Source organism: Sparus aurata, chromosome 8, assembly GCF_900880675.1.
Source record: "Sparus aurata chromosome 8, fSpaAur1.1, whole genome shotgun sequence".
NCBI classification, from domain to species: domain Eukaryota; kingdom Metazoa; phylum Chordata; class Actinopteri; order Spariformes; family Sparidae; genus Sparus; species Sparus aurata.
In genome coordinates this window covers 23570498-23709197 of record NC_044194.1, presented here as the reverse complement: position 1 = coordinate 23709197, position 138700 = coordinate 23570498, and the positions used below count along the sequence as shown (strand labels likewise).

At 41.1% G+C, this 138700-nt stretch overlaps 2 protein-coding genes across 2 annotated transcripts; both read right to left on the bottom strand.

Moving 5' to 3' along the window:
* Positions 1-61125: 61125 nt before the first annotated feature.
* LOC115586112 (chemokine-like protein TAFA-5) lies at positions 61126-110744 on the bottom strand. Its single transcript, XM_030424893.1, has 4 exons — positions 109847-110744; positions 94269-94418; positions 72060-72187; positions 61126-63422 (listed from the first exon to the last, which is right to left on the bottom strand). The coding sequence occupies exons 1-4, from the start codon at positions 109935-109937 to the stop codon at positions 63414-63416; spliced, it is 378 nt and encodes a 125-aa protein (XP_030280753.1). The 5' UTR covers positions 109938-110744; the 3' UTR covers positions 61126-63413.
* On the bottom strand, positions 76110-77620 carry LOC115586109 (uncharacterized). The gene is made up of 2 exons (XM_030424888.1): positions 76504-77620; positions 76110-76239 (listed from the first exon to the last, which is right to left on the bottom strand). The coding sequence occupies exon 1, from the start codon at positions 77568-77570 to the stop codon at positions 76794-76796; it is 777 nt and encodes a 258-aa protein (XP_030280748.1). The 5' UTR covers positions 77571-77620; the 3' UTR covers positions 76110-76239; positions 76504-76793.
* Positions 110745-138700: the final 27956 nt, after the last annotated feature.

The following is a 138700-nucleotide window of genomic DNA, read 5'->3' as shown; positions in this document are numbered from 1 at the left end:
AGTTTATTAGCTGTAGATGGAAATAAGTCCTCTGTCTACATAAATGGAAAGCTAACATCGCTCTTCCTGGTTTATACAAAGATAGGGGGAGCTGTTATGAAATCAAAACTATAAAATGTCCCCCTAAGGTGTTCAGATCCTTTAGGCAGAACATTATTTACAGCGCAGCAACACAATGAAGAAGCTCATCGCTCAATTTTCTCCAGTTTTTCCGTCTTTCTGGTTGACTGTACCTTTAACAGAGGGATGGGTAGGAGGGGGGCCAGTTCGTCTCCAATCTCCACCGGCTCTATTAGAGAGCTGACAGGGCTGTGAATGGGCTGGAGGCCCTGTGGCCTCGGAGCAATCACCACGGCCATTTCACACCCTGCTGATCCCCTCATCTGCTGCAGAGACGAGAAAGAGGCACCAGGGCCCCTGAGGCCCCTGATGAAGTCCTGACCTCACTCTCCAGAACCCACGGGATTAAAAAAATACTCCTCCTGCTCAAAGTGAAGACGGCTGCTCAAGTTAGTCGACAGACAAATTGGAAAGTTTTATTGCAAGATGAGAAATGTGACTTAATAAAAAAGTGACTCTGAAGTCAGTGGAGTAGAGGAGTAGAAAGTTACAGTGAAAACACATTGAAGAAGTCGAACATGTTTCATGTCTTAGAAACAGCAACAACAGAAAATAAAAAGCACTCATGCAACATTTTCTGCCCAATTTTTCTGTCAAGTGTCATACTTTGTCAGCTTGTTTGCCATTTAAAGGTGTGATTTGTGATAAATGAACAAAATGTTTTTGGATCTCTCTCAGTAAATGGAGGATTTATGTCGACCAAACCAGAGGTGAGTCTAGAAGGAAAGTACACCATGTCCATCTGAACTGTAGTGGAGTACAACGATAAAGTTGTAGAAAATGTAAGTACTCAAGAAATTTACAAATACCTCAAAATCCTACTAATACTCACAACCACTAGCTGTTACCAACCACTTACTTATTTTTACTCCATGCGTTACTGCTTGTTGTTATTTTTTTGTCCGACACAGGAAAAAACATTGTAAAACAAACCAGTATAAGTTTCAGTATAAAGGCCAAGTTTTGATGTCTCAGTGGCACTAATACAACTCCCCAAATTCTTTCAAAGTACATTAGTTTGTTCTTTTCGATAGCGCTTGTTTTCCATACTAAAATAATAACATGTCTTCTTTCATGTGTAGAACTGAAGGAGAATATGCAGATTTCCAGTATTTAAGTGTCAGTTTCTTTAAACAGACTAGCGCAGTGCCCGTAGGAAATATGTGTTCCTATAGAAAAGTGGGAGGTTAAGAAGCTTTTTCATGGATGGCCAAATGAGGCTGTGTTTGAAGGTGGGGCGTCAGGGATATTTAGGTTTGTTGTGAAATCCGATATTCAAGGGTATAATTGGCCGTTTTTGACTATTTTTGATTTTGCCATTATATTTCACCCTAAAAACTATTTACTTGGTGTCATTATTTTCAGCACAACCTCACATGTGTGACTGTACAGTTATTTTTTCATTTTGACATACTGTATTAACACAGTGGACCTAAAATCACAAAAAAAACATAAAATCCGAGTAGAAAAAGTTAGACTGTTGTTTGCTAAATATGTGCATACATTTTTAAAATTTACGAAGTTATATGTAACTATTTACATTTAAATGCAGGCAATGCTCAGGTCTGCCTGAGCTCCTTCCAGCTGAATGAAGAGCTGCACTGCCTGCTCCACATTCATCTCTCATTGTTTTGACTCATTAAACAAAAAACCGACTCCACTACACACTAAACACACTACACCAAACACTACATAACACACTAACTATACACTCCTAACACGCTAAATGTCACAAATCTCTCAACTCTCAATATCGCTGTCTATACACCGACCGTCGTTGCCTGTCAATCATCTGCCTAGGTCCCTCCCACAACTTCCTGTTCCTCAACAACCAAACTTGCTGCTTGGACACTTTCGTGACAAAAGCCCGTTTTAACCGTTTCTTCCTGCACCAGACACAAAGCAAACATGAAGGCAATGTTCGCCAAAAAGCGTGGTGGACATTATTTACCCTAAGTCCGGTTTTGGACGTGCCGGTGGGTCTGGTCCGTCGACTTGGAAGGTGGGCGGTGTAGGTTGGCTAGCGGCTAGCAGCTAGCTACACACGAACATCCACAGATTCCGATTCCACTTTGTTGTCCGCCCGTCTCAGGATCTCCTCAGACCCCAACAGACTCGGTCCGGAATCGTTTAGTCTCATTAATCCACAACAGTCAGTTTAGATGCACAGAACAGAACGGGACCGAACCGCCGGCAAAATCCCAGTCCAACTCGCGCCGCTGCAAGAATAAATCTGCTTGTTTCTTAAGGTGGGGGGTCGCGTTGGGCTCTGCAGTGATTGGCTCTGGTGATCACGTGACTGTGGTGTCTCCGGTGGACAATGCTCGCGAATTTGTAAAGCATTTATGAAATAATTTATTAACAGTATCATTGCAGTCCAAACAAATGCGAAGTCGCACACCATTGAACCACGCAGCAGCCATGTTGTAAGTCTCAGGTTAGTCTAATCCTGATCCGGAGAGATATTTGAGGAACACACACACACACACACATACATTTAATGTATTCCCACATTTGAGACAGTTCCCTGATATACTCTGATCATATTTACTAACTCTGTCTCTTAAACCACAAGTCCTACACATTATTTTTATATCGAATTAAACGCAAGCTGACTGCAGCCTTCCTTTCCTGTGCCGATGTGATACAAACATAACATTCTTTGCAGCCCGCTGTATCCCAAAATTTGTTGCGAGTCAGTGATGGTCCGAATTGTTTTTCCAAAAGAAAACTATGCTGGACACACGGAGTGAAACGGTAGAATACACTTTTAAATGTAAGTATGGGGTCTCAAGCCACTCAAATGGCTAATGATGCAATTATTTAAAAAAACAAAGGACCCCCTTACTGTCAAGGTTGCTAGGTGACAGGAGTGGCATTTCGCTGGTGAAATGAATGAATTCCCAGTGCACCAGACTGTCTCATTTAAGAGCGCTCAGCTCGGGCTTCGCAGGATGCAACCCCTTGAAATGAGACACTGTTGTAGATTCTCATGGATCGCAGTATCTCTCGTTAAATCCCAAATTCCGTATGCTGATACGGCCACTTGTTGATATGCATCTCTGTCTTGTGCCATCGGATTTGATGTCTCTTCACCTAGTATGATTATGATGCTAACAACGTTTATTTTAAAAAGCTCCCCAAAGTTCAGCGTGACAGATTTGGTGTATTTGGAAACGTTTCAAGAATTTAGGTTCAGGGTGCTTTGATTAAAATACCTTGTTGTGTAAAGAAGTAGAGTCGAGGTTTCTCCATGTTCTGCAGGTTCAGTATGTTGGTTACATCAGTGTTAACAGCAGCCTGTATATGGGGATGCAGACTTGAATGCTCGCTGTGTGCAGAAGCAGAGAAACAGCGAAGAAGGAGAACACATAATTAGAGCTTTAAATGACAATCTGCCGCCCCACCAAACCTGAAATGAGCTGACAGAAGAAATGCCACATTCAGGGGCCGACGCAGTCCCACTCATGTAATGATCTTGAATCAGAGGCCACTAAAAGGACAATTTTGCTCCCCAGGCTTTAATGTGTGATACTCATCAGCCTCTCTGCCTCAAATAGAAACTGATGTGCCGGGTCCCTGCCCGTTTCTGGGGAATGTGAGAATTTCAATTACCTCGCCTCAGCAGTGGCCAATCTTAATAACTTCTTTCTTAATTCGTGTTCACGTCGGCGTCGAGGCGTTGCATCCAGGCGTTTCCCTTCACAACGGGCCGGTGAATACAAGACTGGCACCACTTAGCTCCATCAGGACCCCCCGCCCCTCTCCGCTAACCGCCCAGCTCCTGTGGAATAAAGGTCAAGTAATCAGGCATCTGGAAGGACAGCTCATTTGTCATCCCTTGATAAATGCGTCAGCGGCTAATCTGCGGAGCAGGACCCCGCCGCGCCGCCCCGAACAGAAAGGTTAACCGATTCAAAACAGGAAGGGGTGGAGGAAGATGGCGGAGAGAGCAGCAGCTGTAGGGGGAAAAAAGAATGAAACTTCATTCTGATTCAATTGTTTGGTGGCTATTTCTGGACCAGTGGATTGTCGGAAGGCTGCGACAATAACCTCCACCCCGCCGCTAAATGACAGCAGACTGCAGCGAACATTAACTGTGACAAGACATTACCAGCGATGAGGCGATACGTTTCACTGCGGGGGAGAGAAGCTGCTCCCTCCATCCTCCATCCTCCACCCTCGCTCTCACGTTCATGTCCTCTCTGCCTCCCAACAGGTTCTCCTCTCATCTGCTCAAAGTCAACTTGACAACACTGAAAGAAAGTAGTTTAGCTGTCTTTACTGAAAATTAAGCAGTGGTTTGATTTATAAACAGTGTTGGGCAAGTTACTTTGAAAAAGTAATTAGTTATAGTTACTAGTTACTTCTTTCAAAAAGTAACTGAATTAGTAACGGAATTACTCCACTATAAATGTAACTTGTTACCGGGAAAAGTCAATATTGCGCTGCATTATTCCCCCTTCTGAGCTCGGCATTCATTTTAGCATACTCAGCATCCATGTATTTAGAAAATGTCTTCCTGCATGGCGGAAATTAAGTGGTTATTAACTTAATTTGTGAAGTCCGGTTCTCTGCTTTGTGCTCTGCGCGTGTTCACATAAAAGGGGGCGTTTGACGTCATATTATTCTACTTCCGTGCGAAAATGGATCGATCCCGGGCCACATATTTTACTCAAGATGAGCAGATTCTTATTATGCAAGGCTATGAAGAATTCAAAGAAACCATCACGGCAAAAAGTAACACTGTCGCCGCCAACAGAGTGAGGGAGGGCTGCTGGCAGAAAAGTGCTGACCGTGTAAATGCGTAAGTTAACAATGATTAATATTATGATCAGTATTATATTAAGCCCTTAGTGTTTTAATTTCTGAAAGCTCAACATTGTGCAACTTTTACATATTAACCCTCATCCATTTAAAAAATAAATAAACTGAAGCAACAACTATCTTTTTTCATTTTTGAATGATGTCTATATTGTTTTCAAATTTTACTTATGTCAGTTATAGAATGCGTGTGTGTTTTATTGTGTGCGTAGGCTATAAATGTTCTGTGTTTTACTGTATCACTGTGTCGGGATGAACAAGCAAATGTAGCTTCTGTCCCTGTACAATGACAATAAAGACCTTTTTGACAGTGAAAATAGCTCAAGCCTGTAAGATTTGTGTTTGGGCGTACACTGCCCTACAACGGGTGAAACATTGATCAGTTCATCAGTTTATTCATGGCCACATCAAAGAAATAATTAACTTTACTCATTATCTGTGACAAATAAATATTAGGTTGGCCTAATTAATATTTCATATTGCATTTTATTAAGATGTGGAAGCAGCAGTCGGACATGGCAGCAAGTCAGAGCCAAATACAAAAACATCATTCAAAGTGGTACGTAGCCAAGCTGCCCCATCATTTTGTCAGTGTGTGTTCTTGCTCAGATTTTCTGCATCACCAACTGAATGTAAGGAGGTTCCCGTGGCAAAAAAACTAAGGGCTACACAAACAGTTGAGTGCACAGCTTCTTCGAGGGGCATTCCTGACACTCGGCTCAATAGGTGAGCAAATGTACCGTATTCCCTCAGCTGAAAATCTATATCGCTCATAGAGAATTTCATCAGGAAATGCCAGCGAATCAGCGCGATGTCGAAGAAGCCTCTCACGTCGTAGTGCTGCCGGAATTATTCTTGCTCCCAGGTCCGTCGGGTTCTCAATGAATGGTGACGCCATCTCCGAATGAGTTACACAGTGAAACAGCGGCGCTTTTATAGCCGATTTTAAGCTGAAACTCTGAACATAACCCGGTCGGGACCAGGTTATGAGCTAAGCATAAGTTACCATGGTGATCTAGCCGGGTTAAAAGAGAGCCACCTTTGTAGTACAGGGAAGCCTGGCTTTAGACTCAACATACCTCGCTAACACACTAAACTAGCTTCGCAGTACACCCCTCTGGCCTGCTGTCATCATCAACAGTGTCAACAACGGTGTTTTTGGCAACTAGTTTTGTAGAAGCGTGTGCCGTTGAGTGATGCTTCATTAGATCAGAGTTGCTTACAACGGACGTGGACAAAAGAGATTAAAGTAGTGTCTGTACTTCCACTTTGAAAACGTTAACTTTCCCTCAAGTTTGTCAAGTTTCCCTGATTCGCCAGTTAGTTATGCCGTTTATTGTAACGCCGTTATTCCCAACACTGTTTATAAAAGATACAAATGCAGCAAAAACACAAAAACAACCTTGTACCAAAGACTTAAGGTTTTTGAAATTATCTTGGCAGCACCTGACTCCACCCAACTCCACCCACTAATCAAAAATATGAAAAGAGGCGGAGTGTGGGAGGAGCTGAATGAAGCCTGATTGTTGAAACACACCTGCCAGCTCCAAGGTAACGAGCTAGCTAGGGCTAACAAACTAGCCCTTTTCACGCAGAAAGAAAAGTGACCTCGAGTTACGAATCTATGACTATGAAGCTTTGAGCTGAAGGAAGATATTTCAATCAGCGTTTACGTCTCTACTTTTGAGACAAAAATCGTGACCGTCCATGATGTCATCCTCCCTGAGCTGCTGGTTGTTTGTCTCCCAAACTTTTCTGATGGGTTTCCAGAGGAGCTAAGAGTCAGCGAGGGTGCTTTTATCTCTAAACTGAATTACCCTGAAGCCCCTTACATTGATGATTTATGAGACGAGATTTGCATCATCAGTAGGCGTGCAGGGACCTATTTCCTGGAGAAACACCAGCCGTAGTATCCCCATAACAATAATCTCTCGGCTCATTTATGATGAAAAAATACGGTGGCATAATTGAATTAGTCTTTTATTAAATTTTGATTGGATGGAATTATTTTCTCCCGTCAGTGAGGCTCTGAACCACACGGAAAGTTTTTCTTACATGTTCTCGGAAGAAGAACCGACTTCAGGCTTTAGACAGTGGATGGAGTCGCTCAATGCTGATAATACCGCTTCACAGGATGATAAGACGGCAGGGAGTGAGAGCTGGAAGGTTACAGGCTGGAGAGATTTATGGAAATAATACAAAACAATTGTAATGTGTGAAGATAATGAATCCTTGAGCTTTGAATGTGTCAGGCCGCTTGTCAGAGTATTATTAATACTATAGTTGTGCTTCTTTTTTGCTGCATGCAAATAATTAATGCAACTGAAGTAGTTAATTCAAGAGCACATGTCAAGTCACAGATTTAAAACACAAATTAAGTTATATGAGATGACAGATCATGCAGAATTATAAAATTATAATATATAATAGAAAATATAACACATTACAGAGCACCATTGCCCAAATTTAAGAGCAAAAATGACTAATTTCACAAAACAATTCAAGAGCATTTGTTTTCTCAGACATATTCTGATGAAAATTTCAAGCAATTTATTTATTTGATAGTCAGCTGCCTCAACAATCTATTATCGGTTTATCACAGATAATATATGAAACATGGAAAAAGACATGACAAGAGGTCGCTCTATTTAACATGATGCAGGCGAAACGGGAAAATGGGACAAAAGAGTGATTCCGTATGCAATGTAGGCACCCCTAAAATGGAAGGAAATGTTAAAAAGCCTTTATTGTGGAGGCTAAATCATTAAAAGGGGCAGTCATTAAAAAAGCTAACATGTTTCGACTAACAGGGCAAGACCTGATGGCATTTAGTCGAGAAGCGAGCTGTTTAATTTCTCTAAAGGTTGAGGGAAAGTGCTTCAGCGCTTCCTTTTGTATCCCCTTAAGCATGTAGATGCTGTGCATGAAGATAAGAATATCCCACAATTCCTTGCAGCACTCATGTAAGTGCAGTCTGATTCTCTTAGCATCACTGTTGTTTTTCTTTAGTCCTAAGTTCATGACTTTTCCATCTAGGTCAAAGAAGTTCATTTTGGACTCATTTTGTTACAAAACCGCAGAAGAAGACAGCTTGGATGTGCCAAACTATGGAAAGCGTTGTCCCCCATTACAAGTTGTTGGATGGGTTTAAAGATCTGTCAGTCAATCTGTCAAGACAACAGGATTCAATCAGAACGCAATCCTTGAATGGTGGGTGGGGCTAGCCTCTCTTCCTGAACTGCAGGTACGTTGAGGTGAGTTTGGGATAAAGACAGAGTCACCTTTTAACAGAGCTGTCAGTCACACACATGCACACGCAGCATCAAGTCAAATGACTTATTGATCAGCTGATTCATAAACACAGCAGGAAAATATGCAGCCGGCCACATTTGCATGATGGAATGACCATCGAGTATCTGTCAGCCTCCACACAGGCTCATTAGCATATTTCACACCTTCAATTAGCTCTGACACAATTGGCCACTGAGCTTGCAAAAAATAAATCTTTGTACAAGGTTACTGGCTCTGTGTGTGTGTGTACAAACTGCAGTCTAAGCAGGTAACATGTAAAGCAGCTGATTTATGGAGAAAATTACAAACTGAATGCAGAGTTTGACGGCAAAATGAGGGCCCTTTAACTGTGTTTCTACGTCGCTCTGTGTTTGTACAGTATGGGAGTCGACCCGAAGTCTGCACATTCAAATGCCAACCTCTGTGAACGCAGATTAGTTTGTGAAACAACTCCTACTGTTTTCTCTTTTTTTTTTGCGTCAGTCTCGGACGGATCATACACACTGTGTGCCACAGAAAGTTACTGATTGATGAATTGAGACGGTCCCCTGGCTTATTCTTTTGTTCCTATGACGCTGTAGGTACCTGGAGTGCAGAGTGCAAGCTGATCATATAGTTGGAAGTACCTGGGCCAGTTCTCCCTCACTACAAAACCTGCCTTCCTCTCCGAGAGGCTCTCTTTTCTCCCTGCTCATGGTTGTCTTGTTTTCAGCCATCCAGTACCACTTCCTGGTATTCAGGAAACCAGTAGGCTGAATGATGAGATGTTACCCAGTGATTGTTATTGATAAAGGTTTTACAAAAAGAGGACATATCTCTTTGCACATAAATAAATAAATGATAAAAAATATAAATATTATTTTGTTTTTTAAACATTCAGTCATCTGATCCTTTTGTCATCTTGATCATTTTGTATCATAAGAAGATCTTGTTGAAATGAAAAGGTTTTCTTCTCCTCCAGATGCCAATATTTCAGGGATTATATCCAAAACATGTTGCGTTACTCACAAACAAGAGTTTACCACCGTGTCAACCAACAACACCCGGTAGCATCCATCCATTCCCTGCGTGACGGACGGCTGAGTTGTGATTTAAGAACTGGAGCACAGAAATCCATCTCAGCAGCCACAAATATAGCTGTCGACAGGGCTTAGACAGCCCGATACCCCGTCCACCCCCTTCCCCACCGTCCGATTATATAACTTGACACCCATGGGTGACATATGATCGTGAGGCAGACCGCTGAGAGCGTGATAGCATCTCCACCGCTGCCATCGAGCTCTGAGGTGAGGGAGGAAGGTGTCATAGCAGGGAGGCTGATGGTGAGGCTGTTTATTGGTGGCAGATGACATAATTAGGGTGAGAAGGTGGAGGGAGGGAGAGGTGTGATAGTGAAACCACAAGTAGGTAAGATTTAGATTTAAAAAGGTCAGTTCTGCTTTGCACATGTGGCGTTCCCTAAATCACATTAGACTCCAAAGAAGTAATACAACTGCCCGTGGTTTGCACGCAGATGCTTACACCACTTACACCAATTTTAGATTTGAGGTCAGAAATGCCTCTGTAGCAACCCAGAGGAAACGGAAGCTGGCGAAGAGATCTCAGTAGTGTCTCATTCATTTCACAACTACAAGATCTATGTGAGACCAAAGTGAGGATGTGGCTCCTTTCTCCTGTTTCTCAATTGTTTCTCCTGAGAAACAGGTGCACAAAATCTCAACTTGGGCTCCCTGTAAGTTTCAAAGGAGATCTCATCAAGCTCTCAATGAAGTCTCATATTGTCTCAACTCTTGTGTCTCTGTTCGATCTCAGGCAGAGACATCACAGAGCTCTCTTTATGAAATCGATCTACTCTCATCCCAGTCTCCAATTAATGCATCTCAGGTTGACCTAAGAGCAAATAAAGAGCTCTCTGCAAGTGCTCACTGAAGCCTCATCCAGACTTAAAATGTTAGCCATTTTCCTAACATGCATACCAGTGGATCCCCACTCTATGGGTGCATTATTCAGGTCTACAGTTCTCCTGCATGTGTAGCCTATTTTATATCATTGCAACTCTGTTTCCTAGACCACAAAACAAACATGTATTAGGTCTATTTTATACCGTCAAATCAAACTATTGGTGGCTGGAGCACAATAAAGATACTGTCTCAACGCAGTTAATATCAAAATAAAACCCTTGTATATTTTCATCTCCTGATGACTTTTACTTTTGTTTCTGACACTCATCACCATAGACATACATACATCGACACCTCATTGAGCGCATTGGCTGGCTGCTGCGATACGTTGACATCGCCGCCATATTGGCAGCAGCTCAGCCCCTTGAACTAATACAAGTCAATGGAGTGGACTTTATAAGCGACTTTCTACAAAGTGCCATAAGTTAATGTCTCTCATTTACATATTCACACACATCAATATATATACATATTTACATATACATATATACACATATATATGCATACATATATACATACATATATACATATATACATATATATATATATAATATAATATATTTTGACTATCACTCTGTCACCGTTTTATTGTTTATGATTTCTGTCTTTTCTTTTTTTGAGTGAAACTGTGCTAACATGCTGAGTAGATGGGGTAACACAGTACAATCGTTCTTTTCACCATTCCTTAAATGAGGCATTTGATTATCTTTGCATACGGTGTGCCTTAAACAGTTTGTGCTTTGCAAAAAATAGAAAGCTGTGACTACTGTGGATCCAAAGTACATCATATTATTGATCTATGGTGATCTTAGCTCTCAGTAGTAGTCATTTATAGTAAGACAGAATTTCAGTAAGCCCATTAACAACCCTGAAATAAAGTCCTGTAGGGCATTTAGAGAGTATATGTGTTTCTTTGTGAAGTGACTGCAGTCTCAGTAGTAAGGTTTCTGTGCACCACATGATATTAATATAGGATTTGCTGCAAGAACTTAAGTAAGAAATATAATGTAAAGTTGAAGTTTATTAAGAGCCACATTTTAAAAAAAAGCAAATGTTTTTGTACTTGAATGTATTTCACAGAAAGAAATGTTCAGCAGGAACATTTAAAAAAGAGATGGCCAAATGACTGCGCTACCCACTGAAGGCCCCCCCAAGGATTACCAAAATGGTAACGCGCAGTTTTTAATTTTTAAAACCAGTGTTTCCCCTTGTTTGACTGTTTTGGGGTGGTGGTGGGTGGGTAGTGCTTTCAGCGTCAACTTCTCTTTTCGCTGTGTTTCATTTTGTGGATTAGAAAATTACTTCTCCTCTACCTTTTGAATGATAATTCCCGTCTAGCAACAGGGTTGCAGTCATTTGACCAATCTTGGCTGCCAGTGCTCTGACTTAGAGCCATGAGCAGCTAGCTTTCTAGCTTGCCACTGTGGAGAGATTCAGGTTGGGTGGGTTTAAAAACAGATATTTAGGCCCAAGTTTCATGGATTCCATCATCCCTTCACCACATACTACTTTCCTCATATAATTCACCTGAGCAACATATACCTCTACTCAATCCAAACACAAATGCAACTAATGTGGACGGCAACCAAGCTATTTTAATTGTGGTACATTAAACAGAAATTATAAATGATATGATTAATCTTCTGTGTTACAGGGGGTGAACAACTTGGCTGGTGTTACAGGTACAACGGACATATCTGGGTCTATTCTGGATCTAAGTAAGTACATTGCTTATTTTGTTGTGTGTTTATTTTTCACGTGTGTGTTCACCCCACAAGACTTTATCATGTTTTGTTTTAAAATGTTATATCATTAATTATTCCCCCATACACACAAATATTCAGATGTGGGTCAGCAGGTGGCAGATCCGCCATGCTCCTATCAATTTGTGTTTCATTCATTTTTTTCATATTCAATAGTGAGTCCAAAATTTGAAAAATACAAAAAAAATGTTTATTCGTTATTCATTTCTGAATCCAACACACTTACATGAAAAGACTTAGCTGACTGACTAAGTTGTACCTTAAAAAAACGTATGAATATAAAACTTATAAAATACCACATGAAGGTTAAATAAGTGAAAATGGACTGTCCTCCCCATGATAATTCAGTAATTAGTTTATATTTGATAGTTTGCTATTATGGTATGTTAAGGGAATTTATTTGTAATCCGGGCTTTCTGTCATTCTTGGTACATGATGCACTATGGCACACGGGATTGATGGACATCGGTTGAGAAGGCATTTGTTGAGGTGACCATGGTCAAATAAGTCCTCATACACAAATACTGCTTAAAGACTAAAGTAATGAAATGCTCTGCATTATTGTGCAGCTGTGTGGAACACTGTTAGACACTTCTTTAAGAAGTTTCACTGAGAAGAGACACATTAATAAACTGTCTTTACACTACTAGCTGAAATAGTCAGTTGTTACAGGTTGGTTAAGGCAATCTGCATTTTTTTCTGAAGAGATCACTATTGTCAGAAATGTTAAATCATGATTTAACGAGTTATCATGATTCTGTTCAAACTGTGCTTTATAAATTGCTGCTGTGCTGTATACTAAACATGGTCATTTTAATAAAGATCATTTTTTCAACATTGCACACAAGTGTCGATATATATGCTCCATAGCTAATAGCTCCAGTATGGCTCATTTTGTGAAAGGAGGTCTCAAATAAAGCTCCGTCATGTCTCAAGTAAGGTTCCTGTTGCTAGTTGTCACGTCTCACCTATTGGACCTACTGAATTTTAGGAGAAATAAACGAGAAATCTCAGTTTTGTCTCCTCCAGGCTGGAAAGAAGCAAGCTTTGAGCAGTAAACTATTCCTCGGGGTGGGTTTGTTACTGTTGTTTAAATATCTCCAATATTGCTAATTTTTGTCTCCAAAGGGGGTCTCAAATAAAGCTCCGTCATGTGTAAGGTAAGGCTCCTGTTGCTAGCTGTCAAGTCTCACCTATTGCTGCTAAGGAATTTAGGAGAAATAAATGAGAAATGTTTGAGAACAAAAACGGACTTCAACAAGACTGAAATGAGAACTCTCATTGAGCTCGAGCAAGCTTTGAGCAGTAAAATTTTCCTCTGGGAAGCTGGTTAGTACAGCCACGCAAACATCACTGGCAGCCACATCATCCATCCATCATCCTGCCATTTCTCTGTGAGGTGGTAAGATGTGCAGTTGTTTTGAGAAAAAGTTAGTGAGATAAACATGGCCCTTGCACGATGAAAGTTTTAACGTGTGGGTACGGGAGTTAAACGTGCCTACTTTTCAGCTACCATTTTGCAGAGTCCTGGAGCAACTGTCTAAGTTTTAAGGCTAAAACAAAGTCCTTTTCAGTGAAATTTTTATTCTCTGCATGCAAAACTTACAATAAAGTCAAGGAGAGAGGGAAAAATGGTTTTGAATTTGTTCAATCAGACTGTCACTCCTTCATATTTTCATAAATGGTTTGTCCCATTGATCGTTCCTCAATAAAAATATCCCATCTGACTTCACTTTTCATTCCCCCTCCGAAGAATTTGGATGAAAAACAAAAAAACAACCTCAGCTCGACCTTGAGGTCAAACCGCAATCTTCCAGAAAGGACGCCGCCCGTCGATGAGTCAAGCAGCAGCTGCTGTCATCTTTTCGATATTCAATCGGTGACCTGCTCACTTTATCTGCTTTCATTTTTTTCCCCCTCTGTAATGAAATGAAGCGCAAACCGGCCGGCAGTCCTCCATGCATCACTGAGGCCGCTGACGAGAGGATAATCAAATTGCTCATTTTCAATTTTTCATTTCTTTCATTATTTAAAAAGGCGCTGTCAGCGGCTCGGCCTCAGACTGACCTTCACTGATTATTATTTGTGCAACACTTTCTCTGTCAATTCTCCGTCGCTCACCTCATCCCTCCTCCTCCTCCAAGCCTCTGTTCATCATCTCCTTTCAGCCGCCTGTCAAACCTTCATCTGGCCTCTTTAAACTGAAGAGTAAATAACCAGCGCCCCATAAAACTGCTCATTACTTTAGATATCTTATTGTAATATAAGTTGACGTTCTCAGGTCTCAGTCAGTCATCGCAGCTGCAGCGGCTTAAATCAGCTACTCATAAACTGTGATTAAAAGTCGGAGCAGCCAAACGCGACTTTGTTTACCGACCAGAAGTTTTTGTCTAAGTTTAATGAAACGGAGAAAAGTCAAGACAATTTATTTATTCACAGAGCACGTTCAAAAACAACAAATGCTGCTGAATGAAGAAGGACGGGGCGATGAATTTAATTAATCAGATTCATTTGGGTTTTTATATTTGCATGAAGTGCATGTCTGCATCGTTAAAAGTTTTATTACGACGAGCACATGAAGTTTATTTTCAGTCGCAAAAGTTACAGATGATGGTGATCCCATAAACCGTGATGTGAACTGCTAAACTATATTTGCAACTGCTACAATTTAGACGACTGTAGGTGTTGGGTCAAATATAATAAAAATCTTGCTGAAGACTGTTCAGACAGGCGAGCATCTGTAAAAAGCAAAGCGCAGCAGTCAGACGAGGTTGTACTTCTGACGTTGGTCCACTCATTTCTCTGCTGCCTCACTTGGCTGGCGAGAAAACTGCTCATTGATCAGATTTGTTGTCCTGTAGAGTTCACATTGCTTCTAACATGCTTCCTTGTCATGACACTGAACTGTCAACAGGGCTGCAATACACAATATTCACACTGTGACCATTTTCCTCTGACATTGTGCTTAGGGGGAGAACCTCAATGGATTTGAAGTTGTTTCAATTTCAACGCTTACTGATTGATCAGCACATACGGGGAAAGGTCAGAGGGACATCGGGGCATATGTCAAGGTGACATCATATTTGATGACCCTTGTGCTAACACTAGACAGCAACTACTGTTAGCATTCAAACACTTCTTCTGCTAACTTTCAGATATAAAAAGATGTAAATTAATTATAAAAAATATAAACACACATCTTGGACACATTTATTTAAGCGTGGAAGTGAAACAAACCGGATGATATCCAAGAGGAAGTGGTTGAATGCTAAAAGTTGGCTCACGGACTATCAACCATGCTGGAGGACGGAGTTAGGCGCTCCTCAGCTGCTTCACATTGAGCTGGCAGTCTGTCCGGTGCTTTTATGATGGGGAAAAACAGCCTTGATGTCGCTGTAGAGGTTCATCTAGTACCTGTCTACACTGTGCACATGCTTCACTGCCTGTGCTGCATGCAAAGATGTAAATGTAGGTGCACCTGTGTGACATGAGCCTCAACCCCCTTAATATTTGATTTTCAAAGATCGCCAGTATTCTGGTACAATGGTATATATATATATATATATATATATATATATATACATAACTGATATAAAAATTCAATTGTATAATGTGAGTGTGAGCAATCAAAGTGACTTCTAAGCTATTGAGTGGTTTTAAAGATCAATCAATCAATCAATCAATCAACTTTATTTATAAAGCACTTTTCATACATGAGTATGTAGCACAAAGTGCTTTACACAGGAAACATAAAACAATAATAAAGAAAGCCCCTCCCTCCCACCCTCCGTACTATATACATGCACACATACGTACACACACACACACACACACACACACACACACACACACACACACACTCTTACTACAGGAAATGGCTGGGCCAAAGGGACCCAAGGACAGCACCCCCAGCAGCATCCCAGACACAGCTCCCAGTGTAGAGGACCCCCCTGAGGAAACTCTGGAGTTAACCCTTAAAAACTAAAAACACAAGATAGGATAAAAACCCTGACAAAAGATAATTAAATGAAGTGAACAGTTAAAAGGATAAAATGCATAAGATAATAATAAATAAAATAAAATAGTATCGATGATAAATAAAAATAAAAAAAAATATTTAAGATGAAAATAGTTTAAAAAAAGTCAGCACTCGTGCGGCTGAGTTTTGTAATAATTGGAGATTTAGAGTACTCTTTTTGGGAAGACCAGAGAGCAGGGCATTACAATAATCTAAGCGACAGGAAATAAAAGCATGCATTAGCACCTCCGTATTGGCCTGGGAGATAAACGGGCGGACTCTGGCTATGTTCTTAAGATGATAAAAACCTATTTTTGTCATATTTCTCATATGTGGAATAAAATTCAGATCAGAATCAAAAATCACGCCCAGATTTTTTACTGATTGTGTTGGTTTAAGATGTTGTAGTTTTGGAAAAAGTTTCTCTCTCTGGCCTTCAGGACCTATTACTAAAACCTCAGTTTTGTCCTGGTTGAGCTGTAGGAAATTCACTGCCATCCATGACTTGATGTCTACAATGCAGTTAAGAAGGGCATCAATTTGATCTGTTTCATCAGGAGACACGGCAATGTACAGTTGTGTATCATCAGCGTAACTATGGAAGCTGATGCCGTGTCTCCTGATGACATCCCCAAGAGGAAGCATGTAAAGATTAAAAAGAAGTGGACCTAAAATTGACCCTTGGGGAACCCCACATCCAATTTCATGGGTTCCTGAGGAGCATGTATCCATACTTACATAAAAGCATCGATCTGTGAGATAGGAACAAAACCAGTTGAGGACAGTACCAGAGAGGCCGACCAGATGGCTGAGTCTGTTTAATAAAATGTGATGGTCTACTGTATCAAAAGCAGCGCTTAGATCCAGTAGAACCAACACTGTGAGCTTTTTGTTATCTAAATTCCATCTGATGTCATTTAAAATCTTTAAAAGTGCTGTCTCGGTACTGTGGTTTCTCCTAAAACCAGACTGATGTTTCTCTAAGATGTTATTTCTGTTTAAAAAGTCATTAACTTGATTAAAAACCAGTTTTTCGAAAATTTTACTTAAAAACGGTAAGTTGGATACAGGTCGGTAGTTGTCAAAAACGTTGGGGTCTAAGTTGCTCTTCTTAAGAAGGGGCTTCACCACTGCCATTTTGAAGGCGGTGGGAAAGACACCCGTCTGAAGAGAGCAGTTCATGATGTTTAAAAACTGTTCCTCAAAGAATCCATAAAATGATTTTAAGAGTGATTTGGGAATTGGTTCTAAAGGGCAAGTTGTTGGGTTTACTTGGGAGAATACTCGACCAAGTGTCCTTGCATCAACCAGGGAGAAAACTCTCCAGTGTTTCCTCAGGCAAGGACAACAGTTCAGATGCATTAACATATAAAACTTGATGGGATAAGAGGCAGGATCTGATGTCCTTGATTTTGGTTCTGAAGTGGTCTGCAAAGTTCTCGCAAAGATCGTCTGTGGGTGTCTTAAAAACTTTATTAGAGTTAGAACCCGTTGAAATATTAAAAGTGGAGAAGAGGAGTCGGGGGTTATTTTTATGGTTGGTGATGAGTTGTGAGAAATGGGAAATTCGTGCCTTTCTGACTGCATTATTGTAGCTTTTGAGTTGTTGACGTAAAATCTCGTAATGAACTGTCAGTTTATTTTTCCTCCATCTTCTCTCTGCACTCCTGCATTTTCTTTTCAGTTCATTGATTTCATTGTTTTTTCTCCACGGGGGTGGAGGTTTTCTTTTTATTGTTTTTGTTAAAAGTGGAGCTACTGAGTCAAGAGTTGACTTCAGTCTACTGTTAAAATTATCAACGATAAAATTACAAGGTGCAGGTAAAATTTCAGCAGGAGTGCTCTGTAAAATCCCCATGAAATTTGCAGCCACTTCAGAAGTTGTATAGCGCCTCTTCACTGTTCTCACCGGGGCCTCCCCTTGGTTAAAACTGGTGATGTTAAAAAATACACAGTAGTGGTCAGACACAGCCAGGTCGGCAACAGAGGACACACCGATGGACAGGCCATGGGTTATGACGAGGTCCAGGGTGTGTCCTCTGTTGTGAGTCGGCTGCATGACGTGCTGCTTAAAATCAAGACAATTCAAAAGATTTAAAAACTCTCTGGATATCGGGTCCGAGGTAACATCAATGTGTAGATTAAAATCACCAGTTATTAAAATCCTGCTATAAGAGGTGTGGATAATTGATAACAGGTCAGAAAATTCACTGATAAAAGAAGTAGAGTGATGGGGTGGTCTATATACATTGATGCAGAGAATCGGAGGGCTGCTAAAAGTAAAAGCATGGTGCTCAAATGACATGTAACTGTTAAAAAACACTCCATTTGAGGTATATGTGGAGGGAGAAGATCTAATAGTGTTCCACAGTCAGAGGGAAAGGAAAGCTTGATAACTAATTTTATCCTAATGTGTTATTTCAAGACAGAAATCAAGCCTTGGTTTGTGCTAGTGATCTGTTCCAGTGATAGAGTGGGCGTCGCTCCCCTCTAATATACACTCATGCTGTCTGAAGGCTGGTGTCAGTGATGATTTCTTTCTGATTTGATCTCAGATGTTAAAGCAGCAGGACAGGCGGTTTATTAAAGCCCCGAACACTGACTGACAGATAAATGCTTTTATAACCTCCACCTCCTCCTCCCCCCCCACACACACCTCTGTCCAGGGCTGGTGGTGATTGAGCGAGGTGTCTGCAGAGGTCAGGGGTCAGGTTACGGAGGGATACAGTCCATCAGCTCCAACAGTCTGAGCAGAGAGGATGAAGCTGGACTTCAGAGTCCCAACGGAGACAAATCTATTAGAGGGAGAGATGGAGAGAGGAGGAGGTAATACATCTGTCCTCCATCACTGAACTCTGATGGTTTGTTCTAACTGAGTGAAAAAGGAGTTTTATTGAATACAAAGAATCAGAATCAGAATCGCTTTTTAGTACATTTACACATAGGAGGAATATGCTGTGGTCTGTAGGTGCAAAACAACAAACAGCACTAAAAATACTTAGAAGACATAACAAATGCAGCAGTGGGGGTCACTGGCCTTGTTAATGAGGCTAGACAATAGATGCAAACTATGAAAGCAAATACGGGTTGTTAGTGAGCTTATAAGAAACAAAAAATACATTATTTTACTTGCATCTGTCTGAACTTATACATTTTAATTTCAATTTGAAATCTCCGATGGTGAGAAGAATTGTATCGCTTATTTTCCATCAGCATTAGCAACATGCTAATAACTTCCAGCTCAATTAATGGTGACTCATTGCTAACATCATGATTACAGCTATTGTGTTGCTCACTATTCTCTCATTAACTCGCCACTGGGAGTCGCTAGCACTAGCACCAGCGCTAACTCCAGGTTGAAAACGCCAGTCGAAGCTTGTTGAAATGTTTCCTAACAAAAGTAACTGTTAGTTTGAAGGGCATTTTGTGAAAGCATTTAAGGAGGGTGCTTTGTACACCTGTGGTGGCTTGTCTGCTCCCATGTACTACACAGATTTTTAATATAGCATCTTTTCTTGTTGATCAGTTAGCACCACACCATTCTCACAGCAGACATTTTCACTTGTCTAAGCAGGAAAAGCACCGGTGTGACCAATAATGTTAATGATAGCTGTATTCTATCTAAGTGACCCAGTATAAGCCATGTCAGTGAGTAAGCATGCACAAAACCAGAGCCCTGGAACGGGCTCACCTGAATGGAATGCAGCCGCCATTGATGTTAGAAATTCCACCTGTGCTTTTCCTGCTTTGTGAAGTAAAAATGTTTGCCTTGAAAAGAGTCTATAGAGGTAAATAGATGCCATAGGAAGTCAGTGTTTTGGGTTTTTCAGTTAAATGCCTGAAGTAGGTCTGTGGTTCACAAAAGGCACTTTCAGGTTTTGTTCTGCGACATCAAATACACCACTTACCAATTACTCCACGTTTGGATTAAAAAATGTTTACATGTCTCAAAGGGCTGCTAACTTCTGGGTCAGGCTGCAAAAAGAAGTCACCCCTGCATCATTCTATTTAAACAGCTTTTTCTTCGCCTCAGCCTCCAAGATCACAGTATTGCTTTATTCCTTTATTTCAAATAAATTAGTTACATTGTGTTCATATCCGGGCCTGTTACCTCAGTGAGTTTGTGTTGGTGTCACTTCCAGCTGAGTGATGACATCACCTTCACAGGAGCCAGCTGTCCGTCATCCTGGTTGTAGATGTTGAAGACACCTCACATCACCTTCACAATCTGTCGGTGCTCACTGGAGAGTCTGACACTCGTCCTGTCCTGCAGCGAACTAAACTTTTAACGGGCCAATATCACACTCCATTAACTCCCCTCCACACAAACTGAAGCCTTCATTACACTCTGCTGTTTGATGGTGGATCTTCACTGCGGGTCGTGCTGTTCTCCTCACACCGAGAAAAAAAAAAAAAAAAAAAGGGTCTTCATTTGTTTCAGCCACTCAGTTCTGCTGTTGACACCCTAACAACCAAAGTGAAGTGAAGCAGTAGGAAAAGTTTGGGGAGCATCGTAGTAACTTAATACAGAGGGTGATATCAATCAATGGTGTTAGTTATCAGGAACGCTGATGTTCGGCTCAGTGAAGCCAGGCGACCGAAAGAGAAGCAGACTAAGTTTGTGACACGGGTCTCTGCTCTCCTCACTGCTCTAGTTTGAAATTCTCCTCCATGTTTCCTCCTCTTGTTCTCCTCCACTGCCTTATAACTCACTGCAGTTATAAATATATGAATCTTATAAATGAATATCCAGCAGGCATGTCTGAAACAGTTTGTGGAGTAATTCATCTTCTGAGCTCATGATCGGGTTATGTAAGTAAATATGAGAACGATCCATGGCCGGCGACCTTGTGCATTGCCCCCGAGGTCGCTGCTAATTGGTGGGAACGAGCGAGTAAGCGAGCGGCGTCCGACTGCAGCCGTCGATAAAATGATTTCCTGCTACCACGCAGCGTGGTGTGTACTGAACACGGACGACCGACCAAAGGAAACCAATCACAGAGGTCAGAGGTCAAAGGTTAGGGAAAGCTGAATAGATTATGGACTCACAATAAAAAAAAAAACAGGTGCTGTGATGCTGATTTATTTTACAGGTTTCTTTTCTTCTTTTGCAGTTTTTAGTTGTACTTTTTGTCATTATTTTCACGAGTGTAAACAATAAATGAATGAAATGTGACTGAATGAATATCTATATATTTGTCGTAGCAAGAGGACTGGCAGTAAGAGGAACGGTGGAAGTTGTAAAGAGTGCCACTTGGAGAAGATTTTGGCTCGATAAAGTCCATAAATAACATGTTTTCAAATCAAGTTATAAGAGAGAAAAAAAGTATCCAGCTACTCAAGCTACTTTTACTGTGAAGCCTCAGAAATAGTTTTGTGGACCGTGAAACTTCATCTGACTTTCTCTTCAGCAGCAGATAACGGCAGGTCTTTGGTTTTGGGAGAAACTTATTCTGCAAATTGCAACAAAGTGAATGCAGCTAGTCTCACTCGCTCCTATGGTGGCCACTAAAACTGCGAAAATAAAAAAAAAGGTCCTCTCTCAAGTCAGTGCTTGGTTTTTCCCATCAAGGCTGCTGTAGAAACAAGGCTGTCTCATTCTACGGTAACAAAAACACAACAATTCTTAGATTCAGGTGATTCTACACTAATGAAAAAATAAAAATACAATTAAACTCTACACGAAAACAGCTCACTGAAAAGCAGAATTGGTTTCAGTTTGACAAACAGCATCATCATCATTGTGCTCAGCTCACACAGTCATTGCTTGCAGTTTACACTGAAAGAAGATTAAACTTTCAGCTGCATCAGAAAAGTCGAATAACCTAAACTGAGTTATTACTGAACACGACTCCCTGCATGAATACCAGCCAATCAGTTTGTGAACAGGTTCAGTGTAATCAGTTTGTATATTGATAGTTTATGTTTACGTGAGTCTGATCATGCTAGCTTTACGTTACAACAGACTGGACCTGCACTAGCTGGAAATTAATTCCCTTAAACTCTACAGTTAAAAGTTGACTCCTTCACTGTCAGTTTAAATGGCTGATGAACACATTGTGAAACTCACTTTGAAACTGTATTGTTAAACAGTGATGTGAAGGCTTACGTAGACTTTGAAAAAAAGAAATGTTAAACATTTCTTTTTTTAATGTTAAACTGTCCTATAATGATATTTTTAGTGATTGTGAACGTAGGAAGTCTGCAAAAGTACAGAAGAACAAAACTGACCTGTGGAGTGCTTATGTTGCTTCTAATAAGAGAGTAACAGACTCTTAAAATAACTAACAGTTAAAGGCAGTCTGCCATGTGTGTCTGGCAGAATCTTTTATGACAAATGAAGTTTGACTGACTGAAGGACTGAGCTGAATTTAAATGGACGGTATATTTTAATTTGAAATGCTGTGAAACAGAAATTAAGTTTAATGCATTCAGACTGGTGACAGTTGATTTTCCTGCAGGTGCGACACGTTGCTCTTATATTCAAAGACACACTTAGCATTCATGAGCCCGTCGCGGTACAGGAGACCCCCCCCCCTAACACACACACACACACACACACACGCACACACACTGCAGGAGGGGAGGTAATGGTTTATTCAATCACTCTCGCAGACCGTCTGCCGTGTTATGACAACCTATTAAACACTAAATTAAATGCGCTGTTTGCCCCCGAGGATGGCGGACATTTTGCCGAATGCTCGCCGTTTCCATTCTAAAAGCTGTTTGTTCACCATCTCTTCCTGCTGTCAGGCGCCGAAGGGCCGACGGCATTTCAAACGGAGATAAATGGGCCGTCAGCACGGATGTAGACAATGTGACTTGGACAACCAGGAACACCGCAGTGTCGGCATGTAAACAGCCGGCTGATTGGCTGTGAAAAATGAAAGTTCACTTGACTGTAACTGAACGTTCGCTGGTGATGACATCGCGCTCCAGCTGTCAACGCCAGTCGTTTTTTTGTGCCACCACATGACTGACAGCTGGGTGAATCACTGCTCTGAAAATTAATATTTATGAACACTTTTATTATGATTAAAGCAACAGAAACAACGCTCTGTTCAGAGTCACTGCTGCAAACAGTCGGCTGTCCAACTCACCAACATCAACCTTTAAACTAACTTCAACTTCATGAGACCAAACTGGACAAAAGGACTCACAACAGCGACCTGAATGAACCCTAGATTCATCTTCCATTCACATTCCTGATGGAGAGGAAGTCTCTTCCCTTCCAGTGGACAACCAGTGGACCCTGTTTCAGAAAATGTAATGTAGTTAATAGCAAGTGTCAAATGTGAAGAAAACACAATGCAATCATTTGCAAACCTGAACTGTTTTACAAAGTGCTCCTGAGCCCAGAATGTCCTTTATACATTGTGTGTTTAATCACAAGGATATTTTTGGAGATTGACGTCGTCTTTAGAAAGCGAGGACATTTTTCAGAATCTGGGAACATTTTTGAATAATTAGGACACTTTTATAGAGTGTATGTTTTATAGACGTATTTCAAATGTGAGGACGTCTTTGGAAAGTGTAGACATATTTTAAAAAGTTGGACATTTTTAAGAAGAGACATTTTGGGAAAAAAATTAATTATTTACAAAAATTTGGGAACATTTTTGGAACATGAGAATATTTTTGTGGGGACATCTTTAATAATTAGAACAATTTTAGGACATTTGGACAGTGAGGACATTTTGAAAAAGTGGCATTTTTTAGGAAGTGCGGCCATTTTTGAGGACTGACGACATTTGCTGTAATTAAAGAGATTTTTGAGACACTTTGGGACAATTTGGAACATGTCGATTAATAAGGGCATTTTGGCAGAGTGAAGGTTATCAGCTGAAAGAATGCAGAATGTGAACGACAACATGTCCAATGTTCAGTTGTGTGTGTGTCAGATTAGTTTCCGTCCTCGCCCCCTTTGCTCGCTCTTATTAATCACGGATTACTGACCTTTCACTCCGGCTGGGGACATTGTCTCTGGACTGCTCTGGGGGGAGGGAGGAGCAGGTTTTTTGTCAGCGCACCTGAACAGAGTACCAACCAATGTCCACCATGACCCCGTCCCCCTCTACACTCGGTGCGCCGCCTGCTGTGACACCAACATCCATCACCTCTGGATGCAGGTCGACATCCATCAGCTGAGGAGCTTTTGCGCCGTGGTGACAGGCCGGTCCCGCCTCCCTGGGTGATAGGAGGTGTGTTTGTGTGTGTGTGTGTGTGTGTGTGTGTGTGTGTGTGTCTGACATATTGACCTGTCATCTGAATATCTAATGAGGACCTTGAGGGCATGTTTCCATTACTGATTCAGTTGCACTTTGACATTTAAACTGGACACAAAATGTCATGAAAGTTTGAGAAAGAATAGACAATTTTTTTTTAACTTTTAGCAACATTAGGAAAGCATATTATTTATTTATAAGGGGTTAAGATGAGCAAAAGAGGAGAAATCCTTCTTCAAGGTTCAAGGGACATTTTGGAGTATTGTAAACAATAAGGCACAAATATAAAGCAGGTCATCACATACAAACAGCACAAGTCACAGACAACTCTTATAGTCAGTCCTATGTTTCAATGCAGAACAACAGTTTTGGTTGTGATTAGTTTGGGATACACTTGACTCGACACTTCTTGAAACACCTGAGACTCCCGTGAGTAACAGAGCACAGACTGAAAAGCATAACTTCTACCTTTTTAGGTGCAAACATGTATTTTTGTGTTTCCCCTGACAAAGTTCCTTTGCTGAACTGCAGAACACATGTTAATATAAATATAAAAGTGTTTGTAAATTGTGTATTAAATGTAATGTTTTAGGACTTTGGGGCTCCGTGCCTTACTGCTGCCGCCTCTTTTGACTGGGATTCTGCCTCTCAGCTGCCCTACATTTTGGTGGTGGTTGTTTGGAGCCGTATCCTGAAATGAATACCTGCAGACTCTGCTCAGAGCAAAAGAAGGTACTCGCAAACACCTTCTTCATTAAACAAAAAAAAGTGTCTTTATATGTGTATATCTTAATTAGGGCTGAAAAGGTTATCATGTTCATCTTGTCATGGTGCAGATGTGTAAGAGTGTAACCGCTCTAATCTCCCCTCTAAATAAAGCGGCGCTAACAGCTGTAGTCAGAAGAAGAAGACACAAAAGAAAAACAAGAAGAAGGCGACACCAAAGACCCACTCGCTTCTTTCAATGAGCAGTGTGAAAAAGATGAGGATGCTGTGTCAGCGTTGTTTGACAGATCTATCAATGGAAACATGTTAACATACCAACATATCTAAGGAGGGAGCTTTGTGGAAGAAACAGTACCTTATAAATAAATGAAAAGAAGCCTGTCCTTTTGCTTTTGTATTTGTATTTTTTTTTCACACATTTTTTTTGTTATACAGAACTTGTATGGAACCTTAATCCCAAAACTGAGGTACGAACCGTGACTTCTGACTACTTACACCTCCAATCTTGAAAGTGCACAGAAAAAAAATACTATACAAAAAGTATATATATTTATAATTTTGTATTTTTGTATATTTATATATATACTTTTTGTAAAACCAAACTATGTCTGTTGGCAAACTGCAAAATGATTCAATAAATAGTTCAAGCACAGAAACAGAGCTTGTGCAGGAAAAGCAGCTGCCTGTTAAAGTGCTAAAAGTGTGAAGGACGAGTCTGATTAAATTAAAGATCCACTATTAACAGAGAGCGCCTTCTCGTCATAATTCAGAAGTTTAAGATTAAAACAAATCATGGTACTTTTATTTTAAAGGCACTAACAGGAGTCCTTGGCTGACATTGTTACACCGGACCTCCATATTTTAGAAACCGCAGACAGCCTCCCTCCCTCTGCTCCAGAACAAGTTTCCAGTGTTAAATCAAAGTGGAAAATTAATGACAGTGAACAGCGTACCTGAGCTCCCCGTCCGCTACCTGCTGGATGTTAAAAGAAAAAAAAAAAAAAAAACTTTATTTAGGTCAGAGCGTCCCCTCTGGTAACAGAGGATCTTCTGGCTGCTGTTTCTGTAACAGATTGTGTGGGGATTTCAACGGGATGCCTCCATGGCAATAGAGATTAGGCAATTAACCCCGATGTCACTGTAATTATTAAGACACTTTAGCAAAAAATGAATTAATTTCCCAAAAGATGCCAGAAGAAAAGGATGTGCTGTTGCTTGGCCACAAAGAAACAGAGAGCAATACTGTGCTGACGGCTAATTAGACAGAATAAAGAGGGAGAGATAAAGCAGAGGATTCATCTTTTCAACATGGAGAGCTGTTATGAAGTCAGATGAAGCTGTTACTATTTTCCCTCTGAGGCCGAACCGAGCTGGGCTGCATTCACAAGCCATCAAAATATCACTTTCATGGCGCCGAAGGTCGTCCTGGTGATGATCTAAAGGTGAGGCGGCTCTGTACACACTGTAAACTGAAGAAAAAAGTCTGGATGAACCTCAGTGTTTCTCCTCAGTAGGTGTTTCTAAAGCGCACAAATCCTCTTTATCTGCACATGCTGATTCAGGTGACATAAATTGTCCTGTGTTGTCCTTTGATGTAAAAAAAATTTAAAGCAAAAAGGAGGAAATTTATATTCAAGGATCAGGATTTAAGGACTGCTTCTCAAGCCATCAAAACTTAATTGCTTCTGTCTTTTGGTCTATGGAGGACATAAAATAAATCATCAATAATAAATGTCCTCCATCTTTGAGAACCTGGCTGTGATGCTGCCGAGGGTGGTGTCTACCCGTGGAAGAAATAACTCCTGATTTAATACTTCATCAGGTGTAGACAATGTTTTGTCTCTGCTCTCAGATAGAACTGACGTCTGGTGTAGCGACACAGCTGTCGTTCCTGTCCAGAAAAATCTAAAAAGTGTGTCGCTCATGGTTTGCTAACTTTGGAAGTTACTTTTACAAGGTAGTAGCTGGACGTGCGTGTTGTGGTACCTGGCAACCCAACCCAGAGGTTTACGTTAACATGTGCTATCGATGCTGCCTGACGTGCATCCCATATTGTGACTTTTGATCACTTTTTTGTATATTTTTTTTATATTGTACATTTGTTTTATTCATTTTTCTTTGTATTTACTCTCTTTGTCTGTGATGTAGGGATATATGGGGAAGGGGAGTGTGTCCAGAAAATCTCCTTCTTCTTCACAGCCTAATGTTGGCAGGTGGACATCATAGAAATCCCTAAACTGACAGACCTGCTGTGCCATAGTTGCTAAGGAATACAGCTAGCACTCAATTGAAAACACATTCAACTTCTTATGTACATGTTTTAATCTTAAATATAATCACAGATTGATGTCTCCTCTTCTTTTCCCCTGCTGTTTCATTTCAGTTCAGTTAAAAAAAAAAAAATCCTAGATATGAAAACAGCCAGAATAAAATCATTTTCACCTCTTCTGTCGACATAAGTGGAACAGAGTTGACTCTCTGTTGAAATGGCTCATGAATAATTAAAGTTCACATCATGAAATAAGCTCAGATCCTGTTGACAGTTCATCAGAGATTCTGCGGTGGTGCTAATATTAACATCCTGTGTGTCCATGCTGCTGCTCTCCGCTTGATGGACGCGTCTGAACATGTGGGAGGACGGAGGAGCCGCCGCCCACATCATCACCACTTCAGCGGATTGATATTCACCTCCAGCCTCTCCTCTGGCTTGTTAATTACATCTGAGTGCACGAAGGATTAATGAAATCAGTGTCATCATCGCAGCGCAGAGGGGTCAGAGGTCAAAGAAAGACCAGAGGGAGCTGTGTTAGTGAGTGGGAGGAGATCTGTATGCCGGGAGATATGACGGTATTTTAATTGGTATGCTAATGTGTCAGAGTGTGAATGCTTTCGGCTCATGGTGTTTCCTTTAATTCTGATATGTTATTTACGGAGACAATGGGCAAGATGAAAAAGCGTGAGGTGGATGTTGACATGAACTGCTAAATCTGTTTTACTGCACTTAAATCGAAAGAGAGCAAGTTTGCGTTTGAGCCCAGGCGTTGTGAAATTCAAATGTTGTTTTTAAATGTAAAGAAAGAGCCCCCATGTAAAGTTGTGTTGAGTTCGTTTGTTCGCTCAGATAAAACTGCACGTTAAAAGTGAGGCAACGCAGCACAATGAATATGGACAGGAGACAAATAATGCGAACAGGCTGGACACACTGGATGCCCGTGTGCTGCGGCGTGGCTGCGTCGCTTGAACATGTGACAAAGCCAATTGCGAGCCCAGAACTTGAAGGCCTACACACAAAACTGACAACAAAACAGATGCAACAAAGGCTGGCGGACTGTCAAGAGCCCCCGACACTCGCTGACTGTCCTGACAGTGCGCAGTCAGCTTGGTGTGTAGGAGCCTTAAGCCCACTCAGTCCTGTCAGACCTGCCCAGGATGAACCTGCCTCCCACTGCGACTCAAAACAGCAGTCCCAACAATCATAACTCAAGACAGAACTCTGCGCAGACGAGTCTGATCTCACAGCAAGTTATAAATGCTACATTTCTTTAAAAGCTTCAGACTTGTCATCACTTGCCAGATGCAGCGGTGAGAGGGAGTGTGAACAGAAGCTGCTGGGCAACACACACAGAGTCCCGGACAGATCTAGAAGTTCCTTCTTGGACTGTGTGTGTAGTTCAGCGTCTCTCGGGGAGACACACTTCATCAGGGGATGTGTGGATAGCTGTCCTGACCACCATCACCATCCTCCATTGATGTCGTTCATCACTCACTGATATCCTTCATCTTTCAGAAACTGGTTTCGATGCTGCCGTGCATCGGTGGAAGTAAAACCGTCAGAACGAAGAGGTCAGCCGGTGTAGACGAAGTTTCATTACTGCTCTCGTATAGAAACTGCCTCCTTTTTCTTGTTGTCTTTTTGGGAAGCCTCATGTTTTTATAGACTTTCTGCAATTTCTCTTTCTTCTCTCCGGGGACTAGATCCACTGTCTCTGAAGCCCGAGCAGCAGTTATTGACTCCTGCAAATTTCATTTTTAGAGTTCAGAGATGAAACAGTGGGGCTTTGTAATATTTTGCTCGCACAGATGATCTGGTGTAAGAAATTGTACCAGAAACAGTAAGTTATGTTTAAAAATCCAACTTGAGCCAAAAGCTTTATGCAACAAAATGACTTAAACCTGACACACAACTATGAAGTCGGGTCTAGTTGCTAAACTCTAAAGGGAGAACTCTTTCTTTCGTGATAATGAGAAAAATGACATTAAGTTTAGTTTTTTGTGATTGTATATGAGTCAAACCTTCGTGTAAAAGCATAATTAAGATGAAAGAGGCACTTTTAAGATTTACCGTATTTTCGTTTTCGGGCACGCTAATTTTCAATGGAGTGCTGGGGCACTCGCTGGCATCAAAATCGCTATTTTTAAAACAGTAAGAAGGCTCGACACAACATGAAAATTTGCTCGTAGTGTCACCAGGGTCTCTACACATGAACTCGAGCATTGAGAACATTGTTTGTGTACACAGAGTTTACTAAAAAGAGAGTTTTTGGACAACTCATGGTAGCAGATGTTTCCTCTGCTTACCGTCGTCCTGCCAGTGAGAAGTGTTGATTTCCGAATGCGACGTAACATGGACGAGAGTTAAGGTGGAACACTCTTAAAGCTTAGTTCCATATAGGATAATTCATTGTTTTGTCGTTAGCGAAAAACAATATTGACCTTGAAGTTGAAAAAGGAGCCTCATATAAGAAACCATACTAAAATAAAAAGCTGGAAAATCACGTTAGATATTGTGTGGATAGTTGTTGCCAGAAGACAGTAGTGTTCCACCTTAACTCTCCTCAAAGTTACGTTGCATTCCGAGATCGATACTTCTCGGCTGCCATGACGACTGGGAGCGGATAATCTACTGCTAATGTGAGTTGTTCAACAACCTTCTTTTTAGTAAACTCTGCGTACACAAACAATGTTCTCAATGCTCGTGTTCACGTGTAGAGACCCTGGTGATACTACGAGCAAAGTTTCATGTTGTGTCGAGCCTTCTTAGTGTTTTAAAAATAGCGATTTTGATGCTAGTGTAAAAAAGTGCCCCAGCACTCCATTGAAAATGAGCTTGCTCGTAATCATGCTTCTACACGAAGGTTTGACTCATATACAATCACAAATAAAGCCTAGGTTGCATTTTGGCAAGAGTTTTGCTTTAAGTTGCTTGAAGACGAAGCAGGACGCGAACAAAGGCCTGAGAAAAAGTTTTGAAAACGCCAACAAATACTTACATTTCCAGAAGATGGCTCTTTCTTTATGAATTGGTAACCAGACTAAATTTGACTGATTTAAAGTGAAACTTAAAGCTGCTGTAAGTATCGTGATCATTTCAGCTAACTTCGGAAGACATATCAGCGAACAGGGGAACCGCCTCTTTAAGGAGTTCTCTGTCCCGATTGGATGAAGTGGGCAGGGATACCAGAACGTTTCTGTTCTCTTTTACTGCATGAGCAGGAGGAGGAGAGACACACGTTATTATAACAGTGATTACTGCTGGAATACACTGCTATTTAATTCTTAATATAATAAATTAAAAAAGAAAATCATTTTTGCCTGGGAAAGAGAAGAAGAGTTTAATGTCAAAATATCACTATTTTAGATATTCTCCTCAAAAGAAAAAAGAAAAAGCAAAAGGAGTTCAGAAAAGAGAAAAGAGAAAAGAATAGCGGACATGTTTATGGTATTAAGTCAGTGGTTTTTGTTTGGGTTTATGTCCCGAGATTGTTTTTCTTCTCATGTATCTGTCGGGCTGTAAACCATCACAGTCAGCACAGATGAGACGGATGAGTGTTTTTATTCAGCAGGTAATGATTTTTCCCCCTCTCATTTGTTTATCCTGGTGATTAGAGTTGTGTGATGGTGCTTGCTCATTAAATGCTGCTATGCTAATGAGGACGTGCCTGCATTCGTCTTAACAAACACTCATTACAGCTACTCGTTAAGCCAGGCTCTCTGTGACATTAGAATTCATAAAGACCCTTTTGAAGCTCGGAGCCTGGAAGAGAGGAGGAGCCGAGCGCTGTCGTCTTCATTCAGAGATGGTTGGCGGGATGTTTGATGAACAAGAAAGGATTTTAATACTGGATCATGGTAAGAGCGCTGAACATCAATGAGGCAATGTTACAGCTTTTACTAGAACTTGTGGTGCTTTGTTTGGATGTAAAAACAGCACTTGACCCAACATGTGATCTGACCAACATATCTCAACTAATATATGTTAACAAGGCAAAGAAAGACATTTTTAAACCAGGGCCGGAACTTATCTCGATTTATCAATTAATGCTTTGGTCTATAAAATGTCAGCAATTCATAAAATGTTAATCAATGTTTCCCGAAGCTCAAGATGACATTCTCAAATATCTTGTTTTGTCCACTACACACTCAGTTCACTTTCATAGAGGAGGAAAGAAAGAACATATTCACAATTAAAGCGAAACTCTCTGCAAAAAGCAACCAAGGGCTTTATTTGGGATTGAATATGAGTCAAACTTTCGCGTGAAAGCATAATTACGACGAAAGAGGCACTTTTAAGATTTACCGTAGTTTCGGTTTTGGGCACATTAATTTTGAACGGGAGCGCATGGGGCAAGACATGCTAGCATCAAAATCGCTATTTTTAGAACACTAAGAAGGCTCGACACAACATGCAGGGTTCGTACGAGTGCTTGAAATCCGTGAAAGTGCTTGAATTTCAATGTTGTGTTTTCAAGGTCTGAAAAGTGCTTGGATTTTAGTTTAAGTGCTTGAAAGGGCTTGACATTATGTCTATGCTACTGTCATATACTCTGTCTTTCACAAAATTGGGATCAGACTGGATAGTTTGCTTATAACAAGGAGAAATAAAATCAGTAAGAGAACCGTATGTAGAGATGTTTCCTCCTGGGCTCCGCTGAGCCTCTCTGCTCCTCTCCGCGACCTGCCGGTCTGTGTGTGACCCCGCCCCTTTCGGAGAGAGACAGCAGGAGATGACAAAATGCCGGGAGGCTGTCGTTTTAACAAGCGTTGGCTTGAAAATGATAACTACAAACTATGGTTAAGATAAGGACCGAATCAAAGAGTGGCGTCATGCAAGGTCTGCAAAAAAGACTGGCAGATTTGTGCAATGGGAGAGCCTGCGCTCTCCAGTCACAAGAAATGTAAGTTAAGACTTTTTGAGTAACTTAGGCCAACACTGCACGTTAACACTTTATGTTAACCGCTAACGTTAGCTAAACCATAACACGCTAAATAATAATTAACACACCATTAATCACGTTAAGTGACCTCGTTAAGTTAGCGCCTGATTGTCCGTGTGTCGTTACACATGCAGACTGGTAGCAATAGAGAAGGATGGCTGAAGAGAAGGTCGAATTTGATGCACCAGAGCTGAAAGTGCCAGAGTCAGAAACTGACTGTTCAGTTTGTCTCTGTAACGTCACACCAGGCACTAACATACGTAAGAGCTTTAAGTGTGAAAAGGAAATGTTCACTTTTCTCCCATTTTCATGACTTACTTCTAATAAAGTAAGATTAGCCTACATTGTAAGGCCCTTTAGCTAATGTTTATGAAGTTTTTGTATGTTTTATCTGAATACAGACTGATGTGAAACAGATTGACGTTATGTCGCTGTTCTATTGGCTGATATATTATAGTCAGTAGCCCAGCAGCACTAACCTGTTGAGGCAATGATAGCTTACCTTGTTATTGCTAGCCTGGACGGGGATCTTGCTCACAATTTTTCTAAAAGACGGAGAATCCACTGTTGAAAGTGGCAGCATATCTTCGACAACATACTCTGCCACAGTCTCCTCACTTCTTGAGGTTCAAGCATCGCAGAACGGGAGAATGTTTTTGCTGCTTGGTTTTTTCTCCGCTCTCATCATCAGTTTGCTTTCTTTTGGTTACTAGCTTAATGTTAGTGTGGCACCGCTCTAGATGTTTCGTTAAATTACTTGTGTTGTTTCGCGAGGTAGAGAGATCTTCTGGTTTTGCACACAAAGTGCACGTAGCTATAATGTTCTTCACATCCTTGTCTCTGAGGAACTGAAAATAATGAGCGTATGTCCATCTTGCGAGTGTAGAATCCAACTTGTCTGCTGCTGCAGTCGTCTTCTCCTCAATCAATAGTTCTCCAGCACTAACAGGAAGCTGTTGGCGAATTTGTATAAAAACAACACACCACTTAATTTCGGGTTTAAAATGCATTGTAACATGCGTTACTGGGATTTGTACCAAGTAAAATAGTTTTTTTTGTAATGCCTTACATTACTGCGTTACAGCAAAAAGTAATGCATTACAGTAATTGCATTACTTTTGTAATGCGTTACTCCCAACACTGCATTTTGAAACATACAAATTTATGTCAAAAAAGAAAATTACAGGGTGCTCTCAGGTCTCTCTGTCTCGGTGCGAGTGTGTCTGAAGAACGCCAAGCGGCTTCCATTTTTTTGGATAAAACTTTGTGTTCTCCTTTAATTTCTAAACTTTTGCTATTATGAAACATAATTTTAGAAGTTTACAGCATAACACAGTGTACCTAATTGTGATAAAAAGTGAAAAAAAAAATAAAATTAGTGTATTATAATTCCTGTAGATCATGTATTTTACCCCAGCGATATGGTGCTGGAAAAATTTGAAAATGACCCTTAAAAGTGCTTGAAAAGTGCTTGAATTTGACCTTGAAAAATGTGTACGAACCCTGAACATGAAACTTTGCTTGTAGCATCACCAGGGTCTCTACTCATGAACAAGAGCATTGAGAACATTGTTTGGCCATGACCTATACCTGACGTCACCTGCCCAGAACACAGTTGCTTGATGGTCATTTCCCCGGCTAGACAGTAGCTCTCAGCTTTGCAAATTTAAAATTAGCTAACATAATGTAGAATCACTTAACGGTACAGGAAAGGAGCCTGATGCGAATGAAACACCTGGTATGTGAAAGTCACATACAAGTTAGCAGATATTATTGTAACAGCAGGGGATTGTTGGTGTGCGTATTGAATTGTATTTACTGCTGTGCCGTGTCTAGTGTAACTGAAGTTAGCTAGCTGCAAGTGATGTTCTCAACGTCGGTCAGTGTTTAATAGTTTTACCGTGAAATCTAGCTGACTCACTAGCTAACCTTACTGGCTAGCGAACTAGCTAAGCTAGCAAGGTAACATTGTAGCTAGATTAAACGCTCATTGTGTGTCTTTGTTCGTGGTGCATTTCCCTAACTAAGTGCATTACGTTAGTTTGCTAGCAGCTTTCTTTATTGAGCAACCAAAGCACAGCAGCAGTATCAATCAGCAGAGACAGCGGAGCGTGTGTGTGTGTGGGTCCAGTAGTCAACAGCATGCAATGCTTTTATCCCTCTGTATATCTCCTTGTTTCTTTTAGATGACAACTGGCCAGCTTTGTGGACTGAGAGTCAGGGAATTTAAAAACAGGCATTCTTGGTTCGAGTGGAGGGACAGAAAGCTAGATCAATATCAACCAACATGCAAAGCAGTGATATAAACAATTGAAATTCATAAAGCCAATTACTATATGCAAATGACAGTATAGTATAGTTATGGTCATCTTAAAGGGTAGTGGTCGACCGACAGGGGTTTTTCAATGGCCGATGTCGATTGCCGATATCGTCTAATTATTTTTTTGTTGTTGTTTTTTTTTGCATCTGATAACAACAAGACACAAAATTGCTAAACTTAAATGAACATTTATTTTATTTAACACTAATGTTATTGTCTGCATTGTCTCTGTTGGCTTAGATGTTTGCTTAGATTTGCACTCTGTCTGCAGTGCACTTATTTTAACTGGAGAAAATGTAACAATTAAATAAATGTCCACAGGTAATCAAAAAAATAAACTTTGTAAGAAAGCATATGAATAAAAAATAAGTAAAGTTTTAGCAAGCTTAACATCAGCATTTATCGGCAGATAGCAGCATCTCCTTGTTTATGAGAGAGGACCTGTTACCTTACATAAATAAATAAAAACATAAAAAAACAATGTTGGCGCATGCAGTAGCACCCACAAACAGGCTAGAAGCATTTATTATTTACATATGTCCAGGGTAAGTCCTTTGGCACCCAGCAGCATCTCTTTGTTATACATTATTACGTATTGTGTGTATGTGTTACTGAGTGTGGTGGTGTTCATGGGGTGTCGGTCCGGGACGGGTGTGTATGAGGCTGGGAGGGAATCATCACAGTATACCCACTACAATAAACTAGACTACACCACTGCTCACCATGGATTTATAATATGGTCTTATATAATAAAATTCATGATACAGCGATGGAGGAATGACTGGGGCTCCAGATTTTAACGAAACGTCCTTGGTCACCATAACTAACACGTCCTCACAACCAAACTCTCTTGCAAATGAAAACCCTTCAAACGCACACAACAGATGATCACAACAGTCCTCACCCTTGGGATGAGCGTCCATCAGGATCTGCTTCTGTATGACACCTGTAGCAGGACCATTATGTGGAGACTGGCTCCTAAATAATGAGTGAGAGCAGCTCAGGGCATTCCCCTCCTAGTCAATCAGAGTGAGACAACCCCTTTTTGCGAAGGCTTAAGAGACCTGAGGAAAGGCACCCAGGTAAGTCTGATTCTCAGTCTGATTCTGTCCTTGACTCACTGTAGACCTCATCCGAAAAGATTGTCAGCCATAGTGTTTATATTGTGAGGCATTTTCCTGCCAGTGCCACCACAGATTCACTCAGATGTGGGTTGGACTGAATGGAAGTTGTTATTCAAAGGAACAGTTCACCCAAAAATGAATCCTGTTTTTTTTTACGGAGTTTCACAGTAAAACAGCATTGCAGCATTCTAAACAACTGAAAGAACATTCAAAGTAAAATATAAAATGTCTCCATACAGTTGAACCGGTATAATCAAGATTGAATATAGGTTATTTAGCTGCTTTTAAATCTGTACTGTAGCCACAAAGCTAAAAGTGTAAGCGTGCGCCCTTTCTGATCAGAGAACTATTTACAGAGCCAGGTTTTTGTAATTGAATGAATAAACTTCAGTCAGCTACCCAATGAGGATTTTTTCCTTTATTAGTATGGAGTATGGATAATGACAAATTCACCTGTAAAAGCGATTCCTGCCTGCGTAGTGCATAGGTCCTCATCCTATAAAATGTTCCTCTTTTGCTTCCATTCTCATCTGGATGATCGTCTGAGGAATACCGCCTCATTCGCACTTTCTGTTCTCTCTCTCGGAACACACACACACACACACACACACACACACACACACACACACACACACCTTTTTTACTGAATATACTTGAGATCTTTTAACACCCTTTGTGCCTGATCATGGTCTTAGCCTCTGTAAGCGATCTGGATTCTGGCAGCCGTGAGGAGAAAACCCCTGACGGAGTGAAAACAGCCTCCATTAGTCTTATGATTAGCTCTTAAGTAACACTGAGAATCCATTTAATCTGCCTCATAACTGACGGAGCAGCACAGCAGGGTGTGTGTGTGAGTGTGTGTGTGTCAGTGGTGGAGGATGCATTCAGATCTTTCTCTCAAGTAAATGTAGAAGGACAACTTTATAAACTTAATTTTGCTTTAACTTCTCATTCTAAAGTAAATACTCATCTCACAGTGTAATTACTTACTAAAAAATGACATCAGCAGCGTATAGATTTGGCCTGGCTACATTTTCCCCTGAGAAACCCATTTCCCACCTGCAATTGTGCAACCATAACAGGAAGAGGCATTGTTTTCCCCGGCTACTATCCCCTGGTAACAATCGAACAACTCAAATAACTGTAAACTCTACACTGCAAAGGAGAAAGTACCCCTCTGATGGAGGAGGCAGAGATGGTGAAGAGGGTGAGGGATAGAAGCTGCGGTAAAACAAAAGTACATGGCCGGGGATTCATTTGATGGAGAGCGCTCTGGTGTTTTCCAATTTTCTTTCATTTTCAAGTAACAAAACCTGTCTACTTATCAACACAACTGAGTGTTGAATCTGCCTTCATAGCAGTGAGGTCAGGGCTTGTAGATTGTAAATTGGAATTCTTACTTTTAAATGAAAAATTGAAATATTTCTCAATGGTTTCCAGGTCTTCCTGTACTGGTTGAATGATGCACACCTCCTTTATGTTGCATTTTAGTGTTTTCATTTTTACATTTAACATTTTTTACTCAGTAGAGCAAATACAACTGCTTTTAATCCCTGAAAAATTAACTGAAATATTGAAAAATGCCCTCAAATCTCTCAAAGTTAACAGTTATCTGGATCCTCGCCAAAAGTGGGGTCTCTTCTAGGCCGACACCCATCCTCCATCCAAGTTTCATGGAAATCCGTTCAGTAGTTTTTCTGTAATCATGTGCATGTATCACATTTATGTTTGATGAACCAAGAATCTAAATTCTAAGTGCTGCATCGTAAACAAAATTATTTATATGAAGTTGTCAGCTTGCTCACCTGGAGTCCTCTCCCTCCATCACCTGATGTGATGTCAGCACAGAGCTGCTGTAATATCACTAAAGACTTTCTTAAAGAGTGGAGCGGTGGCAGTGCGCTGGTTAATATTCCCGCAGGGACGTCCTTTAAAGATGTGATAAATGATAGAGAACACAGCGTCTGACACCTGCGATTAGCCAACATTCATCAACAGGAACTAACCACTCCCCTAGAAATGGCTTTCAGGAAACATAACCCCTCGTTATAATAAATGTACCCATCTCTGATAATAATTCACAGAAAAAAATGAGAAAAATGAGCTTGCAAATGAGTGGCTGGGAGCAGAGCTGTGAGTCTGCTAACAGGATTTCTTAATGATGAAGTAAAGATTTGCCCTGATGGGGAAATATTAATCTGTTCACAGTCAGATGGCGTGCAATAAGAACAGAAAATAAAAACAACTTTATAAATAAGAAGGTCAAGTGTTTCTGCAGGAAGTTGGCTGGCAGCCATTTTCGGGTGCAGTCACAGACGTTGAGTCTATTTCTTTCAGTGCAGCACTACAGTGCAGATGTGATACTTTTTAGGATGCATAAAATATGAAGGGCTCTGTTTCCCTGACAGGGAACATTTTTTCCATTTCCCCTGCACAAAAACCTGTCGTCACAGAGATCTGATGAATCGAAGGAAAGGAGCAAACGATCAAAGTTGTTTTGTGTTGAAAGAAATACAGAGAAGGCGAGGTACAAATTCTGTCTGCCTTCACACCTCCAGTCACCTGGCCAATCACCTAGTGAAGTGGCCGCTGTTGTTTGATTGTGGGCTTTAAAAAGTCACAAAAATTATGGGATGCAGCTTTCCAGTTCTGTCACCTGAAAAGTAGTTTGCGACGGTCATTGAAGAGCAAAGATTATTATTATTATACTGACAAGAATTTGGGTGATTTCTAAAGCAGAATTTATACTCAAGAAAGGAAAATAGAAAATATAAAGAAATTAAGTAGTTATATTTCAAATAAATCAAAGTGGCTGATCATGGTTAGAAGCAGGAAGAGTGAATACAAGTCCTACTTTTCTGGTAATTGTACAACTTTTTTACCCTCATACTCCGCTGTGAAAATAGAGGTAATTAGAAGAGAAGTCATTGAATGAAGAGAAGTGAAACAGACTTACTGAACTCTGCTTGTCCTGCAGCAGCACCTTCATCAATCTCTGATCTCTGAGGAGAAACTGTTCAGTTTTTGGCTCATGTTCAGGATCTCTCTGTTCTCCGGCTGTCCTGGCGACTCACCATCCCCTGGAAATTTCCAACCTGGTTTCATCACAACTGCCGCCACGTCTTCTGCTGCTACCCCAACATCAAACTCACGCTGAGTTTGAAACTCTTGCTGTCAAGTTTTTATTGTCTTTTCGTTTCAGTTTGAAGGTAAGAGCTGCACTGTGATGACATAAGCAACTGTTTAATTTTCCAATTTGCTTGTCAGAAATGGACTTTTTTCCATCACTACAGCTGCAAACTACCAGAGAGGTAAAAAGACTTGGTTAATGAAGTAAAACTTCCTAATTAAACCAACCGCTATTAGCAAGCTGCTGAGGTCGTTTAAACAGCAGATTCCTGAACTAACTTCCTGTTTCAGATCGGAGGAACCTCTTCTTCTCCTCCTGTGAGCTCCTTGTCCCGTCCTGGCCCAGCCCAGCTAGGCACAGCTCGGCTCTCCTTGTCAGCTCATGATTTGTGGGTCTCACAGGAGAAGAACAGGAGGAACTCCTCTAGGTTAAAATCTGCAAACAATGAGTCTTCTGTGGGCGTGATGGATGGTGCACATCCCGGCCCATTTGTCTGTGCTTTACGCTCGCCGGTATCAATTGTTAAAGAAACTTTGCTTAACATGCAGTCCTGAATGTTGGCTGGTCACAGCAGAGCGGCAAAGAAGAGGAGACAAAGAACGAGGTGAGATAAGATGGATGTTCCCTCAGGCCGAGATGAAATTAAATCAACTGGGTCTGGAATTTTTTAATTCAAAGTCTCTTGTGAAAACGTGTTATTTTACAGATCATGGTAACTCATCAACATGTCACTATCAAAGTCAACGACAAAGACTTCCACAGTGTGAGGTAAAATGTGATTTTACTCAACATCACAGCTGGAATTTGTCCTGATTAAAAGAAAATCAGGTGAGTTTTAGTTAGCTGAAAGGCTTCATTTGTCAAAGTTACTATCAACGTGCATTTGTAAAGGTTTTGATTTTGTCAGTGTGACCGTTTGAAAGGTGTTGCTCTTAAAGATCACCTTGCAAGGCAGATGGATTTGCGAGCTGTACATCTGAGGCCGAAACCACAGTGAACCAATCAGCATCCTTTGAGGTATGACGACCAGCGAGAGCAGCGACTGTTGATTTGACAACAACAATGGCGTATGGAGTTTCAGCTCATTCTTTATCAGTCCGGCCATATCTTTACTGTTAGGAAAACTGTTATTCCAAGAAGAAGCTGTGCAGACTCTCCGTACACATCTCGTCAGCTGCAAAGACACCGTTAGTGACCAGCTGGTGAACATAGTGCGGCATTTAGCAGCTAAAGAGCCAGGTATTTCCCTCAGGACTTGGTGGAGACCAAAAACGGAGCAAGAAGAGAGAGAATATCGGAGTTGATCAGGTGAACCAAAAACGGCTCTAAATGAACAATAATGTTGCTCGGTTACTGCTTGATTAGAATAGGAAAGAAGAAACTGAATAGATAAACTGATAAAGGTAAAAAAGGGACCGTTTTTTGCTGCTTGGGTCAGAATATCAAAGGCCCCACCTTCTCCTGCCGTCTGATTGGTCCTGCTGCTTTGGTCCCGTGTCAGTCTTCCACACTGACATCATCAGTGAGTTTAGGGAGTTGGGACCAGTTTCCTTAATCTGAGCTGAGAGGTCGCTTGTTTCTGGAGGTCTTCACTTGCTTTTGGTCTTAGACTGCTTTGCAACAGTGACCCTGTTGGGACCTGTTGTCCCTGACAACAAACCTTCTCCACCACATTAAAGGGTAACTCCACCAATTATCAACATTTTGTGTGTTTGTAGATCTTGAGGAGAACTGCTTAGGGTTGGGCGATTATGCTAAAAATAATAATCACGATTATTTTGATTGATATTGAAATAACGATTAATAAACACGATTATTCACTGATTTAAAAAAAAGTATTTATTGAGCCACCAAAACTCAACTTTAAATATAACTTTTAGAAAAACAACCAGATAGATTAGTAACAAGTAAAAACGTAAATGATAATAATATTTGTATGTTTGCGTGATGGCAACACGTACCGCTTGTCCAAATTGTTGACCAGTGTCTTGAAGCCTGGGTTTCTAACTGTACTGATAGGGCACATGTCCTTAGCTAGCATGAATTTCACAGCCTCCGTTATCTCTCGCTGTCGCCGGGAGCCGGTGGGATATGGAGCGGCATTGTAAAGAGTGTCCTCAATGGAGGACTGTGTTGCGGTGGTGGTGGCTGAAGTTGGCACTCTTGCACTTTTTTGGGTCTTTTGCTCCTTCAATACTTTGTCATAGACCACTTTATGGTTAAATAAATTTGTCGTGTTGCCCTGGGGTGCAGACACGACGGTGTGACAGACTTTGCAAACAATCTCCTTCTGCTCCACGTCCGACGATTTGAAGCCAAAATGTCTCCAAATGACCGAAGTTGTCCTACCTTTCTTTTCAACTAAAGGCTCAGGCTGCTTTTCTGCCATGTCGTCAATCGCTCGTTCCGCAATAGATCCAAACACTCACTGCTGCGGCTGCAGGCGACACAGGTGCGTTCACTGTGCATTTACAGCGCAGTAATTTGCATAAACGACTTGGTTAATCGTTCTTCTTCGATTACAGTGTTTTCATGATCGTGAGAAGCCAAAATCGAAATCGCGATCAAAATTTGATTAATCGCCCAGCCCTAGAACTGCTGCATATGTGAACAAAAACAGTATAAAGTCTTTTGTCGCTCCAGAGGCATCTGCATGTAATCTGATAAAAGTGCCTCCAGTGATGTCACTCAGTCGCTGAGTGACATTGTGGGTAATGTTGTCACCAGGTTTTAAACAGGAATAGATTTTGATACATTTTTTTCAAGCTGCCCGTAATGAGTCTAACAGTGTTAAAGGAGTGCGATGCTAAACCTTGCGAAGATTTGGTTGTGTTAAGCTAGTAGCGGCTAATGTAGCCTCGTGTTGCTAGCTTCGTCTGAATCGAGCTGCAGAGGTCTGGTTAACTTATTTTAACTTAACGCTACATCTCCAGATTTGTTTCATTTTTCAGGCTTGTCATCAGCCCCAAGACTATGAGTACTTCTCAAGGCCAGTGCACTTTGACTTTGAAGCGTAAATTGAATGAATTCTTCTTCTTGAGCCTATATTAGGAAAATCTGACTGAGAGTAAGATACCAAGGTCCCTATCTTATCTCAGTTTATTACTTTTGCTACTTGATACCTTCATACTTTGTTTGCTTCACTTGTTTTATTTAGTATGAAACTTTGTTAGCTAACATGCACGGTAGGAGGTTTGACTCTTGTATTACATAACCATATTAAACCATATTGGAAAGGTTCTGGCATATGTTCTTTTGTTCAGCCGTCTGTGTGAAACAACAGAAGTGCATTCAGTCATTTTGCTAAAATAAGAGGCGCTGTGTTGTCTTTAGCATGTTGTTCCAGGTTTCTGTCCCTTAAAAGAATCGTCACATCCGTGTGCCACCGTCACGGCAATTAAAAGTTTATTGAGCGAAAAGAAAAACTTTTTCTCTTGATCCGAACATACAATTAGCTCTGAATTTGCATGACGAATCCAAAGCAGTGTATTTTTAGCATCTTTTGTGCCCAGTGTGTAGTCAGCCAATCCATTGGCTCCTTGCTAGTCCAGCGATTTGCTTCATGTCCAGCCACCGTCAGGCTAATTGGACCTCTAGAGGAATAATTAGGTGACTCGATGAAAGCGACAGGGCTTTTTGGCTTCACCAACACACGTCATTTTCCTCCCTTTTGTACTGCAGATCATGGCGCTTTCCCGTCGCCGCAGGGCGCACCGTCTGCATAAGGGAAGTCTGACGAAACTTTACCTACTCTTTGGTGACACCAAAACGCTGAAATCTGCCATTGTGTTTTAACTTTTTTCTAAGTCAAGGCTGAATGCGAGTTGTGCTATTGCATCCACCACAAAATCAAATGGAGGACAGTTTCAGGAAAACGTCTCTAATCTCAACAATCAGCCTTAAAAAACGAGACTATCCTTTGGATCATAACACAAAAGTTAGTTCACGCTAATTCTTAATTATGTTTTTATGCGCAAGTTACAGTGATTTCTCTGACTGTTCTGACACCATGAGCTTCATACTTTCCACTCACCAAACTACCACCACCCTTCTCAAAACATCGAAAAAAGAATTGGGAAAAATATGGATATCAGTGTTATCTCCATCATCCGGCAAGAGATGGGTCCTAGTTTAGCACAACCACTGGACACAATAAAAAGCAAAACAAAAAGCAGTAAAACGTAACTATTAAAATTTCAAAACAATCCATTTGGCAGCATTAATCTCCTATTTAGACCTGGATATCGCGGAAGCACTCAGCCTTGCTTCTAATCCTGCCCAGTGGCCACATTAAGTATTGCGAGTAAAAATTCCCCTACGGCCAAAATAGCATTTACCCCAAAGAGCACTATCATATGAGGGATACATGTAAAGTTAGTGACAAGAGAACTCGATCTTCAGATAACTCTATCTGTTAACTGTTACGTCATTACAATGTAAAGTCTATGGGAAGAGCGAGTGGGCGGGGCCAGCATGAGAAACTCCACTGTGAGCATGAATTTGAAGGTTATTCATTCTTTCTTTTGTCCGTGTATTCATGTCAGGTAGGATCAGCTAGTGTTGTGCTGTTTCCACTCTACAGGATTGGCAAATTGTATAAAGGTAATAAAGTAATAAAGGGTTTTTCATGCTGCCATGTGACAACATCGCTGACTACTGCATACCTGCCTAAAGGATTCTCCCGGAAAGCAAAGTTTTTTAAATAGCAGCCGAGGCTGCGATGACAGGCAGATGCTTTGGTGAGCGTCATAGCATTGGTACAACCTACCCAAAAGTCCACAACACATGCTAACTTGCAAATCTCTGTATATGAACATGTATATGTACAATAAAGGTCAGGGGGAAAAACATACATCTCCATAACTTGGTGGAAACATTATCCCTACCGAGGTCTTCTTCTGGTTATCCTTATACAAGGCTAGTGCTGAGTTGTGCAGCTCTGGGAACTCAGACACCAACATTATCAGCTCCTCCATGTTTAAGAAGCTGTAATGACCCTCAATGCAGCCTATTTCTCTTTGATTAGCCAACAGCAGGCGGTGCCAGAGGAATATTTGTGTGCGTTCATGTGGCCAGTAACCTCTTCTAACTCCCACTGCTGCTGTTGAATCTGTTCGCCCTCTGCCGCTCTTCACTCGTAATGAGAAATTACTTGATGTGTCCTTTAGTCAAAAGCTAAATTAAAGAAGTTTATCTGTTGAGTTTATGGATCTAGCTGGCTGCCTTCACCTGTAAACATCCAAGCTCTGGAGATAAATGGGGAACTGCTCTCTCTGCCGGTCCATCAATCACTCAAACACTCCTCCATGATCTTGAGGACAACTTGTGAAGCCTGCGTACTTGTTAACGCAACCAAGGGTCTTACTCTGACTTTTTCATAGCACTGAGATTGGGGTTTCTGGGTCAAAATGGGATTTTTGCGGTTGTTATTGTATGGGGGGGAGGCATTGAACAGCCCAGATGCTGGTGGCTTAGAACAATTTCAGGGTCAAGTGAAGTTTGAGGGACCAACATGTACTCAAGGCCACTATAAGCAGTAAGCTATGTAGCCAGGAATGTGAACATTAGAGCACACATTGCTTAAACCACTTTTGAAGGGTGACTTAGCAAATCCACCACCCTCTGACTCTTTAGACGCGAGAAGTTGCTGCTCTCATTCATTTGAAACATCTTGAATATTTAAATGTGTTTCAGCAGTTTGATGATATGTTTGCAGCCTTGCATGTCTATGAATCAACCTTAAATATTGCTGTAGAGACAACTGCCTGTGGTTTTAAAACAATACATCTGTGTGTGTGTGTGTGTGTGTGTGTGTGTGTGTGTGTGTGTGTGTGGACCCCCGCTGATGATCTACTAATGACAAATGGATGGAACGAGCTGGAGGAGCCCTCGATGGTGAGCCAGCCGTGTGAAGTCAAGTGCAAAATTGATATTTGAGGACAGCTGATGCATTGTGGGAGCCAGGTCTGCTCTGTGTCATTGGCTCAGTGTCACCGCGATGCTACACTGACTTTGCTTCTATCACAGCTTCATCCAGAGAGGTTTCTCTACCCTCCTAACCGTGTGAGGAAAGTCTCATTAGAAAGCACACTCGCAGCCGCAGGGAGGATGTTCTCGGCACGGCCGAGAGTTTAAATTGCTGTTAAATTACTCTGAATTAGCGAAGCAACTCAAATTAATGTTGGCATATAGATGATCTGGAAAATACCAGTGTTACAGAAGCTTCAGCTTCTTCTTCACCTGGAAGATTATGTTTGTAGCGAAGTATAAAATGGAGGAAATATCAGCAGGTTTTCTGCCCTAGATAAAGAATAAAGGCAGATTTTCAATTTTTTTTTGTTCTTATCATCAAAAAGTCATTTTTTCAGGATAATTAGATTATTCTTTTAGATTTTTGAAGCTGCTCCTTTTCATCAAATGGAAATATTCTTCATGTCTGCTGCATACGTTCTCCCAAATTCAACTTGACAGATGAAGAATATGTCACAATGTTGACTTAATTCAATTCAAATCAATTGTGTTGTCATTCCACTTGTGTGCTACTAACAGAACCCTTTTGTTTTTAAATGCAGGGCAACCTGCTCAAGTTGTAAATAATATAAGTGTACGTGCCAAGTTAATTCAAGCTGTTTCATACACAATACAGTGACCTACTGTATCATCTGATAATTTTGACCTAGTACATCGCTGAGGTTGAGACAGTTACTCTAGTTACTGTCTCGACAGTTACTTTAACTTCTGCGTCATGACGTAACAACCAAAACCTAGACAACAACGAGGATATTTGACAGAAAATATGTTGTACTCCTTGAATATTTGAATATTATGGATTTTTCTCTGAATGGCAGCCACTGTGCCCACAAGTGAGGATGATGGCAAAAAATGTAGTACAACAACAAAAGCACAAGTAGAGCAAGAGTCATAAAATCAGCAAATTTGACAGATACACGGCAGTATCTGTCATATCAGGGTCAAGTGAAGCCACACAAATCCCTGAAGGAAACTCCTTTCATACCCAATCATGATTCTTTCACCTGTTGCCAATGAACCTGTTTACCAGAGGAATGTTCACATGATTTTTAAATACTCCGGTCAGATTTACAAAAAAAGCTTTTGTTATTTTTATTTGCTAGTTTTGAGTTAATAAGACGTGTGTTTGACTCATGGTAGATAGATAGATAGATAGAATTACTTTAATGATCCCAGACTGGGAAATTATTTTGTTACAGCAGCAGTGGGTCCGCAAATAAAACACTTCGTACATAACATAAATAGAATCCAATATATACATAGTGTATATATACAGTGCACAGTGTGCTATAAACAATAAACAGTAATAATATATACAACAAAACAAAATATGCAAAATATACTATAACAATAATAATATATACAACAGAACAGTAGAGAGACCAGAGTTCTCTGTCAGGCAAAGGTGAGAGAGTTATTGTATAAAGTGATGGATTGTGGCAGGAAAGATTTCCTGTATCTGTTGCTTCGACAGCGAAGCTGAAGCAGCCTTCCGGAGAAGGTGCTCCGCTGTCTGACCAGTGTGAGTTGGAGAGGGTGGAGAGGATTATCCATGATGGATAACAGTTTTTTCAGTGGGAATGGTGTACACGAATATACATATTTACAATATTTATGTTTCTTTCATTGATTTATGTCCCTGATGTGCTTCCGTAGGTGAATACATCTTTGCATGTATGAATAACAATAAACATGAACTCAGTAGAAGAGGCCTGCTCCTTCCTCAGAAATGACTGATGAGCCTAAATTAAACCCGTTTTTTTGGTGTTTTTCTAGCTGATAGAATAAGAACGTTCGTCGTCTGGATCGGTTGTGTTCCTGCCACACTGAACGATGAAACTCTTCGCTGATTTATTTCACACTAAACGTTTATTTATCGCGTCCTTCTGCTCTTGTGTGGATTTAAAACAGAAACCTGCAGCGCTGGAAGCTTTTCCTCTCGGGACCAAACCGTCCGCTGCCTCCCCTGGCGGTGTTGATGGATGGTGTAGGGGAGGAACGGGACACGTTTCCCAGGAGGCCGAGCGTCTCACTGCAGGTTAAACAGCGCTCAATTTCTGAGCTGCTTCCGACATTTTCTGACGGATAAGAGCAAAGTCCGACCCAGGAACAGTTTGTACAATACAGCGGCAAATGAGACAGTAATGTGATATTAATATAACAAGATATCTGTGTGCGTCCCACCATGAAATATTCATCTGATGATGTAAAAATCTGGGACAACAAAACATCCTGCATCAGGTCAGAGGGAGGACGAAGTAACAATCCTTCGTGATTAAAAAAAAGCTCTTATTAAACCCTATAAAGTTACAGATCAGCCACAGTAATAAAACCACCCACTAATATTGTACAGGTTCCCCTCGTGCAGACAAAACAACTCTGACCTGTCAGGGCATGGTCACAAGACCTCTGGGGGTGTCTTCTTGTGCCTGGCACCGGCGCGTTTGTAGTGGATCCTTTGGGTTCTGTATGTAAGTCCTTCATGGATTGGACTTGTCAGTGCTTTAAGCTCTTAAAACACAGCTGATGCGGTTGCAGCTGGTAGGCTCAACATATCAACGTACAAGTTGATGTTATTTCAAGGTTGTGTCACAAGCCTGACTCTGTGAGCTAGAAAAAGAGGAGGCCCACAAAAGATTTAAAGTATTTTAAACAACTTTTTATTTGAAACTAAGACAAAGGCATCATAATAAATGCTAATACTAATAATATATTTAATGTATAAGTCAGTAGTGGATGCAATGATGAATGTATGTGGTGGTGTTATACCAGACTGAAAGGAAGAGAGAGCCTGCCTGTAACCTTGACCCAGCCTGCCCAGATAAAGATATCAGGTCAGGTGGTTCCACTCATCTTTACCTGCAGAAAACCTGCAACTGAAAACACAAAACCCAGCAGGAGCAGTTTCAGTGAGAGTCACAACTTGTTTCCACTGCCTGAAGGTGGTCTGTAATCTTATTACAATTGCAGCATTGTCAGTGTGAGCATGTATACATACAGCCTCACAGAACCGCAAAGTCTGAATCTTTTTTATTTGTATGTATCCATTATGTGTCCCTGTAAATAATTTGAATAAAACAAACAGCTAACACTTTGCCTCACATGATATCAAGAGCAGAAATTAACGTAGACTAGCTGAAACTAACAAACACATCATAGAGCAGAAGTCCGAGCGGTTGAGAAAGAAACAAAAGGTAAAATAAAATTGAATCCACCTCGCTGCAGTTCGGTTTGAATGCATTATTTCTTGATTTCGATTAAACGACCAGCAGCTCCTCGACCCTCATCTGCACTTTATTTATTGATGTGGATTATCTCCATATGTGATGTGACACGGTGTGACATCACTTCACATTAGCACACGGTCCAGTGACAGAAACACACTTTCCCTTTTAGAGCCGGCCGCTCGCTGCTCCTGGATGGCAGCGAAACAAATGGTGCTGAGCTCGGCTCCTCGCTGACCTCCGTCTGTGAAGACGAGGAGTGAATCATTTATGTTTATTTCAGGCTCATCTGCATGTTTTCATCACGATGCTGCTCAGAGAGAGGGATGAACATGGAGAGAGGGAGGAAGAAAACATCTGTTAGACAATGGAAACATTACAGATCTAAATGTCTTCTAGTTGATTTTGTGTTTTACAGGAACTGTGCATGTTGCATTTCTTCCAGTGCTTCCTTCCTTTTCCCTAAATTCCTTTGTCTTCTTTTTTTACTTAATTCCTTCCCTTTTTCCATTTACTTCCTCTCCCCTTTCCTTACAATTCCTCCTTTTCATCCATTTTTAGATCCATTCTCTCCCTTTATTTTTTGGCACTTCTTTCTTATTTACTTCCTTGCTCTCTTCTCTCCCTTCCATTTCTCCTTCCTTAAATCTCTTTTCTTCCTTTGTATATTACCTTATTTCATTTAGAATTTCATTCTCTACTGTGTTTTATCCTTCCCTTCATTTCTTCCTTCCATCATCCCTTTAATTTCCTTTTTCCTTCTTTCCATTTCCTCCTTCTTGCCTCTCTTCCCTTCCTTTTTTAAACCCTGTTTTATTAATTTCTTCTTCCTGTCATGCAGTCCTTTCTTTCCTTCCTATTGCCCTTCCTTTTTAATTTCTTCTTTCCATTCTTGCATTTATTCTTAGTTTTTCCTCCTTTTCTGGCATTTTTCAAACATTCTTTAATTTTCTGCTCTCCTGTCCCTTGGTCTTCTCTTCCATACTTACCCTCCATACTTTATTTTTTTACTTTAAAAATAATCATTAATGCGTGTCTGCATTACACTTGAGTTAAGGAATTCTAAAGGAAAAGGGAAAGAAAGAAAGACAGAAAGAAGGAAAGAAAGAAAGAAAGAAAGAAAGAAAGAAAGAAAGGAAAAGGCCATCTTGGTGCTGTAGTTCACTTCAACATGTGTTTTCCCCTGTGTAATGAGCCATTTTCTGACATAAAAATAAAAAATGCATCCATTCATCATATATTTATAGCATTTAGAGGGAATACATGTTTCATGGAAAAAGAGGAAATACAACTGCATCAATTCGCAAATGTCTTGTTCTGAGATTTCCCTTCCTTCTGATGTTTCTATAATATTTACTAACAATCTTTGAATTTGCTGTTAAGGGTTCAAGACGTTCTAGTGGTCGGAGCAAAGAGCTGCACAGCCAGAAATTACATTTTAACCAACAAAAAAAACATCATCCGCCTGTCCTGCCCTGCTGAAAAAAACCGCATAGACCAGCACAAAACGCAACATACGCTGTGTCATATGTCTTGCTAGGGACCAGTCTATGTTGTCTTTTGGTGCTGGTCTATGCTGTTTTTTTCAGCAGGGTGGCACTAATGGTAAATCACAAAGAACAACATGGATCAATACATTCAAATGGATTTACACACACATATTTAATGATCCCATTGACATCTTTAAAGCAGAAGTTAGACATTGTGCTTTGTTTTGGGTTTCGTCATGTCTGCTTTCAATCGTTTTAGACACTTTCCCAGAAATTCAACATGGCAGATTTCTTATCGTTCCAAACTTTGAGGCTAGAATTTTAAATAAAGTCGTGAGAGTTTGAATGAGTTTGTGAAGGAGATAACAGAGTCTGTTTCGTCTTCGTCCTCTTTGACTTTGTCACTGGTTTTAGAACAAAGTCAGTCAGTTCTGTTGTCGCAGCAGCTCAACGTTAGCCTAATTTTCCTAATTTGTGATTTTACTGAGCTTCTGGATGTCACAGTCCTTCAGGGGAAAAAAAATGTAAATGAAACCTGCAGCAGCAGTGAAATTAATCACAGCCTGTTCATCTTCACAGTTACATCTGAGAGGAGGAAATCACTGCAGCTGTTAAATGCCATCGTTTGGTATTACATTTATTTATTCCAGTTGAATTTATCCCCACATGCCCCCACACTCGTCTTCACACTGACCACAGAAAAAAATAACTTTTAAAGTTATTTAACTGTGATTTTAAAGAGCTTTTAATTAAGAAAATGCGACATTTTAAATTTCAAAGCTGAATTCGGCAGATGATAAATGTCTCTGGGATGTAATTCGGCTTGTGGAGGAAAAACTAAGCCAGGAGAAGCTCTGGGGAGACGAGTGAAGCTTCATCTGCGGCCTGCTGGGAGTCCTTCAAAGGAATCGCCACTCTGTACCTGTCCACAGGTGTCATGGCGGCGTGCTGGGACCGCCGCCTCAGTCCTCACCTGCCTCGGTCCTCATCTAACCTTCAACAAACCGCTCTGACCCCGACATTAATCATCTGCAGGCAGCATCGTCTCTCTATTCCCCCGATGTGTCTCGGAGGGACCGACCTGTCGTACCTGTCTTACCTCTCGTACCTGTCGTACCTCCCCTCCTCCTCCTGGGACATCGCCTCTTTTACCCGCTAACGTCGACCCCTTCCTCGTCCTTCAGGACTCCTTGATGTGTCTCTGTCCTCTTGACCTGTCCTGTCGCTTTAAGGTCGACACGTGACCAGTTTGCAGCGACCTCACGCATATTTAGGTTTTCTGATGATGTCACAGAGACACTTCTGTTGTGTTTTTGTTTTCTTTTCATCAGAGACTCTTCAGTTTGAGGTTTCATGTCATAAAAGTCAGCAGCTGTGACACATTCAAAGTTAAATAAATAATTAACATTTGTTTTCTCTTGTCCAGCTCTGCTTCTCTGATCACTGTTACTCACTTCACCTGTCAGTAATCTGATCGCATTTTGTGTATCACATATTCATAATAATTTGTACATCTTTAGACAAAAACAAAGAAGACCCATAATAACAGACTCTCGAACCACCTGATTCCACTGCGCCTGTCTCGGCCACGTCATTGGAGCAGATCCTGACTGCTCTAGATAATGCTCATGTTTCTCCGGCTGCTCCACGGCACGTTTCGGTGGCGTCCGAGAAGCAGCTCTCCGCTCTTTTCAGAGCCAAGTCTATTTTTGACAGAAGCAGACCACAGCTGTGTCAGTCTGCTCAAAGCAGATCGACAGGAAGTCAGGCAGCGTAATGTAAAGTGCACCCGGTCAGTTTTCAAAACAGAACACACTGTGCTGACCTGGGCTCTACAGCACAGCAAAGTCAGAATTATTTCAATAAAGACACTCGAGGCCACACTTAGCATTTGTTCTGAGCGCCAGTAGCTTCTTTCACGTGTTCCTAATGAGGAGCAAGTGCCTGCAGCAGCAGGCTGCCGCCCAGAGAAGAGGCGCAGCGCCCAGCATCTTGGTTCAGAGTACTCCACCTTTTTTGTGCAGCGACTCCAATCGCTTCCAATTGAAATTCCCTCAACCTTTTAGGAAGCTCTTTTTCTTTTTCCTGGCCTGGCCGATAATATTCACTGTATTTTTGTCACTTATTGATCGAGTCATGCAGTGCAGCCACGTTGGGGGCGAAACAAAATGGTGTTGCACACGCCAGGTAACAGAAACGTGCCCAGTGGAATCAAGGGGCGACAATACCACTGTACGTCGTGGGCTATGATCTAAAGCATTACCTAAACCTGCATATCTGTGTGTTTCCTCATATTCTGAATGAGTTTTAGTGGGTTGAGCAGAAAGTTCAGCTTGTTAATTTGAGATGAAGCTGTCATCAGAACCTCCTCTGTTGGTCAGCAACCACTCATCGACGCCTCCCTTGCCGTCTGATAATACAAACTGAGTCTCCATGACCTTCCATCCTGCATGTCGGATGGTAAACCCTCCCCCGGGTGATGGAGGGATGGTATGGAGGTGTAGTAACAGGATTACAGGAGGCAGGAGGCGGAGGTCTCTTGTTGTGTACCGGCTGGTTGTTCCTGAGCGCCGGAGACCAAAACTGATTGATTCACAGCCGAGTGTAGACTCCTGAATGTCACCTTCCTCTCTGCTTCACTGGACGTCAGAGAGAAGACATTTACATTTACACCGACCAGTCTTAATATACAAACAAGTCAGTCCAGTACAACATTGTACAAATCCTCTTGGTATTATGACATAAAAAGTGTTGGTCCTTTGTTTTTGGTGACCGTAGAGTCGGTTGATGACTGACATTAATGACACACTGGTGCTTTTGTGGTATAATCAACTGTTTATGCAGCTCATGATGAGATGTCTGACCCAATATTCACACTTTCTTCATTTATTTCCAGTTAATGCCTGTGAAGCCGGTGAGAGAGAATGTTCATTGCATCACACAGGGACCTGCCTCATTTAAGGCAGTAAATGTGGCTCTATTGAGCTCAGATGTTTTGTTTGTTTTATTTGGTTTATACATTTTAATCAATAAACCTAAGTCTTATCCATCAGTTACAAAAAAAAGAAGTACATTCAGGAGCTAATAATAGCAGTAATAGTAACACAATTACTAAAGTAATTAAGACATTAACAAGTAGAATGAGCTGTTTATACTTTTCAGTCTTTCAATTAATGTTAATATGTAACATTTCTGCATTCAAATGATAAAATATCCAGACTTTTGTTGTTCATTTGGTTGCATAGTGTGCTTACATGAACCAGATTGTTTCCAACAATGTTCAAACCAGCGAAAATCACAAGTTTACACAAGGTGACGGTGCATTTAATTTGGTTGTGTGCCGCTATAATTCCCATGATCCCACACTACTTCAAGACATCATCAAACTACATCTATTGTAACATACTTTGCATTAGAGACATGATATAACATTTTTATGTTGACAGTTTAGCAATCGATTGTTATATATTATATTATATTATATTATATTGTATTATGATCCTGAGAGGGACAAAAGTAGAATAATTTAGGCGCAGCAAAGATGAAGCAGCGTGATTCTGCACCTCATGATTTACATCCAGTGCCAGTGTAAATAGAGGAAGAAGAGCGCCATAATTGACCATGAACAGAATCTGTGGAAAGGAAATAATTTTAATAATGCTGTGAAAGTGGGCTACAGCAACACCACATGTTCCCTTTGGGATTAATTAAGGTAGAAACATAAACAGATACATTTCATTTCAGCTTCAAATCAGTTCAGGGCTGAGAATCAAAACTACAGTCATGAATATCTTTAATGGAAAAAAAGCGGACAGCTTTACCGCGAGAATGTACTTATAGAGAGTGTAATATACGTGTGTGTGTGTGTGTGTGTACAGTATGGAAAATATACTTGCATCACATCCTGTAAACATAAAACTCCTGAGCTTCAATTATTCAAACTGTAAACCCCTTGCGACACACATACACACAGTATACAGTACATATCTGCATGCCGTGTGTAGTATGTACCATAATTCAGGTTGATGGAAACTTCTGCTGTGAGAAGCCTGCATATGTTTGATAAAGAGTGTGTGTGTGTGTCATGCTAATGTTAGATGTAGGATGAGAGTTTTTAGGGGGAGGCTTCTGCATTTTTCATGGCTCATGCATCCGTTACAGCTGTGTTCTCGGAGGTCCATACGGTGGCTGTCTATCAGCAGCGGTGAGCTGAAGGTTCGTCCTGCAGACTGGATGTGATGCGGCTGTGTGTGCAGGGCGATCAGATGAGAACAACAAGAGTTTAACTGCTGTGTCATCCAACTGTGACTGGTAAGTTTGCACACTCGTAGTTTGGTTACACTTAAGCAAAAAAACGACACGGTTAGGTTTAGGAGGAGACTGTGTTTTGAGTTGAAATAACTCACCGTTTATGTTTTTCTGTTTTTCACATGGGCCATTAATAGCAGTCGCTTGGGTAAAAATCCTGTTCTTTTTTTTTTCCAAATATCTGTCTAGAACTCCTCCCTATGGATTTGACGCTCTTAATACTAATGACTTATATATTTCGTTTTTCTTCAGCTATGCATGATTTCTGTGTGGATGTGTTTCAAGGTTTCAAGGACACAAACTTACTGTAAATGAAAAGTGCTTGTTTGGTTTAATGTAGATGATAGGTATGAGTATATGAATATGTATATGATGAGACATTTATGTTTGAAAACATGTTTGGTTGCTGAATATTTTAAGGTAAAATCCATCAGAATAGAAATCAGCATAAGCTGTGGATTCCTAGAACAAAAAGACTCAACCTGATGAAGTCAGAAGAAAACAATATCTTGAGTGTTGAATATGTATCTGTTATAGTTTGCAAAAAGGTCAGGACCCAAATGCAGACATTTGGGTTTACACAAAGGCGAGCTTTAAAAATGTGAGCTGAAGTCCAAAAATCCAAAAACTGTTGTGAGCAACAAAAAGACAACAAGGCGAATCCAAAGAAAACTAAAGAGTCAAATGAATAAGAGCAAACTACAAAGTCATGGGGAACAAATCAGGAGCACAGGGAGCACACAAGGACCATCGTACAGTCACAGGAACACAGGATGGAAACAGATGAACTAAAGAAAGACTTCAACACACATGTGCTCATGAACAAATGAAACACAACTGTACACAGAAAAACTGCAGGAAAAGACGGAGACAGGAAATGGAAAGTCCCGACAAGACGCATGAGGATAAATTCAACAAAATGAAACAGGAGATGTATAAAGTGAAAAGCAAAACTATGACAGTAACAGAATAAACTGTATCGTTTACTTCTAAAAGTGTAACCTGTAAAAAGCTGTGACAAATGTGGATATGTTGTCCTGCACAGTTCCCCTCTGCCTCTTGTATTAAGCAGTGGTGTAGTGATCCCTGGAGAAGTGGGTATACTCTCAATTTTTGCCCTTTTTTTAATGCAGCCAAGAAAAACGCCCTGTTTTTGAATCAGTCACATGTAAGACTACTCTATTTAGTTTACCCCAAAATCTGTCAGTAGTATTTGCTCATTGTCACATAATCTCTGCTGCTTGATCTCAGGAATGAAGTATCATGAAATTACTAAACCAATACTGGCCCACAGACTAGTGAGAGACAACTTCAGTTCAGAGTTCATTTAGGTATAGGCTACTGAACCATGCTAAAATCTCAGATCCGATGCAGTGTCAGCTTGTGGTTTATAAGATGGACCAGCCGATTATTCTGTCTAACCCCAGTTAGTTTATTTCAAATTGTTCAGATGGTGACATGAATGTTGCATGACAATCCATCGAATAACTGTTGGGATATTTTCCTTTAATAGGAAATATTTTTAACAAATATTGGGTAAAGAAAGAAGTCAGGGCATCAATAATGTATGTAGGATTCATCGTCTTGAGACCATGAGTCACCTTAATCCAGTTGATAGTTATTGAGACATTTAAGTCTGGACCAAAGTGCTTTAACAACATCCACAGAGCTGCTATCATGGCTAAAGATTCTTCAAAGTCTATCTTAATCATATCCTGAATTCAGACTTATTGTGGAAATGCAGTTATATCTGTTCTTGTCCTTTGGGCTCTCAATCATCCAGTACATCAGACTTTCAGAATAAGAGCCCTCATTCTGCTTTGGCCCTGGCTGAGCTGAGTGGCTCTGAGCTTCTCTAAACAACACTGGTCCAGATTCCCACACTGGTCTTTACTGCTGAGAAACACTGCTGGAATATCAAATGTGAGGACACACACACCTACACACACACACACACACACACACACACACACACACAGCAAACCAAGCCTCTCACAACACAGGTCACATTTTAATGGCATCATGTCAGCGAGGCTGGCAGGGCTTAATAGAGCTCTGCTGAGCTTTGCCAAGTGTGGTTTTAACATTCACAGACGGCTTCACAGACACACAGAGGGAGTTTACATCAGGACTGTGACGCTCCAGATGAAAACAGCTCCAGTGTGTTTGTGGTGAGAAGAAGCAGCTCTGCCAGGAATCTTGTTCTTTATATCCAAGTATAAAGTAATGGCACAGAGCGGTCTTTCTTTATTACTGAGAATACTCAATGAAAGGGTGATTTAGTTTTTTCAAATCTTGGGTTTTGTTGCTATCACATGTAAAACTGCACGCAGCAAGTTCAAGTGAAACTCTTGCCAAAATGCAACTTAGGCTTTTTTTTGTGAATGTACCCGAGTCAAACCTTTGTATGAAAGCATAATTATGACGAAAGAGGCACTTTTAAGATTTACCGTATTTTCGTTTTCGGGTCAAACGCATTTTCACCCTCTCCACTAGCAGGACGGCGGCGAGCGGAACAAGCATCTGCTAACATGAGTTGTCCAAAAACTTGCGTACACAAACATTGTTCTCAATGCTCGTGTTCATGTGTAGAGACCCTGGTGATACTACAAGCAAAGTTTCATGTTGTGTCGAGCCTTCTTAGTGTTTTAAAAATAGCTATTTTGATACTATCCAAAAAAATGCCCGTAGCACTCCCTGTGCTCCCGTAGGTTTTTGAACTACTCACCGTTGGAGCTGGATCTCTGGCGCGCATACACAGAAAGGAGGTCCACCATAACTCTCCTGCCTGTTAGGTCGCACTCGGGAATCGACACTTCTTGTCTGTCTTGACAGCGGCGCGCCAGAGGTGCTATTGCTAACGTGAGTTGTCCAACAACCTTCTTTTTAGTAAACTCTGTGTACACAAACAATGTTCTCAATGCTCGTGTTCATGTGTAGAGACCCTGGTGATACTACGAGCAAAGTTTCATGTTGTGTCGAGCCTTCTTAGTGTTTCAAAAATACAGATTTTGATGCTAGCGTCAGAGTGCCCCTGCACCCCATTGAAAATTAGCTTGCCTGAAAACGAAACTACGGTAAATCTTAAAAGTGCCTCTTTTGTAATTACGCATTTACATGACGGTTTGACTTATATTCAATCACAAATAAAGCCTTGGTTGCTTTTTGGCGAGAGTTTCACTTAGACTGAATGAATTAGCCCTTTAGCAAACCATTGTGACTGAGCAGGACATTGAAACTCAGTTATTTTCATCAACAGTTAATTTTCCCAGCTAAACACACACACACACACACACACACACACACACGCCCTGCAGCAGAGGTGTAATAAAAGGTGTTAATGTATTCAGGTTGTTAGTGATGTTAAATGGAGCTTGACGACTGGCTGACATCAGCTCAACTCCCTGCAGCCACGAGGACACAGAGGTGAGGGGGAGACGGGGGTAGAGAGGGGGGAGAGGGGAGAGGTATCACAAAGTGTTTGTGATTTTACTGCTAAATTTCAGCTAAATGTCAATCAAGATACTGTGATTAACACAGTATACTGACTAATGTAAGTGGCAATAAATAATGTAATTTTTCAAAAAAGATGCACATTTTTTCCATGTCACATCCTTTTAGAGTGGCAGTTGATGACTATGTTCATTGTTGATTCATTTGTCATTGAAATCAAAACTTGTTTCTTTTTGGATTAAACTCTTGTCTTCAAATGTCTTGTTAAGGACAATCAAAAAACCGAAAGATATTCAGTTTACAACAATATGAAACAGAGAAAAGGCAATAAATCCCCACATGGAGAAGCTGCAGGAAGAGATGAAGAGAAAGGTTTGAAGGTTTATTCGCTGATTCTGATTCTGAAGGTGAAAATCTAACTTTGGGAGATGACGGTCGGTCGATTAGTGAGCTTGCTAGTCGCGGTGTGTCTTTGCATAGCAATGGCGCTGCTGCGCAGAGGAAAACGCACAAGCACAAACACACGATCCTTTGCCCAACATATGTAGGAATGGAAATGATGCATGAACTCGTAGTATCAGTAGGGAAGCGAATGGATGTGGTAGAAGTAGCGGGGTGGTGAGAATAGCGCTGGGTGTCAGCATTAGTGTTCACTCTTTCCACCGCGACGGTCACGTAGCCTCCATCCGCGGCAGCGGTGCAGCTATGCGCTGCAGCAGTGTTCACGGAGCACAAACCACACACGAGTCCAGATCTTCTCACAACACTAGAGGGGATAGCGGGTGGAGACGTGGGCAAAGTGTTCGTAGAAAGGCTGATGGGTGTCGAAGGGGCAACAGGGGCAGAACAGGGCTGGAAATGATGATGATGATGATGATGATGGTGGGCAAAGTGTTCGTAGAAAGGCTGATGGGTGTCGAAGGGGCAACAGGGGCAGAACAGGGCTGGAAATGATGATGATGATGATGATGATGGTAATGGTGGCTGGGCTTACTTGAGAGATGAAATATATAGATAAAACCCTTTGATGAGCAAATTGGATATCGTGGTGACAAAAAGCTAAACAATGATTCAAGGTCTATAGTTTTTTTTGTCCCTCTTTCTGAATGATGATTTCTGGTATCTTACAACAATGGAGACAAATGCTCATCAGTATTTAGGCTGACATGAAATAATTTCAAGTTCACGGTGAATGGGATGTAAATGTCCCTGAAATGAAAGCCTTCCTGTCACTCCATTTGAGCATGGGCCTGGTACATAAATCAGAGATTGAGGATTACTGGGCAGAATTTTATATATCAATATTGTTCTTATTGTCTCTGTGCCTTGCAGTGAGAGGCTCCACACTCTACAAATATTAAAAACTTTTATCTGGATAGATGGGTACAGATAAGTCCTCTGCAGCTAAAAGACGCCTACTGTTATGATTATCATATAATAATAATAATAATAATAATAATAATAATAATAACAAAGAGAAGAGAAGACAAGAAAAAGGGAAGAAAAAAAGACAAGAATAAGAAAAAGTGTCCTCCAATGGGGGTAAAAAAAAAGCGCATACTGTTTACATGAGTTTTGTGGTGTAGAAATAGTTCTAGTTTACAACTGTTGGCTTACAATTTACTTTTTCCTTGTTCACTTGATGTGTGGACAACATAACAAATGGATGGAGGGGATGAATCTGATGAAACAAGTTAAAATCTTTCAAAAATATCAGGTATTTCATGGAAATTACATAATCCAATATGGCGGCCACCATATGACGTCATAATATGCAAATTAGATAGGACAATTTATTCCCTATATAAACTTTAGGTCATTCTCAATATTTGTCTCATTTACACTTTGTCTCTATCTCAAACTACATTCAAGCCAGAGCTTTCTGAAATTTAGATGTCAAAATCTAGATTTTTTTTTAAATAAAACCCGGCGCCTAAAGGGTTAATCCACTCATAAACGTTCAAAGATTAAGGAAAATGAGATGGAGGGAAAAAACAGCAAGAACCAGAGTTTCTGGTGAGTTTTGAGTTGAGTCAGAGGCTGAGCTAAACAGTCACACACAGACACTCTGTAACATACAGTCGGTAGGGGACATTTTCTTAGAGTGTGAGACTTCCTCAGTCCCTCTTCAGAACTCACCTGGATAAATCCTAATCTGTATTCAGAAGCAGCCAATCTTCATCTCCATTGGTCTTCATATAGACGCATCAATATTAAAGTGAGACTGCTTCAAAACCACCTAAAAGTTCCTTGTCATAAAGACTGATTATTATGTTTCTGATCATTGCAATCTTTTATAATCCGGGTTATCCTCTGAGGGAGCCCAAACAGACTCTCTGGAAGTCTGCAGAAAGTGTTTTTGAGGCTTGTGGACCTGATGAAGGAATGTGCCTGCTGCAGGAAAATCAATTACATTAATATGATGCATATAAAAGTCATGGAAAAATGTCACTGATAAGTGTTAACTGTCTCATATAGATGACTGACAGTCAGCTCTCACAGATCCTGATTTTAGTAAACAGGTAATGCATCGGAGCAGATTTCTCATGATTTCCTGTTCTGTGTGTAAAACTGGGCTAATAGTGCTGCGGGGGGAGAAGTAGGCCAGAATTTAAAGTTAATAAATAAAAGAGGATAATGTAAGAGCAGTGAAGCCTCAGAGAGCTCAGCCTACATTCAGCTCAATATTTTTAGTTCATCTGACGCCAGAACACTGACACATTCAGCTGGTGAATTCAGCGGGAAAATGTCTGAAAACGTCTGAGGGCTTCGGTTTGACAGGGCGACGACTGAGTCTGTAACACCCGTCAGTCTGAGGAGCCAGCTGTGGATATAAATCACCTGTTTACAACGAATGGCCTCATCTGTGCATCTACAGTGAAGCACCTCTGCACTGCAAGAAACATGATTGCTATCTGTGTTATCTCTGTTGTCTTTGTCTCTGTGCTAAATTGTTTTGTGCTGAACAGAGTTGTCTGAAGGTCGGGACTTCATTATATCGTTTTGATCTCAATCTTGTTGAATAATTCTCATTATATAATTCTCATTATCTGAAGATATCAAACCACATACGTCATCCTCAAAACATTACCTCAAGGTTAAATCTTTATCTGTTCATGAGCTAATTCGTTTTTAATAGCTTTTATACTTCTTCAGTAATCGCAGTATGTTTTGTTTGTTTTCCGCTGGACGGCAGAACGTTTTGTCACATTTACAGTTAAGAAAAAAAGGAGAGAGGACGCTGGCGAGATGTCCCCACCACTTTTTAGAAGCATAAACTGTTAAAAAAGTATAATCTTCTCTATAAATAGAGGAGTTGGTAAACATATGAGAATTCTTTGCTCTACATCAGCACCTGCAGATGAAACTGTCTGCACAAAAATGTAACCCAGGACCTGATCTGTAGTCGTAGTAAGCAACAGCTTACAACATGTGCAAGAAAAGTGTGAAAGCATATGCTGTCAAATCAGAATGTCATACATTCAGTGGCATGAACAGCTAGGTTTGCAAACACACTAAGATCACTGTGTTTTCTAAAGCAGATTTTAGAATTAGAATTAAAGATGTATAAGATGAAATATTTAGATAGGGAGGTTGTGTTTTTTACTGCACCTGCTTAACATCGACAGAACAGCATTTAAAACATGACTGAAAATAAAAGGACGTCACTTTGTTCCTCTTTTCATAAATAGTAAAAGACGTTTCAGAACTCGGAGCGAACAAATATCACAACTAAGAATCTCTCGATGACCACATCCCTGTGTTGAACACAGTAAACATATCCCCCCATGAATATACCTTTGGTGATGATACAGAGAAATCTTTCGGCCTGTTTCCTCTTCTTGTCTTCATTACCAAACTCTTTAATGGGACATTAGAAGAAAAACCTTTGAGATGAAAGACAAACTTGTGTTTTCTGTTTAATGAAAAACATGTTCATAATGGCAGAGCATCAAAACAGAGACTTGACTCCATCTCCTGCAGTTATGATGATGAATAAGGCAATGACCTACGGACACACTGCATTATGGGATTTGGTGTATATAACTTATAATAACTGAAGGAAAAATCAATCCCACTTTCTCCTAAACAAGATTTATAAGTTGTAACGAATGACTAGATGGATGTTAATTGCTTAGTTTTCCCTCTTTAATTCAGGAAAAGAGTTATTTATCAGCCATTTGCTAACATTGACTGCAGAGTTGATGAGTTATTGTAAGAAACCTAAAAACAGACTTCACTACAGACAGAACCAGCAAACGGGATTTTTTCACTACCAAGCAAATCAAAAGAACTGACCTAAAAGCGTTGGTAAATCAGCAGTTAACTATTCATAAAACCATTAGTTACAACTTATAAATGCTTTAAAAAGAGTGATTTATAAGAAAGTGGCATCAGGACTCTTTTCCTCCGTCCCTGCTGTCTGAAACCGTAAGCGAGCATTGAGCAGCAGCGAGGTTCAAACTTCTGCAGCTGGCTGTGAATCCAGTTCATGACGAGCACATCAGAGTCAAATAAGATTTTCTACAAAGATACAACATATAAAATTGTTAAATATAGAACTTTAGGCTCTTGAAAATACATTTAATGCCTCTTTCCCCTCAGACAGACACGACAGCTCGGCTTCTGGTGTGAAATGGTTGCTTCATTGAAACCTCCGGCGCCCCGTCAAGCATGTTGTCTGAATGTGGCACTGAGAAACGTCAAATCTGTTTTAATGCATATCGTAGTCGGCTGGAGAAGAGCAAGAAATCAGTTAGAATTCTGCATTCACTATGATAAAAAGTGAAAACTTTGCACACTGGCTCTAAACTCAATGGAGAATATATTGAAGTTGTTGTAGTGTGCGTGGAAATGTCATCTGTCAATGTCGACAGACCACTGACGGATGACCAAATTACTAAAATTCAGCCCGTGTACCTGGAATGTGAACATAATATGACGCGTACTGTAGAAATGTTGATATGATAGATGACACCTACAAATTTGAAAACGTCTGTGGTTTTCAGAAATGTGAAATTCAAGTTCTTGTCTGTGCTGGAAACAAAAAATATCTGTAGGTATTTTATTTTATTTCAAATTCAGTCATCAGGATGTTCTTTCAGGCTCATTCAGCAGCTGTTTGGCTGTCAGTTCACTAGTTACAAACATAAACACAACAAGACTTTTTGTCGAGTCAGTGTTGTGATGCTTTGTATGTTTTCACAGATGGGAAAAATGATTGAGGAACTTCGAAAGATTATTTTGACAAAACCTTTTTTTTCTACAAGTCATAAATACAGGAGGGAACACAATTTAGACGACACTTACAAAATAGATCACTGGAAAAAAGTGTCTCCACTGAACCCTCAGGGCTTCTGTAGTTTTGTTTTGAAACAATGCAAAAACAAAACACATGAAAATGTTATAATATAGTTTAAGATTATTGAGTGTAGTCTCGAATGATTGCTTAAGTTTAAGTGGTTTCCTATAAAAGTACATTCACCTGGTTGGATGTGTTTGCTGCCCTGGTTAACTGGCAGTTTTCCCAGACTGCCTCTAATCTTCGAAATATGTCAGAACCGCGCAAAGTTTTATGTTCTTATCATAAAAATGTCTTCTGTGATTTCTCACTTTCTCCATCTGACTGACACGCAGAACATGAACAGCTGTGCCGTCCCAACAGAAACATCCAAAGCTTCTCTCCTCGCTCAGATACTTAGATGTTTTATCATTAACTCATATACATGTTTTACTTTGCTTAGTTAAGTCACTTACTGTATAATAACACAACGTGTTCATTTCTTTACATGGATGGTGGTGTGTGTCTGGGAGGGCTTCTGAGAGTCTCTGCCCCTATAAGAACGTCTCACCGTTTGCTCTGTTCATCTTTGGTCTGTAAAAACGAAACAGAGTTTTGTGCCAAACAAAAAGAAATCGATCCAGCAGCTAGTCATAATCCACTTTTTTAAAATCTCCTGGAGAATAAAAGGAATCACTCCCTTCCCAGACAGAACTTCGAGCTGCAGTTTCCACAGGTCACCCAAGCATGAGGGAGGGCGTGCCGACGCCTCGCTCTGTGGCTCTGATGGCGACTGATGGTTGGTCGTCAGCAGCTGCTGCGGCGTCGGTGGATGCTCCGCTTGGTGATGATGGGCGATGGGCGATGGGAACCAGTCTTTCTCTGGGGAGCGCCTGTCCTTGCCGCCGCTGTCAGGAGACCTGGAGGACAGAAATGAGTGACGTTAGAAGAGAATCTCACAACCAATCAGTGAGATTGGCGGCTGACCAGTCCTTCAATCCCGAAGCATCAGTTTTTGACGAGTTGGGAATGAGAAAATGAATTTAGTATTTAGTAAATCTGGAATTCAAACATCAGGCACATGGCTCTGCTTAAAAAAGACAGAGAGAGACTATGAGTAAGATGAATACAATGAAAATACAGTCTAGTTCTAGTTCTGCTCATTAGATGTAAAAATGTGTATCAGTTCCAGTACTTCGAAGGTGCTGTTTTAAATGAAATGAATACATATCAAGTATAAAAGTAAAAGACATTGATTTGGCTCAGGCTGGTTGATTAAACCTGTCTCCAGCAGCTCAGTTTGAGCGTCCTCAGCTTCATGCTTTCCTCCCGGCTGCTCTTGGTGAACGTCTCAACTCTGCTGGGCTTCATTAGAGAGAACGAGCCTCACGCCGTCCGCAGAATTAAAAACCACACAGCCCTTTATCCAATTACAGCAGCTGAGCAGGAGCTGAAACTAAACACACTGACACGATGGGAATTCATACGGCAACACATCTCTGCATGCTAGAGACACAGAGGGAGGAGGTAACGAGCCGAGTAACATTCAGAGAAACATCATCAAAGTACGACTGGCTGAAGAAAACAACCAGTTGTAAAACAACCAGTCAACCAGTCTCACCGATGAACTTTCTATGTTTTGATTTACAAGCACACTAATTTTCCACTATTATTCCAACAATATATTAACACAAGATAACACAATAACAAGAATTAGATACAGTTATATGGGCCTCAGTTGGGGTTTTTTATGGCAGTTTGTGACGCACAACCTCTTGCCCGTTAGCGGCATACGGTCGGCTCTGCGCACTGTAAACAAACCAGCCAACAGTTTGCAGCATCGAGGTAGAGATGCATGAACGTGAGAAAAGCCTGCATTTTTGGTTGGAAGGAGACACCACCAACTTTTAAACATTATTAAAGACTTGGATGTCAACAGGAACAAATTAATATAGAGGCTGTGTTCCCACAATGGAACAAATCTGCCACTGATGGTAAACTCTATGGATGTTTGGCTCCACCCAGGACATCAGGTAGGCCAGGCCTGATCTGATATCACCTATTTGGTGCTGTTCCTGAAACGTCATAATTGATGTTGCTCCAGGACCATCGTTTCAGTGCACAGGTAGACTTTTGGAACCACAGATACATCCAAGGTTGACAATTGTACCAAATGTGACATTACACTGTTCACATTACATGTTTATTAACCATCTGTCGAAGGAGGAAGTGGATGGGTAGGTGGGGGTGTTAATACAGCCAACAAGGCTGCCAAACAGGTGACCACATTTCGAGTCACACTGCCGGATGTGTTTAAGGACACCCAAACCATGTTTTACAAAACCTAAACCAAAGTACTTTGGTTGCCCAAACACTAAACAAACAGGAAGAGAAAACTGAAAAGAAAAAGAAAATAATGAGAGAAGAGTATAACGATATGTTCCTAGCAGGATACAAAACTTGTTCTCAACCCATTTATCCATGATGGCTTGTTCCAGATGCAAACTTTGTTGCTTTTTGCTTAGTGGAAATGATGGTCCTGGAGCAACTATAATTATGACATTCAAGGAGCATCAAGACAATGGCATATAGATGGGTTTACATATGTTTGAAAAACCAGTGCATCTCAATGCCAGTGGGCGTATTTGACAGCCTGCGATTGAGAGCAGGCTTGATCCACCCTACACGCTCACATGACAGCAGCTCCACCCAGTATGCAGAGTCTGCATCTCATGAGGTGCGGACATATGGTCCCCCTGAAGGCTCTGAGACGGATCATAAATATGAAGCTCTGGGGACAAAGGAGCAGGGACACTTCATCTCTGTCCCCTCTGTGGAGGCAGAGCTCCCTGTAATTGCTATCAGGTAAGGACTCACAAAAAGAAGAAGTAGAAGAAGAAGAAGCAGAAGAAGAAGCACCTCTGAGCCGCTCACCCCTGAATTATTCATGGGTATCCTGTTTGACTGCTGCCGGAATTCAAAAAGAGCTGGAGGAGTCAGACAAGGACAAGTTGGATTACACTGAGAACCATACATCACTCTGTAACAGCATCAACATTCAGACCGTCCCTAAACGCTCCGCTAACAGCTGATTAAACATAGAGGTGAAGGTGTGTTTGGAACATTTTTATTGTGTTGCGCAAATGTGGAGCGTTTTTGTAGGGAATAAAATAACACTCCAGGCTTTCACTGCTGCTGTGAAACTCTGAGCCCAAGTCACCATCAGACCTAAGTGAACACTGAAATAATCACACAGCACAACACAGCGGGTAGACCCTTCAGTCCTCAACTTCAAGTGTTTACACGATGTGTTAGGGAACCGAGTGATTGTTTCTATGGGAATAGTGCAGACTGAGACTGCGAGCAGCGAAGTCAACATGACCGCTCCTGGTGCAGATTCAACAGAAACACAGCCTCAGACAATAATGAACAAAATGATTCACATGGCAACAGTGTGCGTGTTAACGTTAGCATCAGCAAAAGCAGGAGGAGGAGCGTGCAAACCAAAAAACGTTTAACTTAGCCTGGGAGCCAAACCAAGCTCATGTTTCATGTCCTCAGGCCTCCTGCTCAGACTGATTTAGCTTAATGCTGGTCAGTGTCAGGCCAATCACAAATGTTTGTCTAATAATAGGTGGGCTTGATATACTGACTTTATATTCAATTAACAGGGCAACTTGCCTCGACAGCAGATTATTTTATGGCTCAGGGCCCGGGACAACTGACCTGGTGCTCCGCCCCTGTGAGCGATATGTGATGAAGAACTGTTAGGTTCAAAAACAAGTCAATTTTGACTTCACAGGAACTTTAAACTGGCAATAGACACATTTTTTCCTTCAACTTGTCATTGTAATGTAAAAACTGATAACAGCTTCCCGCAAAAATGAAGGTGGCATATAGGCACAAAGGAAGCGTGTCTGTCGCACACCCAAAACAGGAAGAGCCAAAAAAATCTCACCAGATTCAGTGTGTAGGTCAATAGCTTGGAAGTTGAAGTTTTTTTTTATGTGATGGGGGTTTTGAAGTACATACAGATAGCGGAAGGAAGGGGTGAATAGGTGCCCAATGACAGGAGTTATAGCGGTTGGTAAGTCGGACTACATGGTTTGTACAGTGTTGTGTTACAGAGCGACAGTGCAGCGAGTTTTCTTTTCCCTCACAAACAATCTTTAGCTGAGCACAGACACCTGCTGCAGAGAGCTCATTGCAGAATTAACATCAATTACCCACAGCTGATAAAATCTGCAGCCGGTGACGCTTATCATTTGACTGAAAAAGTGGCGTTGTCAGCACCGTCTGAAAATGAGACGCTTCTACCTGAGTTATTTCTACAGCTTAATGAATTTGGATTTCTGCCATCCTGGACCTCGTCTTTCAGGACGCAATCTGCTGACGGCCTCAGGAAGCGGTCAGTTTGAAGTGAAAGGAAAACAGATGATGTGATGTGACAGCCTTCAAACTCCTCCTGAGTGTTTACAGGGAGGTTTAAGTCAAACTGACCAGTGACAGTTTCCTTCTGATCAGAAGACAAGGTGAAAACAGCAGCTGTAATCGTTTCCTGTTAAAAAACAGAAAAAAAAAGAAACTATTTACAGGATATTCGGTCACTGAATTTGCATCATGCCGTGTTCACAGTCACCTTCTCTTCAAGGAGAATTGGATTTCTGTCTGATTGAGCAGACTGTGATTTGTTCCTCTGTCTTTTTCTCCCGGTGTGACCGAAAATAAATTCAAAGTGTTTTCTACCAGACACGCACAAACGTACAGAAACATACAGACAGGAAAAGTCACACACTTTTTTCAAGGACATGTTGTGATGAAACAAACAAAAAAAAAAAACCCCTCCAGGTGAGCCAATGCAGCGGGACACAAATGAGTTCTGCTTTGAGCTGCGACGCCTGATTACACCTTCGCAACGGCAAATTACACCCTCGCTTCACAGACTGTAATGATCATGTACGAATGAAAGGGATGAAATGAAATGCTGAACGCTCTCAGCTGCTCCAAGCCACGCAGCTCAAAGAGATGAACAGATGAACAGGAGCGTGCGGGGTTCACCTCTTCAACTCCAACACCCTCCTAAAAAACACACACCTGAGGCTCCATCATTACCGACTGATCCAGTTCAAACTCTTTACTTTATTTTGATTCAGGTGAAGATCTCAAGGTGTCCACAGATACTAAATCTGTCAGACTGAAAGAGATCAGACAGAATGAAATGAAATTAAACATGTTGATATTTACTTTAATGCTTTTTAAACCTGCAATAACTGATTTATTTGGACACTTTGGAGAAAAAGTTTTGAACACACATCAACATATCAACTTCCAAGTTGTGGCTGCTGGGTCGATTCCAAAACTCTTCTTGACTATTAATCATTTACAGACCAAAACATGTCAATAAAACTGACTTCAGGCTGAGCTCTGAATCATTAGTAAAAACAACAAACTCCTCACATATCAAATATTAAAAAAACAGCCGGACATCGTCAGGTGCCCGCATCTCCAGCAGGACCGACCAGACTGATCAGACGCTTCCTGTCTCCCGCTGTCGACTTCACCAAAGCAGCTGTGACCACACAGTTTAAACCGTTGCTTTGATTGGCTCAGGCTAAAGCCTGGCGGCCCAATGGGATCAATTACATGAAGAGGATCAGAACGCAACACCTGTCATGCATCGCTTGCTCCTTTCCCCTTAGTGGGAGAGAGCTTTTAATTCACAGCCAGGTGTTTTGACGAATAACCGGAGATTCACTGAGCAGTTTACTGACTGTGAGCACAAACTGAAGTAAGCGGACAACCAAACTGTAGAGTCCCTGTGTTTGGACCTGTTCTTCACTCCGATGAAGAGAAAGCTTTAAAGCAACAGCACTCAGTGATACAAACATGGCCACAGTGAAAGGAGGAAGAGGAGGCCAGCCCGGTCACCAGGACATAGGACACAGTAACACAGTAAATCCTCACCTACCCTTTTAACATACTAAACAGCAGGTTTGTGAGAGTTTTCAGACACAGCCAGTAGCTCTGCTTTGGCTAATGGTAAAAATGCTCAGATAACGATGAACCAAGGGGTGATCAAAGCCCATATTATCTCCGACTACCTAGTTAATAACATAAAGATGCTGATGAAGATGTTGACGCCTCGTCGTTCATGTAGTAGTGAACTGGCTGCAGGCGTGATCGGGATCTGGCTTTCAGGCATCACACACAGCACACTCTATGAAATGTATTTGGCACTTATTGATTTCACCTTTCACCTTTCCATGTTATTCACTCAGTATCCTTTAAAAGTACCGAGTTGGTACCCAATCCCACTGGGCACATTGCATTTTCTTTAATAGCTCATTATGTAATTGAAGTCGGCTCCTGTTTCACCAAATCTTTTTTTCAACCTTTCTTTAATCGAGTGCTGTCTGCGGGCTTGTCAGTTAATGGCAAACAAAATGAATAGTAGGAGAACGACTCAATAACCAGATATGATCAGAGACTCTGAGGAGAGGAGAATGTGTTCTCACGAAGGAACAGAGACAGCACAGATGAGCTTCATCGTGTTGTTAGTTACACATCAGCTTAAATCACTTTACTGCTCTATAACAGCAAATACAGGCTTCAGTTATCAGACGTGTGCGTGTGTGTGTGTGTTATCTGCTGTGTCCATGATAAACACAGCAGCTGGGAGTAAACTGGAAAGCAGGCGGCCTTGTTTTCCAACATAATTGCTTTATGATGAATTGCAACTGGTGATGAGAAACAATGAGCTCCGTTTCTATTTATTTCACTTCCAAAGCAAAAAAAAAAACAAGCCAGAAGTCGTCTCATTAATATTGCAAAGCTGCAGCTTCTTAAAAAATTAAAGAGAGCTAAAAACCCATTTTTTAATACTCTCGGAGCCTATAGATGTTTAAAATCCTCCTGGGATGTTACAGTCCGGCTCTGAAACACACAGGTGAGCAGTCAGGTGAAGCTTCTCTGAGATATCACCAACATGAAACTGAATCATTTGCATCTGCATCTGAAAGTGAGAGCTGCTCCACCTCGAGTCAACGTAGACCAAAATATCAGGCAAATTTAAATCTGATCTGATGATGGCGTTTAATCGACCAAAGTTATTGCAATTCATCCTGAGAAGGTCGTTAATGTAATTGCAATCCCTTGGGTGGTACATGAACCACGACTTGTGTATACACCCTGACTAAAAAGTGTTGTGACTAACGTCTTCACCCATCTACAAAGGGTTCATGACAACATTTGAGTCTCCATCAGCCTTTGAGAGGAGAACACTGAGTCTCATTATATATCAGCAATTAAATCCTCTACACATTCTGTACATCCCTGTAAGCCTGTAAACCTCCTCGGGGCTAATTGAACGTCATTTGTTCCTCTGATCCTGCTTTCTGAGCTTTAATGAACGCTGATTCCTCTCCTCGTGTAAACACTGTAGAGCTGCGTGTCGGTCCGCCCACTCAGTGCTGCATCTCTGTAATTTAATTTGCATTACAGCGAGTCAATCAGATCTGCTGTCCTTCATTAGCAGAGGAGCTTGTTTGTGTGAAGCTTCCTTTTTTATGTAAAAAAAAAAGAAAATGGAGATTTCCTCGTCTGTGTATCTGTCGCAGAGCTGGAGGCGGCAGGCGCAACAGCGCACTGACGTGTCTCAGCCAAATGAAGACAAGAAATGAGAGAGTGTTGTTTGTGTGCGAGACACCGGGGAGACATTCATCAGCCAGAGGACAAGCTCAGAGGATCAAACATCTTCTCCCAGCATCCTTTGCTTCCAGTCAGAGTCAGGATTATGGTATAGATTGAAAAGAAACCATCATTCCTACATGATATCACGCTGTGAGGCTTGTTCCAGCATCATTTATACCTAAAATGTTCTGCTCAGGGAGACGCTGCGGTGAATGAAGTAACATTTTTTATTAACAATTGATAACTTAAATAAAGATTATGTTTATTTTAGACATAATAATAACAAGAGCATAAGGGTTATGATAAAATGGAAATGTTGTCATTGATTCTGGTGGTTGGGTTGGAATAAAACTGGAAAGTTTGGTGTGTTTTCGTGCTGAGTCTGAGAAATGTTGTAAGCCATCTTGAAAACGTCAAGATCTTAACTTAAAACATATTCTTCAAAGTTTCAACAAAGGAGGTAAAGGAACCACTGAAAACAGTCAAAAAGAGACTAAATCCCCCAGTATGTGTCCGAATTCATAGGTGCTGCAGTGCTGCAGGAGTGTGTGTGCCCTCAAGAGGCCGAGAGACATCGCTCCAACGATCTGACTGAATTTCACAACGGCGGGCATCTCCTCGCTCTGCTGTCCATCTTTAAAACAACAAGTTCCCAACGGAGGAGAAACTCTCAGACAGGGCAGAGAGGAGGGAGGTTTGTAAGCCTCCCGAGGTGTGAAAGTCAGCAGCGGTTTGACAGACTTCATTATTCAGAGAGCGGACCGACTCGTCACAAACCAACCAACCAGAACGCAGGAGTGAAGGAGTGAAGGAGTGAGCGGAGGTTTGGTGTGTCGATGCAGGACACTGCCCATCAGCTTTCAAACACTCAGAGGAAACACTGCTCTGACATGCAGACAGAAGGTTACAGTTGTCTTTCTGCGTTTATCTCATTCCTTAAACATCCTGAGTCCTGTGTTTGTAATCATAGCAGCCGGGTTTCTCCTGGAGAACGCTCATTTATAAATTGTTTAATTTATAAAATCTCTGCAAAGGGCCATCCCATCCCCATCTTCATGTCTTGTTCTGTTAAACCAATAGTCCAAATCAGGGATGTTAACGGCTAACAGTTAACTGCTGAGGATATTTCTTATAGTGATGCATGTTGGCCTGTAGGTTAGTTTGCATACAGACACAGTTCACAACTGAATGTTTTCAATAGACAGTAATGATAATCAGCCTCATCAGGCTAAGAGTCCTTAGCTGAACAGAAAATGACAGAGAACTGGAGGAAGACAAAGACCTGTGTTTTAAAAATCGACAAATCTTGAATGAGGTTTGGTGGATGTGATTATAGCTGCTGCATAAAGAGGCTCTTGAAACAACTCCTGTTAATCAGCCGCTGTGAAGAGAGTACTCATGGGTAGCAATTATTCAATCAAGACGCACGCACACACGCACACACACACACACACACACACACACACACACACACACGCGCGCGCGCACACACACACACACACAGGCTTTTGGCTCTAATTTTGATAAGCGGTGTCCAAGTTAGATGATGTCCTCACGTTATTAGAAGCTGATGGTAAATTCAGATCTTTGATTGAAATTAAAAAGCCGGGGATGAAAAGAAAGAAGGAAGGAAAGAAGGATAAAAGGAAAGGAGGAAAGAAATAATTGACCTATATCACTGACAGAACACTAGCAAAGTCAAAATGCCTCACCATAAAACATGGGCTCAAATAAGAAAAGCCAGCGTACAGAGAAAACCTTGTTGAAGGACAACACTGGGGTGAGACAGACAGATATGATTTCAGTCACATGTGAATGAGGCCGAACAGGTTCTGGTTCTCTCTGGTCCGGTTCGGTTCTGTTCTCACCGTGGTGGTCTTGACTCGGCCTCCTGGTTGCGTGCAGGTCCAGCCCGACTGGTTCACCAGGAGATTACAACCTTCGTCGTCCAAACACGGCGACATCTCGCACCACTGTCGACTCCACACGATACGAACTGAGGGAGAGGAGGAAGAGGAGAGACAGGTGAGTTGTTTCGTCTTTATTTCTTTTTTATTCTATTCTACGGGCGGAGAGGATGTGTTTGTGTTGAGCATTAAATTTGCATGCTTGTTTTTTTCTCACGTTGCTATGACACCGCTGCATGACCAGGCAGTTCCTGTCTTCAGTGATGTTTTCACACGTAATTTGAGATACATATATCTTTTAATCCAAGCTCTTCTTAAAGTCTGTCAGCAGACAAACAGCTGATTTGTTTCCTTCTTCCAATGAACTTTTACTCCACTAGTAATCCACGTATGCAGCTTATACATCATTATTCATGATCATTTCTTTTAAATATTTAGGTTACCTGTATGATGTAAAGTCGTTAATACACCACCATACAGAATATCATGATAAGTAATGTCAGTGACTCCATCATAGGGCAGGGTGTAATATAACAATGTCGTATCTTTTGCCTTGGAAGATGAACACTCTTTCTATTATTCTCACTGTTTTCTGGTAAACATCCTGGAATACTTGAGAAATGACACATAATTCCCATTACATTTTTGACCTTTTCTCCTCCAGTCTAACAACATCACGACAGCAGGAGTCATTTTTACAGAATGAGGAAACTTTTTCTTGTACAACTATTTCTTTATTACTTTTGCTTCAAAGTCATTCTGAAATGACGACCTTTTTCTTGTGAAATTCCAACTCACTTTCATAATTTCCAAAAGAAATGGCACACAGTGAACCCAAACTCAAAGAACCAAAACTGAACCAAAGGGAGGCTGTTTGGATTCATAGACTGGATGCGTTGGTCTCAGTGAGGGCATAGATATCATGTTTTCTGTTCCCCCTGTCTTTACAGCCTTTTGGGATGTAATATTATGTGTATAAGTGGCTATTTTGTATGTTTTAACATTGTGTGCTCTCATCTCTTGTTTTGTCATTGCTTGTATCTGTTTCGCCTTGTGTCATGTGAGTGCCTCCAATTGGCTGTGACAACTGTAAAGGTGAGGCCACACTATGTGTGGAGCCCTGATTAGATCCTGATGGTTGAAACGTGTTGGCTTTTTTAATGATTTGGCCACAACAGTAAAAGCTTTTTAAATTTCCTTACTTATTCTTAATATTTTCTTTTTTGGATTGTTTTTGGAATCTCACAATTTTTTTTCCGACATTTTGTTAAATAGAGCAACCAGTCATCTTCTCTTTTTTACATGTAAGCTAGAACATCATATAATGTCTTTCTTATACAATTTAAAAATAAAGTATGACTTTAGTCTGAAAACATTACAACTATAAAAGTTGTTTTGACTTGCTGACTTGTTTGTGTCTCTGTACAACTACTTCATGTGCTTTATTTGCCCCCCAGGGACAAATAAAGTTTTTCTTTATTGAATTTAATTGAAATGTTTAAATTCATTTTGTCTTAAAGTAACAGCTATTTCTTGTAAACTTACTTGTATTTTCATAATGTGCAACTTTGTCTTGAAATTACAACTTTGTTCTCACAAATATATGACTACCATTTCATTTTCATCAGATTTTGTTACAAATAACAACTTTGTTATTTAGTCTTTATTCTTTAAATTGCCAAAGAAAATGGAACACAAACGAACCAAACTAAACATCCGAGTACTGATTCTGTTTACTGTACACACCTCTCTCAGCTATTTATAAAGAAATAGGACATTCTCACATCTGCATTTGCATATTTTGGCTCCCTGATTGGCCCACAGAGAGGAGGGGTGATGAAGATGAGGAGGAGAACAAGGAAGGAGCAAACAAGGAAAAAATGAATCACAGGACGTTTGGTGCCATCAGAGGCATAGACATCCTGGCTTTTAGTCCCTTGTATGTGTTACACTCCAAGTGGAACAGTGGATCCTACATTTCCCATAATGCAACCAGGTGTCATCTCATCATCAGTCCCTCTTGGCCTGGTAAACATCTTTCAACTTCCACACCTCCAGTAACAACGCAGGCTCAGATGATTTGATGATGTCTCTATGGAATCATCAGGGTCATTTTTCCAAGAGCCACAAAACACTTCTTAGCATCTAAATATAACAAACCCTGAGCTTTATATGTAAAAAATGTTGATGTGACCCCTGTTTAAATACCCTGTTAAGAAAGTCATGTGTTTGCATTACTGATGTTCATGTGTAAAAACAGGTGGATTTTCCCTTCGATTAAGAATCAAATCTCCAGATAATAAACATTACAAACAGTCAATACTGAGAAGGTCAAAGTGAGAGTGACAAAGAACATGCTGTTCATTTTTCAGCAGAATCTGGAACGAATATCTGTCAGCAATTAACTGTATGTGCATCTCATTAAAGATGGCTGCTGGCCCCAGAGGGGGAAAACACACCAGGTAGAAGCGAGAGCGATGTTCATCATTATGGAGAGGAAGGATAAAACACAACAAGATGAATGAGAGTGTGTAGGTACGAAGATCAGTCTTCTCATATGATGGTAATGACTGACATGATAGTCCTAAATGAACAGCGTTGGGTCTAAAATACTGATATATGACAAACTGAACGTGATAATAATGAGCTCGCTTAGTTGATAGTTGCTGTAATCACTCAGGTATCCAGAACAAACATGTTACATCCTGTTTAACAAGATTGTCACACATTTGACCTGAATCATACCTAGAAAAGCTACCTGCAAAGTGCTTTTAAAGAATCCAGTTTTCTGGGAATTTTCCTTTAATGTATGCATATTTTAACCGGACGTTACATTGCAACATAAAAAGCAACACAATGTAGCCTTGCATGACGAGTACAAATACATTGACAACTGTATTTACTTGTTACTTTGCAGACTGCATGCGGAATCAAAGTCATAGTAGCTAATTTAGTTTCATTTAATTTATATGGTCGTCAATTGGATGTCAGGCTTCAACAAAAAAGGGGAACCAAATGCAAGACACTAATGCAGACAGGTAACTGTACGAAAAGTAAGCTTTTAATAACAAAAGCCGAAAAACCAGATTCCATGACATAGGAAATACAATCAGACAATCAGAAATGCAGGAAACTTGGACAAAGGCAAGGCAAGGCAAGGCAAGTTTATTTGTATAGCACAATTCAGACACAAGGCAACTCAAAGTGTTTTACAGGCTCACACAAATTACATTAAAAGACATAAACATTTCATTTAAAAGACATTAAAAATTGCATCATAAGAAAAAAAAAAAAAAACTCAGAGTAATAATGCAGTTCAAAGACTTGAATTGCTTCAGTTAAAAGCAGTGGCAAAAAGAAATGTTTTAAGTCTTGATTTAAAAGAGGTGAGTGTTGGAGCAGACCTGCAATTTTCAGGGAGTTTGTTCCAAATATGTGGCGCATAGTAACTGAAAGCTGCTTCTCCATGTTTACTTCTGACTCTGGGGACTGAAAGCAGACCGGTACCTGATGATCTCAGAGGTCTTCATAACGCGGCAGCAGATCAGAAATGTATTTTGGCCCGAAACCATTCAATGCTTTATAAACCAACAACAGGACTTTGAAATCTATTCTTTGATAGACAGGAAGCCAGTGTAAAGATCTAAGAACTGGAGTGATGTGATCTACTTTTTTGGTTCTTGTTAGGACTCGAGCAGCAGCGTTCTGAATCAGCTGCAGCTGTCTGATGGAGTTTTTAGGGAGTCCTGTAAGGACACCATTACAGTAGTCGAGTCTGCTGAAGATAAATGCGTGAACAAGTTTCTCCAAATCCTGCCGAGACATAAGCCCTCTTATCCTGGATATATTCTTAAGGTGATAGTAGGCTGACTTTGTAACTGTCTTAATATGGCTGCTGAAATTCATGTCTGAGTCCATAGTCACACCAAGGTTTCTGACTTGGTCTGTAGTTTTCAACATTAATGTTAGTGAGGGCTTCGATAAAGGACTGTATTAAACTCTTTATGCTGATCCTGATTTCCAGCTTCGCCCAGGCGTGTCTATTAAAACACGGATCCTGACAACTCTCCTTTAGTTTGACTGCTTTAATGTTGTTGAGCAACAGTACAGAACATGGGCAAACTTGTGTGTGTATGTGGTTCTGTCAACAAAGAAATAAAAACATTTTGTAGCCCTCATGGCATATGCATACATATAGATACATGCACTCTTACGTACTTAAATCTATGCTATATATACACATCTCTTTACAATATAAGCAGGGTGATCACTTAACATAACCAATGCACTCATTAACTCAAATACAAATACACATGGACAACTAGCACCAGCTAATCAATTAACAATCACGTGCATTTTAGCTAGCAAGAACAAGCTAGGTGCCAATATAAACAATATGACTTACAGGTCTCACGGACGCACGCACACAATCATGGGGAATAAGTGAGTCTCTGGCAGCACTCGCTCTCTATCTCTCCACTCAGCGCTCTCTGCTGTCTCACATGCGCTCGATCCCGATGCGCGTCTCCACCCCTGCCTCTCCACTCTGCTCTCACAGCTGTCTCGCATGCGCTCGCTCCCGATGCGCGTGTCCACTTCTCATCTCCGTCACTCGCCCCGCTTAATCAGCATCAATTAACAACCCTTTCGTACAGCCGCCCCCAAATAGCGGTAGCTGTTTGTACCTACGAAAGGCTACTCGTCCTGAGGGGGCCCAAGTTGATCTTCATCATCGGGTATGGCTGGGAGGATGACCATGCGGGCGACAGGCCTGGTGTAGATCTTATCCTTTATTTTCACATCAGCAGACCTCACATGACCATCCGCACTTGTGTGCACCTTAATCACCCGTCCAATAGGCCAGAGTGCCCTTGGTAGCTGGGGGTCTACCAGCATAACAACCTTGTCTTCTGTGGTGTTGACTTGGATGGCGTGCCACTTCTGGCGAGCTTGCATGCCAGGGAGATAGTATCTGATGAAACTTGACCAGAAATGATCTGTCAAGATCTGAGAGTGTCTCCACCTGCGCCGGCTGAGGAGTTCAGTAGCCGGATACACTACCTGAGGAAGAGACCCATCTCGCCGCCCCATCAATAAAAGATTTGGGGTCACAGGGTCAGGGTCGGCAACACTGGATGATACGTAACCCAAAGGCTTTGAGTTCAAAAGGCCCTCCACCTCGATTAACACCGTCCTAAGAACCTCTTCGGCTTGTGCCTGAGCTCCAACAGTTGTATAGAGTGCCTGTTTGACTGAGCGGATCTCCCTCTCCCAGACTCCTCCAAAGTGAGGAGCCGCAGGTGGGTTGAAGTGAAAGGCTATCTTCTCCTTGGCAAGGCTCTGTTTTAGCTCTGGAGACAGTGCAGTAAATGCCTCTCGTAGCTCCTTCTCTCCTCCTCTGAAATTAGTCCCTTGATCTGAGAACAACTCGGCTGGGGTCCCTCGGCGGGCAATGAACCTCCTCAGGGCCATTAGAAAGGAGTCGGCATCAATGTTTGTGAGGAGGTCTACATGCACTGCGTGCGTGGTTAGACACTTAAAGATTATCCCCCATCTCTTTTCCAGACGACGCCCCACCTTCACCTGGAACGGCCCAAAACAGTCCATACCCGTGGAGTGGAAAACTGGCTTAAAGAGGCGAAGGCGAGCAGCTGGTAGGTCGGCCATCTTGGGGACCACAGGTCTGGACTTCCACCGATGGCACTCTGTACAGGTGCGTTGGTGTCGACGGATAGCCTCACGTCCCCGGAGGATCCACAAGGTACGCCGTATTTCCGCAAACACCCGCTCAGGGCCAGGGTGACACAAACGGCTGTCATAATCTTGTATCAGGAGCTTGACAGCAGGGTGACTGGGATCTAGAACGATCGGATGCAGGGTGGCATACTCTAGCTCCTCAGATCTCCGTAGTCTTCCACCAACTCGTATTACTCCGTCTGATTCATCAAACTCTGGGGACAAGGTAAGTAGGCGGCTATTAGCTAGAACAGGTCTACCAGCTCTCAGGAGACGCAACTCATCTGGAAAGCTGTCCTGTTGGGCTCGCTGGAAGATGAGGGTCTCCGCTTTCAGGTAGTCTGCGGCCGTAGGACTGCTGGGCTGACCCGCCGCCCCGCGAAGCACCTCTGCAGTAATCTCTACGAGCTCCTTCCATGTGTTACACTTGTCTGCATCTTGAATTTGGGGCTCCATCACTGTTGATGCGACTCCGCAGAAGGTCGTCTTCCGAAGTTCTGATACCTCCTCCTTGGCAAGAGGGGGAGGGTTTCCTGTCCACTTGTCCTGAGCTCGAAAGAGGAATGGTGGGCCCTGACTCCACCTGTTGGGCTCTGCAAGATCTTTCAGGGTCTTTCCCCTTGTAATATCGTCTGCGGGGTTGCTTGCTGAATCCACGTAGCGCCATGCCTGGCGGTCGGTGAGCTCCTGGATCTCAGCCACCCTTGTCCCCACGAAGACTTTAAAACGGCAGGAATCAGATTGTAGCCACATCAACACTGTTGTGGAATCGGTCCACAAAGTGATCCCTCTGATCTTCAAGGTGAACTCCTGTTGAATCACAGTGGTGATCTGTGCTCCTACCACCGCTGCACACAGCTCAAGCCTTGGCATAGACAGGAGACGTTTGGGTGCTACTCTAGATCTTGCCAGGAGGAATGATAAGTAGGTCTTGCCCTGATTGTCTTCTGTTCGTAAATATGCTACAGCCCCGTATGCCTTCTCGGAGGCGTCACAGAATATGTGAACGTCACGAATGCTGCTGGCACTGTCCACTTCTTTGGGGGTGTAGCACCTTGGCAAACTGATGGATGGTAGGACCTGTAGTTCCCCTTCCCATTCATTCCAGGCATCTAGAAGCTCTTGTGGGAGGAGGGGGTCGTCCCATTCTCTGTTTTTGTCCCAGAGACGCTGGACAAGAACCTTGGCTCTGGTTGTATAAGGCAAGATGTATCCGAGAGGGTCGTACTGGCTTGCCAGCACCTTGTACACATTCCGCATGGTTGGCACTCCACACTCCACTGGCCGCTGTTTGTACCCCAGGGTATCTGACTGGAAGTGCCAACTGAGCCCAAGGGCTGATTCAGGGACATCTGCTTTCTCTTGGGTGAGCCAGAGCTCCAGGCTATCTGATCGGGCCTCCTTTGGAAGGTGACCAATGACATTGGGGTCATTGCTGGCCCACTGACGCAGCTCGAATCCACCAGAGGCTAGGAGGGCCCTTAGCCTGTCCACAAGCTCCCTGGCCTCCACTGGGGTTGGAAGGCTCTGGAGGCAGTTGTCGACATAAAAACATCGCTCCACTGAGAATCTGACACTGTCTCCTGGCTCACTGTGGTCCCAAACATGCCTTTGCAAGGCATAGGTAGCACAACATGGGCTACAAGTAGTGCCAAATGGTAATACCTGCCACTCAAAGACATCAGGAGGATCCTCTCTTCTCAAATCTCGCCACAAAAACCGCAGTAGAGGCTTGTCTTCAGGTAAGAGGCGGACCTGGTGGAACATCCCCTTGATGTCTCCACTGATGGCCACAGGATGCTCTCTGAAACGAAGCAGCACCCCCAGGAGTGATGCACTTAGTGTTGGTCCAGGCAGGAGGGCTTCGTTGAGGTTCAGGCCTTTAAACTGGTATGAGCAGTTAAACACAATGCGGTTTTTTCCATTGTGGCTCACCATGTGGTGCGGTATGTACCACGATTCTCCATCTTGTGTCAGTTCACTAGGCTGTAGTTTGAGGACGGAGCCTGTATCGATCAACTTCTTTATCTCAGCTTTGTATGCCGTGACTTTCTCAGGATCCTTGGCCAACCGCCTCTCAGTGCTTCGAAGGCTTGGCATTACGGCCTCCTTAGGGGCATGGAAGTGTGACATGTCCTTCTTACGGAGGAGTGGTGTGGCATAACGAAGCACTCCTTTCACATCCACCCGTGTAGTCTTCTTATCAAGTAGAGTGACAGCTTCCTGGTCCTGTCTTGACCGGGTCACTTCTTTGTCCTTCCTGTATGGCAGTGTATCAAGCTGCCACAACTTCTCGACATTTCGGAGGAGTTCTATGTTAGTAGGAACGGTGGACGTTAAGAGACACTGCTGCGGCCGTAGTTGTTGCTCCACTATCCGTGCCGGGCCCTGTAATGTCCACCCCAGTCTAGTTCTGATAGCGACTGGTCCACCTGGAGGACCAAACTTCACTGGCTCAATGGGGGTAATGAGATGTGGGTGATCCGCACCAATGAGGATGAGTGGTCTGGCGTTATCGAACTGCTGTAGGGAGAGACCTGCCAGGTGCCTGTACCTTTTCTGAAGACTAGCCACTGGATAGGAATGGTCTGACAGTCCCAGACGAGCAGCTGTAAAGGCTCTATTGATACGGAATCTCTTCTTAGGCTGTGAGGCGGGAGATACACTGAATGCTACAGCTGCCCCCTGCAGTGTCTGGACATCCTGCCGAATAGTTCTGAGGGCAAGATTTTCTGGTGTCCCTTCTAGACCCAGCTTCTCTGCTGCAGCGGAAAGAAGCATTGTGCGCTCTGACCCGTCATCTAGTATGGCATAAGTGTCAAGGGTGTGCTTTCCGTTACGCAGGATCACCTTAATTACCTTCAGCAGCACACGATTACAGTCAGTTGGTCGATCTAGGTAAAGTACCTCGGTGGGTGTGTTTACAAGGCAACTTGTCTCTGCTGACTCCTCCTTAGGTGCTCTGCTGTTAACCTCATGAAGAACTTGCAAGTGTTTGCCTTGGCAGAGGCCACAGAGCTTCTTAAGGGTACACTGCGCAGCCTGGTGAGACCGTCCGCAGCGCCAGCATTTCTTGTTGGCCCGTATCCATTCAGTGATTTGGGCTTTGTTCAGCTTCTGAATGGCTGAACACTGATTGAGGTAATGGGCTTCATTGTCACAGTAAGGGCAATACGCCTTTCCCTTAGCATTCCTCTTCTCTGAAGGGGCATAGGGGGTAACTCCCTTTCCCTCTACATCCTTAGCTCCATGGAAGACAGACGTCGTACGGTTTCCATAACGTCCCTCTAACCTCCGTCCCTGGTTTTCTTTCAGCCCTTTGTTAGGTGTGGTGCCACCAAAGTCTTGACACCATGTCTCATACTGGAGCCAGTCTGCTAAATCTTGGAGCGTGTACGTAGTTCCTGGATTGCGGAACATACAACGCCGGAAGTCTGACCTCATTTCTAGCGGTAGCTTACTGAGTAGGCGTGCTACATGTGATCCACATCTCAATTCACTCTCACCTGCTTGACCAAGCGTCTTCAACATTCCCACCAACGACTGAACCTGTAAGGCAAACCTCTCGAAGTTGGCAGTGTCACCACGACGGATATCAGGTGAGTTCATAACGCTGGCTATCTTATTCAGTGCAACCTGGTAAGGCTGTCCAAACTTCTCATTCAGAGCAGCCATAGTGTCTGTATATGGAGTGGGGGAGTGGAGGTAGGAATCTGCCACTAGACACGCCTCTTCCAACTTCAGGTGGTCTGTTAGAATCTGATATTTGAAGAGCTCTGTTGCATCAGCTGGTAACAGGTTCTCTAGTGCTATCTTTAAGCGAGCGAACTGACTCGGGTCTCGCTGGTGGAAGTTCGGAATAGTTGGCCTGGGACCCCTGTAGGCTGACTCTGATCGAGAGGGTTCACTGTAGGACTGCCTGTGTGGTGGTTCTGCAGGCCCTGGCTTATGGGCAGGTGCATCTAGCCTCGGGTACTCTGGTTGAAGCGGAGCTCCCTTTACTGTCGGTATAGCACGCTGCAGGCTCGGCTGGTGCTGAATTGGTGTGGAGCTGGACAGTGGAGGATGATACTGAGGCTCTCCATAACCTGGCGGTTTAAGGAGTCGGCCAACCTGGTATGGACATTCCCCATCTGATGGAAGAGCACTCATAGCTGCTGCTCGGCTCTGGGTAGGAGCAACGGAGGAGGTACTCAGCCTGATTTCCTGGAGCTCGTGCATCACTTTGTCCAGGAGGTCTGCCACCTCATTCCGTTGAGGCTGCTCTTCGGGCTCTGGCCATGGTGGTGGGGGTTCTGGCCATTCCTCTTCTTCTTCATGTTGTTCTTCTGCTGGGGGTGGAGCATGAGCAGGTGGAGGTAGGTAGTTAGGCCACTCATCTGGACCTGGCTGTTGATTAAGGGACCTCATGGGGGCGTGACTAACTGTAGCTGCCTTTGTTTCCTGAAGGCTTCGCACTGTGTCCACAAGCAACCTCACATCTCCTCTGAGTGAGCGAAGCTGCTCAAAATCCCTATGCATGGCTGCCTGAGATTCATGAAGCTGCATGTTCTCCTCCCTTATCGTCTGCAACTCCTGATGGAAGAGAAAGGGGCTATACTGCACTTCTTGATATCTCTTACCTCGGCGTGGATGAGGTGAATGATTATAATGAGTGAGAGAGGTCATCTCGGCTACTCCCTCCAGCTGTTGATACTCATCCTCTTCTCGCCCATGTTCGTACGGTACTGTGCTCGAGTAATGTGTATTTCGGGATTTACTTCTCTGATAGTCCAATTCGTAATCATCTAGATGACGTGGTGGATGCCTGTCTCTCTTTGGGCGTGCTCCACTGTTATAATGTTCCATCCTTATCCTGTGGTAAAGGCCAGAAATCCGGCTCGAAGGACCTTAATGTTAGTGAGGGCTTCGATAAAGGACTGTATTAAACTCTTTATGCTGATCCTGATTTCCAGCTTCGCCCAGGCGTGTCTATTAAAACACGGATCCTGACAACTCTCCTTTAGTTTGACTGCTTTAATGTTGTTGAGCAACAGTACAGAACATGGGCAAACTTGTGTGTGTATGTGGTTCTGTCAACAAAGAAATAAAAACATTTTGTAGCCCTCATGGCATATGCATACATATAGATACATGCACTCTTACGTACTTAAATCTATGCTATATATACACATCTCTTTACAATATAAGCAGGGTGATCACTTAACATAACCAATGCACTCATTAACTCAAATACAAATACACATGGACAACTAGCACCAGCTAATCAATTAACAATCACGTGCATTTTAGCTAGCAAGAACAAGCTAGGTGCCAATATAAACAATATGACTTACAGGTCTCACGGACGCACGCACACAATCATGGGGAATAAGTGAGTCTCTGGCAGCACTCGCTCTCTATCTCTCCACTCAGCGCTCTCTGCTGTCTCACATGCGCTCGATCCCGATGCGCGTCTCCACCCCTGCCTCTCCACTCTGCTCTCACAGCTGTCTCGCATGCGCTCGCTCCCGATGCGCGTGTCCACTTCTCATCTCCGTCACTCGCCCCGCTTAATCAGCATCAATTAACAACCCTTTCGTACAATTACAGACTGAAGCTGAGCAGAGACTTTAAGTCGTTCTTCCTTGGATCCAAAAACAATTATTTCAGTCTTATCTTTGTTTAACTGAAGAAAACTCTGACACATCCAATCATTGATTTGTTCGATGCATCTACTCAGGGTATGTATGGGATTATAGTCCCCTGGTGATATGGTTATGCAAATTTGTGTGTCATCTGCATAACTATGGTAGCACATTTCATTGTTTTCCATTATTTGAGCTAGAGGGAGCATGTAAATGTTGAATAGTAGAGGCCCCAGAATGGAGCCCTGGGGTACTCCGCTTGTCATTTTCATCCGTTCAGATGTGTAGTCACCAATAGACACAAAGTAATCTCTCTCATTTAGATAAGATTTAAACCACTTTAGTGTTGTACCAGAGAGTCCAACCCAGTTTTCCAGTCGGTCCAGTAGTATATTATGGTCGACTGTGTCAAACGCAGCACTGAGATCCAGTAATACTAAGACTGAGATTTTTCCGCTGTCTGTGTTTGAATGAATGTCATTGAAGACCTTAACGAGGGCCGTCTCAGTGCTGTGATGTGGTCGAAATCCTGATTGGAAAACATCAAAACAGCCATTTATTATTAAGTAATTGTTCAGCTGTTGAAAGACAGCTTTTTCAATTATTTCACTTAAAATTGGGAGGTTTGAAATGGGCCTATAGTTATTCATTACTAATGTGTCTAGAGTTCTCTTCTTCAGGAGTGGTTTAATGACTGCAGTCTTAATGGCTTGGGGGAAGACACCTGAGAGAAGAGACGTGTTAACAATCTGTAGCAGGTCTGGAATCATGCAGTCTGAAACTTTTTTGAAGAACCCTGCTGGTAAAATATCCAGGCTGCAGGAGGAAGACAAAGGGAGGACATGTGAAGTGCAACAAGACACAGGAGGATATTACTTAAAAATAAAAACAGGAAATAATAAAACCACAGATTCAAGCTATGACATTGGATGAAGGAAACACTAAATACAATTCTAAATAACAATTCTGATAATAACAGCTGAATCAATCATTTAGTATACAACAGAATTGATGCCACACTGCCAAACTGACAGATTTGCCAGTTAACCTTCCTTTCGTGGGAGATTTAGCTCCCGGTGGCAGAAAAAAAATGGCGGTTTGTAAGGAACCAATCTAAATGCTAACGGCCAGTTTAAGTATTACTTTTTGGTACTTTTGAGACAGCATAACATGCCGTAGCATGACATGGCGCGATGAAGTGCAGCGTTGTAACACAATGTAGCGTTACACAACGTTATGTAAAGTATCATTACATGACATAATAAACACAACATGACATAAAGCAACACATCTCAAAATAACCTGCCAACACCTGTTTTTCCTGGGTTTATCCAGTATTTCATGGTCAACATGCCCCCATTTTGTGGTTTCTCCCATTAACTACCCGATCCTAAAACTTTAACATTAATAACTGTCATACAAAATTGTCGCCTAAGTTGCTTGTCCATGAAAAGCAATCTACAAACACAACACACACACTACGTACAATTCCAACCCAATTTGTCACCTCAACCTGACAACCCAGGACCTGATTAAATATCGGCATTTGCAGGCAGATGGGCCAGGCAACTTTGCTGTTGTCTAAATGCCAGGGCAGGGTGGCATCTGAACAAACCCAAAAGTTGGGAGGTAGGTTGTGACTAAGAGGTAATGTAATTTAACACAGGACAACATATCGCCATTTGAGGAATTGTGAAACAGCGACACATTTTTTTACCCAGAGAACCCATAAAAGGTTCTGTGTAAAGTCACAAACACACACTCATGTCACCTGTCAGGTCAGTCAGCTGATCCTGTGTCCAGCCTCTCTCCTCCTGTCGTCTCATTTGAAAATGAATTCTTCACTCACAAAGATCTCCGGCTGTTTGTGTGACAGTTTACTGACCAAATCATTCCTGTCGTTCCGGCCTCGCTCTCATTCCCCAAACTAAATTACACTCCGTACAGAGCCCGGGGAAAGATGAAGAAAATGAAAGTCTGTAATACATAACCAGGTAATCAGTCCTCCCATCGGAGCAGCGGAGCAGTGGTGTGATTGTGATAGCCCGTTAGGCCCCAATTATCAGACCAATTTCCTATTGAAGAGCTGCTCCTCTCAGCCATGATACTTAATTAAATTCTCACATGGCTCACACCTCTATCAAGATGGAGAGAGAGCGATCCTGCTCCAGACAGAGGAAATGCTTCAACTGCTTATGAAAGATTATTTTTAGAATTTAGGTTAACATTTACAATTACAAATACACAAATGTGTGAGGAATATTATAAGACCGAGGTAAGCCGAGGCTACCGACAATCACTGTCATTATGTGTCATCTCTTGCAGGTGTAACTGTAATTTGATCTATATAAAATAAAATGTAGTGCATTGAAGCATTGCATTGTGGGATTTCAAGGAGAATGTAGAGTACATGTATTGAACACAACTTTTTTGGGGGGGAACTAAGAGCATAAACTTCACACTCAAATAAAATGGCAAAAGGTAAATATTGTGCACTACTGCATAGAGCAAACATAAAGGTCACAGCTCTTCTTCTCTGCTGATAATGTCATCAACATTCTTACTGTCAACAATCCCCAGTGTTGGAGTGTTGGCTTTGCAAGCTGCCAATTACTAGCTGAATTACAGCAAAGATACCCGATGGAGGAATTTACCTTGGTTGGAGAAAGTTGTTTAAACTAAAAAAAGTTACAAGTGATGAAACTCTACATGCCAAGGCCAAACAGACCCCTTTGATTCAAACTTGATAGCCCTGTATCACTTTTAATCGTATCCTTCACTGCTTGAAAAGCATTTAAACTCACCACATCTGTAACAGTGAACCACAAGGACAGCAAAACAATGCTGCTGGAATCATAATCTCTGTTGTGTTTTAATAAAATAAGAGATTTTTATTCGAACCCGCATCAAATTGTACTGACCCATAGATACCAGCCACCTGCATACTCCTGATTTTTGCCAACGAGATCCCTGCACTGATTAACTAATAATAATGCCCACCCTTTAGCTGGATCAACACCAAAGGTCTCCCACTTTGTGAAACACATGATTGTATAAACAGTATTAGTACATGGGCTCAGGAGCACTTGGCTGTAGTTGGCTTCCTCAACACTGACAATCCTGTTAATGTCCCTGCTGCCCGGTGTGTATGTGTGTGTGTGTATGTGTGTGTGTCATGCTGCTCAGGTTTGTATGGAAACATTTTACCACTTCTCTCCCTGTGGCTCAGCGGTGCAGCACTGAGAGCGCTCAGATTCCCCCTGAGACACAATGAATGGTGTCAGACAGCAGAGCGACAGGAAACAGCAGCGCCCTGTTAGTTTCTGAGAGGACGACGTGTAATCACAGCTCCTCCAAGATTCCTGCTGAGGACGAGGATGGAAGCCGACAGCGGCCGCCGCGTCTGTTGATTCGTCTCGTTTCTCCATCGTCCCAGGACGCCTCGGCTGAGTGAGCACGCCGCACGCTTCCCTCTGTAACACCTCCATTACTTCTGTGGTGTCTGTGCGTTTCATCAGATGCCTCACTGTGAGGCTATAAATGCTGCTGTTTCCTGAAATCAGCTGGAAGTGTTCAGACTGGAGGACAAAATGTTCAACCAGGACCTGAAACAGTTCTGATACATTACTGAACTGTTCAGCTCCGGACCAAGGTCAAATAAATATTTGGATCTAAATATGTTTCATTTGATATCAAAGGGGACAGTTCTCTTCAATTAAACAAGGATAAGACTGAAATAATTGTTGTTGAATTGTGCTATACAGATAAACCTGCCTTGCCTTACTACTGTGATGGGGTCTTTACAGGTCTCCCAAAAAAATCCTTTCGTCTGCTGCAACTGATTCAGAACGCTGCTGCTCAAGTCCTAACAAGGACCAACAAGTATGAACTATTCAGACCTCTGAGGTCGTCACGTTCATGATAAACATAATAAAGTCGTGTAAATAATCCAGAGCCTCTTCAATCAGTTCTGCTTCTTTCTGCTGCCACCTGCCATACCACCAGACTACAGAGCAGCTTCACTCCTCGGGCCAGGTCCTCTTGAACGCTTTCTCAACAATCCAAATAGATGTAGAAGTTCTCAAGGACTAAACCCTCATTTCAATTTTGAAATGAAATTTAAAAATTATAAATAAATCTACCTTGTACCTTGTAGATTGAGGGTTAGGGTTGCACCTAAATGCTGGTTGTCACTGACAACTAAAAGAGAAAACAAAGCAGAAGGAAAAGACGCAGTAACTATAGCGACCTAGTACCACAGTATGTGGCTCCTACTGCCACACAAAATCCCTTCAAAGATGACATACGAGAGTTAGGAGAGAAAAAGTTCCAGTGCGGGAGCTTCTTGGATTCCTGAAATTCTTTGGAGATCCTGCAAGAACATCATTATTGTCCAGCCAGTATAATCGTGTAGTGAAGAATTAATATTGTGATAGTCCCTCTTCAAGCATTACATAAAATGTACATGTAAATTTTGACAGGAATGTGTGAGATGTAGCTAAAAATCACAACATCAGTGACTGTTTTCATATAAATTGCCGTTTCCTGCCTTTTCTCTTGTTCAAAACCCTTAAACTGTAAAACTGTGAAAAGAATTTCCATCAATCTTGTAATTTAGGGCTCAGTATCTTGCTCAAGGTCACTTCAACATGCGGAGGAACCGAGGACTGAACCCGCAAAGAAACAGAGTCTGTGTGTTTTCAGGTGTTAAATATAGAAAAGAGTCAGAACCAGAGAACAGACTCTCACATTAACCAACAGTGTTGAGGATTAATCTCAGGTATCAGTGAACACCTGAACACCTGCGAGCGCTGCATCACCGTGCTGATTAATGAACGACCGCAACGCAGATCCATCCGCCGCCGCTGCCGCTCAGCGCAGTTCATTTATCCGAAAAGAGAGGAGGCCATTTTGTAATCGCTTCATTCATCAAACACGCCATCCAGAAGGAGGGACGCCACTTCGTCCCCCAAGGACGAGAGGAGCAGAGACAAAGGAACGAGGGACAAACAAAGAGGAAACGAGGCAGAGAACAAACAGATGGAAGAAATAAAAACTGCGCTGTGGTGTAAACAGGAAGTGAAAACAGAGAGCATTATTCCTCTTTTAAAGAACGGACAGATAGAGTCTGATGAGCCTTTCTATTCTTTTGTTATCTTCCCTTGTTTTCTTGCACCGTTTTTGCTGACTCTCATTTTTGCTTTTCTCTTTTTAATCAACTTTTCGTCTAATCTTGATCTTCTCGATTTGTTCGTAACTTGTTTCCTTTTGTCCTTCTTTAAACGTCTTCTTTTCTGAGGATCTGTCTCACTTATATTTCTGCAGAAGTACCTTGTATTCAACAAAGACATCTCCCTCTTAGTTATGAGGGATTGCACTTTAGCTTAGGTAGGATTACAATTATAAGATCAAAATCTTTAAATCAAGAAAGAGAATAGAAAGCCTTTATCTTTTACATACGGGATCATTTTTCTCACAGAAATCCCAAAATAGTCTCTCCATATACAGATTTTATTACCACAAAAAGTTGATTTAAGTGCGGGGCATATTGTAGTTGTTTTTTTTTTGTTCTTGTGTAGATCTCTTTAATTCATTCTGAGATCAATGTCATAATATTGACACACAGAAGTCATTCAAAATAGAAAATGTGTGTTTTTCTTTTGTGAAAAATATCTGCTGCGCCTATAATTTATCTGCCTTCCCTCCCTCCATATTTTTTCCCCCTCTGTTCTGTTGTCACGTCTGAGATCAGAGCAGGTTAAAACATCACTAAGACTCCTGAACACCTCACAGTCCCTGAGCGCACCACCTCTCTGCCCTTTTCAGTTCATCTCCACCCGCTGAGAAACAAAAAGGTTTCATCTCATCAACAGTTTTTTTTTTCACTATACCCTTCACTATGAACAGCTGTTTGGCCTTTTCTCTTAATTCATCGCTGACAGTCTGATAGAATTAATGTCTGACTCAAAACAGCAGTGGGTGATATTCTAAAACAGTAACATCTTTCTGTTTTATATGGGGTGTGAAAAGCAGAAGGGGTGGAAAAGATTTATGTGTACGAGCTTTTTAAAATCAAAGTTAGAGACAGAGTCGTGATTTTCGAACCAGAGTTAATTAAACTTTTTTTCCATCCTGTTTAAGTTTCCGTATCTGTAAACATGTTGGTTTCCTCTGTGTGATAAGTACAGTGTGACTTCCTGCGGTGCATGCTGGGATTATCCCGCTCACAGTGGGAACGCCACACTGGAACCACGACTCAAACTCATGGTTTAGGGCAGCCGAGCCAGACCTTTGCGATGTTCAGAGGACAGATATGAACTGACTGCGGTCTGATCTGTTCCCTTGAGCTGGGCTGGTGGATTTCAACAGCAGAACAACACGAAGCAAAGCGAGCAGATACAAACTGACGTAAATACCAACATGCAGTTCTCGTCGGCACTGGAAAGGTCAGCCATATCAAAATAGAGGTCTGAGTTTTATTCAAGGCTTTCTGAGCGCTCACTGCACTTCGGCTCTGACCACACACAGTAGAAATATCTGGAAAGCTGGTTTGATTAAATAAAATAAGACAGAACTTTATCCATCACACAAACACAATGCTGTGCCTGCTCCATTAACATATTTGAAAACATGTCTAATTTATCTATTTGTTATCTATTAAAATAAGGAGGTGCATCTATGAAAATATGTTGTATAAAATGAAATACGAGTAATAAACCGTTTCATGCATGTCATCCACTAAAGTTGATGGGTATATAGAAGACATTTTGAACCATATAAGTTTAGGTACCATGTCCAAATCAGCATGAAGCAGATCCACAATGCCTTGTCCACAGTTTTATGTGATTACTGTCTACATATCTTTTTATCATTCTGAGTTATGGCATCATAAATCAAACATGGCGGAGAAAGCATAAGAAGCACCAAGCACATCTGGGACAACTGTTAAATCTTATTATTCTCAGAAAATAAGAACTGAAGTAAACTATTTCAACTTAAAACACTGTTAGAAATACATTTTTCCAGATTTTACTGGAGTATTTTGTTTACATTTTCTGCTCTTCTGGGAATAAATCTCTCCATTCTGCATATTTTGAATATGCCTTATTTTGTATGTTTTATTTAATATCATGAAGTAATTAACATTTCAATTAATATTTATTTGAAGCTAACTGACATCAATATTAAAGAGTTTTTAGATTTTACCTAAGTCTACAAGGCCCAGTTATATCTAAAAATAGGTCCAATTGGCAGAATATAGCCTTTGGTGCATAAGAGTAGACGGATGTATTTCAACTGCAGAGGAAAATGTACAAGAATATATTAATACAATCTGGATAAAAGTATTTCTCATTTAGTTGAAAAATATTTTTGTACCTGAATAAAGCATTTTACAGCTATCCTTATGTCTTATAATGTTGACGCATGGTTGATCAATAACTTCTTCAAAATGCCACATTTTGAAAAAAGTTGTTGGTTGTTATGAATGTTTTTTCACTTTTTTAAGTTTCTAAACAAACATTGAAAAAAAAAGTAACACTTAAATTTTCAGGTCGGGAAATGTCAAAAGTAAGTTGAGCATCGTATTTCAATGTATTTGAATATTCTGATATTTTATAACAAGCAGGTAATAATAGCTGGTCATTTCTTTAAAACATTTCCAGGAACCTTTCAACTGTTTTCTGTCAAACTTCTGGTCAGTCAATTGAAATACTTTCTTGATAAACGCAGGCAAAAACAAAACTGTGCAAAAAAATACTATACTTTTTTAATCTTAACACTACATTTCAGAGGGAAAAGAAATTATAAATATGTACTTAAAAAACATAGGAAATTGTAATGAAATATGTATATAATAGCACCTACAACATTAAAGAACATCTGACATGTTGATGCGTCAGTAATTGTTTCCAACTTTGTGACAACTGTGCGCTGACATGGACCATTTGTTTTAATGCAACTTTTGCTGAAGTGAATGATCTGAATACTGAACAGGTGTTGTTTACCTCGTTCTGGAGACACTTTTGTTTCTGTTTTTTGACATGACTTTTCATGCCTCCCCCAAAACGTCCCTTGGGTTGAATGAACTTGTATTTTATCTGAAAAACACCATTATTTTTCTCCCTGAAATGCTGAAGAGACTTTGGAGTTTATGTTACCTGAGATTGCAGCAGTAAACACAAACTGACTCAAATACCAACATGCAGCTTTGTAAAGGTCACAGAGAAACTCAGACGAAGGCTAAAGTTTGCACTGAATACAATTCTTACTGTCGGACAATTATTACAGCCTCAGTCACCTTGTACATTGTTAACATTTGTATTTGTGTCTCTATTAAACGAACAATAACACCAAGAGATTGTATATTTCCATAAAAGTATCCCATATGGCGAGAACGTCTGGCCGTCCACATACTTTTGTCCATATATTGCCTCAATATTTATTAGTTATTATTTTGTTTTCCAACAAATAACCAATTAAAGGACTTTATGTAAAACATGGAGAGTTTTTTCCCTTTTCATCTGTTGAAATGAATGAAATCTATTTCATTTTCAGCCGACCAGCTCCAGAGTTTTTAGCCCTACATCTCCTGCTTAAGAACCGGCAGCACCTCCAGGTCATCCACCGCAAACAAGAGGTCACTACGAGTTTAAGCAGATTTTCCTTTTTCTGAGACGTTCAGGGAGGACAAAACAGGAAGCTGCTGATGAGTCTCTGAGCTCGGAAAACAGGTCGCAGCCATCAGCAGCGTTCTCACATCGAGTCTGCAGCTGAAAATATCCTCCCAGAGCAGCAGAGCACGTTCAAACAGCTCCGATCACTGACAACACAAACTTTAATTCAGCTCCAACAACACAAACTTTAACCTCTTTAGTCCCAGCCCGCAAACTATCCATCTGTAAGATATGTGAGGCAACATTTTTTTTTTAATTAAATAAGAAAAAAAAGGGTGTACAACAAAAACTGGAAATGGGGGGAATCTGCTATCCTGTAGCTCTGTCAACACTGATTATTGTGGGTAAAAGCTGGCTTTCCCTCTGGAAATTAGCTTGAATCTGTCTGCTTGGATTTAAAAGGTCACTTCAGATGAATACTGCATAGACACCTCTCCACCTTGCAGTCCGACAGTAGAGTTCCGCCAGAGCTCAAACCTTTTCAGTGGACAAGATGAAGTTTTTCTGCTGATGAGGTGAAAACACAATCTTCATCACATCCTGTTTGATGCGATAATGTGGGATAGTTTGTCCTTTGTAATCATCCTGACCACAGGAAATCATCGCTGATGTGAGGAAAAATCTATCGGAAGACGAATCTGAGGGGGAAAACATTTGAAGTTCTGTTCAACTGAAGCTTTACTGAAGAGAAAGCAGCAGGAGAGACAGCGGCGGTTCTTTAACTCGGCTGAGCAACTGTTCACAGTCCCCGCCTGCAAATCCCTGCAGTGTCCCTCCAGCTGTTGCCATTGTTTTCCAGATGGCAGAAAGAGAAATAGGAAGAGAAAGGAAAGAGACAACCGGTGATGAAATGAAATGCAACTCTGGGCTGTTCCCATCTGGGCCGTGACTTTATGAACCTCGCCGTCCAGATGAAGAGATGCGGAGGATTTAGAGGGAGGCTGCAGGTGTGTGTGTTTGTCTCCTTTATGAAGCTCAAGGCTCAAGCTGTGAGCTGACGGTGACTTTCAGAGAAGGTTCACAGTTCTGACGGCATCTCAACTCACAACGAAATGACACTTCCTTAAAATAACATTAATTCACTCTCAAATTACCCCCAAAGACCCAACACACATCAGAGATCTAACTGGTGTTTGTGAAGATTACCAACAATCAAAAACCGAAGAACACGGTACACAACGTACTTGATCAATACATCATATTGTGGTCCGGGGCGGAGAAGAGAGCAGTGAAACTGTCCCCAGAAGTACAACAACATCACTCATCTCAGCAGATGCCCAGAAACCACATTTGTTTACATTCAGGTGACAAAGACCTTTAGGAAGTATTGTATTTATGACAGACGCGAAAGAGGAAGTCTTGGTGATCGGCAATAACAAAGCTAATCGAATCGCTGTGTTTCCGTTGTGCCTATTCCTTTTAAGATGATGCCGGAGGTCCCCTAACTATGATAAAGTAGTCATTTTAACCCAAAACCGCACCAAGTCGATATGGAGCCTAAACCTTAACTCCTTGCGACCAGTTGAGCAACATTACCACGGAAGAAAAAAGTTGAAGTGAGCTGAGCCTGTTTAGTAGAATCTGATGATTTGCTCAATAAAAATGGCTCCTGTGTCCTGACCTTTGTTGAGTCAGGAAGGCGTTTGTTCAGTCTTCAATAAGAAGAACTCAGACAGAAACCATCTTGTGAGGAGGTAACTGCTTCCAAGATATTGTTTCAGCAGGTTAAGAGGATTTTCCCCGATCATTTGAGCTGCAGAATAGTTGGATTGTATGGACGAGTTGAGTTGTCCAGAGAAAAGGGAAAAAAAGAGTGATAAAGACATTAACCAGATTTAGGTGAAGAAAGAAACTGTCTTAGAAAGTAACTGTACATAATGAAAAAGATGATGTCCTAATGATCTGTCATACCTGTGGGCCTGTGTGTGTCTCAAATACACGACAAATGTATTTTTATTCATGACCTAATGAAAGTTTTGCTCCTTAGACCATCGTTGGCTTGACAGACTTTTTTTTCAGAATTTTTCAAAGCAACTTGTAAAGGGTTCATGTCAAGATGGACGTGGACAAACTGACGATTTAATGTATAGTTCCAGTTGGCAGCGACCATCAGAGGACAACAGGCATCTTACCGTCAACGCAGGCCGGTCTGGCTCGTGTCGTCCCGGCGATCTGTCCCTTCCTGCAGGCGCAGCGGGCTGTCTGACGGGCGATGGTCCTCCTCGGCTGGCTGCTGTCCCGGTCCAGGGTGACGATCTCGCAGGTTCCTGCTGCCAGCTGACCTGAGGGATCAGAGGAAGCAAATCATGTTAACATACTGCATGTTTTAACTGTTTGTCAACATACAGCTACAGCGCTTGTCCACCGATTCACAAGGTGTGACCTGAGGCTCACTGTATGACTGCATTGAACTGAGTGGTAAAAACTGACGGGGCTTGTTTGGAAGACACCAAAGAAATTTTGAGAAAGAAATGGAAGTTTAGCTTTCACTTGAAACTCTATTACTCTCATTTACATTCATTTTTTGCCAAAATAATGGAATATCTTGTTAGCTCCCTAGGTGTGTGAAAATGTATTTTCCTGCTGTTTTCTATTTTCTCTCTGAGACACATTTGCTTATTTTGTCATTTCCCTCATTAGTGTCACCTCTGACAAACTGCTGCAGTTTGAAACCGGAGCACAGTTTACAGGCCGACGGAAAATAAAATCATTTTTCGTCAACTTCTTGTGAATAAACAGAATTAGGTTCAGTACACAAAAATGATTATTGACAGAAAAAAGGAGTGTGTCAAACAACAACATTAATAAACAGGTTTTTTCTGTCCTCGGTCTCAGCTGAAATATGACAATTAAAGGCCTGTGAAATAAGACGCTGGTGTAAGTTCAGGTGAGTCAGGAGGAAGAATTCGTCTGCACTGCAGCTGCGAAGTGGAACGAGTTTGAAAAACTGTTTGTCTGACTGACAGCAGCTGGACGTCTGAACTGACTCACAGCTGATTATTTCCTGTCAGTTTTGTTGCTGCACGTCAGTCAATCTGTCAGTACACTGATCACATCCACACACATACAATATTTTACATAAATCATACCGGAGTAACCATAGAAACAGAATCCGGCTCTCTGATAGGCTGACAGGCATCTGTTTAAAGTCATATCTTTTCTCCTCAAACTCTAAACTAGAGCTTTAATTAAACAGTCCTTCCAGAAAATGTTTTTTTGTGATTGTTGCGGGCAAAAATCGTTGATTATGCGGCACGTTTTCTCAAAAAATGCGATGGAATATGTGGGATATTTATGCAATTTTATGCAATGAAATTGCAGGAACTTGCAAAAACTGCAGTTTGATGAAAAAGAGAAAAAAAAGTGATTCCCCCAACACCCTGTTCTCACTATGCTACTACCTTAATGTAAAGAGTCATTTCTTATTACTTCCTATGACGCATACTACATCACAGAAAGTGCTGGGAATATTGAAATTCATGATCTCTTAACATCTCAAACCTCCTCAATGACTTCTGGAACCTCTTTGAATGAATGCTGGAATCTATTAAAGACCTCTTATAGCTCCTCAAGGAGCAACAGCTTTTCAGGAAATTCTGCGATCTCCTTGAGGCATCTCTGAAACCTTCTCAAGACGTTTAAACCTCCAGGGTCTCTGAAGCCTTCTCAAGGACCCTTGGGACCTTTTTTATGATCTCCTAAACCTTCTCAATTAAAGCCATCTCAAACCTTCTCAAATCAAGTCAATAACAGCTGGAATCTCCACAGAATACACAGAAAACCTTCAGGGACATACAGTCTGTCAAAGGATCTCGCAATCCTCCTCCAAGACCCCCGCAACCATCTAGTCAAAGCCTGGAACCTGTTCAAGCCCTCTTCGACCTATATGGAAAACCTTTGCAAAGACCCCTGTAATATATTCCAAGACAGCTGACAGCTTTTCAGGGAACTCCTTTAGGTAACCCTGGAACATTTTCAAGATCTTTTAACTTCCTTAAGAACAGGTAAAACCTCCCCAACGAACCCTGCAACCTCTTCAAACACAGTCAAATCTTTAAAACTTTTTCACAACTTTCTCAGGGACCTTTCCAAACTTTTTAAGAACCACTGGACCTCCTCTTAAACCTCATTGAGACCACACTTGCAGCTCTGAACAGTGTTTTCATCAAAATGGCATTAAACACACAGCAGAGCTGATGATAAGTGAAGTCTGCAGGTATTCTGTCAGAGACTATAATAATTTACTGGATTTTTTTTTAATGACACAGGACAAGTCAGGAGACCTCCGCAGCAGGGTTAAACTTCTTGGTGACATGAAAGTATAAACAAAATCATATATTCAATAGGTCAAGGATGATTTAAATGTGGACCGATACTGCCATGCTGCCAGCTGAGATAAAAGTTTAAAGAAATACCATAGACTCTGGGAATGTGGATAAATTCAAATCTTCACCTAGTTCAGCTGAGGCAGAGACTGAATGATAGAAGGATGAATGTTGGGTGACTCAGGCAGGAAGCCTCAGGGGTTAAGGGGAGGTGTATTTGGTGACAGTAGAAAATCATCTCCAATTCAGCATCAGGTCATTTCCTTTCTCTTCCCATCAGTCTGGAAAATGGTTTAAAAAAAAAAAAAGGGGGAAAATTTCCCAGTAAGACAATAAAAGACGATCACCAGGAGGAACTTTGTCCATCCAACTAGACCTTAACAAATGGAAGAACAGAATTCCAGGACACGGTCATGTGTATAGGAAAAAGTGAATCCTTACCACATCACCCAACAAGGCTGCCGAACTGCCAACCGCAGCTTGAGTTACACCAGTGGATATCGTTAAGAAAACCAACAGACATTTCCAGACGTTTTTTGTGGAGTCTAAACCATCTATTTTTCACAGGAAGTCGGACCATCTTCACCCATGATTGATTGATTGATTGATTTAAAGCCAAGCCATGATTTTCCTCACCTTCACCAAGTGTCTTTTTCTTGTCTGAACCCAACCAGACCATAAGCACAGTGTTTTGACACGAGAGGAATAGAAAATCCAACCCAAACTATTAAAAGTTGCAATATAAAGAAACACCCAATTTTTTGTGGTTTTGCAGAAACGTACCATGCTCACATTCATTCTGGTGATTGTGTTGGATTCAAAAATCATCGATTTTTTAAACCTTGTATGTTGTGAAAGCAAGAAGAGAGCCTCCCCTGTCAGAAACACTTTGTTGAGTGTTGCGTTTTTTGAAATCTATTCTGTCATTTCTCCAGCTGAAGCTGTTTTAAGTCCAGACTGTGGAGGTGAAAAGCTTCAGCTGACACATGATGCAACAGCAGCAGCACCACTCAGGAGCTGAGAGATTTTGATGTGGTGAGCGGCGTTCGCTGTCAGCAGCATCTTTGTGAAACATGACTAAAGACACAGTGTTGTTGTTGTTACTATTGGCTGATGTCCATCAGATGAGTTACTGTTCAGGTGGAGGATTAATGTCTGTAAGGCAACCCAGAAGACAAACAACACCTCTATAGGGAAATTACATAATCAAAACAATATGGAAACAAAGAACTTCCTTAAAAAATGGTGTTACACTATTTAGATGGGAACTAAAGCAGTTTAACACATTAAACAGTACTACTCAGCCCTGGCGGAGCTTTAAGTCTGTGAAAAGAAGCCTGATGGTGATGTGATGTTGACGAAAGCCACCAAAACATGAAGCAAAGCATTACAGTTCTGTGTAGTTCTGTTGTGTTTTCCTGTAAACAAAAAAAACTTTTGTTCACATTTAGCGTTACTCATCAAAACACATTTGTGTGTGTCCTTGAAGTCTAACAAATCAAAACATTAGCAAAGCCAACCTTCAGGGTACCTTAAATACAGAATTGTTTACATTCATGTTTACCAGCTTGCAGACTTCTTCTTGTTATGTTACCGCCGCCTGTCGTGGAACACTGTGACGCCATCGGTAAGGACCAGAAAGACAGCTCCATAGCGCTTCTGGTTTGAAAACTCCAGAGGGAAACTTGAGCTCTGCAGACGTGCCATTTTATATATAGTAATAAGTATGACACAGTGAGAAGTAACACTCAACTTACTGGCATTTAAAAGTCACGTTAAAGGGACAGTGTGTAATATATCAAGTATTTAGCGCCATCTAGCTGTGAGGTTCTACATTGCAACACTCCTTTGCTCACCCCTCCCGTTCTGAAGACGTTGGAGACGTTCCAGAAGCTACGGTGGCCCCGACGGACAAGAAACTTATTTTCAAAATATGGACTCTTTCCCAACAGCGTCGAGTATTTCTACTGATTCAAGTAATGAGGTAAAGATGTAGTTAGTTATTGTTATTGTTAGTGATGAGCGCTTTCGCTGAGCTCCCTCTCAGTTCCGCAGTCAAGCTGGCTCCGAGCGAAAACGCGTTTAGCCTTACTACGTAGTACCACGTAGTGCTTTGTGTCCCTCTCGGCAGTCCATAGTTTTTTTAAAACCGGAAAGACATGGCGGCCTCCATAGAGCTTGCCCGTGCTATGTATATTCAGATAGGTAATTCTTCGCTCAGGAGGATAAGTCAGATTGTTGGCAGAGGTAATTGTACACCAGTGAGGACTTACTTATGAACAAAGACGTTGATTTGATTTAATAAATTACTTGAATCGTTACACACTGTTCCTTTAAAGTTATAATTATTTTAAGTCCAGGTTCATTTGACAAAACATTTGGTTACCGTGGGAACAGCAAGTGTGGTTCAATACTACAAAAAAAAGAGAGAAAACTCTCTGAGCAGCTGCTTTGTTAGAGATGGTGCAGAAGAGCAGCTGACGTGCAGCCAAACAGAAAATGTAAAATTATCTGTGAACAAAAAACGTTAAAAATGATCAACATTGTTTTGCAGGCACAACCGCACAGACAAATATGTCTCCTGTCCCTACTACACAATAAAACACTTGTGCTTTTAGTGTGAAGCTGCAGCAGTAGGAAATGTTTAACCTGTATTAGCATTAGCCGTGGCTGATATCAATGGGATACGTAACCCTGGGTTACATGCTGTATGGTGTCCTGTGAATCCCCCGAGGGTTACTTTAATTGAGCAAAGGAATGGCGGACTCCACCACTGATGACAACTACTTTATAGAGGTAATTAATTTAATTTAAATGAAATGTTAAAAATGTTCCCATCTTCAAAGCTCTGTTTAGCTCCTGCCTTTTAACTCTGTCAATTATGTCCACCGGTGAAGATCACTTTTGAAAGGATACTGGAGCTGGATTAAAATAACCGCAGAGGTACAGCAGCTTTGGACTAACTGGACCTCTGTGAGCTACAGTTTAAAGGATTCATGTAAAACATTAAGTAGTAAGCGGTTCTAATTCATGAAATGCAGATTTTACAGTTTGAAGTTTCCTCTTAAAAAACACCGGCACTGTTCACATCTCCATGGTGAGACTCTGCAATTTTCATGAAGCTCATAATTACATCTGACAGCCTGCATTAACACGACTTCTGCTTTCTGTCTGATGTGTTCACCCCCTCCTGTTAGCCTCCAGGCTACATGGGAGCTAATAAACTATCTCATCGCTGTCTGAGACCTCCTCCTCTTCCGCCTCCTCCTCTATGGATGAATAAAGACAGCCAGACCTCTGTGAGCTTTGTGGAATCAGCAGTTTGTGTACATTCATGTTTAAAGTGTCAAAGGTCACAGTCTGACAGCCAGTGACACGACATGCAGAGGAGAGGACGCTTTTAACCTTCACTTCTCTGCTTGTAGTCAGACCTAACACAAAGGTCAAAGAGTGGAAGCTTATACACACAAACCGCAGACGAGTGAGAGGCTGAGGTCACCAAAGAGGAAAGGAGGAGAGAATTTGATGGACAAAGAAATGAAAACCTGAAGTCTTCATTTAACTTTGTCCCCGCCTAGAAATAAGTCAACATTCTGCAACATGAATTAATAATTAGCAAGAAAGAAACATGAAACCACCCAGCCCATATTTTCTTCATGAGGAAGTGTTTTTTTTAATGAACATAGACTACTTTGATAAATACAGTCATTTTACCTCACAGGACGTGAGAGTTGCTGGTCTGCTGCTGCCTTGATTAGATAGTTTGTTTGTGGCTTCAGTGTTTTACAATTGATAGCCCCTGGACAGTCAGCTGAGATGAACCTAGTGACCTCTCTCTACCTGTCAGTGAGATGTTCATCGTTGCAGTGTGACACCAGAGATCCCGGGGGCTCTCTCTGCGCTTTCTTGCTTCAGATCCTGCATGCTCTAATGTGATATTATACCTCTGATGCAAACTTGCATACTGGGGCCTACTATCCCAAATTTGCATTGATGCTGCTGCAATTCTTTAGATGTGAAATATTTGCAGGCGAGCATTTGTGTAAAGACCTTAATTCATATAACAAACCAACTCCTATTAGTTGTTTTGCATGGATTACGTTCTGCAGTTTGTTGGCAATGAGCATCTGTGAGACAACAGACTCTAGACAGTTTCGGGTCTGAACCGTGTAAAAAACAGAAGATACAACATAAACATGACAGGCCTTTAAAAGTGCTGGTACTTTTCCTGTCGAGCTGCTTCTAATCTATCTAGCTTCATATTTAACAACCAAACATGAGAGCAGGAATATTGTTGCCTTTTAATTATTTTCCAAAATGTTGAACTATTCCTTTAACAGTTTTCTGAGGCCATCGTGTTTTCCTAACGTTCACTACAGTACTTTCGTTTGTCTAAACCTAACCAAACACAGGACTCAGGATGTGAAGCCTGGTCTGCATGGCTAATGAGCTCAGAGAGCTCCACTGTCCAACCTCATTAACTCTTTATTGAATGAAATGATGTAGAGTCCTGAGAGAGGAGTCAAAATAAAGAAGACGCAAAGAGCTACTGTGCCTGAATAATACTGTCATGTTCGCGCCTGTCAAGTGTGTTTGCGGTTAGCTCACTAGATTCGCTTCTAGATAAAAACATCTCACAAAAATGTTCAGATTCATTTTGCTGCCCAAGTTTGCCGTCCAAAAGGTGACAAAAATAAAAGTTCAGATCATCTGGATCACTTTCAGAGCTGCAGGATGTTCTTTAAACATCGCAGCTCGTTTTTCCTACTCCAGTGATCATCGACCCTCGGAGCTTCTGAGATTGAGACGCCCCGGAGCTTTCTGCAGTAATTGGGATTCAGCCTGCATATAGATGATGTAAGAGACGCCGCTTGCTAACAGGTATCCCATGGTAACCAGAGACAGCAGCAGAGCGACGGGCTCTGTTTCCTCGTTAGCTGCAGCTCATCACCGGCCTTCTTTAATTCTCCATCTGCTGCAGCACACCAAGATGAAAAAGTTATTGTTTGTCATCTTCGACAGTCTGAGCAGAGGATGCTGGGAGAGGAGGGCTGAACGGTGCGTCTGCTGGAAACATGAAAGAGACACAGCGGCTAAATTCAAAATAATAGCTATCTGCTGATATAATCTTCAAGAGAAAAGAAATCCGATGACTGAAGCTTGAAGCTGCGGGTTTGTTGTGGAGCTGCACATTCAAATGTTGCTGCTTTTTCATTATTGAAATAAATTTAAGAGTGCAACATAAAGGACTTTGGACTCAGCTGAAAAAGGCTGAGGGAGTTTAACAGCTGAGAGTTGACACAAATTCTGAACCAGCGCTTCCCGACCGACTGCACTTTAAAGCACGTTTAAAGGATGAGGATAAAATGTGTGAGTTTTTAACGGGCATGAAATAGCTTGTGAACAAAATACAATCAAACCCTTTTCCAGAGGGTAGGACGTCCACCCACCTCTGCCAACGATGTACAATCTGGCAAACTTCCTCAAAGTTTTCAAGATCGAGACCAAACATTCAAGCTCTTTCTCTGAATCTGTTCATGTTCCCAAAACTAAACATCCTGATAAGGTACAGACTGACTGTCGGGCCCGATATTCAGCATCTCACGATTATCAGTATTGGTGTTTTTTCTGTCAGATTGCTGACAAAATAAATGTATTTCATAAATGTGCCACTCTGTTGCATCCACTCACACAATGTCCCGCCCACGACACTATCTGATTGGCAATACATCACAATGACTATCCTATAAACAGTAAATTAATTTGAATATGCAGAGTTGCAATTCAATCTATTAAATGAATGTAGTGGAAAGGAAGTATAAAGTAGCAGAACATGGAAATACACAAGTAAAGTACCTCAAAATCGTAAAACTACTAACTAAACTTGGGTAACTTGAACTGAGGTTCATTCCTTCACTGGTTCTCCTAAAATCTTGTCACGAGGATTTTCCTTTTTACTGCAAATCAATATTTTCCCCACATATCCGTTATCGGCCTCCCTGATTTCTAATAGTTGATATTGGCCCTGAAAAATACATATGGGTCGACCCCCATCCTGATGTTCCACTTTGCTGCTGATGAAAACTATTTTTTACGGGTCAACTGAAACTCAAAACTTTCTATTTTGAAATGCAGTTTGTCCACCTGCAGCAGTGCCCAACCAACCAAAAAAAGAAAAAAAAAGTCTGACATTGATGTACAGTATCAGTCGATATACAGATATTTTTGGCCGAGATCCGTCAAATGAGATTATCAAACACTTTGAAACAACATCTGTTAACTGAAACTGAAACAGTATACTTCACTAATGATTTAATAATTATAAAATCACCTAAAGAATCGTTTTCTGCACCGTGTCCATTAACACCAAAATATTTTCTGTGGTAAACCAACATCAGCAGATAATATCCACCAACTGACGTGCTGGTCGGGCATAAAGAAATTCTCCCAAAGTCTTATTCAAGTTTTTATATCTTGTATAACTTTATTATTATCATCATTATTCCTTTCTTTCAGTAAACTTGCTGTGATGACTTCCTTCATGCTGAATTGATTTCCTCCCTCTGATCCCTGCGGTTTGCCTCTGCAGTAAAACATCCATTTGACTTTATGATTCGGCCGAATGAATCCCGTGTGTGTGTCGCAGCGCAAAGACTGCAAACAGCTCGCTCACATCACGGCAGAATAATGAAATTACAATGCGTTGTTTTCTCTGCTCGGACTGCTGTTTTCTCAATCACGGCTGACATGTAATCTATTTATGAATGAGAGGAAGGAAGACAAAGTGACATGTCGCTGATAGCTTCTGTTTGAGCTTTTATTATCTGTCATCTCCTGTAAATTCCCAGCAAATTGAAAATAAGAACAACAATCACAGAGCAGGAAAACCGGAGTCACTGTGTTTGTCCCGGGAGTGAAGACAGAAGAATAATGATGAGGCTGAAATTGGTTTAGACGCAACACGACGGCTGTTTTCTGATCCTCTGAAGACAGTTAATGAGTCGCTGCAGCAGGAGACAAATCCGGAATCCAACTTAAGGGTGGAAGCAAAAAGGTGTTACTGTTGGGCGTGTTTAACATGATGACTGAGAGCAGATATATGACAGCAAGTGACACGACAGGCACCGACACAAACACATCAAGGTTGCTGTTTTTTTTCTGTTAATACCTTCTCCAGCTCATGACCCGGAAAGTAATTCAAGTCCACCACTGTCAGGTATGTTCAGAGCTTTCATATGTCTCGGAGGCGACGAGGAGTGTGAGGAACCGGTGAATCCCGGTTGTGAGTTTTGAACAGGATCAAAATAATGATGATGAATGAATTAAATAAACACAGACAGACAGATGCTTATAAAATAACTGTAAGAAACTCATCAGTTTGTGTTGGGCAGCTGCTTCTCAATCTCCTCCTCGTGTGCATATGTTTCAGCTGCTGCAGAGAGAAAAAAATCATAAAATCCAGCAGCTGCTCAGAGCTCAGACAGACTCAGCTGAGCAGGTTCAGATCTCCTGTGATGCTGCAGAGACTCTTATTTTGAAAAGACTGCCAAGTTAAGCAGGTGAAATATTAGATTAAAATTCCGAGAGTCGATTACCGAGTGCAGTAGAGTTCCGCAGCTCAATGATCATTACTGCGGGACTCTACTTGGTAATCGACTCACAGGGCTTCCCCACAACAAGGAAGGCTTCTCGGATGGTGAGTTTCATTTATCTATTCCGTCTAACACACAGTTTCACGGTGTGTTAGACCATGGATTAAATTTACACCGGAATATCCCTTTAAGGTTGAGGGGAGAATAAAAAACAAACAAAAAACAAAAAACAAAGTGGGCCCTTGAAGCTGATGTGAACTCTCAATCAAAAATCTCTAGAAGAGTCTGGTGCAGAGCCAGAGCTTCTGGAGGAGTAAACAACCGTAGTCATATTGGATTCTACTCTGATCCAGAACCAGTCACTGACAGTAGGAGAGCTCAGAGATTATCTTACTTTTTACCAACCAGACTGCAGCAAAGATATGCAGAGGTGACCTCCGTTTTCGGATGTTTATGTTGTGTAATGTTGACTGCTGACTGGAGCTATAGAAGAAATGTCTTTGACTAGCGTTAACGTAGGGTTACGCAGAGGGCAGGGGGGAAACAAAGTGGACATACACACACATACACACACATACACAGGCATACAGTAAAATAACCTTGCTAATCTGGGGCCGACTGAACACTCACACGAGCACCACTCATAAACACAAATGATCCCGCAGTCAAACAACCACAATTGTCGCTGATGATCTATCTGACGTGACTCAGGTACAAATGATCACGGATTTTGAATTTTAGCTCACGAATAATCTCCTTTGCCGACATCGACAGCGTTGCCTTGAGTAAACTTGTGGATATCTCTTAGTTTGAACATTGTTGGAAACATTTGAGATGATGTACGCAACGACTCTTTACTCCTCAGCTTTAAATGTAGTTTTTCAGAAAGTATTCGGCCCTTTGAGTTTCTGACTTTGCTTGCTGAGTTTAAATCCTGACTTCGCTGCTGCAGAGACTCTTATTGTGAAGTCTGTTCGTGTCAGTGCTGATTCCACCGCCACACAGCGTTTGATCATCTTGTCTTTGTCTTGAGGGTTGGGACGTGTATTGTAGTGCAGTTGAGGGTGTTTAAATTTTTAAATACAGTTCCAGTCGTGCTCAGTGTTGAATCACTCACTGACGTTCCTCCTCCGGATGAATTTATTCAAATCCAATTACACCCTCCGCAGCTTTTTGCTCCGTTAATTTCTGTTTGTGTTTCCCTTTTTCTTCTCAGCTGCTGATTTTCTCTCTCATTCAGACGCAGTGTGTTCATAATTCCCATGAATATATGCTCGGCTTAATGGAGCATTGAGAATTCATTTGGACTCTGAAGGCTCCTTTAGGTAAGCTTTCGACACTGCAGGCACAACAGTGTATCTGCTGCATAATAGGCTTGTTTCCAGGATCTAAATGAGCTTCATGAGCAGGCAGAGAAGAGAAAGGAGAAACTCAGTAAACAGAGAGCATGAGGGAATTAAATTCAGTCTGTAGTTTGTGCTCATTAAAGCGTTCCACACTGAGGCGATTAATGAAGAAAGGACAATAACAACAGAGACTTTATGCTCTTTAAAAGGGTTAATTTCATTTCCCATTTGTGTTTTTTAACGGAATCTTAATCTGATATTTCACCTGTTTAACCTGACAGTCTTTTCAAAATAACAGTCCCTGCAGCATCAGGGGAGACCCGAACCTGCCTAGCTCAGTCTGTTTGAGCTCTGACTGATGAATTTCAATGAGCAGCTGCTGGATTTTTATGATTTTCTTCTTTCTGCAGCAGCTGATTATCTGAAACATCTGCACATGAGGGGGAGAGTCAGAAGCAGCTGCCCAACACAAATTGATGCTTTTCTGCATTAAACTAAGAGAGAGCAGTCACTGTATTAAAATAAATCTGTTTTACAATGTGATCACTCTAAAGTTAAGGTTTGGTTCCGTTTAGGCACAAAATTGACTTGGTTAAATTGAGGGAAACACATTGGTTTAGAATCAAACTACCAACTAAGTTAAGTTAGAGGACCTTTGTTGTCAGGGTTAAAGGTTGACTTAAAAATTTAGATCGAACAGGCCTTTAATACTGATGATTTTACATTTAAATCCATGAGAAACATCACTGCCTCCTTCATGCCTCTTTTAAAAAAGAACTGCAGGATCAGACTGGAATATAAACAGAAAAAAATGTTCTGTTGATGTTTTATTAAATTAAAAACTCAGTCTGACTCTTTGACTCAGCCTGTGTTTAATTCAGTGTTTGTACTCCAAACTGTCCTCTTCACTTCGCATTTAGAATTTGCCGAAGTTATTAACGCCGCTGCTCTCCTGCAGAGCCTCTCTCTGAGGGATAAATTCAACATTACAGAAAGCTCTGATAACGAGCTGCGGACAAACCAGCGAGGACACCAAAAAACCATCACAGACGATCATTACTGCAGCCAAGGAAGGAAGACGAGACTGTTTGATTTTATTTTGTTCCTGTCCTCCCTAAGCAAAAGCCGAGCAGATCTTCCACATGGATCACTGGGCAGTTTTACATTGATTCTGTTAATGTAGGTTGAAGCACAAATGAGACTCTGATACTCAAACTGGACTTCAGGACAAAAACAGAGCTTTATGTTATACAGATGGACCTGTGCTGCACTAAACTAACTAAAGGTTAATATGCATATATATTTATGTTATCCATTATTGCGACTTATGTAAAAGCATCCCAAATTAAAACAACTCTGTCGATATGCACCACAAAAGCAGCACAAATTATATATCAGGTTTGGTATAGAAGAGGGGCGGACCAATCAGACTATTAGAAAAAAAAAAAAAAAGCCAATATAAATAATACAATCAAATGTTATCAAGTTTAAACATATATTGTATAGTGAGAAAAAAATTATTTAAAAACAACTAATCAAGGCGGTGCTAAGGGCTGCCTTCCAGGGACAAGAATGTAAACATGGCGTCCACCATATGTTCCAGTCAAGGATGTTTCATTGAACACAGGAGACAGAAGATGTGTCCGAAATCACTCACTACTCCCTATATAATGCATCACATAGTGACAAAGCCATTTTGTAGTGCTGTGCAAATGTCGAGTGGGAAAAATTATACCCTATATAGTGCACTCAAAGTATCCCGCAATACATCTTGAAAAGTAGTGTACAACCGATGGTCACTAACCAAGCAATATTTACCATCATGCATTGCGCTGCGGACGAACGCATGGAGCTTTCAATTCACGTTTCAACTGCGCAACAGTAGTGACGTCATTATAGGCGCCGGAGTAGATTAGATAAATTATTTAATCTTGTGGCTCTTCTAGACTTTTTCAAATTTTATTGGACCAAATGGCTCAAATTTTGGCAGTGAAACAAATCATTTTGAGGTTGTTGCGAAGCTAAAAATTTTCTTACATTTTAAAGCACTTCCCCCTTCCTGGGGGCTTGTTCACAGCGCCAACAAAAATGTTCCTCTTTCATTTCATCATGTTTACATCTGAAGAGAACTCTGCGCTTCTATTGGTCAACGTCTCTGTAAACTTCATGGAATTGGTTCGACACACTCGCCAGACGGATGGGGGAGGGACACACTGCTGTGCGCTGTGCTGTGATTGGTTGTTACGTAAGCTTAAGAGTTAATAGTTTGAGTCAGGCATAGGGATTGTCTGATTGTCTAACGTGTAGCTGACGTGTAGTTTGTTAGTGGTTGATTGGTAGAACAAACAGCCAGCAGCGGCGGTGCTAATACTGGGATTGTGATCTGCAGTTTCCCATCATAAACACAGCGACTTCTTCAGCTGCTGCTCTTCTTGGGTTACACTCCTGCTTGGCAAAACTTGCCTTGCAGCGGATTGGTAATGTGAGTTGGGCATAAAAGCTTGGTATATGTGCAGAGGCATCTTCTGGGGAGAGTCCATCTGACAATCAGCTGCGCCACCACCACCGCTGGCTGTTTGTTAAACAGACCAGCTGCCACACAAACACAGAGTATTTGACTTTTTGCCAGTGCAGTCAAATACAGTTGAAGTCCTCCATGATGAAATCTCAGTCAGAAACTCTTTAACGCTGCTGTGATTATTTTTTCCACCTTAATCTACTGATGAGGTGACAAACAATCACAGCAGTGCACACAGCAGAATGAAAGAAACAAAGGAGGGGTCCTTTGTTTCTTTCCGGTACTACAACCGCAACCTTCTTCGCTTCATATTTGAAATATGACGGTAATGTGTCAGCCAACCACAAATAATGTTTGGAATTGAGTAGGATTCATTTCTTGTTCTCTCTTTGATGTGTGTGACATCAATAAAGTGGTTTGGTTGTGACACAAATCTGAAGGACCAAAACAATACATGAAACGCACCCATTCCAAGCCCTGTGTGTTTAGCAGGTAAGGAAGCGCATGTGCAGTTCACATGAGTTACAGATTAACCCATGGAACATCATAATACATCAGAGCTTATTTTGTGTGACATTTTACGTGGGAGATTTCTGCAGGAAAACAACTCCCTGCCAAAAAGCCCACAACACTCAGCATCAGAGGGTCAGCTGCAGCAGTGTTGACATGAGCTGGCAGTAACGACCTGTAGTTATGGAAAGGCTCCCTCCAGCACGGACAGGAGAAGCAGTTTCAAACAATTTAGAAGCAATATATATATATATATATATATATATATATATATATATATATATATATATATATATATATATATATATATATATAGATATATATATATAAAGGAAAGTGTGTTGTTGTTTTATTTAACATTAGCAGGTGTGTGTTCTAGTTAGAGATGGGATTGTGACTGGTTTTGAAGGTGGGTTTTGCATGAAAGCTGTCTGCGTACTGGCACTAAACCTTCCAGTGGTGCTGAGGTCCTGAACAGTCCTGGACGTCTTTCACCTCTGAGCATCAACCATCAAGAAAGGAAGGCAGGAGGACCCGAACCTTCACCCCCTCACTGACTCTGTCTTCTTAGTAAGTACTGACATCAATGAAATATTCTAAAGTAAAAGTAGGCCTACTCATCATTTAATGATCATACATATCCTATTTTGTATTTGATTTATTGTTGTATTGTTGTGTTCATCGCTTAAATGTTGCAGCTGGTAAACTGGATCTCAACTTGTGAATTTACCCTCAGGAATCATCTGATCCAAATCTCTAAAGAATGTGTCAGAATGGTTTCTTTAATTATATTTGATTTTTTATTAAATAAATGTAGTAGAGTAGTAAAGTATATATGCTGGCTCTACACCTGATGCTTCAGGGATCAGTTAGTTGACTGATAGGTGTGTAAACTTATCCTTATTTTAATTATTAATTAATTAATTAACGAGTTTTTTGAAAATTAATCAACTTTTTTTTTTAGGTTTTTGAGTGAAACTCTGTGTGTGCGTGTGCGTGTGTGTGTGCAGCATGGTGTGAGAGTGTCTGTAATCTCTCTGGGTTCTTCTAATGAAAACCAGCGGGCCTGCGCTGGAGCTCAGCCCTCCTCCTGACCGTCTCAGCCCGGGGACACACTCCAGTCCGGTCTGGTCCGGTCCGCTGCGACCCGAGGCTGGTGTTTCTGCTTTTGCTGCTGCCTTATCTGTATCTGATCACCATACCATCCACTGCTGCATGCACACACACTGGACTACATGTGCGCAAAACACGCACAAGTGCGGGCACACAGAACGCACCCAGAAAGCAAAAAATCAAAATAATAATTGATTCTTCTTTTCACCTCGTTGGTGACCTGCTGAGGCATTGACCCGCTGCAGACACACACACACACACACACACACACACACAGACACACCGTCCCAAACTGCAGAGCCGTACCTTCTCTCAGGATCTCGTTGTGGAGGAGCAGGAGGAGCAGGAAGCAGACCGCAGCGGCAGTCAGAGCCCAGGCCAGCCGGAGGAGCTGCATGAGGGAGAGCCGCGAGCCGCTCGGGAAGCAAGAAAGTCCAAACTGTGATTATCCGCCGGCTGTAGCCTCCTCACTGAGCCTCACCCATCCCGATCCGACCCAGAGGGGGATGGAGCCGAGATACGGGTGGCATCTCCGGGATATGAAACCACACAATGGCCTGAAGTGACAATTCCACAGTGGAGGAGATTTTGAGCTGCACAGATGTTTTTGTTTCCCCTGCCTGGACTCTCCGGGTGAAGCCACCGGGGTCCTCCCCGCGCACTCCGGCGCGTCACGGTGCGCAGCGGCGGCGGGCAGCAGCAGCAGATGCCCGGGCTGATCCCCTCCACCACAGCATGTTCATCGAAACACAAAATCTACTCCGGAGATCAAGTTTTCCAGTTTTCCACCTGCAACTTACAGCTCTCTGCGCCTCGCATCCACCAGGAGTCTCCGTCCGCTTGTCCGCGTAAATCCCTCCACAAGTGGAAAAACCGACACCGGGCCCAGCTGGAGCTGCTCAGCGGGCATGTTGCACGTTTTTCCTCCGGTACTGGCTGCTCGGTGCCCGGTGGAGAGGAGAGGAGAGGAGAGGAGAGGAGAGGAGAGTGAAGAAGGAGGAGGTGCAGCTGCTGCCTCCAGGTTCTGGAGGTCCACTGTGATCTGCAGCCTCCTCACCGACTCTCTCTCTCTCTTTCTCTCTCGCTCTCTCGCTCTCTCTCTCAATCACAGACTGACGTCACACCGGTTACAATAACGTGTCAAATCCATCCACAGGCTGAACACCGGGACTGGGGTACGGAAGATGCGGAAAACCGGAATATGATGGGGACCAGGTGTGTGTGGTTGTGTGTGTGATCGCGCGCGCGCGCCTTGAGTAACTTTTACCTGTAAATGCTTTTAAATCACTCTTTATGTCATACACTATCAATAAGCTGTAATTATTAGTTATAAATTATCAACAAATGCTGTTTTTAAAAATTATTCACCTTGATGGGTTATTACAGGTATTACAGAAAGTTTAAACAACAGCTGAAAAGATTTCCCACAACCTGGTGACCCAGTTCTTATCAGGGCAGCAATTAAAATATGTTTTCACTGTCAATGAATTAATCATTTTTGTGTTATTTTTAATTGTCAGATTTTATTTGTTTCTTTGCGTCCTGAAATATTGTAGTCTTGGTTCATTCAGTTAACGTTTCCATTTGCTTGTTTTGTTTCAAGTTAAATTAATTTGTATTATAAGTCCGAGCAAACAGTCCAACCCCATCCATAAACTATTCAGTATCTTTAATGTAGACAAGTAATAAAAGCCAAATGGAAGTCACATACAATCTTACACACAGCTACATTACCTTAACCTTTTACAGCCACAACCTTATTGATGCTACAATAATTCTCATCCAATAATAAAACATTTCTTATGTCCTATATGTGACACTGACATGGAGTCTTGAATGCATGACTTTTACTTTTCACTAATTTGGGTGGGCATCTTATAGGCACAAACTTTAAAGATATTCTTTAATGTGACATGATGAGTTTTGCAGAAATGTACAAATCATCTTTAAGTCACTTTTAGTGACTTCTACTTATCAGTGCGCTTCAGTCTTCCTGCTTCTTCCATCATGAACTGAGCACCTTGATATAAACCAGAAGTACATTTTTTTTGTAAATACTCTGATGTTGTCATGAGAGAAGGAAAATAGCTTCTCAGTTGTTGGCAAGCGGCTCTGACAACATGAATTATTGCGGTAATCTACCAGTCAACAACTATTTTTGTTTTCCCTGAGCTCAGATGTTGTTGTGATCTGCAATCTGCTGCTCTTTACCTTCTGCTCTAATTAACCTAAAGTCTTTCACCATAAAGGAATAAATTATTCACAGTTTCTGTGGAAACTGAATCTACAGACAGCACACAGAGTGTATAATGATATGAAAATGTACCTTCCATATGGCCAAATGACACACTTAATAACAGAGACATGCATGTAATGATTCTAGAAATACACAGCATAAAATCATATATTTTTACATATGTTCAAAGGATCTTTTATAAAACACTATCTTTGTATGTTATATGTTTCTGTTTATAAGTAAAAGGAGCTCCATTCATGCAGAAAACAAATATAAAGACGAATGAGCAAAACAAAACAATTATTTGACCAAATACACACAGACATATGTACAAATTCTAGAAAGTTATAGAAATTAATAAGGTATAATAACACGTTTCCTTGTTATGAGTTAAAATCCGGATTATATATTATATTGTATTATTTTGTTGTTACATTTAAGGGGAATTGTAATTATTTATTTTATTGATTTGCCTCTTAATTTTCGCTGTTTAATTTCCGGTGTCTGATTTTGAACCACAAAACCTGCTGGGGGCTTTAAAAGACATATTTTCTTTTAAAAAATCGTCAAAATTACACAATTTATCAGATATAGAAAGTGTAAAAGATAAGGATTTATTGTTACATTTTTTTCAGTCTTTGAACCAGCATTCCTATGACCACTTCCTCAGTAACACTAACTCTTTTTTTCAAATCTTAAAATAAGAAATCCCTTTATTCGAAAGATGAAAGAAAACGATTCAGTACACGTCAGTTGAAAGCTATACACATAGTAGCATTGATTTACATCGTATATATATTATAATTTCAAGTTTCATCTATCTATCACTTATCTGTGACACCAGGGTTTCAATACAAATGTGAGTGTGAGTCCCTGTAAGGCTATGTTCAAAGTTAGATATGGATACATTTGTCCATTTCTCCACCTTCATTTCTTCTGTATTTCTGCAACGGAGCAGTACCTCTGATAGTCTTGGGGTATATCTTGTCTCCAGTTGGAGAGAGGTTTATACGTGTGTGATGTTATTTCACAGAGTCAAACAGTTACTACAGAACATTTCGAGAGCAACATCTGTCCTCCATGTTCAGTGTTTGGAGGTGAATGATGGCAGATAAAATTGTTTGCTTGTTGACGGTTCGTCCGATGATGATGGCAACAGCAGCGGTGTGTCTCCTCCTTCTCCGAATGAATCCATCCGGCTGATTGATTGCTCAGTTTTCGAGGCCTCAGGTTACATTCAGACTCTTATCAAAGCTCTCAGCAGCTCTCGTCTGTAAGACAGACTCCATCACCGCTGCCCTCCTGCTCTGACGAGGATCTGTCTCCGTCGGGTCGCGCTCTCTGGGCCTGTGGCGGCGGTGATTATTGCTGATGTTTTCCTGCCATCGATTAGCTTTCCACGGAGCCGTCAGTCAGCGGCCGGAGGCGTCGCATGAAGAGAGTCTGGAGAGAGAGAGATCAACACAAACGCTGTCAGGAGTCATCTGGTGTCTGTAACAGCACCGGAAATTAAACCTGTCCATGTGACAGGATGGAGAGTCGGAGATGGAGATATTTCAGTCAAAGCAGAGTCTGAAGTTAACACTTGACACAGAACTGTGTCCACAAACTCTGTCAACTTACCAGCCAACACAGAGGAAGTTGAATCCATGTGTGCATCTGTCTGGAGGTAACTTTAACTTTCGCTTTCAGCTCAGCGTTTGATTCAGTTGATCATTTTATTCCAATAGATTGCCTTCAAAAGTGGGTTGGCATCAGACACACCGCTCTTCACTATTTTGACATCAATCTCACTGAACAGAGCTTTTTCAGTTGTGGTGATGCCTCCTCTTCTGTGACTTCTGAAACCTGTGGCATTACCCAAAGCTCCGTCCTTGGCCTCCTGTTTTTCTGTGTACACCTGGGACATAAACACAAAATTAGTATTATTTATCAGTTTCGCAAATCTTCAGTTGTTGGGGTGGCAACATAGCCTATGCACATAACTGCAAATGTTCAAATTTAAATGATTTATTCAATGTATGTATGTAGTATCAATACCTCACCAGACAATTGATAACTAAGTGTTGAACATGACACCAAAAAGAAGGCAGAAGATTTTTTGAAAACACCAGTTTGAGTTGTCTCACCTGCAAATAGCTGGTCCAACACTGACTCCTGTACTTAACATCTCTCCACATCCCACTCTCGTTTATCTGCTGCTGAGACCTTCTTCAGATCGTTTATAATACTTACATTTCTATGGCTGCTGTGTGTTATCAGGCTGCTGCTGTCAGAGACTCATATTTCACACTCACACACAAACAAACACATATAGATACATTGGCTGTTAGTAGAAGACAGGAGGGGAACTGTCTCCTTTGGTGTCAGAGTGAGACGTGTACAGATGATTTCTGAGATCAGGAAAATGCTCCTGTTATCAATTTTAACTGAATAAATACAGTCTCCTGTCTGAGCTTGGCTGAACCACAGGGCTGACATGTGACTAACATTTCTAAAGGTCAGAGGGAAAACACAGCGAGCACCTCGACTTCAGATGAAGTTGGTCCATTTTGATTAAATGTCATCTTTACGTGTCACAGACTGAGAGCCATCGAACAGGTTTCCAGCTGGCTGAACTTCACTGAGCGGCAGTGAAACATCCTGAAGGTGATGGAGCCACTTCAGACGTTTGGACTGGAGACTTTCGGGAGGAAATAATCAATACAGCAGCTTAATGTGACAAGTTCTGTCTCTGCTGAGGGAGAGGTGGATCCTGACTTCACTGCAGATTTCTTAAATCCTACTAGAGAACACAAAAAGCTTCATATCACAGTTGGTTCACTTGTAGTGGCTTGAGTGCTTTTAAGCCACAGGAGCATCAAAGATATCTGGATGGCTCGTCGGTCAGACTTTGAATCACTACAAAAATCATCACTAAGATATCCAACAATAACATAATAACATACTAAGAATAATAACGTTTTGGAATATCCTCTGTTATTTATTGTTCTGTCATTCTATCCCTCTGCATATCTTGAAAGATGTATGAATGCAACACATTTAAAAACAGCCTTTAAAAAGAACCTTTTCATTATTCTTCTGTTTCCCACATAACTTCGCATTTTAATGATTCACTTCCAGTTCCGCCTGCAGTAAACATGAAAGATGGATTTTTTAACAAACCGTCTTAAACAACAAGCAGAAACAATTCAGAGAGCCATCTCGACTGCAGATATTGCAGCTGTAAAACAACGCTGGGACTTAAACATCGTCTGGATGAAGACTAGTTCAGTTGTACGGCTGAAACAAGTTTAATGTTCCCATAAAAAGAAGAAGACGCAAAACTGGCCTCAGGTCAGCAGTGAGCACATTTTATCCAAATTCAATCTGAAATTTACATTCTGGTTCTTGTCATTGCTATGCAGAGCACAGAATTTCTCAAGGCAAAACATAAAATATCTGAGAGAAATGAACTCAAACTCGACTGCGTTGTTCTTTCCTCATCTCTAACTCAGTGTCTCTCTGCCGGAATCCAGCAAGGAAAAATAAGAAATTGTAATATTGTACCCAAAAAAAGATGTAAAAATCTGTTTTATTTGCTTTTTATCCAAAACACACATTACACATGGAAGCATGGCACAATGACATGGATGTATTGCATTTATTTGCAAGTTGTCAGTTATAATAAAAAAATATCAGCATGTTGCACCCATACTATAAATCATTTCACCATTCTTTTTAGGTGAAGAATATGTTGTTGTATGTTGTGGTTTGTACCTTAAATTGTTCATCACTTGGCTGATAATTGAGTTAGAGAAAATGAGTAGCTGTATGGGAAAACATTTTTAAAGTAACACTCCCAATCCTGATTATTAATCACCACTGTTGGGGGTAACGCGTTACAAAAGCATCGTGTTATGGTAATATGTTACTTTTAGCGGTAATATAACGCGTTACTAATAATATTTCAGTTATATATTGCTACAGACAGAAGGGAAGAGTTTATTGTTGTTTTTTAAAGAATCCATCCACAGCAACAGGACCATATTAATATAGGCTCTGTGTGTGTTTAACGTAGCCAAATCTAAAAGGTCTTTGTTAAGTCTCTGTGTGGCTGGAATGAGGCGTATTTCGTAGGCTTAATGATGAAGCCTTATTCCCTGAGCGCACCTTGTTTTAAATGTTTAAATCACATATGCCCATACAGTCCTTGTTCTGTGGACTAAAATAAAAAGGTAAAGGTGTTCTTGTAAGGTGATTATAGACTACATTATAGAAGGTATAGGTCTATTGTGTTTCATATGACTTTGTCTGCCTGCTCTTATCCGAGGCTGTTTGTTTATTTAAAAAGATCTGGGCTATTTCATTGACCAATCAGGGTTATTCAGGCATTGTTTTAAAGAAACTAGAAGTAGTGTAATAAGTAATTTATTAATCTCCACGGACCGTTATATTGTAACTTAATATATTACTTTAAAATGAAGGTAACTAGTAATATGTACTATATTGCATTTTGAGATTAACTTGCATAACACTGGTAGTCACAGTTCAAAAGTCTTAATTTGTTATAATATGTGAACCGTCAGCAAGTTTTGTTTTGAAAAGTCTGACCAAATGTTGCATATGTATTATTGCTAACATAAATGCGGCGCCCTTCATATTTGATGAGTGGGGAGTTTAACGAAACGTCAGAAGCGAGACTAGCTCTGAGCTTTAATATGCACAAATTAATTGTATTCTCACTTTGTCACACACCTTTGTCCGTTCGCGTCGGGTATCAATCCCACGTCTCCCGGTCGTGTCTGTTTCCACTGGACCAACTTCAGCACTGATGAATGAATACAACCAGAGAGACTAAGAAGATCAGACTGAAGGAGTCCGCAGAAAATTCACCTTCATGAATCTGCAGAGAACAGAACTTCATAAACTTCAGACTGAGCAAAGATTCAGATTTAGATTATTAAAGCTGAAAAACTGACAAACCAAATTTGGCTTCAAATTGTGGGAGCAAAGTCAGATCAGGAGTCTTGATTGCTTTGCATGTTAATTAGAGGTTGAGAGAGGCAGATGCTGTGGGTTCAAATCTCCTTGGAAATGATGTGTTACTTTTCTCTGTCCATTAGAATCCAACCATTTGGTTTGTTTTAGGTATGATGATAAGTTGTAGTTTTATAGAGGCTCCACCTGTGCACCATGAGGCACTCCTCTGGCTCCCATTATTATCAGATTACAGAATCCATCTGTAGGTGAAACTCAAAACATTTGCTCACTTTTGCCTTTAGTTTTAAGCTTTTTCATTATCTATATGTTTCAAGGGTAGCACACTGAGGAGACTTAATCTATCAAGACTCCTGATTTGACTTTGTAAATCTCATCTTTGTAAGAGTAATAATTTGAATGCAGTCATGATAGCTCAGGATGATCATTTGATTATTATAATGCAAAGGTTGTGGGTTCAAATCTTGTTTCGAACATATATGTGTTACTTTCCTTCCATCAAAATCTAACCGCTCAACATTTCCATCCTGATCATTTAGGCTGATGTGGAATTTAGATTTATACTTTTAGAGATAAGCCCATCAGAGCATCTGCTTCATCTGTTTCACCTCTTGTCACGTTTGTCGAGGAACTGTTAAGTCCAAACTGTGGTGACCAGTTTAAGTCCCTTTCAAGCTTTTGTGAGTTTAGGGAAAGAAAAAAACCACGAAGAAGACACCTGAACAATGGTTACTAGCCTTATAGATTATGATATAGATATCAGCTTCCTTTTCGGAAATGTGATTCTGATCTTTGAGGTTCCTTCAGAGGTCGACGACTGCAATTCAGGTGAGTTTCTCTCTCACGTTACCCAAGCCCTTCCCCTCTCGCCCTGACCCCACCCCCTGCTGCGTCCAATCTTATCATCTAATAGGTACATTATTCAGCCGGCACCTCTGAAGGTTCTGCTGCGGCTGGATTTATGGTTTGGCTTTAAGTCAGAGGTAGAGCAGCACATTAGGTAGATCAGAGCTGCCTGTGTGGAATTATTAAGCTCACTTTACTGCACAGGAGGAGGATTAATTAAAGGAAACACAGAGGTGATACATCACCAGGCCGTCACTTCATTTCCCAACGCAGACACACAGACTGTGATTATACTGGATGCAAAACACAGTAAGGCTGCTCCTCTGAGAGGATATCTGTAGTAAATAAAGTATCACAAAAAGTGCCCCTCTCTGAGGTACAAGGATTCGAATATCAGATTTCATACTTCAGTGTAGTCCGGAAGAATTATACCACACAGCTCCTGCTGTCTTTCACGAAATTATACATATTAATAAAGAGCAGAGTAGAAAATAGACCACTTAAAGAAAAAGGGCTCAGATTTTTTGCAGAGCGTGTTAAACTGTGGTATCAGTAGCAGAGATGGTTGGTGGTGGAAAAACTCACACAGCTCATTATTTGTAATTAGCTCCACATTTTCAGCCATGTTACGGCTCAAACACACTGATGAAAAACGGTCGGCCTTGTCAGACAGAAATTATAACACTTGAAATCTGTCAGAAAGAACTGCCTTTGTAATCTACACTGTTATATCATTTTTCAGTTGGATCAGCTGGCCGGCCGAGAACATGCAAGCTTTAGCCGACCACAGTCCCCCAGAAACATTTCTTTTAGCCTAGCTAAAAGAAAGAGACATAAAAATAGATTTGTGGTATCTGTGTTTCATCAGCATTAAAATTCCTAGTAGTTGCCCACCCAGACATATATACATAGACGCCTCATTGAGCGGGTTGGCCCGTTGCTGCGATACGTCGACGTCGCCGCCATGTTGGATGTGGCTTCTCTGCCCAGTGAACTAATACAAGTCAATGGAGTGAACTTTATAAAGCGCACTTCTACAGTGCTATAAGTTAATGGCACTCATTTACACATTCATACATGTACGGATATATTTGGGGAACAGATGGGAACCAAAAACAACGTATGTAACGTTCTCTGATGTTTATAAACGTCATCTACTCCTTATATGTTCAGTATACAGGTCGGAACCAAACAACAGGATGTATTTTTTATAATGTTTTTATGGGTGTTTAATGGCAATGTATACATTGGTACCTGTAGATTCATACAATACACTTTGTAGAAGTGCGCTTTATAAAGTTCAATCCGTTGACTTGTATTAGTTCACAGGGCAGAGCTGCCACATCCAATAGGGCGGCGACGTCGACGTATGGTCCAGGGCTCAATGAGGCGTCTATGTGTATATGTCTATGGTGGTTCATTTGTGGGGAAATAAAAACAACAACATAAAATGGCTGATTTCTACAGTATGCACCCAGCATAGCAGGAACGTTAGCGTTAGCAGTGTTTACTATAGCTAGTTAACATTAGCAACACGAACATTAGTGAGCTAGGCCTTGCAACATTAACGATAGCTAGTTAGCGATAGCAGTGTTGACGATAACAAGATAGAATTCACATCATTAATGTTAGCTGGTGTTAGCAATGTTAACATTAGCAAAATTAGGTAGTGCAACGAATTGGCAACCACTTTAAGGGGGCAGATGATCTGAACAACAATGTGTTGTGATGTGAATGCTATGGAATGTAAAGATGGAATGACACATTTACAGGCTGGACGTTATCAACAACACCTTTACTACCTGTGCTTACTAGCAAGCAAGAAGAAGGAAAAGCAAAAGCTAGCTGGCTTTGCACTTATCAGGTCTTCATCCGAGCTGATGAACAGAGAAGATTAGACTGAAGGAAGAATATGCAGAACATTCTCCTTCATGAATCCACAGAGAAAACTTAATAAACTTCAGAGAACAAAGATTCAGATTCGCATCGTTAAGACTGACAAACTGAAGTCGACTTCAAATAGAGAGATGTATCATCAGGCAGATTCCCTGATAGCTGAGCATGTTAACAATCTTGGTTTAAATCCCTTTGGGAAATAAATGTGGTACTTTTCACTGTCCAAAAAACATTTGTGACGTTAGAATTTAACCAATGAAGAATTTTAATCAGGTATTTGACGCCTGTATGAGATTCAAAGATAAGACACAAGATGAGTCACTCTCTTTGGCTCCATTGTTGCCTCCCATTATTATCAGATTACTCCCTTTGTAGTTGAAAATCCCCCAAAAAATGTATGATGTTGATTATTTTATGTGAGTTTCACTGATTTGGAACAAGCCTAATTGCTCAGGAAGTTAGGAGGATGGTTGGTATTACAAAGACTTTGTGTTCAATTCTCAACTGTGACTATAAATGTGTGTTGCGTCTTTTGTCTAATCAACAACACTCAAATTGTTGTTGTTCACATTTAATGTTCATTTCACTCGCTGAGACGTAGCAGCAGTTAAACCCAGAGTAGGAAACCTCTGCAGGATGTTTGATGATTCTCCCTGGCAGACTCGTTCGTCTGAGAATAAGCAGTAAACAAAAGAGCAAGATAGTGCTCTTCTCTGATAAGACTTTGATTCATCCTGTTCTCTTATCACCTGCTTTTCAGAATCACCTGCAGCCCTTACTTCCACCAACACACCGAACATTCCTCGCTGCCATTTATCTGAGGAGTTTACATACCGTGCCGACAGGAAGAGGCCGCCCTGCGTGTCACGAAAGATGATATCTGAGGATTTAACTGACAGGCTGTCATGTGAGGATAAAACATTTGAAATGGCTTCACACCTGCTGCATGGAGGACTTAAACATTAGAAAATAGCTTGAAAGCAGGAGAGGAGGGATGCTTAAAAAACAAAATCATGCATTATACAGAAGAGTATGGGAGGAGGAGGGGCAAAATAATGTGTTACCATTTCAAACCTATGATTTATAAACACTAAGAGAACATATTTATGTGGTAGAGAAATGTGAATATCTTCTCAGACGTGGGTCAGCTGTGGCTGTAAATAGCCAGTTTATTAATTTATTTTGGTTCATTTGACACAGAGACAAAAAAAACATCAGACTGAAGGAGGAATCTGCAGAAAATTCTCACTCATGAATCTGCAGAGAGAAGAACTTAATAAACTTCAGACTGAACAAAGATTCAGATTCAGATTGATTGATTGAAGCTGACTTCAACTTGTGAGAGGCAACTCAAAGCAAGAGTCAAGGTAGCCCAGAGTGATAAGAAGTGGTTTGGTATTATTGAACGTGTGGGTTCAGATTCCTTTTGGTAATACATGGATTACTTTTATCTGTCCTAAAAACATTTGGGACACTAGAGTCTGACTGATTAACATTTGTATTCAAATTATTTATGCTGATAGTAAGTGGTTTGACTAGTGGTTTGATTTCACTCTCTGTACAAATCTATTTCACAGCCATTACACTGTGCAATCAGTATAATGATAGATGTAGCAGTACCAGTACTAAAACCATATTGTAAGGTTACAAAAGTCCTGCACTGAAAATGTAACTTAAGTAAAAGTATGTTAGTATAACCAGGAAGACTTACTTTATGTATCAAAAGTAAAAGTACTCTGCATGAAAATGGAATACTAACGAGATGCATCTCGTTATAAAGAAAGTACTAATGTTGATAACATGATGATCACAAGTAATACCGACTGACCGACAGCTGAGATTAACAGTGGATTGAATGTAACTGTATGAACCTGCTCAGCAGAGACTCATCGCTTTAATTCAATCAGCTGCAGCTTCATATTTCTCTAGCACAGAAACCGTAACAGCAGCTCATTACACAAATTAATTCATGGGAAAGTTACAAATGGCCTTTATTTCTTATTTCTAAATGGACGTATCCACTATGGGATCACACAGTACTCCCAGAAATTAAAAACCTGACGGAGAAACTGAATTAAAACTAATTCTGCTCTTGAAGGAGAGTTTGGTCATTAAAAGACAATAGAACAGCCCCAATCTTCTGAATGAGACCCTCAGGTATAACAGCTGGCGGTGACTCTTATGCAGAGGTGGGAAGTACAAATACTTCATTAATGTACTTTGTACTTTACTTGAGTATTTTCTTTTTTCTGGTGACTCTTGACTGTTCCTCCCTGCCTTTGAACACGAATATCTGTACTTTTTACTTCTTACATTTTCAAAACAGGCTTGTTACTTTAGATGGAATGCATTTGAGGGGAATCAATTCTCAACAATTAACTGTCTTTGTGGTGCGTTTAGGAACAGCTGGGACAAGTCCTACCGAATCTACCTTTAGGTTTAATATTCTTACATACATTGTATACATTAATTATATACATTTGACATGAGCTTCAGTTAGCTTTGCACAGAAGTGGACAGTAGAAATGTCCTTTTTACATTGATCATTTGAATACATGTCAGAGCCTTTTGCTTGAGTAAAGAAGCTGAGTCAGTACGTCTACTTTTACCAGAGTCTTTTTTTAAGACAAGCATCTGTATTTCTACTGGAGTAAAGAATGTGTGGACTTTTGACACCACTGCTCTTATGTTTTGTGGGGTACCACAAGGCTTGATTCTTGACCCATTTTTTTTGTCTGTATACTTATTCATCACATTATCTGTAAATATTGTGTGCCACAAAGTCAGGCCACTAAACACAATCTAAGTTTTCGAGAGTAAAATAGAAATTTCGTTGTCATGTCAATTACCACCATTTAAAAATGACATATAATGTTTAATGCAAAAAAATTTGATATTCATATTAAATGACAGCTCACAACAAGACTGTGTTACCCGTCTTTTGGTTTACACTTATTATTTTTGGTTTTGTTATAATTTGTTGTTGAGCTTCTGATTTTTTTTGTTTGTTTTGGTTACTATGTTAAATAGATGATAACGGTATTTAATTATACTCAAAGTCTAGTTCTCCCTCCTCTTCTCTAAAGTGAACCTGCGAAACTTCACACAGGGAACAAGAATCCATTGATATTGTGATATTGATTTAGTTATTAATTTTTTTGACATTTTCAGTGCGCTTGAGATCACAAGATCCCTTAAAACTTAAACTGGACGACTGGCAACCACCTACCTCCTACCTCCAGTAGAAAAACAAGCTTTATTTGATGTCGTGTTCACACTCTGAAGCACGAACAGAACCAGATCAGACTCTTTATGATCTCCATCAGAGAAAAACAAAGCCACTGACCTGCTCTCGCTGACTAATTCCTGCATGGCAGTACTCACTTCACTACCGAGAAGTCAACTCGGTAGTTGAAGAGTTGAACCCCTGCCTCTTCACTGTATTATCTATATGTCTATATATAGCTTCTTCACATATAACACATTAATCAACATTAACACTAATTTTCATTTGCAGTTTGAAAGAGGCTCTGGGTGTCACTTGAATCCGTAAGTATGTATATCAGCAGCATTCATTATGTCACAGTAAGTCCTCTTGTTCTCCGTCTTCTCTGGAGTCAGATTAGTTTCATCTCTGTGCATCCAGTGCAGTGATACGTCCGGGACAAATTTAGCCTAGCTTAGCACAAAGACTGGAAGCAGGGGGTAACTGCTAGCCTTGCTCATTGAAAGAGAGAAAATACACCTTCAAACAACTATGAAGATTGTTGCAATCCCTCCTGTAGTCAGCTCTTTCAAAGTTTTATGTTAATTGTATAAACTAGTAACTAGTTACTACATGTATATGTAAATAATACTTGAGTAAATGCAATCAGTTACTTTCAGCCACCTGCTCCTCTTCCATACAGAGTGAAACATGTCCAACACAGCAGGAAGGTCTTATTCTCTTTCTGTATAGACGGTGATGTTCCTGCTGAGACCACAGTCAGTCTGTGAACCCAGACGGTGAAACAGAACTAAACAATTTTATTTCCTGGTATTTAATGACATGAAATGCCTCGTGGAGCTCAGTTGTGTGTGGATCTGATTTACAGAGCTGTGTGTCTGTCTGAAGGGAAGTGGATTGTGAATATTAAAGAAAAAGTTTCCGGCAAACTTCCACCCTAAACTCAAACTGTTCAGATTCCTGCTGTAATAAGATATCAGGATAAATGTCAGCGTGGATTAACTTGAAACAGAAGGCAAAGTTGATAGTTTATCTTTGTTCTCAGCTCTGTCGAGGTGTTTAATCTCAGGAAGCCTCAGAGCAGAGTGCCTTCGAGCAAAGTACTGACCCCGAAAACTGCTCTGCTCCAGCAGTAGGTGGAGCTGTACTGGTCATCTTCACTGTGGGCTTAATCTAACAGATTAATAATGAAAATGATGGTTTGTAATAGACCTTCAGGTGACGATGCAGCCATTAGATTTACTCTCGTACGTCAACGTTTCATTGAAATGTTGACATGGAATCTCAGAGGGTCTGTAAAGAACTGGTTCATTCTGCCTCTCAGGGGCGTCACAAGTAAAATCCTGCTTCATGTCCCCTTTTATTCTCTGAGTTCTGTTTCTGTTTCAAAATTATTATTATTTTTTTTGGATTTCAATTCACGCTTTTAATCACAAAGTTTATATATATATTATTGGGCAAATCAAGTGAAGATGAACCTTTTCTCAAGAAAAATCCAATTATGTCTAATCAAGAAATAGTTAGACGTGCTGTAAAGGAAGGCAGAGAAGTAGAGAAGTGAAATAATTGTTAAGAAAAGAGAAGGATGATAAGGAACAAAAAGGCTTTCTGACTGAATCAGATTACAGACGAAATATTAAAAGAGTGAAAAATGTTTTGTTTCAAAAATAGAGTGAAGTGACTGTAATGAGTAGATATGAGGATCAGTGCACATCTGCTGCAGACGACTTAAATAGCTCCGGTCTTTAATAAATCTACCATTACATAAAACTGCTGTACATGAAGGAGGCTCTGGATCCAGAAGCACGCAGGTCTATTAAGAGACATAATATCTTTTTTAATTTTTTTAATTTCTTTCTTTAAAGAAAGTGATATATTTCTCAATATCAATCGATACAATTTAATGTTTTTTTAATTTAATGTTTTAATTTAATGTTTTTTTAATTTAAATGCTGTATCATTTCTTATAATTCTCAGTAAGAAGAAATGATTGGGCCTCATTCATGAACCGTTCTTACGAACAGATTTGTTCTTAAGTCCCACTTACGAGGATTTTATGAAAGATTGTGGAATTCATGAATTTTTTCTTATCCAGGATCCAGGATCTTAAGGAACCTCTTAAGAACAACTTAAGAAAGAATCTAAGAAGATTCTTAAAGAGATATTGGTGAATGAGGCCCATTGTTAGTAAATGATTATCATGTGAACGTTCAGCTTTAATCGTCATGAAGATCAACTTATTCATGTCTATCGACTATTGTTGGTCCAGTTTAGAACATCTGGAGCAGTGGATCAGTACGCTGTGATATGTTTGAAAGTCTGCACCAAGTGGAGGGTTAAGTGTTACTATGTGTGTCAAAAAGTCCTGCAGGAATTTAGCGGGTCGACTAATCTTTTATCAATGACTTAATATAAATATATTTATTTATATATATGTATACAGTATATATTTATTTTCAGACCACTAAAGAATTGTACACGATTTCTAAGAAGTGCACCACTGTGTTTTCAATCAACCTTTAAAATAAACATAATCAGCCTATTAGCTGACCACATTCATTGCTCTTGAGTGTGAAATAAACACTGTATACATGATGGAAACCTGCTGTGTGTCTTTACTGGGCTACTCTTTGAGATAAGTCATGGTTTTTTCTTTCACAATAACTAAAACATTTATGACCATGATAGAGGTGAGTACTGACTACAGCGTTTAGCCCCTCATCCCTTGACTCTGTAAAAAATAAACTTCAGGGTGATTTCATCTTGGCACAGTATCATTCTATGGCTTTATAACTAGTGTAGAAATGGCTTCAACCACATGCTGGGACGGCTGTTACTGTGTGCACTTCCTGTTTAAAATTTCTTATAGAACTGAATTGTATCTGAATTATTTTAACTCATGACGAGTGTTTTCACTTAAACTATTTGATCTCATTTTGGATGTTTTTTCAGATTGTTTGCAATCGTTTTCAATGTAAAACACTTTAATTTAATTTTGTTTTCAAAGGTGGAAGATAAAGTTAGCCTAACATTATAATTACTGCTTCCTGCCAGCTCTCCTACAACAAAGGGACACATGAGGGATTAACTCCATGAAAGGAGTTTTATTTAGCAAAGAAATTCTGTCAAACCTGCTGAGAATAACGTACACAAAGTCAACACAGAAGATATCAAATAAAGCATACAGAAAAAAAACCTCAAGGAAGAAGAGGTGGTACCAGTGGAACGGACAGACTACACTAGCAAGGTGGGGCGGGTTATATGCAGCACGCTAAGCCTGAGCAGAGGCTGATTGAAGAAGATATCAAAAGTAGAAAACCTCCTTCTGAATCAGACCGTTGTAACTACATCAATAACTACAAATACAGTCGACCAAACAACAGTAATTCCTCCGACGAGCACTTTCCAGCTCAACATCACGGCTTGACAAAAGAGACACGTTCCTTTTGATTTGACAGGGTGGGAGCAATTTCTGTTGAATAAAGCACAAAGACAAATCTTGTCTTTCTTGTAGGTTTAATCCAGCATCTGCAGATGAACTCAGTTCAATGAAAGAGCTGAACTAATGAGCACAGAACAGAGGAGATGTCAGTGGTTTATACACACTTTCTACTGCAAGGTCAGAGAGATGCCGAGTTACACATTATCTTTAGCTGGTGAAAAAAAAAAAAGAAATAATAGATTGGATGGAACACTTGGAACTGTAGTTTCTTTCTGCGCTCACACTTAAACTTCTTATAGCACACGTGTAGTGGATGCAGATTTGTTCTCAAATATGGAATATGTACTAAAGACAGATTTTTCTTGTAAGTCGGTTTTTACTGAGAAATCTGAGTGTTTTGTTAACTCGGTGTCTGAACAGCTGTTTTAACAGAGCTCTGTTGCTTCCTGCAGCGACGTTAAAGGTCTTTTACTTTCACATCTGACTGCTCCACTCTCTCTGGAGTCATTGAGTTAAATATCCAAATTTGTTTAAACATGAGACATGACTCAGGCAATTGACTCGAGGCCATTCAGTTTTTATAGACCAGTTTCTTCCGATTACATCACCGACTGAGAGCTGAGCGTGGTCAATGACATGAAGCTGATGACTGTCGGACGATCTGCACAAAGAGGAGACGACTGTAAGAACGGTCATAAAGAAAATGCTCGCAGGGTCGTCTGTTCACTTCAGTTAAGTTTTACCCGCTGATTAAATTGATTTATCTTTTAACAACAAAAGACTAAGAGTCTGCAGCCATGCCATCAGCTCTGTGAGGCTGTACTTCATCAGCATGCTAACATGCTGGCAATGAAAAAGTAAAGAAAGCAGTAAGAAAGCAAAGTATGATTTTTGGGGAGATGCTGAGAATCGACCTTTTCACTCGTTTATGTGTGAGGATGTGTAGCATCATGTTGTTCTGCTAAATGACAGGTATGTCATTTGTTGTGTTCTGACCAGGACTATGACTTCGCTTCACTTTAGCCAAAAGACATGGCAGACGGAGACGGGAGAGAAGGGACAAGGCGTTGGACATCAGCAGCTGATGAGAATGGCATGTAGAGCCAGAACTCTTTCACCAACAATACTGTGTTGGTGAGTGTTATTCAGTTCATAAGTTTATCTTAGTTTGGTAGAAGAGAGAAACTTGAATTCAGAAGGTGTACGGTTGTATTTTTCTGTTTAGTAAGGCAAAAAAGAAGTGAGGCTTTTTTGATATCTTGTGAATTTATTTTGTGTGTGTGTGTGTGTGTGTGTGTGTGTGTGTGAGAGAGAGAGAGAGAGAGAGAGAGAGAGAGAGAGAGAGAGAGTGTGTGGGGGGGATTTAATCCATTCTTTATCCTTTGAGATGAGATGAAGTGTCTTGCTGCTACACTGACCTCTGGATTCAGAAAAACTCAGTGCCATGTCCACTGCAGAGAGAAAGCCACGAAATCTTCAAAATAATAAAAGAGAAATTTTGAAATTCAGATGAGCCACATGAGAAGATAGTTCTCAGTTAGTGAATGTGTCTACAAATCTACAGTATATCTGTGACTTCCTGTATTTTGACACGACAACACTAAACCTAAACTGGCAAGTAGCAACAGTCTGATGGTCTGACTGCAGCCACACTGACGCTAATGTTAACCAGCAGGAACTCCATAAATCCATCACTGATACTGACTGATCGGTCTGCCTTGTCGCCTCCTGGAGCTCTAAACAGCAGCTTCCAGCAGTCAGATAACAACCGTCATCGTCTCAGCAGCAGCAGAAATAGCAGAGCCATTATCCTGCTGTGTGTTATCAGGATGAGGAGGCAGGATATCAGCTCCTAATCTCCCCCCGCCGCTGTCCCTCACACTGCTGCTGCCACCACAGCCGCAGCACCAGCAGCAAGCCAGGGAAAATGGATTCTTCATGCTCACCATCAAAAAATTCCTCCTCCTCCTCCGTCCTCCTCCCGGGCCAAGGGTTTGGTGAGAAATGAAACCTGGCAGAAGAGAAAGAAGGAGCGGAGCTCTCTAACCACAAACAAAACAATCAGTCTGACTTTTAATTAAAGTTAAGAGAAACAAACTTGTTTCAAGAAGGCCAGGGAGAGCAGGAAATGATGTACAGGACTGTCAAACAAACCACACACACACACACACACACACACACACACACACACACACACACACACACACACACACACACACACACTCACAGAGGTGTAGAGGTGAGTTTAATATAACTGCTATCTTCATCTACAGAAGCCAATTTCTTACTCTAGCAATGACTTCAAAATCACGATTGTGTAAAGAGTTTTATGTGAGATACAAGTCCAAATTTACAAAATAAAAAATGTGTCTTCTTAAGTCAGATTTATGAGATAAACAGTGAGAATAATTCGTTTTGTAAAACCAGAGAGAAACTATATCAATTTAGCTATTTATTTCCATAAAGCTATTACAAGGAGTTTTTAACTGATTATTAAACAGTCTCAGTTTAATACTGAGCCTCTACATGACCTACATGATCAAACGAGCCCCTCAGCAGGAAGATTTACTATTTCTCTTTAGATTTTCTTAATGCCAGCCACCGGGTCTGCATGCAGACTGGAAGACCTTGTGTTTACATTTTCTCCGGGGAAAGTTACAGTGAGTAGTGTGTTAACCAGTTTAAAAGAAGCCGGAGGAGTTTTCTCTTGAGATAATTCTATTTTTTACATTATATTTTGTGGTTTTGATAGTGGAAACACTACCACTTTTGTCCATAGGGGCCTCCAGAATCAACAAAATATCAAAGTTCCTTGTTGAAGCTTATCAAGGACTGCTGATAAAAACTGTATTTTCTATCAGGTCTCTCATGCAGATCAGGATTGAAAGTGGACTTGGCTAACATCAGCGTGAGTTTCCTCACTCTCAGAGTTGAGTTAACTGAACTGAACTACTGGACATGAACTGAAACTCAAAGAAATATGCTGCTTCAGTGTGACATTTTACATTTACCACCATTCAATATTGCACCACATTGTAAACAAAATTGCGAAATGCACTTTAAAAAAGTGGGGCTATTTATAGTTTAATATAAATGTGTAGGTCATCTTGAGATGTTATATCCTGGCAAAAAAAATGGGCTTCCATGGATACCAAGTATGAATGAAAGAATCATCGGCCCGTGAAACGTTTTGTTATCCTTTAGGTACGAACACATGCAACGGAGACTCTGTGAAGCAGAAGCAAGGAATCCTCCTGAGAGATTTGTAAAAATGTCAAAGAGGTGGAGACACAGGAGGTGAAGATAACATATAATGACACAGATGGCAGCAGGTTTCTGACCTTTGAACGCCTCACAGAATTCAACAGTGAAGACATATGAAAGTGTAAGAAGGATGACGTCTCCCCTGATACTCGCACTGACGGTTTTTAAAGACAGGGAGCCTGTGGAGAGCCGGGGCTGTTTCTGTCCCAGTTAGTCGAAAACACCTGCTGGAATCAGACATTGTTCCTCTAACAATGTAAAGGTTAAATCCAATGTCATCAATATATATCTATATATATTTCAAAATAAAATGTATTAAATATATTTTTCCAGCTCGTTGTTTAGCTGTTTTTTATTTTCACTGGCTTGATTCTCAGCCGCAGCAGGCAGCTTTTCTCAGAGAAAACAAGCTTTCATCTTCCAAGCAGCTGGAGACTGGCTACCTGCAGCTCCAGCTCGAGATGGGAGACGTGACCAAGGCTTTCCACGCAGTACAGTTCCTGGAGTGGCCTTACGTCTACTGCCAAGCAACATCCATAAAACAGGTTTGTTCAGAAAACCACATTAAGCTCTACCTCTGTCTTCTTATATCAGTGACGCAATTAATGGTACCGCTATCCAGAACCTGACAACATGGAAGACACATCAGGTTGACTGACCCATTTAACAGTCACAAATGCTGCATTCAAGTGCTCCTCGAATGGTCCTTGGGAAGCCCATATTCTGACTTTGATGTGTTCATCTACGTCATGTTGGAATGTGTGACCAACATGGACGCCATATAGTCGTTTCGCATTTTATCACTCTGCGCATTTTAGCCACACACTGATGGCTGCTTCTGGTATAAGAGTGACAAGGAAGAGCAAAGGAAATGAAACAATGACAGCACAATACATGACTTGGGTTAAAGTTTGTTACCATCAACCCAGTGTTTACTTTCATCTGGCATGCTTCAGTATCATATGACGTCAAAACATGCACATTTCACAAACGTTTTTTAATTAAGTCCAATAGCACATCATGGCACAGGTATTTTTAAAGCTAACAAGGCCACCAAATGGCCAACCGCAGGTTGGGCCACACCAGTGGGTATTTTTAAGAACACTTGCAGACATTTCCAGCGGTTTTTGTGGAGACAAAACCCAGTTTTCTTTCACAGGAAGACAGACCATCTCCATCCCTGATAATGGCAACCAAAAGGAGGTACTTAAAGCCAAACCACATTGTTCTCCTAACCCTAACCACATGGTTTTTGTGCCTGAACATGAGCAGAGCATTAGCTGTTGTAGTTGTGATGAGAAAGAAATTGAAAATTCTGCCTAAACAAACGTGAACTTGCAACATAAAGAAAGCTCAGAACATCTAGAACTATGTTAGAACTATCGGTGAGGACGGCTGAGTGTTGCGACGCCTCATGATGCCTGTGTCTCCAACTGACCAGCACAGTTGGATCAAAACACACACACACACACACACACACACACACACACACACACACACACACACACACACACACACACACACATACATACACACAAACATACCACCAGGTGATGGTAGTCTGCATTCATTTTTAATAGGGGAAGCTGGAAGACTCAGGACTGCAGATAAACAAACCAAATCGCCAGAATAAATGTTAGCCAAGTACGTTTACGAGATGGTCCAACTTCCTGTAGAAGTAGCTGGTTTCGGTCACCACAAGAACACCAGGAAAAGTTGCTGACATTCCAGGTGTTACTCAAACTCCAGTCCTCCATTTGACAGTCTTGTTGGCTTGTAATGAACCCGCCATCTTCCCCTCCACCATCAGCTATGAGAGTTGGCAAGTAGGTTTATGTGAACATGATATGCCACCTTTGGTACAAATGTCAACCTTTGACGTATTTGTGGTTTGCAGAAATGGTAACTGCCAACATTGTATCGGGGCGACTGGGCTACAAAAATGTGACAGAAACTGCACTAAATGGATGAAATTATGTCTGTTGCATTAATGTAAATATTGTAGTAAAAGTAGGTAGAAACACAAACAACTAGAAAGAAGCTCCAGGTTCAGTCACAAGAGATGCACCAATGACTCTAAACTATACAGAAGCCTCCTGTGATAAACTCTGCTGCAGTAATTTCATTCTTCGTGTTGTTCCTCTGACTGCACTGCTGTTCAATCAACCTACTGTCACTCACAATCTTTTCTGTCTGCATTTATGAATCATTTGTAACCCGACTGTCAACAGCTGATGTATGAATAAAGATTAAATCACAGCGGTTGAGTCTTACAGCAATGATTCTGATTCTGTTTACCAAATGAACGAGGGAACCATTAACATAATGCTGCCAAACACATTCAGACAACAGTTTATTTATGAAGCTGGACGCCGCTCTGAATGATTTATAATGTTCTGAATTTCATCCTCGGTTAATAAATGTTGATCAGCCACAGAGCTCAGATCGGAGCTGCAGGTTCTCAAAGGTTATTTATCACACTTATTAGTGATTGAAGCCATGGAGGATTAAATGTGGAGCACTTTAACAGTGATAATGTTATTGTCAGATCACAATATGCCGTAATTAACTTGTCATTATCTTTAAGAGCCTGTGATGAAGGTGATATGACACCATGTCTCACAACTCCACATAAAGACTGCATTTCTCATCAGCCCGACGGCTCTTTATAGACAGCGCCAACAAGTTCTTGTATTCCAGCTGATAATACTTGTGTAGTCTTATAAAGCAGGGACAGACAACTTTACAACATCCCCCAGTCACAAAGACAGCATTAGAAACATGGCTACCACTAGTACAGTGGCAGCTAGCCAAAGCAAAAAAAAGACCTTAGAATCAAGATTTTGCTAATAAACCCGGACCTCAGTGATATGACCAAAAGTTAGAGTGGTCAGTCACCACTATCACAGTAGTTTTAGACAGCTGGGAGGCAGGTGTTGAACCAGAGCCAGAGCTGGTGAGCAGGCAAAGGAAGAGGAAATCTCAGACTGGCTTGTAATGTTTGGCAACAGCTCTTTCTGAATAATAGGCTGCAGACGGACTCTGAGTTCTCTCTCTGTTGAAGAGGGAGTATTGGTTGACTTGCCAAATTATATGTCCTGCGTAACCTAAGTTTTTGATCATAAGCCAAGTCAGCCCATTTCGTCAGAGTTTTAGCTAGCGGCATGATACAGCCAGGTGTTACTGTCTCCGATTCATGTTACGTTAGCTGTGTGTGCTGTTACTGTTCATCAGTTACGTTCAACGCTTGGGCAAACGTACGCTCTTGCAGTTGTGTTTTCTGACTAGCGGTTGTGCTTTTTAACTTGAGGTTTTTATTCGGATTTGCTCTTGTGATTTGAGATCGCATGAAATACCAATTGATCTAAATGAGACAAAATCTCCCATTGTGAGACCTGTCTACAGCTAAAAACATTTCAATCCATCAGTGTTTCTGAAAACCTATCAGCGCAAAATTATTTTAGTTTCCTTCATTCACATCACCTGTGTGTGTGTGTGTGTGTGTGTGTGTGTGTGTGTGTGCACCCGAGGCCTCCGACTGTTTCAAGCTTTGATGATTTTATTTGATAATATTTTTAGACAAGGAGAGACAACGAAGATAAATAGTTCAAAGGTGAGAGAGAGAGAGTTATCCTCCTTCCAGTTTATTGACCTCAGTGTGGTGAACTGATCACTAATTCATCAATACCACACACCTACTCTTCTTCCTCCTCCTCCTCTGTCTTCTTCTTCTCCTTCTTCTTTTTCTCAAAATGCCTCTATGCTCGTCTTCGCTCTGTTGATATAAGCTAAGCAGCCTGATGCAAAGACGATTGGTCGTGTTTGTCTAACCCATGTGCGTTGTATCAGTTGATATTTTATTTATCCTTTTTTAAGTAAAATCAAATAATATTTTCAAAGGGGACAAGAGGGAGTTGAAGGTGAGGGTGGGGCAAAGAGAGGAAGTGAGGAGAGGTTGTGCATTCATGTGGAGCTGGAATAATCAAAAAATGAGTTCCTGACCTGAACAACAACTCAGTCAGGAACATTTTTTCTTTTGCCAACTTTGATGTCATATCAGCAGAAATGAGGAGGATAAAAGTAAGTTATATTGATGGTTAGAAACTTTTAATTAGTTACGCGATGGAAGTCAAGAAACTGGAGACGATCAGAAAACAAGAAGGCTTCTTGAAATATCATTAACTATTCTTATAAAGAAAAGGAAAGAAAAGAAAAATAATAATACTGTCTCTAACATAAGCCTGCATCTATTTGAAAAGAGAAATTTTTTAAAACCACAAGCTGTCAGTATTCTTTTCTGCCCTCTCCATATCACACCAGTGAGGCGGAAGTACCACAAGGTGCTGCCCACTTCCTTTTGGTGCCCAAAACCAAATGGGCTGCGCTGCACCCTGGAGGAACGTGCCACAAGTGAATCACTTCAGTTCAAGCAGCGCTTCATTTAACTAATTAGAGTTTCTACTGGCTGCCAACTGCTCAGAGGCAAGAAGAGTCTGCTGCATAAAAGTCGTATTGTTATTTTAAGACTTCGGTTTATAAAAGAAACAAGATAAAATGTGTTATTGCGTGAGCTTTGGAGCTTTCAGTAGGTGAATTTTGTTACTGTTAGACAGAGACTAGCTGTTTGCCCCAGCTGTCAATCTTCAATCATCAGCCGGCTGTTGGTGGAGGCTTATTGTACTGATATAACTGTGGTATCAATCTTCTCATTTAACTGTATTTCTTTAATAACCAAACTATTCCTTTAAAAACATTTGTGGTTAGGGAGAGGATGATAGTTTCAGTTTTAAAGTTACCATCAGATGTTTTGTGAGACCGCAGCTTTGAACTGAACATGTTATCAGGATCAGTGTGAGCAGCAGTAACAAAGACTGTACAATCAGCAGAGCTTCAAACATGCACGCACACACACACACACACACAGACACAGACACAGCGAGAGAGTTCAGCTCCTATATTTTTGATGAGTGTTTAATTTTTAACGCTGTGAGTTCTGAGGAAACAGGATCATTCGCTTCCCTGAACAAACTCTTCAGTTATTTCTAGGAAACACTAATAATGAAATCCTCCTCAGGTTGGGTCAGAGGAGGGACGCTCAACAGTGCCTCGCTGGATTAAAGAGACAGATCACCCTTAAAGACCTAAATAAGGTTTCTAAACCAGGAGGCCAGTATGTCTACTCAGTTTGTCACCAGTAGGTTAAGGTCATAATAAGGTAATACATCTAGGTTAACTGTGAAAGGAGGTTTTGACGTCTCATACTGACATTTGTTGCTAGACAGTGACCTTGAGCTTGTAGCCATAGTAATTAATACTGCATTATTATAAAGGAGGAAGTCAAGTGAAGTAGTTGTATGCCTCACACGAGGCATACTCTGACACCTCTCCATGCATTAATGCATGTGTAGGTCCCTCTTGGGCATGTGAGTGTAAAATAAACAACAACGAAATGAAAAAATAATGAATTTCTTTGAAAGGGATTAATGAAGTACATCTTCTCCTTCTTGTATACTTTGCATTTAAGAAGAAAGGTGAAATAATTTATGTAACTTAAGTATGTGACATCATTTTTTTGTCTTTACATATTTTTACTTATTTATGTAACCTTAATTAATAAACCAATGACAATTGAAGTGTGGGGCCACTTACCAGTTCACAGTTCGCCACTGGCTGTCCTTGTCCATTCTGTAAACAAAAGTAAACACTGAGTTCTTTAAATTTACTTACATAGTTAGCTTGTATATATAAACTTAATTCATGAATGTGGGGAACATCTGTAGCTCAGTTGGTAGAGAGTTTGCCTTGTGTGCAGAGGTTGTGTCCTTGCTGCAGCGGTTTTGAATCCAACCTGGGAAAAAATATCATCATACAAATGCTTTCTGACTGCAGTAAAAAAAAAAGATGAAATTTGCTGAAAACACCCCTGCAAAAGTGTTTTCAGTTTCTTTTTTTGTATCCGATGACCTGAGCCTTTAAACTGCGGTCCAGCTCGCTGAGTGCGGACGCAACTTGTCCTGTAAGTGAGTAGCCGAGTGTGTTCGGAGCTGAGTGAGAAGTCATTTCTGTGAATAATGACTCGCTGAAGGCGCTCGTGGCCTTCGCCTTATTAGAGCGCTGATGATGACACCTCCAGCAGAGAGAACAGAGAGGAGCTGCGGGGGGGCTGAGGAAGACCAGGATCCAATTACCACCAGTGCTGAACGCTCTCTGTGGGCAACCGACGGCCTTCTCTCCAGGCGGCGGTAGTAGCGGAAGGTTTTTGTCCTCAAGGTCAGGTGATGGTAAAGAGCTCTGAGACAGTTTTTCAGGTCAGAGATGGAAAAAAAAATCTATGTGTTTCATCTCTGTTGGAGGTCAGAACTGACATCCTGGTACTGGATACATACATGTAATCCTTTTAAAAGCACTCCAGCTGCTTGGACCTTTGACTTTGTCTGTCTGTGAGAGATAGACTACAAGAAGAAGAGAGAGAGACCACAACCAGAGGTTATCCTGGAGAAATATGACATATTACACCTCTGTTATTACTCCATCAGCCTTCAATTAAAGCAGTACACTCTTCTAAAGCCACACTTTTTCATACATACCCTGAATGAATTGCAAATATCTAACCCTACGCCAAACTTGCGTTGCGAGTTCCCACTTTTGATCTCAGAGTTAATTTGTTTTGCTCCTCTTCAGCCTCATCAGTGACGTCCCCCGGTGTCAGAAACACAGATTACTTTCGAGCCTAACTGCAGCCGGTTTCTGTGTGCGATCCTCTGAGCAGCTGATATGAATCTGATGATTCAGTGTCCTCAGAAAACCAAACACATGTTTTATTCATTTTATTCATGAGTCCATTAGTTTCTCCCTCTGAAGAAGCAGATTTCTTCAGTAAAGGGACAAAACACAGCTCACTAACAGAGAAAAACAGACAGAAAGTCCAATTCTGCCTCCTTCAAACAGCTCAAGTCAGAGTCTTCCTCTATTCCATCTGTTGAAGGACGGCGACAGCTTTTATCGTTAATAAAACTGCAGAGAGATGAAGTCACTGGGTTGAAACGATGTTTGACCCGACGGAAGATTAAAAATATGTTAATCTAAAATGGATTTTATTTGGTTTAATTGACTGTTATATCCTTCTTGACTAAATGATGATTAAACCCCCCTTTTCATTATTACGTTCAAATTCAAAAAGCCCTTATAGTGTGGGGTTTGTTTTTGTCCTGTATGTTTTACTTTCTCCAATCTGCTCTGAATTACACTGGTGATTAGCGCTGTGCTCACATCACATTGCTCAGACTGTAATTATGAGCTGCCTACTATGAAAACCAGTTCATGGCAAACAGAGAAAATAACACTTTTTTTCTTGTTTTCAATGTGAAATGGATAATCTAATGAACAATTAGAGCAAAGAAAAACAAAAAGTCTTATTTTTGTTTTTATGTCATCAAAATAGCCTATTTTGTCATATATTTTCGTCAAATCATTGAGCCTTAGTTTTGCTTTCGAGGTGATGTAGATTAATTCTTTTGTCCTGTTCAGGCTGAATTTTTAAAAGTCAAAGCTTAATATCAACATGACATGACTGTGACATCTTAATGAAAAGTAAGCCTAGCCTCATGGTGATTTATCAGGCTTGTTTATCGTTTGTGGTCGAAGAACTGAGTCAAATTTTCAACTGCACTATTATTATCTTAGTCATTCATAGTCATTATTTTATAAAAACCTGTTTTGTTAATATGTGTAGACTGTCATTTTGATCATTTTAATCTCAGTAGCCTATTTGTCTCATTTTCCTCAAACTGTTCAGCCCCAGCTCTGTTGTTGGGGTCTTTAGGTTAATTCTTGTGTCCTGTCAAGCTTCGCAGTTGGAAGGAAAACTTGATATTCCATGATAAATGTTGAAAAAAAAATAGCAATAACTCTGTGATCGTGAATGCTTTCTCATGCTCTAATCTGTAAAAGCGACTCTTGATTTCACAGCAGACACATTATCCCTCTACACCAGAGATCCTGAGATGACCGCTGTGTGACTGACAGCTCATTTGAGCAAATATGACCTTCTACGCCTGCCCTGGAGCCTACAGCAGCAAATGAGCGATCGTGTAGACAAGTGACCCAATCTCTCCTCCTTCCCATCTCTCCTGAGCCACTTACTTCATGCATCATGTAGCCAATGAGATTTCAAATCCTGCAATAAATGGTTTACATCAGTTCTTAAAGCTATGAACTTGGAAATTATGCAAGGTTATGTAGTTTTATGCATGTTGCTATTTGAATATGCAGTTTTTCCACCATAGCACTTGTTTTTGACTATTTAAATGCACAAAGTTTATGTAAATCAGGAAATTAAGAACTGTATTGAGTTTTTGCCCCTGGTACTCTCAAGCAGTGGTATTCTAAGGTCACAAGATGGCCTTTTTCTTTTCTCAGGCGCCTGAATATTTTCTGTTACTTAAGACCGTGTAAAATTATATGATGTGAACCTATTGTGATTCCTGGCTAATAGGGGCAACTTATTTTTGCATTTAAAACTTTAAAAAAATAAATAATTCAGTGTGTTCAAACTCCTATAGATTAATGCCAGAAGCACTTACAGAGCTCTGACTCTTACGGAGGACAAAAAAAAAAAAATCATCTTACAACCTTTCAAAAGAGCCCCAAACCATGCTGTAATGGTTCAATACCAGCTCTGGGGTAGACTAGGATAGGCGTTTAGGATAATTTTGTATACATTTCCAAGAATTGTGACAGGTTGACATCCTCACACTATGTTTATTTTATGTCCTCAGCGTATCAACCGATTCTGGGTCTGATGTTGTGAACCAGCATCTGTCAGCTTCCCATCGCCTCGTTCAAACAGCATCGGGCAGACTGTCGTTGAATCGCTGCAGTTAGAAACAAGCTGCTCTCTTCTGTGCTCACTCAAGTCTTGCTTCCACACACGAATGCAGCTCAGCTTGAATATGAAGTAGAGCAGAAGACTCATTGATGTCTTAAAGAGCAGTTTTCTTCTGAGGGGAAGAAGCAGCGGTTTAAGAGGGATGCTCAGTGGGAGGCAGATGACTCTCTGGAGACAGAAAATACCTTCACTTCAGAAACAAAGAGAGGAACTCAGCATGTTAAACTCTGGTGTTTAACGCAACGCTGTGAAGTTTGAGCTCATCTGAACCGTCTGAAAAGGCTTCACTGGATGTTTGTGTGAAAAATCCAGTGCTGGATTTGTCTGATGTTCTTTCTCTTGTGCCCTGGTGTTGTCCAATATTCTCTGGCAATTAAGTCCTG

What these genes read in the sequence shown, in the direction of transcription:
- LOC115586109 (XM_030424888.1), bottom strand. Translation starts at nt 77,570, where the DNA reads ATGGCCCTGAGGAGGTTCATTGCCCGCCGAGGGACCCCAGCCGAGTTG.
- LOC115586112 (XM_030424893.1), bottom strand. Translation starts at nt 109,937, where the DNA reads ATGCAGCTCCTCCGGCTGGCCTGGGCTCTGACTGCCGCTGCGGTCTGC. An exon ending in CAACGAGATCCTGAGAGAAG is followed by an intron (nt 94,419 to 109,846) that starts GTACGGCTCTGC and finishes CTGATCCCTCAG; the next exon opens with GTCAGCTGGCAGCAGGAACC. An exon ending in CAGACCGGCCTGCGTTGACG is followed by an intron (nt 72,188 to 94,268) that starts GTAAGATGCCTG and finishes CCTCTCCCTCAG; the next exon opens with TTCGTATCGTGTGGAGTCGA.